At 41.9% G+C, this 144179-nt stretch overlaps 2 protein-coding genes across 10 annotated transcripts; one reads left to right on the top strand and one right to left on the bottom strand.

Annotated features, from left to right (window-relative positions):
* The first annotated feature begins 6120 nt into the window (after positions 1–6120).
* Positions 6121–95985, top strand: Mxi1 (MAX interactor 1, dimerization protein). Of its 7 annotated transcripts, none has more exons than XM_003475190.5 (6): positions 6121–6611; positions 23736–23865; positions 48282–48311; positions 91498–91612; positions 92157–92328; positions 94344–95985. In XM_003475190.5, the coding sequence occupies exons 1-6, from the start codon at positions 6356–6358 to the stop codon at positions 94505–94507; spliced, it is 867 nt and encodes a 288-aa protein (XP_003475238.1). In that variant the 5' UTR covers positions 6121–6355; the 3' UTR covers positions 94508–95985. The 7 variants fall into 7 exon arrangements, with proteins under 7 accessions (XP_003475238.1, XP_013013869.1, XP_013013868.1 ...); XM_013158415.3 differs by lacking the exon at positions 6121–6611 and adding an exon at positions 7976–7994; XM_013158414.3 differs by lacking the exon at positions 6121–6611 and adding an exon at positions 8540–8670.
* Positions 95986–101459: 5474 nt separating this feature from the next.
* Smndc1 (survival motor neuron domain containing 1) lies at positions 101460–113380 on the bottom strand. Of its 3 annotated transcripts, XM_063244689.1 has the most exons (7): positions 113174–113374; positions 111849–111968; positions 109101–109290; positions 107013–107155; positions 106081–106242; positions 103406–103559; positions 101460–102621 (listed from the first exon to the last, which is right to left on the bottom strand). In XM_063244689.1, the coding sequence occupies exons 3-7, from the start codon at positions 109101–109103 to the stop codon at positions 102484–102486; spliced, it is 600 nt and encodes a 199-aa protein (XP_063100759.1). In that variant the 5' UTR covers positions 109104–109290; positions 111849–111968; positions 113174–113374; the 3' UTR covers positions 101460–102483. The 3 variants fall into 3 exon arrangements, with proteins under 3 accessions (XP_063100759.1, XP_003475234.1, XP_013013864.1); XM_003475186.5 differs by lacking the exon at positions 109101–109290 and having other exon boundaries at positions 113174–113380; XM_013158410.3 differs by lacking the exons at positions 109101–109290; positions 113174–113374 and adding an exon at positions 113084–113104.
* Positions 113381–144179: the final 30799 nt, after the last annotated feature.

The raw sequence follows: 144179 nt of genomic DNA on the forward strand, positions 1-144179 counted from the left end.
TGGGGGCAGAGGGTGTGGCTGTGTAGCATGTATGAGGCCCTGGGTTCAATCTCTAGCACTTTGGAGACAGAGAGAGAGAAAAAGACAGAGAGACTGAGACACACAGACAGAGACAGACAGGGAGACACAGAGACAGAGGTAACTCCATTCTGATTGGTAATGTAGCATGTCTTCCCACCATGGAGACATGCAAGTCTAACACCCAGCGTCTTGCTACTCCAGAAACACACAAAGAGAAAGTGATATGCAAACAACAATTAATTTTCAATATAAGCCAGGATAGGGAGCTGAGAAATACGAAGGCAAACCCTTCCTCATTCTCCTCCATCACTGTTCACCCGATGCCCAGCTGGATGCAGCAGCCCTCCAACGTCAGTCCTTTCTCTCTGTCCCTAACCAGGACTTTTCATTTCATTGTCTGAAAGACACAGAAGTCAGGGGGACGATCCTCGTGCGGGTGTGCCTGGAGGTGCCGGGAGTGAGCAGTGAGGTCTGTGCCTGAGGAAGCCTTGGGCTGTTGGCCCAGGGAAGCCTCTGTCTTTGGGGACCCGATGAGTGCCCGCCCGTGAGCTCGCACATCTCTTCTCCCAGGTGGACGCACTCACTGCCGAGCTCAGCAGCTTTGTCACTTACGAGAAAATGCTTTTGGTTCAGGAAAAGGAAAGGGGCAACTTGTAGGCTTCAGGCAAAAGAGGCAGAGAAAAAGAGAAGAGAAAAGCAGGCTTGAGTGAGGAGGAGAGGGCAGGGTCAGGTGACTCAGCCAAGCAGGGCTTGGGAGCTGCAGGTCTGCGTGTCCTCCGGGGTGACACTTTCCAGGTGAGCCAGTCCGGGGTTCATAATCCCACACTCAGGGCTTCCTGATGGTGGACACAGGTGTGCGACTGCGTCAACATTTTTTTCATTCCGTTTTTCAGTAAACAGCCAACAAAAAGTGGCCTCCTCCAGAGTTAAGGAAGTCTGGGTGACCTAAATGCCACTCTAGAATTTTACCAGTGACCTATGGCCACCTCGGTCCCCACATGCTGATCTGAAGTTCAAAGGGCGGTGACATTCGGCCTGGGATGGAGGAGCCTGAGGAAGCTCCATGGAATGGGGAGCTGTGTCCCTCTGAACTCACGGAGCCCCCTTCGCAGGTGAGGACCTGGGAGCCCAGCTGGCAGTGTCCTCCAAAATTACCCATAGAGTGGGGGGAAGAGCTGGCCCCAAACTCTGATCGTCTAACTCTCGCCCCTCCTTTGCGGCTTGTTTTGGTTCTTCCTGAGATTCTGGGCCCCTGCCAGTGCGGTTCCATCCAGATATGTGTGCCACACTTTGTCCTTTCGAACTTTCTTTCTGTGCGTCCCTCCTCCAGGCAGGCTCTGTCACTACTGCTCCCCCATGAGGACACTGGAGCCCTGAGGAGCTGAGGGTCTTCCCCTGGTGACCAGGCGAAAGGCATTCTGTCAGCCAGGAACTCCCTTTCCCTGGCGTGCCCTGCAGGCCCCCTTTACCACTGGAGCTTTATTCCTTTAGCTTAAAGCAGGCATTGGCCACCTTTTAATTTTTAAATACCTTGGGAAAGAATCATGTATAAACCAGTGCTAGTCAGGGTACAAAAAATGCTTTTGCTGAATTTTTAAAAACTATTGATTCCAAGGCCTTCACACTGACCTACATGCCCAGTCCTTTTATTTTTTTATTTTGAGACAAAGTGTTGCTAAATCACCAAACTGCCTACGCTGGCTAGAACTTGGGATCCTCCTGCCTCAGCCTTCTAGTGTTGCAATACAGTAGAGGCTGTTGAATTCATCTTTTAAAGAAGAGGGTGTTAAAGAAACTGGGGACCTAAAAGACTGAGAAGGAGATGTAAATACAGCTCCGTATGATTCCTAATAGGGTCTCAAGCCTCTGTCTTGGTGTTTTTGGAAAACTGTCCACCAGAGGCATCTTATTACAGAGGAACCCTGTCTTGTCCCGGGCTCTTTTACCAGCAGCGTGGACAGGGAGAAGGACAGCTGGACCTCTGAACTTACTTCTTGCTAGAGGAACCTCAACCACTGGCTCAGTGGATTTCTGGCTTCTCCAAGAAGAAATCACTTATGTAGTTAAACTTTAATGTGACCGATGCAAGAGTGCTTCTGCAGATGCCAAATGCCTCTTCTCGCCACATGGAAGCAAGGAAGGCAGGTCGGGCCAGCGGTAGGAAAGGGAATCTACGGCTTCCTCCCTTGTGATCTGCACCCCTGTTTTGGGCCTCAGGCACCCCAACCCCAGGCACAGGAGTTGCTCCCTGCTTTACTCCCCTGCTTTCCTATAAGCACTGAGCATTGCATAGATAACTGAGCCAGGAAGGAGCTTGCCAGACAGGTGCTGGCAAAGGGAGGGCAGAAGCCCGGCAAGGAGAGGGGAAGCCCCAGAGCCCAGAGTCTGGCAGGCACGGTCTATCCACTGCTGTCCACATTGGCTGGCATGGGGGTTTGGAAAATCGTCGAAAGAAGCTAGTCTGCATTTTATTTTTCTAAATACGATGTCTTTCTATATTTCTAAGGCTGGTCTCGAACTTGTGAATTTAAATGATCCTCCTGCCTCTGCCTTCAGAATAACTTGGACTATAGGTATTTGCCACCATGCTCAGCTTTCTACACAGCACATTTAAGCTAATGGGAGGGGTGTTTTCTCAGGTTCCCTTTGTTTCTGTTCATCTGTGGCTTAAGTTCCTAACGCTCCATTCCCAGGCATTGCATGGAGCCTTGCTTCCTAATAGGTGATGGCAAGATTAAGGCCCTCAAAGGAAAGGAGCTGGTAGCCAGCTCTTCACCTTATTGTCAGAGAATCCCTTTTCAAAAGGAAAGGTGCCCAGGAAAAGCGTGGCTAGGGTGTTCTGGGGATCAGAACACAAATGACAACATAGGGTATAGAAGATCTCTTGCTAGTGTTTATCACATCTGAGTACAAATTGCACAGGGCAAAGAAGAGGGAAGAACCAGACTGGGACTTTTTGGCAAGATCCAAGGAGAAGCTAGAAGCTGCAGAATTTAAACAGAAAGGGCCAGGGAGGATGAGGGAGGAACAACACAGCTGAGGAGCCCAGGATACCTGAGGAGGTTGGTCCAAGCCCAGCGGTCCCTGAGGGAGGGAGGAGCATGCATCTCAGTGGTCGATGGGAGGTCTTCACTTCAACTCTTCTAGCACCTTCTTAGTAATTAACCAGGCTCTGTGTACATAAAGACAATAATTACAGGCAAAACAACTCCTTTGATGTAAGAGTGTAGATTGTCTGGGTGGAAAGAAGGGTAAATAAAAAAGAGAACAATTTTGCTTTAATATGTAAACAAGGCTGATGGAAAAATATGACCAGACAAGCAACTAAGATAAACAAAGTTTGGGAAAACAAGGCTCTGGCTAAGCACCACACACCTCAGATATCCCGGGCCAATCAGGAGCCCTATAGGTGCTGTGGGATGGACCTCCTTGGGCATTTTTGGTTTTTCTTTCAAAGAGCTCACACACCTTGGTATCAGGTGGCTGCATTCTAGCCCCTACCTATTTTCTGCAGATATTCTCAGCATGTTTCCAGAGCTGCCTGTTTACTTCTGGAAACAGGGGTGCGAGTTTACAAGGGTTTTGAATGGCTCCTCCCGGGAAGCAAAGCTAATCGAGAATGGAGCCGAGCTTGTAGTCCAGCATCCTGGATGCTTGTCCTGTGGTGTAACCCCTGCACACCATTCTTCCCTTTGCGGCCAAAGTTTATTAGAGAAACCTGTTAATTGGGGATGGAAGGCGAGGAGAAAGAGAGCTATGCAATGCTAATATGGTTTAACACTTGATGGGCTCTGAAACTCAAATGACCACGGGGCTTCAGACCTTAGTGTGGTACATTCATGGCTTCACATATGTGATGCCAAGATGAACACACACCACCAAAGCATAGGCAAGGCCCTGAGGGCCACAATAGCAAAGAGTTTGTGAAACAAAAAGGCATTTCTCCTGCCCCCTGTCTCTTGTGGTGCCATTGTCTGATGCTAAGAACTCACATAATAACAAAAAACAATACCCCTCTACCATGGGGGAAAGCTTGATTTGGCCTAAGCAGTAGGGTTTTCCATGGGAATGGTGGTGGGGGCTGGGCTGACTGTGGGAATAGTGCAAATAATCACTTTTTTGTAGATTTTCTTCAAGCCACTGTTTGTTTTGGCGATAGTCAGATCCATGGCCCAGCTTGAAGATTCCCACTGGGTTTTCTAAAGCTCCTAGACTTATGAGAGATGGAACAGAGAATAAATAATCACTAAACTCACTTCCCCTGCCCTAGCACTCGTGTAGGGGGTATGCCTGCCTTAGTGAATGTGTGCACACACATATGTGCTGTAGTCGTGGACGTGCGATCTACCCCACCACTGAGGAATTAAAGTGAAACCAAGATTTCCTCTGGGCCAGCTGGTTTGTTGCCTCATGCTTGTCTTTTATTTTGGGGAAATTAGATTTCATCCAAGCATCCGTTTTTGCAAAATGGCGTTGGGTAGTGTGTGTTTGCAATTGTGCATGTACCATGACTTCCTCAGGCCCTCAGAGGTGCTTGTGGGCCTTTCAACATGAATAGATCAGGTTGAGGTTCCGGCGTAAACCAAAAAGTCAGTAATGGTGCTGATAATCACCCAAACCGAATTTGTCACGGAATGAAAACTGAACAAAGAGTGTCTGTGGAATGATATATGTTATGCTCCAAAATGTGAACATATTTGCTTCAAAATGCCAGCTACTGACTGCTCCTGGAGTACCAGTAGCAGGTTATTATATTTTTTAAAAAGTGCAAAAAACCTTTCTTGAAGGCCCCATGAGAGGCCATGTGCGTATAATATTCTCTGAGTCTCACAAAGCATTTTACAATGTACCTTCCTCTGGTCCAAAGGTTTCCATTTGCAGTAGGATTCTTTGTGATAAGTGCTCCTGAACATGGTGACAGAGTGGCACAACTCCAGGGGGCAGTGTTTCCTCTGTGCAAGGAAAACTCCAGATGGCCTTGCAGGGTGGCAGTGGTTGGACAGGCTTGCTGGAAAGGTGCTTTTCTGGTGAAACACAGAAGAGCTTGTTTACACAGCCCCTTCTTAGAGTCAAGTTACATCAGAGCCAGGAACCCAGGTCCTGGCAGAAAAATATCTTGCTATGGACCAGAGCAGGCTAAGAGCAGATATGAATAAATATCTTCGAAGTTTCAAGGATAGGAAACTTAGACCAACAGAGGTTAAGGGCTTTGCCCTAGCTCGTCCAGGGCCCATGCAGCAAGCCTGGGTTTGGAACCTTTCTCTGTGACCCTGTAAAGTCTTCCACCTGCTCGCCTCCATGCAGAAGCTGTGAAACCACGGCCTGAAACTACAGCAGAATCCAAAAGGAGAAATTCACCTGATAGGCGAGGAGGTGGTTCCCGAGCTCTAGTTCTGCCTTTGTACCCTCTGTCAAAGAAAGGGAGCAGGTGGGGAAGCCCCCTGCGGTGAGCTTTACACAGCTGGACTGGCCAAGAGGGGAGTGTGGACAGACCTCACATCTCCGCCCCCTTCCTGGAAGGAAACTTTGCATTTGAAGGGCTGCAAAGGAACAAGTAAATCGGTAACCCGGGCTTGGCAAGGTTTTATTTGGCTGTGTGAAGGCACACACAGGTCCCTCTGTGTGTGTGTGTGTGTGTGTGTGTGTGTGTGTGTGTGTGTAGACAGAGACACAGAGAAAGAGGGAGAGAGGTGGGGATGGGGGTTGAATTGAAGGAAGGTTTCAGTCACGTGTGATGATTCAACTCTCCCCATTTGAACTGGCTTTTTATTAAAAAAAAAAAAAAAAGTACCAGCCACCATTTATCCGGGACCCCGTGTGCCAGGCATTGTGTTGGTCGCTTTTCGAAGTATTATGTTTCTGTAAATAACAATTTGTTTTTAAGCAGGTGCAGAGACAACTTTTTTTTTTTTTTTTTCCTTTCTGGTTACAAGAATGCGGTACCCGGTGCTCAGATTTGGAGAGTCTGGGAAGGGTGTAGGGACGCGGCCCGGGGGCGGTCCCAGCCGTGCGAGTCTCCACCTTTTATTTTGACCGGTCGATGGTGACAGGCTCGCACTAGGACCCAGGCGCCAGAGCGCCTCCGTCTGTCCTGTAGGTTCATTCAATCTCCCATACACACAGACCCACAGCGAGACACACACACGCGCACACGCACACACACACACTCACTCTCACACACACAACAGCACGCAGAGAGGAGGCTCGGGAAGTCAGGCCGGCTCCTCGCCCCGGCGCCTCCTCCGCTCCAGCAGGCCGGGGCTCCCCAGGGGCCCGGAGCTCGGCCGGGCCGCGTAGCCCGATCCAGGGCGAGCTCAGCGGACCCCGCGCCTCCATGGGCAAACGCGGGCGGCCGCGCAAGGAGGCGCGCGGCGAGGGCGCGGGGCCGGTCCCCTCCGCACCCCCGGCCGCGCCCCAGCCCCCAGCCCAGCCGGAGGAGTTAGCGGGGGCCAAGCCCAGGTGCCCCTTCTCGGACATTTTCAACACCAGCGAGAACTCGATGGAGAAGCACATCAACACTTTTCTGCAGAACGTGCAGATTCTGCTCGAGGCAGCCAGCTACCTGGAGCAGATCGAGAAAGAAAACAAAAGTAAGTTTGGGGGCCCGGTTTCTCTCTGGCGCCCTGCTTTCTTTCTAGCCCACTTGAGCGACCCCTGTCCCCCCCACCCCCCCAACACACACATTCACCCTCGGCGGTAAAGCCGATGACACCGGAGAAAGGACACGCACGCATGCACAAAGCTGCTAAAGATGTAACAAAGACGGGCGCTGGGAGAGGGGGCCTGTCGGCGCGTCAGTCTGTCTGTCTCGGCCGGCGGGGGAGCGCCCGCCGGGGAGCCGGGAGTGGTGGTGTTTTGCTGACAACTGAGCCCAGCCAGAGCTCCTCGTTTCGAGGTAGCCTTTCTTCCTTTTTTAATTTTTTAAATTCCCAGAGCCTTCTCCGATAGACAAGTGTTTTTCTGTCGCTCGTTCTGGGGTGGGGTAGAGATTAGAAGCCGAAAGTTGGGACCGTCCGCAGAGCTCAGGGGTTCCAGAAAGAAAACACACACTACAACAATAACAATCGCCGCCACCAAGCCGCTCTGGGCAGCGTGGGCTCGTGCTCCTTCTCGCCTTCTCGTCTGCCTCGCTTTCTCCCTTCTGGGAGCAGCAAGATTGGGCTGCTATCATCGTGTGCGCCGGCACGATCCCCTGCGCCCCCATTCCCCTGGGGTGACACCGCCCTCGGCCCCCAAACCAACAGGCCGGTGGGGCAGGCAGCGGCGGCAGCTCGCCCGGGACCCGCAGCCCCGCGCTGGGGAAACTTGGCAAGAGGGACGCGGCTGGGAGGAAACTTTGGGACCTCGCAGAAACAATAGTTGGGGAAGAAGGTGTGGGTTGTTGTGTGCGGGTTATTTTCCGGTAGTGGGTTCCCTAGTGAGGGCGCGGGGCAGCACGGAAAACGCTTCCTGGGTCGACCCCCCCCCTTCAGGTGGAGAGCGGCGCATGAAGTGCGCAGGGAGGGGGGCACTTGGGAACCCCACCGTGGCCTGGCTTCCTTTTTGTATTTGTTTCATTTCTGTCCCTGCCAGCCGGGTCCCCAGCCCTCCCTGGGCAGTAGACTCCGCGCCCGGGGGAGGGAGGGGACATGCGCGTGCTGCGTCTCCAGCACAGCTCAGAATAATAACTGAGAAGGAAGCAGGGGCCGAAGCAGACAGACCGACCGAGAGGGTCAAACTGGATGTTTAATAGTCTGAACAAGTAGGAAGACAAATTCGAGGAAGTGAGGAGGAGAGGAAAGACTCGGAGAGGTCCGATTGCAACGTGTCAGATCTCGCAAACCCCCCCCCCCATACACCAAGAACCCTCAAACACAAAAAACATCTCTGCTAACCGACACCCCTGGCCTGCAGGGTTCAAGTAACCGTGTTCTGGCAGCGCGATTGTGGGGACCTTGTGAGACCAAACCAAGGGTTTGTGTTCGGAGTCCGTGGTGCGTTCTTTTCTTTCTCTTCTTCCCTATTCTCCCCACCCCCGTGTCTGTGTTGCCAGAGAGGCGCACCGCAGTCTCTGTAGCCTGGGCGATTATTGGTGGGAGGGGGTGTAGTGGCGGTGTGTGAATTTGTCTGGAGGATAGTTTCTGAAAAGCCAGGGCTGGGGGAGAGCGGGGTGAAGACGCGGTTTTGTTGGGTGCGTTTGCTTTTGTTGCAGGGGGAGGGGCGCGATTTCCTTAGCTGCCCCCTCTTAGGTCCCCGTCCTCTGGAATCCGTCCCGTGGCACCGGCTCTGACTGGGGGTGCTCCCAAAGAGGGCACCTTGTCAGAGTGTGGCAAGCCCGGTTTGCGCCCCCAGACCTCCCCCACCCCCGCTTTTGCACCCGCAGACAATCGGCGACCTCACCCTCCCACACCCCGCCCTGGCCGCCGCCACCTCCTTGTTTACCCCGTGCCGGGGCTCCGGCGTGGCCACCAGTCACGTAAGCAGAGAGCCGGACGCGCCGGGCCGGGTGCCCCGCGCGGGGCGGGCCCGGCTGGTGGAGGCCGAGCGGCTTGCCCGCGGCCAGGGGAGCCGAGGGTCTTCCTTCCAGCCCCGCTCCCGAGCCACCTGCGCTGCAAACCCGCAAACCCCGAGAGGGGCATGGGAGCCCCAGCGCCCCAAAGTCAACTTCATGTGGGTAATCAGCCCCTCTGCCCCTCATCCCCCCTCCTCCGACCGGCTCCCCGCAGGAATATTTTTAGCTCTCTCGCTTCTTCGCTGCCGCCGTATGGCTCTAAATGACGTGATGCCAGCAGCCCCCAGATTTCCCCGAGAGCGTGGGGCGCTGCGTCCTCCCTGGGTTGGCTGCAGGCACCCAACTCTATACATTTGCCCCCTCCCCAAGAGCGTACGCAGGAGTGGGTGACCTCCTGCAAACTCTATGCGACCACCCGCCGGACCCTCTATTATCCTCTCTGCAAACCCGAGCGGCCCATGTGGGGGACACTGTATTCTCCTCACTCTCCTCCTTCCCGCCCGGCCTGGGTCTCCCCAAAAGGAAAACGGCTGGCCCTACATCTGTCTTGTTTTACTGGGGGCGCTTCTTCGCGCTGGCTTCGCTCGCCGTTGTTTTCTGCTAGCTGCACACAATGCCCGCGCGTCACGGCGGTCCGCGTGTGCACAGCAATAACGCGAGTCGGGGGGCGGGTCGTGCGTGCGCCGGGCTCGGGCATTGCGGGTCGCTCCGCGTGCGCGGGGCTTGTTTTGCTTGAGCTCGGCTTTCCAAAACGCTTACATCATTCAGTTGTTGGGGGAGGGAGACGAATCTGGGCGTTCCGATAGGATTCCAGCATTTCCCAGGCCCCTGTTTTTTGGAAGAAAACAAGGACCGTAGCTTTTAAATTATGAAGTCGGGGTGGGGGATGGGGGCGCTTAGGTTTTGTTTGTTGTGCAAGTCTTTTTTTTTTTTTTTTTTTTCTTTTTTAGGTCACTACTGCAAAGGGCATTGCTAGCCGGCTCAGGTGCACAACCTCCTCGCCTTCATTTCAGCTAGTTCCCCTGTCTGTAATCACTTGATCTCAGTTTCTCCGCCTCCTCCTCCTATTCCCCCCTCCCAGCTCGAGACACATGGTTTCCACATGGAGACAAACTTCTTTCCTCTGACTGGACTTGACCTAGCTGTACCATTCAACCAATCGGCAGCTTCGATATCTTGTGACGTCACACGTTGCTGAGGCCGGCGGCTGGGGGGCGGGGCCAGGACGCGAGCCAGGAAATCTCTGGGAGCTGTAGTGCAGCCAGCTGGTCCAGTCTCTTCTTAAAGCGACGCTCTTATTTCCCAAGCAGAGAGTCGGTTCTCGAGGCTCCATTTCGGATTCTGAGGGACCTTTCTGAGATTCGCCGATAACCACTGGTCACGAGTTCCACGTTCCATTTTTACTGTTTGCGAAGTACTTGGCAGGAGCTTGCTTCATTTTCCATTGTAGCCAGAGCTGCTTTTTATTGCTTGGTTGAGGTTTCTGTTGTAGCAGTGTTTGGCAAGTTGTGGCCTCAGTGCCGGATTATTTCCATTAGGTAGCGTGAGTTTTCTTGGGGAAAAAGGTTCAAATTAAATCACCCAGTGTTGACCTAGTGTACAAGTCAAGGAATAAGAAACACAGGTACATTGATCTGAATCCCTACAAATCTCAAATTGAAGGTTTCCAGAAACAATCATGAAGGCTGTGACCCTGTTAGCACAAATTGGGAAATTATATGTAAACAATCAGGCAGTGTTACCTCTATCATGTGGAAGCCAGTGGCAATGAACTAATAATTAGAAGAAAAAAAAAACAAACCTAGTCCTTCCCCTCTTTGGAAAAGGTTAAAACTAAAAGGAAAGAAGAGATTCACAAAGGGATGCTGTATGGGTAAAAGCTGGCTGGCAGGAAGGGTCTAGAGGAGAGAAACTGCTTCCCAGTGTCTGAGAATTAGGAATATGGGGCCAGTATTTCAGAGAGGGGAGAATGATCAGAGTAGAAAGCCATAGGCTGCTCTCTGAAATGGAATACCTGGATTTGAGGTGGAGTGTTTTCCTAGGAACCCAGGGCAAGCAGCAGCAGCCCTTCCTGCTCAAGGAGGAAGCTGCAGTGTGTTGTCATTTGGCCCCACCCAGCCTTCCTGACTTAATTTCCTGACCATGAAACCTCTGCACCCGTCCAGCAGGTCTACCAGTAAGCCCGGCTTCACAGTCATGCTTCTGTGTTTGACTCAGATTTTTCTAGAATGCCCTCATTCTCTTAGAGGTCCCTTCAAGGCCTAGGTCAGTTCCTACCTCCTCCATGAAGCTGCCCCTGCTATGCCATCCCACCTGGCTCTGTTTCTTGACTCAGAGTAGCTGTCACATGGAGTAGGGACCCAAAGTTCTACTCTGCTGCTTATTGGCTATGTGACCTTGCACTTACCTTACTTGGTCTCTCTTGAGGTTCTGTTTTGTAAAATGGGAGTAATGATAGCACCATCCTCTCATAATTTCTGAACAACTAAATTAAGCATTGCTTTTATTTATTTTTATTTATTTATTTATTTATTTATTTTTGTAGTACTGGGGATCTAACTCACGACCTCGCGCTTGCCAGGCAGGCTCTTATGCCACTGAGCTAAATCCCTGGCCCAAACCTGCTTTTAAACATTTAAAGGGCCTGAAATCTTAGAGGTGCTCAATGAACAGTAACTTTTCTGAGCTTTTGACAATCACTACCATGAGAGTCTCTACTTGTTGCCTGTTCATTAGCTTTATTCTTGCAGGGAGGGTATTAACATCTTAGCAGAAAAGATGATTTAGAGGATTTCATTACTTGTCACCTGTTATATATTACATACCATTGGCCTATAGAAGACACGATATAAATTTCTTGATTGGTTAATCATTTCCTGGTGATCAGATTTGGAGGTCTGAAGACTTGGAGAAAGACTGGAAATACTGATCTCAGAAAGTCTTTGGGTGGTAAGACTGGGTCTACGAGGAAATGATAGGTCAGGTCTGGAGATCTCAAACTGCATTCTGTCAGCAGCTGTGGCCCTGAGAATGAACAAGTTCTGGCTTTGACAGGAGGGGACAAGAGTGACTTACACTAAAATGGGAGGGTTTGATGGCAACCACAGCTCTTGTGGTTCATGTTTCAGCAGAGGAACCACCCGACTGTGAATTTGCTCATTCCACAGATACGTACTGTGCATCTAGCAGGTACAGGTCTTTCTTTCCACAGGCTAGGGGTTGATTTACGGTAGGGAGGGGTTGTGTTTAGGAGAGTGATATGAAGAGCACTGTTAAATCAGTTCTGTCTTCTGTGTTTTAAGTCATCTTCCCCAGATTCAACCTTTTGCCCCAGGTTTAAATATGATCTCTGCCCCCTGCTTAAATGCTAGTGGTAGACTTCTGAGAGTATCATGTGACTTTTGGGGTCCCAGAGCCCCCGGGGATTAGGTGCATTGCTGAGGGCTTCTAGGGAACTGGCACAGGGCTTTAGGAAGTTAGAGAATCTGTATTGACTTGTTCCTACTTTAGAAGGAAAAAGAGGTGCCATCAGCTACCAAGGCAAAGCAGCACCTTCCCTTTATCTTTTGTCTCTAATGCAAACACTCTCCCACAAGCACCCCGGGAAACAGGATTTTCATTTGGTGAAATAGAGGGAAATGAAGAGAGTACCAGCAACAGCAGCGACTAGTGGCATGCATAATATTAGTACACACTACCATTTACTAAGCACTGACTGTGTACTAAGTATGAAGGTAAACATGTTGTCGCTTCCAATCTTCACAACAACTGTATGACACATGCAATTTTATTACCCTCATCTTACAGAGAAGGGAACCAAGGAGCAGGGATGCTGGGTAGCTTTCCCAGAGATCACATGGTGAATTAGTGGCCGAGCTGAGTCTGCAGGTCTAAGCCTTTAATTCCAGAGCCTGTGGTCTGAGCCATCTACACGTGTACTCGTTTTACAGCCAAGGAATGAAGTCCAGACAGGTGAAATGACTTATTCGAGGTCACCCGGCAACGTACAGCAGCACTGGGGTTTGGAATGCCCTGTTGATTGTCAGAGGCCTTCCTGCACACACCTTGTTTAGAAGGGCTTTAGCAGTGAGACTAGAGACAGGATAGCCAACCAGAAGGGTTTTTTTGTTTTGTTTTTCAGAGTTGTTCAACCCTCCTGGCCCTAACTCAAAAGTTTAGGGCTCCTAGGAAACACCACCCCCTCCTACTGCCTTTCCAAAGTCTGTCCTCTGGGCATGTTAGAGGACTTGGGGCTGTTGCTATGGCAGTGAGGCCAACAGCAGGTTCATCAAAAGCTAGGTCTTGCTTTTTTTTTTTTTTAAGCCATCCCTGCAGAAGTGAATTGGCCACAAAGATTTGCATTCGTCATTGTGGCTTGTTCTGTTTTAGATACCCCCTGCCTCCCTACCCACCCCCTCCTCCCTACCACCATTTCTTTCTATAAATACAGTTGAATAAATATTGATTTAAACTGGGTTTCTGGAGGAGAAGCACATGCTTGTCCTGGTTTGGTGTTCACTTAGATACCACTAGTATGTCAGGCTTGACACACCTAAGCCCCAGCAGCTCTGACTTCCAAATAACTGAGTTTGGGGAGATGAGTTGTGGTTTTGTGGCTCTGGAGAGAAAGAAAAAGAAATAAAAAAGAAACAACCCAGCAAGAAATGGGAATCAGAGTGAAGTAAAGAGTTTTCAGCAGGCCAGAATTCGGGGAGTGTTTTGGTAGTCTGGATTTCTGTACCATTCTCTTCTACGTTTCTTTCTTACTCTCCATTTTGGGTGTTGTATCCAACCATGCAGGAGTAGAAGGAGCCCCAGGGCATGGAGCATCCATCATCCTCACCCTACAGGCATGGAGGCAAAGGCCTGAGACGGACAGTGATTTGTCCAAGGTGACACAGCAGGGGCAAAACTGGGTCTTTCTTCTCTGTTCCTTCTGCTTGATAGGAGAATGGTCACAGATAGAGACCTAAATGGCTTTTGTTTTACAGGTCAGGTACTCATAAAGTCAGCAGTTCTCAAGCCTGGTGTACTGATCCCAGGGTGTGTCCGGTTATTGCAAAGGTCATTGCAACATTCTCAATGGCTTTTTCAAAATGAAACTAATTTGCATTTCTCATACTTAAAGAAATGTATATTTTCTTTTACATATGGGTAATGGGCTAAGAGCCAGAAGGTGGTAACCGTGGTGAGACGGCTTCCCCAAGCTTTGCGGAGGAGAGCATGGCTGAGGATGTGTGTGGAAGGAAGTGTGCCAGCCTCACACAGGTGGGAATAGGGGTGGGGATGACTTCAGTACCCCTGCTCTCTGGCTTTCTGCTGAACTTAAGGGAAGCACCTGTCTGTGATATCATTGTTCTGGGGTGGCCTGGACAGAGGTGTCAAATCTGTCAACACCTGACTGTGATGTCTCCAGCCAAAAACAGTACTGGGCATTTACCACCATTATCCAGAGCTAAGCTTTCCTTCATTTCCACATCTCTCACAGTGCTATGCTGGGCCCTTTACTTGGGAATCATTTTGAAAGTTCAGATGACCCTTTCTTTGAGCAGTAAGTCTCTGGAAAATACATGTGAAGAGAACCTCTATTTTTTCTTTCTTTATTTCTTTGAGACAGGGTTTCACTGTGTATCCCAGGCTGGCCTTGAACTCACAGCAGTCTTTTTGCCTCAGCCTCCTGAGTGTTGGGATTATAGCATGTGTCACCACACCCAGATTTTGCTTTTCTTTTTTTTTTAAAAATAAGATTCCTTTTTAAAAAAAATATATGGGCCAGTAATTTTTCCAAAACAAGGTCCTGGCAATATAGTCCCTGTCTCCTGATGTATGTACTCTTCTAATGCCCTAATGCCAGGTTCGGAGAATTCAGTCGTCTTAAAATAAACCCCAAGAGTGTGGGATGGTGTTTGAGTTGGGTTTGTGTCTTTGGTACAAGCCATCTTTGCAGACTCAATACATGCTTAGGGTGGGCTTCCAAAGGAATAGTTCCTTGTGAGGCTGTCCACTGCCCCCAAGTCCAGTGTTTAAATTGCTTTGTGTTCTTGTGTTTGTTCTTGTAATTTCTACGAGTCTGATTCTAAAAACTGTGTAAGCTTAGGAAACCAGAAGCCATGTAAGCAGTCTTGTAAATAAACATGTCTGCTCTTGGTTCTTTATAGATCGGGGCCTTCTGCCCTCGGAGGACTGTCTACACCAGGGTCACTCTCAAGCCAGCTCTCCCATGCAGCATACCTTTAACACCCAGCTCCTGTGTCTGTAAGGAAATTTAAACACAGCAAAATTAGAAAGATAAACACACTATCCTGAGGCAGAGGGAGATTGGGAAATTCAATCTTAAGCCAGAAAAGGGAAGTTGGATTACTTACTTTTTGAAATATGTTATCTTTCTTGCTGTTAGTAAGGACACACAAATGAAGGTGATCTGTGTAGGAGACAACTCCAGTGACAAGGTAGAATACAGTGTAACATGGGCAAGGCCTGGATTGTGTACTGTTTGTAGCTGTGGGTAGCAAGTGGTGTCTTTGCTTCTGTTTCTGCAGGGACCCAGAGCTCCTGATGGCCTCTTCCCTCTTGTCTCTATACCAGCCTGACCATCCCTACCCTATGTTTTTTGCCCACTAAGACTTGGAATCTCTCGCATATAACTTTCATTTCTTCTACCAGCTGTATAATTTAGTTCAATGCCGCAGATATCTCCTAAAATTTGCCAGGACCCAAGAGCTGTGGTTTGTGATTCCAAAACACAGTGTATGATCTCTAGTTCTAGTTCAAATATTAGCCAAATAGAAACCAATAAACAATTCTAGTCTGTCTCCTGGGAATCTGATAACCTGTTCCCAAGTGGGCTGCTGACAAGTACAATCTCTCATCTGTTTTCCAAAGGAATAGTGATAATAGTCTCCTTTTACTGGGCATTTACTATATGCCATAACAATGCTAAGTGCTTTATATTAAATTCTCACAAACATCTAATAGGCGGGTGCTGTAATTATTCTCACTTTATAGGTGAGGAAAGCCTTAGCTTTGGCAAGGCTGGCTAACCTTCCCAAGGCCAGGTGCTAACAGTAGTGGAGCTGAGAGTCAAACCTAGGTTTCCTGTACTTCTGTGGGGCTCTGGAAGGAGCCCCAAGGAGTGTGAAGGTAGCAAGAAGTGAGAAATGAAATCTGGGGTGTTAGAAGGTGAGGCTGAGGGTTCCTTGGGAATGTCATCCTGGACTGAATTCTGTTTTCCTCCAGTTCATCCTAGGGCAGAGAGAAGGCACCCCAAACCTTTTATAGCTCTTTCGGCACTGATGCTGAAGCCAGAGAGAGCCTTTTTCTGGAGAGTGATGGTCTGCAGTGTTACAGCTTCCATGTTTGGTGCCATCTTGTCTGGCACCGGCTGGGGAACTCACCCAACCAGTAGGGCTCCTGTAGCTCAGCACATCAGGTTGTCAGGGTTGTGAATTCATGGCCTGCCAGGCTGCACAGGGCTTTGTGAAGGTGACCCAGCTTGTAGGCTGACCTGTGCTTTGGGCCAAGGGCTCTTGCTGAGAAGCCTGAGGACAGAGGCAAGTGTGAGCTGCAAAGATGAGCTCGAGGCTTTGGCTGCCTCTGTGACAGTGGCCAACGGGTTCCTGTCAGCTATAGGCCCAACCTCTTCATCTCCAGGATGCAGATCTAGGAGATGAGCATGGTCTTTAATATAACTGGGTTCATGTCACTCACTTGTTTAAAGCCCTTCAAAAATTTCTGTAGTGTCTCACTTGGAATAAAACCCAAACTTCTTGCCATGGACTCCAGCCTTGTTGTTTGAGGGTGAGTGTGGCTCAAGGATGGGCATCTTGGCATACTCCAGAAGTCTGTTGGAAATGAGACTCCCTGGCCCTACCCCAGACCTGCTGACTCAGACTGCAGTTACCATGATTCTCAGGCAATTTACATGCTGAAAGTTTCCGAAGATGTCTTCAACAGCCATGGGGTCCTCCCTGATCTCCTTCCCCTAGTAAAGCCACGACTCTTTTTATCATTTAACCTCCTCAGCCTACGTATCACAGTTTACAATTGGTTATCCTCAGTATGTGTGAGTAGAGTATAAGCACCTTGAGGACAGCAACGGAAGTATTTTTGTATTTTGTATTTATTCTATGTGCAGCCTTTAAGTTGGTGCCCAGAATATAATAGATGCTTAAGGAATATTTATGGAATGGTGAGTTTTTTGCCTTTAAAATTCTGACCTTGTATTTTTCAATAAAAGAGCCATTGGTAGAAGAGTTCTTGTGTAGATTACTGTGGAATATTGCAGGATTTAATATCCTTGGCATCAGGAAATGCTGCTGGAACCCCTTGGTCACTGTGACACTCCTACACATCTGCAAAGCCTCCTGAAAGCATAGGTTTTGTCTGGCCATATCTGATTGGCCAGAACATGATGTATGCTGTGGAGTCCCAAGAGTCAGAAGATCAGGTCTGAAGGTGCTCAGTGCCTGTGTGACAGTGAGCATTTCAGTGCCCTCTCTGGACTTCATCTACAAAGTAGGAAGGAGTCTTGGTGGCATGCTGGGGGTTGATTGTGCTGGATGCAGGAGCAGCGTCACACGCAAAATGTGGCCTTGGCATGGCAACTGGTGGGTGCATGGTTGCAATTTTGTCTCAGGTTTCTCTAGAGAATTCCAGCATTCAAGAACCAGAACATGAGAGCTGGGAGAGAGGGTGAGATCACCATGTCATGGGACAGGCAAGAGCCTGTTTGTAGATACCGCACCTGAGGCTGAGCACTGAGACACGGGCAGCTGGGGCGAGCAGCAGGGGCAGACGTGTGACTTAGCATCCAGGGCCTGCCTGGGCCCAGGAGAAACCTCCACTGTCTGTGCCGCCTGGAAGGCGGTGGTGATGCCAAGGGGTGGGGGCAGGGCCACTCCAGGCCTGCTCCCAGCAGGGGAGGGAGGTTACCCAGAGCCGTGGCAAGAATGTGGGGCATCCTCTTAGCAGCAGGAGAAGGCCTCTGGCACGCTTTATTTTTCGTTTTTTTTTAAAGACTTCAGAATCAAGTTGCATTTAACTTCCAAAGACTAAGATCCTTGTGTTACCAAAACCTGATAAATGTAACAGGGAAATCGTAGTTTATTCTTGCTTTTGACTGTAGAGACAAAAATTCTAAACAAAATATTAGCTTGTAAAATGAAGCAGTACTTCAAAAGAATAACACACCCGGGCTGACCAGGTTATGTGCCAGATATGGCTGAAGAGCTACCAGTGTAAGTGAATAGAAATACAAGGTAGAGGAGAACACTGTGTCATTTCAGAAACAAACAGTAAGCCGTTTGAATAAAGTATTCGGGAGTCATTCCTAATGAAGACAACTATTTCACCCAGAAAAGATTGCTTCCCTGCGGTGTGCTCTTTTGATGAAAGTGGCACAGTGAGGCTAAGCGCAGTGGTCATCACCGGTAGAGGAGAAGGAGGTGGTTCGGAGTTCATCCTCTCCTTAGGGGAGAAGGCTCCTTCTTGAAAACCAAGCAGCTCTCGATTCTTTGGGAATATATTTTTAAAACCTCATGGGTTGAAACGATCAGAAAAGTTCTTCAGCTTTAGGTTTTTAATTTTTTCTTTAAACATGAATCAACCAGGAAAATCATTATAAGACATCAGACATGGAGCTTACGGCTCAGGTTTTAACCCTGGCTCCATCAGTCTAGAGTCAGTGGACTCCAGCAGGTCAGTGTACCTCTGGGGGACTCGGTGTCCACAGCTGAAAGATGGAGACTGGACTGAGAAATCTGCTTAATGATGGAAAATGCTTGACGAAACCACGGAAGGTTGTTTGGGGGCACATTCACTTGGCATAGCCCTAGCAAAATCCTTCCTAACAGCACCTTACGGTTGCACCCTCGAGTGTTCCCAATGGGATGCTCCAGAGTAAGAAACCACTGACTGAGTCCTGCAATGCAGATTTGTTTTTGGATCCAAGTTCGTGCAAAAAACAAGAAAAAGGACATTCGAGAGATTAATGCATCCATTATAATGACTGAAATGGACTGCTGTCATAAGGGCCATTTAATAAAATGTAAGAAGCCTTTCTCTGAGGGAAGACATGGGTCAGGAGGGAAGTCAAGTGCAGCTGTTTGAGCTTTTGCCAGTCGTCTGATCTCAGCAGAAAAACTGGAGTTAAAAAACAACAAACTTCCAGATTCCCCCGCATCAGAGGAGCGCTGCCTCCTCTGCCTGCTGCCGCCCACTCCCCACGTCCTTGCTTTCCCTTTCTCCCCAGCTGGGTCACCTGGGTCGCTAGCTCAGTGCGTTTCTGTCATTGGGATGCCAGCAGCAGCCTTGGAGACGCGAGCCCGGGGAGGCGGGGGCTACCTATGGGATTGAGCATTACGTCATCCCTTCTAGACCCAAATTTATCTCAGCAGCAGGCAGCCCCGCAGCTCCCAGCCGCCGCCGACTTGAGAGCTTGCGTGGAGTTAGACAGGGCTGACTCACTGGGCAAAGCAAAGGTTCGCTGCTGCTCTTCATGTTTCAGGGCCTGGGGGAAGTTGAGGGGAGGAGGCTGTGCTCCGTGTTTTGGGGTGCGAGGTATAGATAACGGTCATGATTCTCATTTTACATCTCAATCTCCCCCACCCCTTACCTTGAATATTTGAAAACCTGCATCTTCAAAGAGAACTGCAGAAAAGACTGCCAAGACGGTGGTCATCACTTTGCAGGGTAAGGGAAGTTCTCCTAAGCCCCTGCTCTCTTTCCCCTCTGCAGAAAGCATGAAATCTGCCAGCCTCATTGCTGTGAATGTTAGGAACGATTCACCTGAAATTAGCATGTACGAAACAGTGCAGGAAGGCTGAGGATGGACTCAGCGGACAGCGCTTGTCTATCACGTGAGAGACCCTGGGTCCCAGCCCAGCACCACACCGGAGTACACTGTGTCGGGAAGAGTCCTAGAAATGGAGAGCTTTGCCTGCCCTGGAAAAGGCAGACTGTCCCCAACAGGATGTGACTGCGACAGGGCTGGGGGACTTTTTCCATTTTCCAGGGCAGGTAGGAGGGGGAGACACTGCCTGGTGAGGCAAGGGAGAGCACAGACAATAGACTATGAACAAGGCTCCAGGTCCTTTTTTCAGTGGGCTTCGGAATCCTGGCTTTTCCCTGCCATCTACATTTGTGGCGGAAACAATTCATCTGAGCCTCTGGGTTCCCTCAGGCTGAGGGTTGTGGTAGGGGACGGCCTGTGGGTGACACCACTCTCCTGAGGATAAAGCCCTATGCGTTGTACTGTGGGAGGCCCTGGGGGCTTGTGACCAAGCAAGGACTTCAGGAGGGAGCCAGAGCGACCAGAAGGAACGCTTCTAGAAAAGATGGAGCTTTTTGTACATAAAGTGGCCCTTAACATTACCGTCTACCCGGTACCTGTACCAGCCGTCACCTCTACCTCTCTTCTTCTCATGTGTAGGTAACCTCTGGTTGACTCTTATACTACTTTTTACCTCCACATCTGCCTATTGGCCTTGGCTCTAAAAGGGCCAGCTTGGTCACCTACAAGTCAATGGTGAGAGGCCAGATACAGGCCTCACACATCTGTCTGGCACCTTACTAACCTGCTTTGGTTCTCTATCTATGGAATTCTTTTTTTTCCTTTCTTCCGGTACCAGGGATTGAACTTACGACCACCTGCTTGCAAGGCAGGTGCTTATGGCACTGAGCTAAATCCCCAGCTCTCTATCTATGGAATTAAATCCATCTTGAATTCATGTGTATTTTCAGTTGTACTACTTTTCTTGATTGCATATCACTTAGGTTTACTTACTGTGGGGTAAAAGAGACTTTTATTTTCACAAAAACCATCTCTTAAATTCCTGGGGTAGTCCCTGGCAATTAAGAATCTAAAATTTAAAAGGGTTCTGTAAGTGGTAGAAACTTTCAACCTAATGATTTCTACTTGCAGTAGCAGATGTTCTGAGTGAGTGGTATTTTCTTTTAAATAATTTCTTCCCCTCCTTACCCAACATGTTCCGTACTGAAGATGGAAGGTGGTTGGTACCGACGCCCAATGGGAAAGCCCAGAACTGAAATGACCTAGCCAACAGCTGAAAAAGCAGTTCCTTTTTCAAAGCATTAAAAAAAAAAAAAAAAAAAGTCTCCTGTGGCTTGTGAATACCTTTCATTTCGGGTCTCCCTGAATTTGATGGAACATCTATTTCTTAAATGTTGTGCCAAGTGTAATATTTGAAAGAGCTGGCAGAATTTTCCAACTTGTGACCTCACTGGAGATCTTGTTCACTTTGGACAAAAAGAAAAGTACAAGGGAGAGGGTGTTAAAAGGCAACATGAAACTCATAAGCTTCTTGAGAGGGTAAAATATCCATGCCAAGATGGTATTTCATGCAGTAGTCAATAGCATGACTGCAGAGAAGGGGAAATTCTCCCCTCACCAAGAGCTTCCTGTTATTTTGGATGCCTACCAGCAGGTTAAAATATTTGGAAAGAAGTTACGGGTCTGTTTACAGTTTCTAGCTTGTTCCTAGACCACTCAGCAATTCCAGCCCTCTTGCGCTTCCTCTCCTTAGATCTCAACTGGGGGTGATTTTAGGTCTCAGGAGACATGTGGCAATGTCTGGAAGCATTTTTGTTTGTCATGCCTGAGGGGTAGTGGTGTGCTACTGGCATCTAGTGGGTAGAAGCCAGGGATGCTGCTAAATATTCTTGTAATACACAGAACCCAGTTCCCAGAAGGAATGGTCTGGCTTGCCATGACAATAAAGCCAAGGCTCAGAAATCTGCCATAGTCTGGACCCCGAGGACCCGCTACACGGAGGACTTAGGGAGTAGTGTTGTGAGCAGACAGTGGCTGTTTTTTTTTCTTTTTAAATGTGGCTCCTACTTGTTTAAGCTACTGCCCTGAGTTACCTGCCAGAGTATGGAGGAAACAACTGTCATCATTATGTGCAAATTGTTGGAAATATTTCATTTAATATTCAGTCAGCCCTGTTGAATATGTGCTTGAGAGCAAGGTTCGTGACTACTTCTGTTACTACTGTGAGCGGTAAGTCTGACTCAGTGCCAGAGACATGGCAGGCTGTCAATATTAAGGATAAGTGGAGGAATTATGTCCATTTGACTTTTATTTGGGGGTCTAGAGGTACAACCCAGGGCCTTGTGCGTGCCAGGCAAGCACTCTGCCACTGAGCCATGTTGCCAGCCCAGTATCCATTTTACATATGAGGAAGATTAGACCTGAAGTCTACACAACTGCCCTAGGTACTAGCCTCTGGATTTGAACTGAACTTGACCTAAGCCCAGTACTAAAATCACTTCCCACTGAGTCATGTCCTCTGTAGCACCAAAGTGGAGTTTTCTGGTGCCTACATACACTACCACTTTCTAAGTCTTCTATCTAACAAGTCCTTAAAATCCAGACCAAGGTTCTTAATCTTGGCACTACAGCAGGAAGGAGGGAAAACAGTTAAAAAAAGAGTAAGAAATTGTCAGTGTGGAAGCCCTTTCTGGTTCTGATAATACGATCTATCCCTTATTCTTTACACAGCGATGTTGGTTTCCCAGATGTTTCTGTGTGTGCTGTCCCAGCAGAAGGGTTGTTTTCCTCCTTTTGTAGAGGAGGAAAGCAAGGCACGGAAGTGACACGAGAAGGTACAGTGGCACTAGATAGGTTGAAAATGGCACGTCGGGTAAGAAATGCTCCACACCCTAGACACTCGCGAGGAGTCGCAGAGAACAGAGCTGCCCTCGGAAGCAGACTCACAGGTTTTTCAAATCCTTCCATCGCAGAAGCAAAACCCCGGTAACGTCTTACACTTCTTTCCGGAGGAAGCAAAGCAAACCCAAAGAAACTACACCTCCCGCGGCCACTGCGGAATCCCGCAGAGCGCACGCGCACTGAGGCGATTCGCGCACTACGACTCCCGGCGCGCTCCGGGCGGGGGCGGGACCGCACGTCCCAGGGGAGAGGAAGGGGCGGGGCGGCAGGGGGCGGGCCGCGGTGCTGCGCCCGCCCCTCCCCCGTGCTCGCACCGAGAGGTAAACAAACCGCGCGCGGGCTGCCAGCAGCGCGGCGAGAGAGGTGAGGGCGGCGAGGGTGACAGGGGCGGCCGAGAGCGCGCGGAGCCGCGGCCGGGCTGGCCCGCCCGCCGGCCGCACAGGTCAGGGAACGGCGCGGGGCTCCGGCCGCCTGCGGCGCCTCCTGTCGGCCGGGGACGGGAGTGCAGAGAGGCCCGGTCGCCACCCGCGGTCCCCATGGAGCGGGTGCGGATGATCAACGTGCAGCGCCTGCTGGAGGCAGCCGAGTTTTTGGAGCGCCGGGAGCGAGGTAACGGCTGGGCGCCGCCGCCTCGGCCGCTGCTGGAGCCCGCGTGCGCCTGGTCCGCGCGCAGAGTGCGGAGCGGCTGGTGAGGGGGGGCGCGCCTGCTCCGGTGCAGGTGGGGTGGAAGTGGGGGTGCGCGAGAGGACAAGACGCACACGTGCGAGTCAGACACCTGTGTGCGCGCGTGAGCCGTGGTGCTGCGAGGGGGCGTGTGCGGGGCGCGTGTTTGTGTGCGAAGGTTGAGGGATGCGGGAGCGCGGGGAGGAGCTTGGGGCTTCGGGGCTATGGAACGGAGAGTCGGTCCCGGTCGGGGTTGGGGCGGAGTAGACGGGCAGTGGGCAAGAGCTGGGTAAGAGCGGGCGAAGCTAGGCTGCAGGGAGATGCGCTGGGGTTCGCTGTCGGGGCTTCGAGGTCTGGAGAGGCGAGGTCGCTTTGGAGACGAAGTCGGGAGATTCGGAGAACCTGAGGCAGGATGGGCAGGATCTCTGGGAGCTGTGGCGCCTGAGAGAAAATGATGGTTGAAATCTTGGGAATGCACAAAAAATGTGAGCCTCGGAGAGACAGTGTAGCGTGAAGAGCGTCCCAGAAAAAGAGAGTTGCAGGCAAGTGAAATAATCGAGGTGAATCATTGGTCTCAGAAATTAGAAGGCAAAAAGAATTAGTGGAGAAAAGGATTTTGGAGAAGAGAAATTATGTGGTGTAGAGGATGTATCAGTTCACCTTCCAGGCGTTGGCTTGGGTCTGTGGGTGTCCCAGGAATCATGGCCAAGGAAGCACTGGGCTTTAAGAGCAAGAAGAGGACAGACATTTTTTAAACCCGGATTATTGCTGTGAAAAACCTGTCGTTCCAAGCTCCAAGGACCTTGGATTGGGGCTCTGTGGATTTAGGATTTATCTTTCCTTTTGTGTCTTTTTCCTTTCTCCCTTTAGAGTGTGAACACGGCTATGCCTCGTCGTTTCCCTCCATGCCCAGCCCCCGGTTACAGCACTCAAAGCCCCCACGGAGGCTGAGCCGCGCACAGAAGCCCAGCAGTGGGAACAGCACCAGCACTGCCAACAGGTAGCGCCCTGGGGAGTTCGGGGAGGGGAATTGCGGGAGGGGCACCGATACCAGCTCTGGAGTGATACGACTTGGGTTTCTTCACTACCGTGCTTTGGACCTTTTAACATAAGAAAGTCTTGGAATCATAACCTGGCTGTGTGTGGAAAGGAAGGAATAGAATATGCGAAGACAATTGAAAAAGGTCTTTGTGGGATTAAGATAGGGAAGTCTCTGGCGGCGGACAGAGCATCCAGAGACTTGGCAGCAGTGTGTAGGCGTGTTGTCATGCGCTGAAAGTAATCTCAGACCAGTTTTTGTTTTGCTTTCCAAGTTTAAAGTGGTCCAAGAGGTAGTTTTTCAAAATTAGCAATAGCCCTGGCAGGATACGATTAAGGGCTTGGTTAAAAGAGTAAAAATGTTTAGAATAAGAAGTTGGTGGGTGTGGTCTTTTGGGGAAGACCATGGTGTGGAAGCTTTCTGTCTTGGTTAGTGGTAAAATTAGACTCCTATGGGAATTCTAAAGCAAAAACAAAAAGAAAGCTGCTAACTCTTCGAACAGACATTTCTTGTAGAATAAGTAGTCTACATGTGTGCAGATGGTTGACTTTCACGAAAACTTTTGGTAGTCTCTGGCTGTGTCTTCAGTGTTTTTGTTCTGGGCAGCCAGGAAAATCCCAAGGATTCATCTTACACAAAGTTTTCAGGGAAGATCAACAAATGCTGCCTTTTTCATTAATAAGAGGATGTGAAATGAGACCTTTATTTCTGGTTCCCTAAATCTTCTCCAGAAAGTGTAGAGCATGATTCATTGTGGGCTGGGTGGGAGGAACAGAGCAGACCCTGGGGAATAAAAGTTGCCCTGAGGATTTTGGGGAGCTTCAACCAAGTAGTTGAGGAGGGAGCAACAATAGGAGCTCTTGATGCAGAAAACTTGAGGCTCCCATAGAGAAAGAGCTCACGCGGTTAGATGTTCCCCTCTGCATTTCAGACATGACCAAGGTAAAACTAGGATTCACCCTTACCAGTTTGACCTGCCTTTAGAGCTGTGTGCTTTCCTTTTGGCTTTTTTTTTTTTTTTTGTCTTTTTCATTTTTATCGGTACCAGGGATCGAACTCATGACCGCCTGCTTGCAAGGCAGGTGCTTATGCCACTGAGCTAAATCCCCAGCCCCCTTGGCTTTTTTTCTTAAGACTAGTCTGTGCTTTTTAAATTTAATCTATTAAGTTATAAGAAGTCTTTTTTTGGGGCTGGGGATTTAGCTTAGTGGCATAAGCGCCTTTCTTGCTAGTGTGCAGTTGTGAGTTCAATCCGTGGTACCGATAAAAACGAAAAAGACAAAAAAAAGGTTTTTTTTTTTGTCTTTTTGAGACAGCATCTCATTATGCAGTTCAGGCTGGCTTTGAACTCACTTTGTAGCCCAGGTTTGCCTCGAACTTGCAGCGATCGTCCTATCTCAGCCTCCCAAGTGCTTGGGATACCTGACTAAAAACAGTCTTAAATTTAATACACTATATTAATGAGTCTGTGAGTCTAAAGGGTTTGTTGTGCTATGGTATGTTTGAGATGAAAATATGTAGTTTGATAGACAACAGTTAAAAATATATCAATTTAGTGGGGCATGATAGTGCATGCCTTGTAATTCTTGCCTGAGAAGGCTGAGACGGGATTGCTGAGAGTTGAAAGCCATGCTGAACTGCATAGCAAAACCTCGTCTCAAAAAGATAAAAACACAACACATAAATTTGCTTACCCTTACAGTTTCTCTGGTTAACCTGTCAGGAATTAAGGTGTACTCAGGACTTTTTAAATCCATAAATTAAAACAAGAAAAAAGTTTTTTAAACTGAGAGACTGGTAAGACTACTATATTGGAAACCAGACCTGGGTTTTTCATGCTACATATATTTCTTTCCTACTTTGTGGAAATCAGGTTTCATTACATTTCTTCTCCATCCCTTACTGTTTTCATCTATAAGGTGAGAGGATATATCAGAGGATTCCTTCTTCTGAAGTTCTTGACTCTGACTTACTGACGGTTTTAGAGTTCAGTTACTGTATTATTTAGTATATCTCCCTGTCATTGCAGATGTGATATTTTTACTCAAAACTCAAGGATTACAGGGCCTAAATTAGATGTGTATTTCTAGATTTGACTAATTATGTTATACATCATGAATAGGAGTCTTTGTCATGTTTTCTTACGTTTACACTTGCTCAGCTTGGGGTTTTGACTAAGTGATGTTTTCCTTGCCTGCTAGTCCTCTTGTTAGGATTTTACTGTATTGTGTGGAACTGTAGTATTTAATTATTGTGCTCTAACAGAGCATGTTAGAGCATTTGTAAGGCTATAAACATGTTTCGGTAATACTCAAAGGAAAATACAGACACATTGTTCCACCTAAGACTAAGGAAGATAACTTTTCACAGGAATTTCAAAAGCAAGCAAGAAAAAAAGAAATAGATTTTAGGATATATTATTTTAAGGTAGATGCATCCATGTATGCATTTTAGGTTGGAGCCTATAAAAGAGAACTAGTATGTTAAATTGAAGCACTAGAAATTACTACTTCTTTTTTATTTTTTTTTTGTTTTTATCTGTACCAGGGATTGAACTCACGACTGCCTGCTTGCAAGGCAGGCGCTTATGCCGCTGAGCTAAATCCCCAGCCCCGAAATTATTACTCCTTAGCCATTTATTTAAATTTTTTGATTAATAGACATAGGGGAGCTGAATGTAAGTTCTAATACTGGGAAATAGTCTATAAGTGGACACTGGGGCTACCTTAGCTTATTGTTGGAGCTAATAGAAGTTTTATTCTACTGAACTTGCAGAAATTCCCATTTGTTAATCATTTGAATCAAGGAAAAGAATGGAGATTATGAAAATCTGTGTCATTTTTTTCAGGTCAGAAAACCGCTTTTGCAGAAGTTACTCTTCTCACTGTATGTTATAAATTTGGCACCTTATAGGTCATCAAATGACCTTTGTTCTTCTGAGATTGTAGCATTTTAAAGATACAATGGTGGCTGACTTTTTTGGCCCAATATTCTTAGTTTACTTGGATATTTGGGATGCAAAATGTTTTGTAAAGTTATGCTGAGAATTAATTGATTCATAAATTCCTATTTCTCCTTTTCCCTAAATTGTGAAATCTTACTTTCACAGAAGTACATAGGAAAGAAAAATAATGTACTGTGGTATTACTAGGATGTACCTTGTAAATCCTAGTAATTTTATCTGACAATTGGGAGATGAGACCTATACTGCATAATTATGTTTTAAATACATACTTGATTTTACTGTAATCTTGTCACAGCTTTCCTGGTGCATTTCCTAACTCAGCCTCTCAGAGCTTCACTGCAGTAGCTGTCTGGCTAATTGAGCATCAGAGCTCAGGTTGTCTGCTTTTTGTTTTGCCCTATACCTGAAAAAGTCAAGATCTGTCATTTAAAAAATTTGCTTAATGATCTGTGGCTTTAGTGTAACATTCATTCCTCCCTAAAGTTCTCTTGAGCTCTGTCATCTGTTAACATTCTTACCTCCTAACCTCAGCCGTCGTCTCTTACCTGGACAAGTGCTGTAACCTCCTCTCTGGTAGCCTTGCCATTCTCGTAAATTACATTGGCTACCTTTCTTTTCACTGCCCTTAAATATCATGTTTCCTGCTACCTCAGGGTGTCTGCATATACTTTTCTCTGTCGGCAGTGATCATCCTCCCTTTTTGCCAGATGAGCTCTGTTTATTCATCTTTTCCTTCAGCACAGTTGGAACTTCCTTAGGAAGCCATTCCTCACCTGCAGTCGTGGAGCAGGTCTTTACCTACACTTTGCCTTCATAGTGCTTGTCAAATTTATAAAAAGATAGTTATCTGATATGTAAATCTGTTGTCCATTCATTGGACTAACTCCATGGGGCAAGGATTGGCTCTTATGTGACAGTGCTCTGTCCTCCATAGGTGTTTCTCAAATAATGGAAGGTCTTTCAACTCCAGGTAGACTGTCCTTGAATGGAACCTTGAGGGGTTTTGCTGATGCGGTGTTAGACTGGGAGGGGCAGTGGTGAAAAATGGGGGGCAAGCTGGCAGCCTCCCCAGTTACTTCGAATTCTAAGGGATGTTAATGACTATCCATTGGAAGGGGAAATAATATGTGGTATTGGGACAGAGGGCTCCAAATTGTTTGTTCCTTTAAACAAGTACAGTAGACTACAGAATCCCTCTCTCGCTTCCTCCCCCCCTTTTTCCTGGTTTGTCTGTCTGTATGTGTGTGTGTCTCTCTCTCTCTGCCCCCACAAACCTCCCCCCTTTTCTTTCTGTACTGAGGATTGAACCTAAGGGCACTCTACTACTGAGCTAAATGCCTAGCACTTTTAATTTTTTTTATTTTGAGACAAGATCTAAGTTGCCCAGGCTGGTCTCAGATTTGTGATCCTCCTACCTCCTGCCCCCGAAATGGCTGGGGTTACAGGTGTGTACCATTGTACCTGGCAACTACACTTAACGGTCATCACCATCATCTTCTGCTGAAAATTAAATGATAGCGAAAGAACCAGAAGTTTGTCAGTATTGACAGTATGAGGTGTGACTGAAGTGGATGGTGACTGTTTACATTTTTAAAAGTTCGGTCACAGTGAAGGATGCATTGCCATTTAGCTCCCTCAGAATACCCCCCCCCTTGGGCACACTGACTCCATCATTCTCACACTTCCTCAAACAGTTCCAGAAGTCTCTTTCCTGAGTGTGTGTGATATAGGAACAAAGGTACCATGAACACTGCTCCCCGGTGCCATCCAGCACAAAGGCAGAGTTGTAAAGACATTATGGGTGACCTTAGCCACCTCACTCAGCGGACCTGGTGCCAGGTGACTCCTGGTTCTTCCGCAAAGTCAAAATGACTGTGAGAGGTGAACTTTCTCAGTTGGTTCTGGACATCAAGGCAGCCAGCACAGCACACTAAAGACATGAAGGAGCACTTCTAGAATGGAATTAGGAGGAGCCCAGAACGATAGGGTATGTTCAGGGTGAGGGGTATTAATGGCAATCAATTACAGTGAAATAAACTTAAAATTTGTAATCATTTTTCATACTTTGTACAAACCTGTGACGTACAGAGTAACTACACTGTCTTAAGGTGACCTGGAAAGGAGCAACTAATTTATGCTTGAATTTCAGGTTGATATATATTCTTTTTAGTGCCCTGTGGATACTGAAGAATCTGTGTTTCACTACCACCTTCTAAGAAGGAAGGCATTAGAGCTAAAAAATGTACTGTTGCTTGTAGGGCTTTGGCATAGCTCTTCTTAAACTACAAAATAAATGTCTTTGTGTTATTTTAGAAGGAATGATTGATTGTATGATTACATTTATGAAGTTTAGGTTTTTGGGAAGGAGAGGTATGTAATTTTTTTTAATAGATTACAGGGACCTTTTTTCAGTAGAAATAATGTGAGATGATCTCTGTTTTATTCCTAAATGTATGTCTAATTGTTCTTAGACGAACTGAATGATGACCTACTTATTTTTTAATTTTAAAGAGAATAAAACCAAGAAAAATAGAATAAACTAATCAAAATAAATCAGTGTAAGTGATACAGGACTTCAAAACAATATGAAATGAACAATAGTTATTGTAATGCCTCTTGTCTAAATAACTGTAGATACCTTCAGACAGTGAAAATCAAACAGAACAGAATAGAACCAATAAAAACAAAACAATGAATGCAATAAAAGACTTCAAAACAAGACAAATCCAAAATGACTGCCATAATATATCTTGCTATCTTTGAAATAACTGCTTGTGGCATCGGATATAACAAAACAGAACAAAACCCAACCCAACAAAACAATGAAAATTATACAGGACTTCAAAACAAGATAATAGGGGATTAACAATGACCACCACCCACAGAAGGAGATGCCCCTAGATGCCACACTGTGTCCTGCTGTCCTCTGAATTTGTGATCAGATCACTGGCCCTAGACCTGCCAAAGCACCACAGGCATCCTATTGCATTTCACTTCCATAGCTATCATCACAGCCTGTGTTCCTCCAGATCAGCTGGTGGCTTATGCCATAGGGTGTGGGGTTGGGTTGGCTCTTGTTTGCCAGCCCGGGCTCCAGAAGGGGCTGGGGTCTGGCTGTGCTCCCTCTGCTGCCACAGGCCCTCACAAGGCACTGGTTCACAGGGAGGGCTTCTTGGTGAGGCCTTGTTTTTCTACCCGGCCAGTTTGCAAATGGTGCTGACTCACAGGGAAAGACTTGGGTCTCTAAAGACTTATTTTTTATAAGATTTCTTTTTTGCTTTTCAAATTTCCTATGTTAAAAAATAGTTTCTGGGTCTTTCATAGGAAAATACAGTTTCATTACAAAGATGGAGGTTACTAGCAGTTACTCTTTAGTATTATTCTTCAATATTTTCTCCATATTGAGTGCTGTCCACATTCTTTGATATGTGTTGTGTGTTTTGTCTTCTACCAAAACTAAGTTAAGGGAAAAATTCTCAAAAATATGTCTCCCGTTAAACTAATGCAGGTTTCCACTGAGTGCTACATTGAAGCCTAAGTTTGCGGGTTTCATATAGCTGTATTCCTCCACAAAGTATTGTTTGAAGGTAATTTGCATGATCATATCTTGTAAGTCAGTGGGACAGTTGCTCTTCCTATTTGATGAGAGACCTTTTTGTGAAGATGAATAATGTGCAAGATCACAAATCATAGGAAGGTAATTCAGACTTTCATTTGCTACCATTCGCTGTTTGAAGGTAAGATTATCACTCATTTTATGACTAAGGGGTGACAAAGAGATGGTTTAAGTGCTTTGCTTTAGGTCTTACAGCACAGGTGGTAGATGACTTTAATAACAAGCTAGGTTTTAAGCAGTAGATGCATAATTCTAACCAGGTGGAGAGAAAAGCGTTTTCTTCATGATTTCTCTTCAGAAATAATACAGCATTGTCTCCTTTTGAGATGGCATATCTCGCCATTCTTTTCAGGATGTTTTCTGGATATTAATCTAATCAAAGAGTGTTGGGGTCTGTGCCTAGACCCCCAGTTCCCCAAATGAGTGCACAGTGAAGGCGCAAAGGAATGAGACACGTGTCATGGTCTTCAGGGCTGCAGGAGGAGTGAAATCTTCAACAGAGCTCCTAACTCTGCTAGCTGGCCGGCTGACTGATGCTGGGCAGCCGTATTTAATCAGAACAAGCAAGGAGCTGAGCGGACAATGGAGGAAACCTGAGCAGGATCTTGGGAGGGGCTCAGGGACCCCCTCAGAGCAATAGAGGATGCTAATTACAGAAAACTACCCAGGATGCCTCCATGTGGCCTCAACTGTGACCTATCCTGTCCCCTGAGGTATCTTCTCCTTCTCAGTTCAGCCATGTCCGGTCCATGCCACAACCCATGCACGTGTATTCAGCTTTCAGCACTCTCCAAGAAGAGGTTCAAGGTTACAGTTTTAAAAAATACATTTCCAGATCCAATTTTGGTCTGGTACTACAGTTCTGATGTAATTTACACATGCACTTTAAAAAAATTTTCTAATTTTTTTTTTTGGTATTTTGGAGGTAAGATTGTTTTTAGATTTTAATTTTTATTTCCTATGTTTAAAAACAATGACAAGCTGAGCATGCTGGTGTAATCCCAGCTACTTGAGAGGCTGAGAGCAGGAGGATTGCAAATTTGAGCCCAATCTGGATACTTTAATGAGCCCTTGTCTCAGAATGAGATAAAGAAGGCTGGGGGGATAGCTCAGTGTTTAAGCACTGTGTGACATGCATGAGGCCCTGGGTTCCACCCCGAGCATTGCCAAAACAACCAACCAAACAACCATCTGTGGACTCTTTGTTTTCTCCCACATGTGTGTGTATATTTGTGTTTACATAGATGTACTATATATCCACATGAAGCTTAACATCTAGTGAAGGAAACATTATCAAATACATAGGCAAGAATTATTTCAAACTGTATAGTATTTTGCTTTGTGTATATATCATATTTATTACGCTCAGCATGTATTGATGACACTTGTTATTTTCAGAATTTTTTACCATTCCAAATCGGGTTGCTTTTAACACAGTTTTTTTTTTTTTTTTTTCTTTTTTGTACCAGGGGTCAAACTCATGACCTTGCCAGGCAGGTACTTATGTCGCTGAGCTAAACCCCCAGCCCTAACACTGGATCTGTAGAATAAATATAAAGTATTAGTTTTGTTTTGGTTTTTTGGTACCAAGGATTGACTTCGTGACCTTGCACTTGCCAGGCAAGCGCTTATGCCTCTGAGCTAAGTTCTCAGCCAAAGTATTAGTTTTTGAGTCAAAAAGTAGACTTCATTTTCAATAAAAATAATAATAGTAGCACATATGCTAGTGTATGAAGTCCCTGAATATACATTACCACTTCATTTGGATTTCAGGACAATTCTGGAAAGTACAACTTTGTCCTTTTTTTCCCTTTTCCTTTTGCTTCTTTTCCAGCTCTGACCCCTGTGTGCCACCTCCTGGTCTCATACTTGAAATAAAATCCAGGGGCTTTGCGCTGAAGTACATGCCCTTGTTTTCTTTTTTTTAAATTTTGAGACAGATCTTACTAAGTTGCCCAAACTGGGATCAAACTTGGGTTCCTCTTGCCTCGGCCTTCTGGAATACTGGGAGTACCATACCTCACTTTATCCCACCCTTCTTCCCCATTTTGAAGAAACAATTTTTAAATTTTTTTTGAGACAAGGCCTTGCTATGCAGCTCAGGCTGGCCTTGAATTTGCAGCGATCCTCCTGCCTCAGCCTCTTTGAGTGCTGGGATTACAGGTGTGCGCCACCATGCCTGGCCTGAAACAGGACTTATGTGCCAGGCAACTTCCACAGGTAGAACTAGAAGGTGAGGAAAAGACATGGGATTTTTTTTCTGAGATCAGCAATTTTTAGCAATAATTTGCTTAAAAATTAAGACCTCAGTTACTATAACATAAAGTTTTGTTAGTGCCCTGCTTTTCTGTTCTGCCAAAGATCTAAAATATGTGTTCTGTACCTTCTGCTTTTAATGCTTTTCTACCTGTGCTTTTTTGGAACTCTTGGAAAATTTTTAAACTAGCTAATAAAACTACTATATTTGAAGGTAATTAGCAATCAAGTTTACTGAACTTACATGAAAGTGTTGCTGGAGCCGGGGGTTTGGCTCAGCGGTGTAAGTGTCTGCTTGGCAAACTCTAGGTCGTGAGTTTGATCCCTGGCATCAAAAAAGAAAAAAAAAGTGTATTGCTATATATGCTTCCCTTCCATAGAAGAGCTGATTGTGTATTAGAAAGGTACCATATAAACATAAATAAGATGGTAGATAACATAAGGCAGTGAGTGTTATAGCCATTTTTATTTGTGTTAGATGCAAAGTACAGAGTTGTTTAAATTTATAGGAAAAAGATTATAAGGGCTGGGGATTTAGCTCAGTGGCATAAGTGCCTGTCTGGCAAGTGTGAAGTCATGAGTTTGATCCCTGGTACTACAAAAGAAAAAAGATTATAGTAAGTTGTTATGGGCATGCTAGATTAATGATATATATATAATTGCCCATTAATTAACTTTAGTTCATTTAGGGGCATCTGGGGATTGTAAGACTTGATATCAGAGCAAAATTCCTAGTATTTTATCTAAGAAATTAATTTTTTGCAAGAATATATTTAGATAAGTGTATAACTTTGTTCTGATACTGTGTATATATTCGAGGAATATGTTAAGGATTTTCTTTTTACTTAGGTTATGATATTAGATAACCATAGTGCTTATTCCCTTACCTTTTTTTCCCCAGTATTGGGGATCAGACTCATGACCTCATGCTTGCCAGGCAGGTGCTTATGCCACTGAGCTAAATCCCCAGCCCTTGATAGTCTTTTTTTTTTTTTTTTTTAATTTTATTTAAGGAGAAAAGAAAAAAAAAGCAGGGAAAGGGTACAAGTTATACAGATTTACAGAAAAAAAATGAACAGTAGGAAATCACTAGTTAATGGATTACATATTGTCATCTTAGAAATAATTGTTCAAGTCACAAAATTAGAGCTTGTAAAGTGGACATTCCATCAATGATACTGCAAACAGTTCTGTTCATTGATCCAATAAAACTCTGTGATATCATTTTCTATCTTATACACTTAAATATACATGCAGTTATATAGTTTGGAGCACTTTCTTTTCTTCTCTTTTGTACCATGACTATTACACATTTTGGGTTTCATTGCTCCCACGGTTCTTATTACTTTTTTGGAAGAGAGTAAAACCAAATGTGACATAACAGAACAGAATCGGTCAAGTCAAAAGGGTGGACATAATAGATAATGTAAAAACATAATACAAGGTGATCAACAATGGTTACCATAATGCCTCCCGCTATCTCTAATAGAATTGCCTATATCATTAGTTATAATACAATTGAACAAAACAGTAAAGAACAAAACCGACAAAACCAAAACATTGGAGACATTGTAGGTCTTCAAAAGTAGACAAAAGTCAACAAGAATGGGCGTCATAATGAATCTCATTATCTTCACAGCTGATGCCTAAACTTTCGAACCTGATACTATCCAGCAAAACAGAATAGGGGAACATCAGTTAAAAACCAGATGGTGAGAGTAATACAGGGCTTTAAATCAAGGTAATGAAAAGTCAAAGTGGGTTACTATAATATATCCTGCTATTTTTTTCCCTTTAATTAAAAGGATAAAGATAAAAAAGTAAATAATGGAGTGGAGATTGAGATAAAAGAGGGCATAACAACGAAACAGCGCAGATCAAAACATAACCATTTAAGCAGAATAGTGTTTCACCACCAGATAATCCTAACCTAAAAGTAGTTACCATATTGTTTCTTTCTTTGAAATCCTTGAGTACAACTTCGTATACTGTAGCATTAAGTATATCAAAACAATGTAAAACCATTCAAGAGAATGACAGCATTACAGAGTATTTAGAATCGACTAACAAAATGAACAATGGTTTCTGTATAATCTCCTTGTCTTTAAAAGGTTTTTGCTTATACTATCGTACATAATAAAATCCAACAAGATACAGCCTATTTAGACCATTGGAGACAGAAGGACAAAAGCTAGATGAGACTTCAAAACAAGATGATACTAAATCTGTATTACCTATTAAGATGTCATTTTCTCCAAAATAGCTGTTCCTGTCATCCAGTCTTCTCTGCCTCATTTCTGTTAAGCTCTTTTTCTGTCCGTAGCTGTCAGTTTGTCTTCTTCATTTTGTTCTCTGCTCCATTCGTTGTGGCCTCTCTGCCATTATTTCTGGATTCTTTGTATTTTTCTTTTTTTAGAATATCCTGCAATACTCTCTGTAGAGTTGAATGGTGGTTGCAAATTCCCCCAGTTCCTCTTTATCCTGGAAGCACCTTGTTTTTCCATCAATTTCCAGGGACAGTTGTGCAGGATATCTCAATCTTGGCTGGAGATTATTATCTTTCAATGCTTGAATTATTTCCCCCCACGCTCTTCGTGATTTGATGGTTTGTGCAGAGAAATCTGCTGTAATTCTGATGGGTGTTCCCTTGTAGGTGGTCTGTTTCTTGTCTCTTACAGCTTTTAATATTCTGTTCTTGTATTGAATTTCTGGAATTTTTATTATTATATGCCTGGGTGTTGCTCTGTTTGGGTTGTAGGTAGCTGGGGTCCTGTATGCCTCATACATCCGAGTATCTTTACCTTTTGCTAAATTAGGAAAATTCTCCTGGATTATTTCTGTGAGTAGCTTTTGTAGTTCACTTGTTTGTGTCCCTACTTCTTCTTTTATGTTCTTAATCCTTAAGTTATGGATCCTCTTATCATCTTCTTGTCTTTGTATTATTGCTGTTTGTTTCTTTGTTATTTTTAAGAAGTTTTTCATTTCATTCTCCCATATTACAAGTCTGCCCTCCAGTTCAGATAGTCTGTCCTTAGTTTCTTTCAAGCTGTTATGCCAGTCTTCTATAGACTTCTTAGTATCTTGGTAGTCCCTTTGAACCTGCTTCACGTATTCTATGCTTTCTCTGTTTTCTCCATCAAACAATTCTCCCCTTTTTTTCTGTTCTTCCATTCCACCACCTGTTTTTTCTTGGGTGGTACTTAGCATTTCTCTAACTATTCTGCATACTTCTAGCTTCAGGTCATTGATAACTTCATTCCTGAATTGGTCTATGAGGCTCTCTATATGGTGCCTTATGTGTATTGGTGTGGTGTCTGCTATTGCCTGTTTCTCAGAATTGGGGGCCGAGGAGCCTTTCTTGTTGCTGCCTCTTCCCATGCTGCCTCTTCTTCTCTGTTCCTTATATATGCAAGCTTATATAAGAGGCCCAGCTTCTCTCCCCGTCAGCCACAGCCTGATCGAATTGCGCCGGTTAGGTGTTCCCGCTCACCGCTGCGCACCAGGGAGTTACAGACCAGGCAGCCTACGCGTCTCCCCTCCCGGCCACCGTCAGGCTCTGCGATCTGGGTTGGGACAGTCTACCAGGTCCGCCGGCAGCGTCACGCAGGCCAGGCACTTTTCACCAATCCCACCCGAGAGGGGGATGTGTGACTGGAGTCGCCACCGCACCCTGCTCCCGCAGGACTGCTCGGGCCCAGAAAGTCCTCTGCTGGAGTCAAACTGTGGTAGTGTGTCAGTTTCTCTCACTCACCTCACCACAAGTCAGTGCACGCCTCCCTGCCGTTCGCAGATTGCCGTTCTCAGAGCTTCCGCGCGTCTCTCTCCTTGCCGCGCCCTGTAGAGGCAGCCAGCCGCCGCGCGGCGGGAAACCCAAATCGCGGCTTACAATGGCGCGGTTCCAGCCTCCACACCAAGTCTTTTCTGTTCCTGTTTTAGCACCAGGACTGCATTCCAAGTTGGCTTCTCTCAGCCCAGTTCGTTCCTGAGTCAGCAGAGCATATCTCCACCGACTTATGTCTCCTTAGTCCCCACCATTCCTGGCTTCTGAGCCGAGTCTTTCAGAGAGCCTCCGGTAGTTGCTGTTATCTGTCCGCCATGTTCTCCCGGAAGTCGATAGTCTTTTGAAAACAGTCTTTTTCGTTGGCGTGCTGAGGACTGAACCCAGGGCCTGCTACATGTTCTCTACCAATGAGCTAACCACCAGACCTGAGTATACTATTTCTGGAGTCTAAATGCTAAATGATTACAGCTTTTAGAAATAATCATTTTTCTTTTCTTTTCTTTTTTGTCTTTTTGAGACAGAGTCTCATTATACAGTTCAGGCTGTCCTTAGGCTCACTTTGTAGCCCAGGCTGGTCTACGAACTTACAGTGATCCTCCTGCCTCAGCCTTAGTGCTGGGATTATAGCTGTGCGTCACTATGCCTGGCTCTTTTTTTTTTTTTTTTTATCTTTTGAAATAATCATTTCTAAATTTTAGAACTTAGGGCATTTTAGAAATGCTCTAAATTGCACAAGAACATAACTTCAGTGTTCAATGAGTCATATTTTTTGATAAAGCAACTTATTTTCCTTTATTCTGATTTTGATTAAGAAGCAGACAATTTAGGATTTTTTGAGGAACTAAATAACTTTTAACTTTCTCCTTCTGTAACATAAGAGACCAGAGAATCAAGTGTAGTACATTTGCCTTGGTATTAAGAAGAAACGTGAATTTTCATGAGTTTGATTTTGAGCCCACCATAATCCTGTGTGGTAAAGATGTATCTTTTTGTGAATAATCAGGATAAGTGACCTTCAGTCTCATCAAAAACTACAGTATTGTCATTAGTGCTGAATGTGTTAAGATTAGTTTCCATTATCTCTGTAACAGTGCACTGAAGTTACTAATTTAATACTTAGGATTCTAGGTTTGGTTTAACTAAAACTGTGTCATGTGCTTAATAGTCTCTCTCTCACATCTGTACAATATTATATAATCAGTTGTCCTTTGTAAAGTTTAAAGTATTCTACAATAGAATGTGTTGGAAACTAACAAAGTCTAGATAATTAATAGTCTATTTTAAATGTCCTATTTTAACTTTGGAAAATATTTTTCAGAGCGGTCATTTTCTCTTAAAAATTCTCTGGTTTCCAGTATTTTCTCCCATCTAAGAAATGATTAGTTCACAGATATGTGACTTTAATATATATATGTTTCTTTATTTCTAGTCGTATGAGGAAGAGAAAGTAAATCAGTTACTCTAAATTCATTCTTAGTATTTAAAAAAATGTACATATATATATGGTTTAAAAAGTGAGCTAAACTAGTCTATAAAATATAACTGTCTTCTCTCTCCATCCATTTTCTGCTTACTAGAGGTCACTACTTAAAATAATTTAGCAGTTTCTTCTTTTGTTTGCATTCATATTTCTGAATGTGAAACTTACCTTTCGTGTTACTATTGAATTGCTGCTGTGGACGATTTGACTGCCTGTGTGTGTGTCTCTGTGTGTGTTTGAGACAGGGTCTCCCTATGCAGTTCAGGCTGGCTGTGAGCTCACTTTGTAGCCCAGGCTGGTCTCAAATTTGCAATGGTCCTCCTACCTCAACCTCCTTAGTGGTAGGATTACAGGCATGTGACACCACACCTGGCTGTTGCCTTATATTCTTAAGTAGTGACGGGTTAATCATATTCTAGAAATGAGATTTTTAACATGTAAAGAGAACAAAAGATTCCCCAAAGGAATTAATCTGTCTTTCAAGAGATTTGCCAATGCTAGGGGTGGCGGTGAGTGCCTGTAATCCCAGATACTTGAGTAATAGCAGAAAGGTCTCAAGTTTGGGGCCAGCCTGAGGACCTTGGCGAGATCCTTTTTCAACAAATAAGGGTTAGAAATGTAGCTCCATGGCAGAGTACTTGCCTAGGTTTGGGTTCATTCCCTAGTACCACCAAAAGAAGAAAGAAAGCAATTTGTTCATAAAGTTGAATATGGTGGTACACACCTGTAGGCCCAGCACTTGGGAAGCCAAGGCAACAGGGTCACTGTAAATTCAGTGCCAGCCTAGACTACGTAGTGAGATCCTGTCTCAAACAAACAAGACAAAATAAATTTGTCCACAGTCAAGTTGCTGATTAGATGATACAGGCAAACATGATTGGCATGAAGTTATTCATAATACTGTCTTATCTTTTGATTTTTGGTTTGAGAATGACCTCCAACTCAAGGTGTTTGTGCCTCAGCTTGCAGAGTAGCTGGGACTACAGGCGTGTACCATTCCCCATCCTATTCTCTAAGTTTTGTTTGTTTCTTGTTGGTCCTAAGGATCAGCTTTCAGCATGCTGAGCGTGTCCTCTTTCAGTGAGCTGTGCTCCTAGACCTCTGAGATCCGTTTAGTGTGTGTAAATTCTGTAGTGATGCACCTGTTTTGTTTTTTTTTAAATTGTAATCTTTGTGTTTTGTCTTCATTGGTCTTGAAGTAGTTTTTCAGTTTTACTGATTTTTTTAAGTCAACTTGCAGGCTTTAAACTTCATATTTACTGTTGTTTCCCGTTTTTTGCTTACTCCATCTCTGTCCTTGGCTTTATTGCTGTCTCTGCTTCAGAATTTCTCACCTTCTCAACTCTGTTGATGATGTAGGGTCGGATAATCTGCTGTGTGCATTCACAGGATGGTTAGCAGCTTCCATGGCTGCCTTACAGCAATAGTGGCTTCCTCTTACCTGCAGGCTTGTCCAGGTCTCCAGCATTCCTGGATGTGTCCTGGGGGCATGGCTGTTGCTGGGCTGAGAACTCTTGCTCTGCGCCTTTCAGTTCAGTTTGCTCTGACTTGTAGTTTCTTAAGGTAGAATCCCAGATCATTAATTTTGGACCTTTGACCATACCTGCTACAGTGATGTAAAGATATACTTTTTCTTTAAGTGTTGCTTTAGCTGTGTCTAGCCAATTTTGTATGTTGTGTTTTTCTCATTCAGTTGGAGGTATCTTCTAATTTCTTTTTTGTTTTGGTACCTGTACTTGTCAGGCAGGTGCTTCCACTGCTGAGCTAACCCCCAGCCGTGTCTTCTAATTTCTTTGTGATTTGTTCTTTTCCCTGTGACAGTTTTCCTTCCTCTCTTTAGGTTTAATTTGCTCTTGCACTTTTTTTTCCTGGCTTCTTAAGGTGAAAGTAGTAACTTATGATTTTGGAAATTTGTTTTCTTTTTGCCAGGCTCACATTTCTTTTTTTCTATATGATTTAAGCATTTTTATTAAATGTTTCATTCTAAGGACTGCATTAACTGTATGCAACAAACTTGGTATTTTATGTTCTCATGATCATTTCAGAATATTTTAAGATTTCTCTTATTTCTAATTTATATTCTAAGTATTGGAATTTTTGTAGCTACCCTATTGTTATTAACTTTTAATTTAATTTGTTGTAGTTAAGAGAACTTTATGATTTCAGTACTTTTAAATTTATTGAAGGTTATCCTTTACAAAATATATAATTTAGAGATGTTATATAGAGTGAAAATTTGCCAGATTTAGCTTAAGGTGTTTGCTGTCTTTGAAATAAGAACTGATTTTTATAGAACTGTTGTATTCATTCTTTTTTTCACTTTTTACTGTTGATAGAAAATATGCATACAGAAAAGTGTACAAGTCTTGTATCCAGCTCACTGGATTTTCAGAGAAGTGAGGAGATAGAATGTTAAATAATTTCTAGCAGCCCCTCTCCTGACTCTGTTCCCGTTACTGACACCCTCTCCTAAGGTTACCGCAGGTCACTGCTGCCTCCTTCTCCCGCTTCTCTTTTTCTTCCTCCTCTTCCTCCTTCTCCCCACCCCTGCTTTTTCTTCCTGGGCCTTGAATCCAGGGCCTTCACATTGAGCTACATCACATCCCAGGACTTGTTTAGAATTTTTAAGACAGGGTCTCACTAAGTTGCAGAGTTACCTGGGTTAGCTGACTTCATAATCCTCCTGCTTCAGGCTCCCGGAGACCTGAGATTACAGGTGTGTGCCACTACGCCTGGCTGCCTCTAACATTTCAAACCACATTTAAGTTTTTCTAGTTTTGAACCTTATATGATGTTGTATGTGCATTTTCAGTCTCTTTTTTTCGTTCGGCACTATGTTGACATTGTGGAGTTTAATCCACATTAATGCATAACAATTGTTTTGTTCATTCTTTTGCTGTATAGTATTACTTTGTATAAATATTTCACAGTTCATCTACACTGTTCTATTATTCTTTTTGTCCCATCCAATTTATTGATACTGTTCTGTTACTGATGGATATTTGGGTTTCTGGCTTCAGCCTGGTGCTGTGGGCGTTCTTTTCATGTCCTTTGGTGAGTGTATGAATGTGTACTAGTTGGCTTTGCCTGTGAATAGAACTGCTGAGTCATGAGGAACATACATTCAGCTTTGATGCATAAACTTTATGGAAAAAGTCACTGATTGTAGTTATTGTTCATCCTTTTGAGACACTTTTTTGTGAGCTGGTTATTGTGATAGTTGTATTTTTGTCATTAAGGATGAAACAGTACATGTTCATGAAGCATTTTTTCTAAATATTTGCAATGCAGTATTCTAGTTGAACTGTGGGTTTTTAAATGTGATACAGCTTTTGAGGGAAACTAATGAGCAGAAGTATCACTACTAACCAGCAGGTTTTCTGGTCAGTTCTCTTGGTAGATACGTCAGATACGCTTGACCTACTGCAGCTGGAACTTTCTACTTCCCTATCTTTTGAGTATAGTGTATTTATATAAATTATAAACTTCAAGTTACGTGGTAGAAGACACTCATTTAGCTTTGTAAAATGTGTTTGTTTCGTTGTGTGGAGGGCAACATCTGCTAAGTCTCGAATGTAACTGAAACAAATATCTTAGCACATTGGGGGATGATTCCTTAATTTACCAAGGATGGAGATCATTTCTTTTGCTAGAGGAATTACTTCCGAAAGGGGACTTTTCTTTTCCTTCCATGAAGCACTATTGAGCCAAACCATACCATTCTGTGGAGCTTCTTTTATTTCATTGACTACTACCAACCTATATCCAGAGTTTAGGTATTAAGCCATGTTGCCATCAAGGAAAATGTGAAGATCTGGCAGAGATAATGACCCCATTCAGACAGGGAGTGCATTGATGGCTGTCTTAAGGGATGTTATTTGTAAAACAGATTACCTGTGATTCAGTGCTAAAATGATGAAATATGTCCCTTTGAAAATTGTTAACCATTCGGAATGAGGGTGTCTCAAAGGAATATAGTCCATTAGTGTTTGCCTTCAGAGGTGCGTGGTATTTGGAGAAAAAGATGGGCTAACTAAGTGGGTTATTCAGAACATCTGATCCTTACAGGGAATTTGTCACACATATATCAGTGCCCCGTTCCTGGAAGGAGTAGTGAGATAAAAGGCTCCAAGAAACAGAGGTTGTATGCCTCATGTGTTCAGTCTCTAGGCTAAGTCCAGGTGCATATTAAAAACCTGTCATACTATTGTGTCATATTGTATGTAGTGTTTTGAGTACTATAGTATAGTTTTAGTCTCATTAAGAATATTAGTAACTAACATTTATGGGATACTTAATATTTACTAGATATATTACAGATTTTCCCCAGTTCTCACAGTAATCCAGCTAAGGAACATGATAATATTTCAGTTTTACAAATGAGGTTAAATAATTTGTCCCAAAGTTACGTGGCTACTGGATGGTAGAGTTAATGTTTAAACTCAGATGGGTCTTTATGACTTCTGTAAATTGTTTCTTGTTCAAACAGCCCTGCTTGTTTGCTTATCTTATCCCTTCTACTTGGAGTGGCATCTCCCTTACAGGTTCCAGACTTTACCAATAGCAGATGAAGCCATCAATTAAGCCTCAGATCAAATGCCACCTTTTTCTAAAATTTCTCTCATCACCACATTTGGAAGTAAACTGCTTCCTTTGAACTTCCACAGCGCTTTGTACATTTCTTCATATATTTATTTTGCCATTGTTGTAATTATTCCTGTATATGTTTTAAATTACCAGCTGGTAATTGTCTTTGATTCCTCTGGAGCCCAAGACAGCTTTGAACATTGAAGGTACTCAGTATTGGTTGACTTGCTATTTCAAAAGCAAAAAATGCAAAATAGGAATTAATACTACTGATACATTTTTTAAATTGAGAGAACATGGCAATATTGTAATGGTATATTTTGATTATTTTTCTTGCTTGTTATTGGAAATCTTATTAAATTTACTGTTATTATAACTCAATGTGCCATGCACTTCTTGGATTTGCAAAAAGGCTTATATTCTTAGGTATCCCAAATAATAAAAGTGTTTGAGAGAGGTAGAAAGAACCTGCTGTTTTAATTTTGTTCACAGTGGTGGGTCAGATTATGTTTTACTGGTGCTAGTTTTTATAATAGGCTCAATACAATACTGGCATTCAATAATTGTCATCATTGATCCTATTATCTTGCACATATGGCTACAGTAGGATTGCCAGATTGTGTAGAGTAAGTTTATGCATGGTCAGCTGGAATCTACTCTGCAGTATACCGTTTCCATTCATTACTTACTATTTTACTGTGGATTGGATCTTGTTTCTGTTTTACTTTACTTAGTTTTCTTCTCAGGCAAGGGCAGACCAAATAGATCTTGCTTGCCAGAGGGTGCAGGAAATCTCGTCATTGATTAGCCATTCATATTTTGAAGAGTATTTTTTTTTCTTTAAATCTTTTTCTCTTTTGGCAGTTGTCATGGTTTATGTCTGTGTCCCCAGGCCTCATGAGTTTGCATTGTGTATTTGTGATTGGTTCATTGTCTAGTGCTTGGATTGATGATGTCAGTGCTTCACTCACAGAAGAGTGGAGCCAGGATGTGACGGTAATGGCAGGAAGAGGTGTGTCTTGCTCTTTGCTGGTTCCAGCTTGCTGTTTTGCAGCCGCCATGAACTGCGGCCCAGCCATGCCCGCCTGTCTTGGAGCCAACTGAGTGTGGACTGAAACCTCCAAAAACTGTAAGAAATTCCTTTCCCCAGTTTGGGCTTCAGGTATTTTGTCTCAGTGACGAAGTAAAAAGTAACTAAGACAGCAGTGCTGGAGATTGCACATAGGGCCCTGTGGATGCTGGACAAGTGTTCTACCAATGAGCTGCATTCCCAGTCCGTGGGTTTGTTTTGTTTTGTTTCATGATTTGCTTTTTATTTTTTTTGGGGGGGGGGATTTCTCTGTGTAGTTTGGGCTGGCCTTGGACCTACTATGTCCCGCAGGCTGGTCCTGAATGCCTGGCGGTTCTCCTGTGTCAGCCACCTGAGTGCTGGGATTACAGGCGTGCACCATCTTGCCCAGCTTGCAGTCCTTGCTTTAAATGACTTTAAAACATACCATCCCACTATTCTAATTACTACATAAGCATTTCATTCAAGCAGCAAAAACCCCAAGTTAATAATCAAAACTTTTAATAAATACTTATATGATAATTGAGGTGTCACTGTAATTTAGTGAGCCCTGAGTCTCTTAAACTAGAACTTCTTGTTAAAGGCAGAGGAGGGGAATGGGTGTTTGGGTTAGGAGTGAGAGACCTGGTTGTAAACCATGCAGATGTGTCTCTTGACCTCTCTGAGCCTCAGTATTTCAGTTGTCACACAAGAGTTGTCTTAGGGAGAAAATAAAATAACGTTGTGTTAACTACTTAGCACACTGTTCAGCAGACACTATGGTTGTGCAATAGGTGGTATCATGATGACAGATGCTGAGAAACAAAACAGGTCACTGAAGGAAAACAGCCACTGCTAGCATTTTGAGTTGTATCTTTCCAGTTTTAAAAAAATGTTTCTTGAGTTATTAATATATATCTTCTTTTCTTTATATTAATGTTTTCTTCCGTGTATAGTTCTTTCCATTTATGTTTTACAGAAAAGGCAGGGAAAGGCTTGACTCTGCCTGCTTAGCAGGAAGGTGAACCTGTTACAGTTTATGTGCTAGGTAATATTATTTCATATGGAGATAATAAAAATGGAATTGTGTTTTATTTAAAATATGAATGTTATAGGCTGAGGATTTAACTCAGTGGCATAAGCACCTGCCTGGCAAGTGTGAGGTCATGAGTTTGATCTCCAGTACCAAAATAAATAAATAAATATGAATGTTTACAAATCAGCAAGTATGATCAGAGAGCATGTAGTAGTATTAATTTTATTAGAATATCTCCATTTTCAGAATATTGAAACTTTTATTAGAATAGCTCCAATTTCAGAATAAACTGAAAAACTGCATCTAAATGAAATCTTAACATCAACTGTTTCCTTTGATGAGTATGATTGTAGAAGTTTCACTGCACATCACTTTGTTAAATTTACTGATTTGGACTTCCGGGAGAACATGGCGGACAGATAGCAGCAGCTACGGAGGCTCTCTGAAAGACCCAGCTTAAAATCCAGGAAATGGTGGGAGTGAGGAATCCTAAGCAAGAGAGGAGAGATATGCCCTGCTGACCCAAGAACAAACTGGGCTGAGAAAAACCAACTGGGAATGCAATCCTGGTGCTATAACAGGAACAGATAAAGCCTCAGCGTGGAAGCTGGAGCCCGCGCCATTGGAAACCGAGATTTGGGTTTCCTGCTGCCGCGGCTACCTCTGAATCAGCTCAGCAGGGAGACAAACGCTCGAAAGCTCTGAGAAGGGAATCAGTGAACGGAGTTGAGAGCAGGACGGGCAGGGAACCGTGCATCGACCTGCGGTGAGTCAGAGAAACTGGGACTCTTCCACGATCTAGGAGGCTCCAACAGAGGACATTCTGGGACCGGGCAGACTTGCTGGAACAGGGCGCTGTAGTGACTTCAGTCACATATCGCCCTCTCAAGCGGGACTGGTGAGCAGTGCATAGCCTATGTGACGCTGCTGGCTGAGACCCGATAGGCTAGCACAGCCCAGGTCCCAGCGCCTGAAGGAGACCTGGAGGGGCAGGCCCCGCATAGGCTGCCTGGTCCGTAACTCCCTGGTGCACCGTGGTGGGCAGGAACACCTAGCTGGCGCAATTCAATCAGACTGTGGCCAACAGGGAAGGAAGCTGGGCCTCCTATATATGCTTGCATATATAAGGAACAAAGAATATGGGAAGAGGGAGCGACAAGAAAGGCCCCTCAGCCCCCAATCCTGAGAAACAGGCAATAGTGGACACTGCACCAATAGACTCCAGAGCCTCATAGACGAGTTCAGGAATGAAGTTATTAATGACCTGAAGCTAGAAATAAGCAGAATAGTTAGAGAAATGCTAAGTACCACCCAAGAAAAAACAGATGGTGGAACGGAAGAACAGAAAAAGAGGGGAGAATTGTTTGATGGAGAAAATAGAGAAAGCATAGAATACGTGAAGCAGGTTCAAAGAGATTACCAGGAAACTAAAAACTCTATCGAAAACTGGCATAACAGCTTGAAAGAAACTAAGGATAGATTATCTGAACTGGAGGCCAGATTTTTAATATGGGAGCATGAAATGAAAAACTGCTTAAAAATAACAAAGAAACAAACAGCAATAATACAAAGACTAGAAGATGATAAGAGGATCTATAACTCAAGAATTAAGAACATAAAAGAAGAAGTAGGGACACAAACAAATGAACTACAAAAGCTACTTGCAGAAATAATCCAGGAGAATTTTCCTAATTTAGCAAAAGGTAAAGATACTCAGATGTATGAAGCATTCAGGACCCCAGCCACCTACAATCCAAACAGAGCTACACCCAGGCATATAATAATCAAAATACCAGAAATTCAATATAAGAACAGAATATTAAAAGCCATCAGAGACAAGAAACAGATCACTTACAAGGGAACACCCACCAGAATTACAGCAGACTTCTCGGCACAAACTATCAAATCATGAAGAGGGGGGGAACAATTCAAGCTTTGAAAGATAATAACCTCCAGCCAAGGCTGAAATATCCTGCGCAACTATCCCTGGAAATTGATGGAAAAACAAGGTGCTTCCAGGATAAAGAGGAACTAGGGGAATATGCAACCACCAATTCAACTCTACAGAGAATACTGCAAGATATTCTAAAAAAGAAAAATACGAAGAATCCAGAAATAGGGGCAGAGAGGCCACAATGAATGGAGCAGAAAACAAAGTGAAGACAAACTGACAACTAATGACAGAAAAAGAGCTCAACAGAAATGAGGCAGAGAAGACTGGATGATAGGAACAGCTATTTTGGAGAAAATGTCGTCATAATAGGTAATGCTGATTTAGTATCATCTTGTTTTGAAGTCTCGTCAAGCTTTTGCTCTTCTGTCTCCATTGGTCTTAGCATGTTGTATCTTATTGGATTTTATTCTAGGTGGTAGTATAAACAAAAACTTTTATAGACAAGGAGATTATACAGAAACCATTGTTCATTTTCTGATAGTTGATTCTAAATACCCTGTCATTCTCTTGAATGGTTTTACATTGTTTTGATATATTTGATGCTACAATATACAAAGTTATACTCAAAGATTTCAAGGAAAGAGACAATATGGTAACTACTTTTATGTCGGGATTATCTTGTGCTAAAACACTATTTTGCTTAAATGGTTATGTTTTTTTCTGCGCTGTTTTGTTGTTATGCCCTCTTTTATCTCAATCTCCATTTTATTATTTACTTTTTTATTTTTGTCCTTTTAATTAAGGGAAAAATAAATTAAAAAAATAGCAGGATATATTATAGTAACCCACTTTGATTTACCATTAACTTGATTTGAAGCCCTGTATTGCTCTCACCATCTTGTTTTGACTGATGTTCCTCTATTCTGTTTTGCTTGATAGTACCAGGTTCGAAAGTATAGGCAACAGCTGTAAAGATAGTGGGATTCATTATGACGCCCATTCTGGTTGACTGTTAATCTACTTTTGAAGACCTGTAATGTCTCCAATTTTTTGGTTTTGTTGGTTTCATTCTTTACTGTTTTGTTCAATTTTATTATAACTGATGATATAGGCAATTTTATTAGAGATAGCGGGAGGCATTATGGTAACCATTGTTGATCACCTTGTATTATGTTTTTACATTATCTATTATGTCCACCCTTTTGATTTGACCGACTCTGTTCTGTTATGTCACATTTGGTTTTACTCTCTTCCAAAAAAAAGTAGTAAGAACTGTGGGAGCAATAAAACCCAAAATGTGTAATAGTCATTGTACAAAAGAGAGGAAAAGAAAGTGCTCTAAACGATATAACTGCATGTATATTTAAGTGTATAAGATAGACAGTGATATTACTGAGTTTTGTTGGATCATTGAACAGAACTGTTTGGTCTCACTGTTTGAATGTCCACTATATAAGCTTTAATTTTGTAACTTGAACAAATATTTCTAAGATGACAATATGTAATCCATTAACTAGTGATTTCCTACTGTTTATTATTTTTCCGAAATTCTGTATAACTTGTACCCTTTCTCTGCTTTTTTTTCTTTTTCTCCTTAAATAAAATTTTAAAAAAAAATTTACTGATTTGGTACATTAGTAACTAAATCCTCCTCTCTTTAGCTTTATTAACAAGTTGACTAATGCTCTTTTTTTTGTTTTTTTTTTTTTTTTAGATCTACACACAATGAGCTGGAAAAGAATCGGTGAGTCAGTGATGAAGTGCATCTTTTTATTTTTAACATATGTTTAAAAAGCAAACTCGCATTTGACCTGTAATGTTACAGTACATAGATGGTTGTAATTTTATTTTTCAATATGTAGCCCATGATTCTGATATTTATGTATTTTTTGCAATAAGTAAACTTATATGACCTAAACTAGAAGTAAACATTTTTAAGCTCTTCTGAATTTTGATTTTCATGGAGTAGCTATCTGTATTTGTGTGTTTCAGAACAGGTTAATCATGATATTTAGGCTCATGGCTTAAATGTGATCTTGCTAAAAGATTAGGTTTCTGGAACAGTTCATAAACATGATAAATTGGAGCACAGTGAATCTTCCTTGCGGTTTGTTCGTTCATTCATTTATTCAGGCATTCCACAGATACTTATCACCTATGAACCAGAGTTATTGCTTGACAGGCAGAATGCGTTCCTAGAAGGTATTAGAACACTTAAGATAGTTTCTGTCCTTAAGGAACTCAAGGCTTCATGGGGAAGAGAGACCGGTAATCAGCATGCTGTTTCATCTCCTAAGCTTGGTTTTGGAGAAACAGGGTACTGCAGGGTCCTGAAGGTCATTTTAGAAGGTCATTTGACTCACCTTTGCAGAGCCTTGGAAAGCTCTGCTGAGAATGGTGAGTGTGCACTGTAGACTGAGTAAAACATTCGAGGTTCCATGTGGGGGTAAAAGATGATAGTAGAAGTGAGCCAGGTATTAGCTATGCTGAAGAGTTGGCTTTTCCTGACAGTGGTAGATCGCAGGTACTGGTTTTAAGATGGGTTGTTACATGATCAGATTTATGTTTTGGAAAGATCACTTTGGTTGTAGAGTGAAGTTGGTTGGGAGAGGGATATCAGAGGCGTGAAGCCCTAAAAGCTGTCGCAGTAATACAGATGATGGGGGGGTGGTTAAAGAGATGAGGCGAAACACAAAACTGTAGGGTATTTTCCTTTTGATGTAGAGGTTAATAACTGACTGATCCACAGTGGCCATTTTTGACAAAATACGACTTTATGTCAAGCTACTGCTTACTTTTGGTAGTACTGGAATTGAAGTCAGGGCCTCATGTGTGCTACATCTTTTCCTCTCTTTTTTTTTTAGTATGAGATCTTACAGATTGACCAATACGCCCCATTGCTGATAAAATTTTAAGTCCTCTTGAAAAAGCACAGTGTATATTTCAGGTATATTTCATGGCTTTTTAGCATTTTACTCATTTTTTTTTCTTGTTTTTGTTTTGTTTTGCTTTGCTTTGTTTTGGTCTTTTTTGAGACAGGGCCTCACTATGCAGTCCAGGCTGACCTTGAACTCAGTTTATAGCCTAGGCTGACCCCAAACTCTCAGTGATCCTCCTGCCCCAGACCCCCAAGTTCTGGGATTACAAGTGTGCACACCATGCCCAGCTGCTCAAAATTTTGTTCATACTTCCTATCGTGAAACTGATTAGGAGCATTTGAAATTATTTGTTTATGTTTGTCACTTCTACTAAGTGAGTATGACTGCCTGAAAGGCAAAGATTCTGTTTTATTCGGTTTGTATCTTCAGTGTCTCAAGTTGATCTATATACAGTAAATGATGGCTTTAATAATAAAAATAAAACTGAAACTCAAATGTTTTAGGGGACTGAACAAAACGAATAGAACTTTGGTTTTGCCTGTCATCTTCCTTTTAGCAAGAGCTCCTATGTAGAAAGTAACTTACTTGAGAGAAATAGCTTTTCATTCTGAAAAGATACTTTGTTAATGGCAGTTAAAGACATTTTGTTAGTGGCCAATCAGTTTGGTAAGAGAGCTTCCATTTTTTTCCCCCTCCCTGGGACCAGGGATTGAATTTAGCACCCTGCGCTTGCCAGACAGGCACTGTGCTGCTGAGCTATACCCAGCTCTGAGGTCCTTCATTTTAAAGAACTTCTTTTTGCCTTATATTTCTAGTGTACTGAAAAGATGAATGGTTTAAAGAAAGTATCTAGCAAGTAAAATGTGGCCAAAGGGGGCGGGGGAGATAGCTCTAAGGATTCTAAAGATGAAATCTAATGTTGAACTTTAAATTAGAGTGTGGAATATATTTTGGGCCACATGAGTTAAATAATAATAACCATGTGGCTTTTCTAATTACCTCACCCATTGGGATGTGACTCTTGATGAACCCCAATCAGAAACCTGGCAAAGACTTTTGTTTAGCACTTGAATAAAGAGACTCTTGTAATTATCTGAAAGGAGCAGTTAAAATATGTGAGTAAATTTTAATGAATTCCAGATACCATTTCTAACTTACTGTTGACTTTATTAAAAGACCTCAAGGATGATAGTATATCACTTACAACATTACTTTGTTATGCCCTGTAACTTGTCTAATCTTGTGCCTGTGGCACAGGTATAACCAGCATGGGTTTTATTGTTTGCTTTTTGGTACCGGGGATTGAACCCAAGTAAGTGCTCTACCAATTAGCTACTTCCCTGGCTGTATTTATTTGTTTTTTGAGATAGGGTCTTGCTTAGTTCCTGAGGCTGGCCTTGAACTTGCATTCTTCCTGCTTCAGCCTCCTGAGTATCTGGAATTACAGTTGTGTAACACCATGCCTGATTTCACATGCAAAGTTTTTGTTAGCTGGGCTGCATGTTATCTCTAGTGAGTGTGTTTTTGTTCCTGTTATTTAGGTCTGAGACTTTTTCCCCCTGTGCAACCTCACTAGACGCATTGTTCTCTTATCCTAATAACCCAACAAGGGCTAATAGAAGGCCTAGTAGACATTCATGTCTTTATTTCTCAAGTTATTTCTTTCCTGTTTCCTTCTTTTTTCTTCTTCTTTTTCCCTCTCTTCCCTGAGGTGTGACTAAAAGATGATACAGGATTCATCTTTCCAAGATGTTTGTTTTTCAAAGGGGTTTTTATCACTATAAATAAAACTGTGTAATTCAATAGTATGTGTTAAGAGTATCAAAAGGAAAATCAGATTCAATAACCCCATACCCTCCTTTTGAAAAGATACCAGCTGTGAACTAGCAAGATACAGGAAGCCTGAAACTGTAGTGAGGTGGTCAGCAGGGGTGCAGCACGGGAGTATTTCAACAGTTTCACCCTATGTTGTTAGAGTTTTTGGCCCCTACCCAGTTCTGTTAAATCGTTCTTTTTACCAAGGCACCATTTTTATTTAATATGTTAAAGAAAATAGCTAACTGAGCTTTGGCATCCTTCAAAACGAATAGAACTTTGGTTTTGCCTGTCATCTTTTAGCAAGAGCTCGTATGTAGAAAGTAACTTACTTGAGAGAGATAGCTTTTCATTCTGAAAAGATATTCCTGAAGTAATTCATATTCTTGAAGTTTTGCCACCTTGTAATATGTTCAGTGTCAGAATTTTTTTTGTTTTTCTCTTTAGCTTGATTCTAAGTCTTGCACTTACAAAACGCTGAGTCTGAGTTTGTGTTTGTTTTTACTGAGGCAGATGCAATGAGATTTGGAGAAGGTGATTTTAAATTATGGGCAGAGTAATTGCTGATGGTTCACTTGATGTAATGTCCCAAGATTGTCAAAGGCCTGAGTTTCAGCCTAGAGGAGAAGGTAGGTAACAGGCTTGGAAGTGCGTACTCCTGAATCTCAGAACAGCTAATGATGGATATTTTGGGTCTGAGGTGCCAAGAGTAACTCACAATTATCTCTATAGTTCTTTAAGGAGTTTTAGGCAATTTCTCAATTAATATAGAAATTTACATTCTTTCTTGCATAGGTCCTGGGAGCTGCTTTCTACCTAAAACCGTATCGATCATGCTTAATCTAGTGGGAATATTCAGAGCATTTGTTACCTGTGTTCTAGGTGTGTTTCCCTAGACGTGTAACAGGTCGTAGTAAGGCCAAGATATAGAAGTGGAAAGGAAGCAGAATACTTTTCTTTCTACATTCTTCAGGAATCTTCATGAAAATTCTCATGGTAAATGTATTGAGTCTTTGAAAAGGAAGAATTAAGAAATTACTTTGTTTGTTGGCTTATCTTATGTGTCAGGTCTTTTGCTGGAGAAGAAACTGTTCAACAGAGTTTAGACTGCTTAATTGCTTTCCCATTATCTTAATTCAAATTACTGATGATGTTTTGGACAGAGCAGCAACTTTAACAGGACTTTAATGGTCAAGAACCTCAGTGCCGACTGCAGGGAAGGCTGTTCAACCTCAGTAACTGCTGTTCTATTGGGATAAAAGGCTTTTATGCTTGTTACAACTTTAGCAAAGCTAGACGGGCCGAGTGAGAACTCTGGACAAGTAATGCCTCCTAGGCAGAGCCGAATGACTGTGGTAGAAGAGAGATTAATGAGTGTCCAACAGATGGTATTAGGTCTCCATTTATAGGAACTTTCACAGACCTTTGAAGGAATGATGAAAATTAGCATTTATGGAATACTTCCATGTTTCCTCATTATACAATGGTGTTGGATAACTCTATAAGGAAAAAGGTCTGTGTGAACAGTGATGGAGGTAGGAAGGCTGGCATCCTAAGTTGGGTTCCAGAACAAGTGAGTAGACTACTTCAAATAGAATAGCAGAATCTTATCAGTTAGTCAGAGGTGAGGGTGCAAAGGTAGTTTGGGATTAGATTGTAGAATGTTACAGTGTGTCAGGAAATTTGGATTTTATTTTGTGGGCAGTATTTGAAGCTTTTGTTCAAAGAAATAGGTACAATCAAAGCAGTAGGAGAGACTGTCGATCTGTAGCAGGGACCAGTTTGGAGCTGTTGAGACCCAAGAATTGACACTCAGATGACAGAATTGGGACCAGAGAAAGAGGACGTGGCAGCAGTGAAGGAGAATACCCTGTTTTCTGTGAGTTGCTGTTGTTCATACCTCCTCTCCATTTCACTCTTCACATAGCAAGAAGGGCGACTTTTCTCAGAGAATATATCAGATCGCATCATTGTCTCTGTTGACAATCCTTTTGCTAACGCCCCTTACTGTTAGATAAAATCTGTGGACTACGTAGTTTACTGCTTTACGCCTGTTCTCTGTGTCCAGTTGATGCTGCTTGCTTTGTTCTTTAGTTTTATATTTTTTTGGACAGAGTCTCGCTTGTAGTTGGGGTGACCTTGAACTCACAGAGATGCTGCTGCCTCAGCCTGCCGAGTGCTAAGATTACAGGCCTGCACCACCACATCCGGCAGCACTGCTTCCTTTCTCTTTCCCCAAGCACACGATGTTCATTTCTGCTTGGGGGCTTTTTCAAGTGGTGTTTCTTCTGCTTGAAAGACTCAGCTCTAGTTCTTCATCACTGTTTAGTTCTCAGTTCCCCTAACCGTTCTCTGTTCCATTGCCTCTCCTGTCACCTAGAACCGCTTATTCATATTGACTTCTTCCAGTCAAGTCCAACTTCAGAAGGCAGAGACTTTATTTACTCTTAGTACACAGTTGACTATTCAGCAAGTACTCACTGAGTGGAAGAAGGCGAGGTGCTACGGGATAAAACCCAGTCCGGGCAGGGCTGTGGTTCAGGCAGAGCACTGGTCCAGCATGCAAAGCCCTGAATTTTACCTCAGCATTACAAAGAGGGAACTGTCAACAAAATATATTAACTACTGTAATTAAGTGAAAAGTGACAAGGATATAGAAATGCTTGAGAGCTTAGCAAGAAAAATAATTTCATAGGTGGAAAATGGGAAATTTAATGAATTCTTAATATGTAAATAAATTACATGAGAAGACTTGATTGGGAACATCTTTTAAAGGATTTTTGTCATGAGAGACTTGATTCTGATGATGATAAGAGAGTCATATACTTAATGATTAGAGGCTTATTGACTCTTAGCTCACTGGGCATCGTGCAGTACCCTAAGATGAAGACAGGTGATTTTATAAAGGGTAACAGCTAACTTAATGTAGTTTATGTTTCTATGAAGTTACTATTCCTTTTTCATCCCATGGTTTGAAAATAGTATTTTTACAAGAAAACATTTGTATGTATATTTCAAGTCTAGTACTGATTTTATTTTTTGTGGTAGAATTTTGTTTTTACTAGATTTGGGGTGGTGGGTAACCAGGAATCAACCTCATTGACCTCGAGCTTGCCAGGCAGGCGCTTATGCCTACTGAACTAAACCCCTGGCCTGATGTGTTAAGAGTTTTTAATGCTTTTTTTAAAAAAATCCTGATTGTTTGTACATGAAAAGTAATGTACTGTTTTTCCCCTAGACTGCTGAAAATGACCACATTTGACATGGGTATTTTGACAGTGATTGTTTTGGTGTACTTTAAGATTCCTTGTCAGAAGAAGCATATCTTAATTTACTTTAGCTGTATATTTTATGTGCTATATGTATGATGACATTTGTTTGAAAAGAACACATTTTTATGTGCAAATTGGAAAAAATGTACACTTGTTAAGAGGGAGGAAAACAAGATTGGTTTGGCAGACTGTTCATTAAAACTAATAGTGCTTAAATAGTGTTTGCTAACGATATGTTTATGGGCTAGGGAAACCAAACCTTTATTGTAGGTTTGAAATTAAACTAGCCTACCTAGCTTAATGGGGCCCACTTTTTTGTTGAGTGCTGTAATTCTGGAAAGTTTAGTTTGAAGGTTTTTTAGCCCTGGTTTATCACTAAGATACAAAAGGCTATTAGTGTGTTTGAATATGAAAATGCCTTATAAAATGCTCATCAATCTGATAAAAAGCACTTATTAAAAATCCACGGCTTAAAAAAAACCCATAGCTAAGATCATATGCATTGGTAAAACCTAAATGCTTTCCCAAGATTAGGAATACAAGACATTTGCTTTCATGATTTATATTCAACATTGTACTAGAGATTCTACTTAGGGCAGTTAGGTAAGACAAACAAATAAATGAAAGACATCTTGATTAAAAAGAAGAACACATTTCTGTTTGCAGATATCATCGTATATATAGAAAATTCCAAAAAAAATGAAAAACTACTGGAGCTCATAAGCATTTAGCAGTTTCAGAGTACAAGATTGATATGCAAAAATCTCTTATGCATCTGTATACCAGCAGTGAACAACTGAAAAATGAATTTAAGAAGGGTTTCATTTCCAGTAGCATCCAAAGGAATAAAATTCCTAGGAATAAATTTAATCAACATGAAAATTGGCTGAAAGAATTTAAAGAAATCTAGAAATGGAAAGACATTCACCGTTCATGGGTTGGAAGACAACGCTGTTAAAAAGGCAGTGTTCTTCAGATTGACCTACAGAGTCAGCACAAGCCCTGTCAGAGTTCCAGCTTTCTTCTCCCCCACCCCAGAAATTAAAAAACTGATCCAAAGGTTAAATGGAAACATATGTAGGCAAGGTGTCCAACATAGTCTGTAGTTAATCTTGAACAAAATTAGAAGATACATAGTTCTTGTTTTCAAAACTTACTATATAGCCACTATAATCAAGGCTGTGAAGTCCAAGCCTAAGAGTAGACTTAGACGACTGGAATAGAATTGAGAGTGTAGAGATAATTTCTTACATATTATGATCAGAGTTCCGAAGTAATCTGTCACATTTCTGGTCAGCTAATTTTTCACAAAGATCCCAAGACAAGATTTCTTTTCATAGGTAAATGTTGGTTTAACAAATAGTGTTGATGCATACAAAATAATGAAGGTAGATTCCGCACCTCACATGATACACAGCAACTAATCCAAAATAGATCAGAGGGCTGGATTTGAGAGCTAATGTTGTAAAATTCTTAAAAGAAAATGTAAGAATAAATTTTTGTGACCTTGAGGTAGACAGTAGTTTCTTCATGGTACAATAGCAAAAGTGCAGCATACAAATGAAAAAATAGATACAGTAGACTATCGAAATTAAAAACGTTTGTGCTTCAGAGGCACCATCAAGAAAGTAAAAATGCACAGAGCCTGGTGGTACCACCTATAATTCCAGAACTCTGGGAGACTTGAAGCAAGAGTATGGCAAGTTCCAGCACAGCCCAGGCAGCTGAACACCTTGGCGCAACCCTGACTCATGAATGATCGATAGATAAATGAAAAGGGATGTCGCTCAATGTGGACGCTCTAGGTTCAGTGCCTAGTATTAAAAAAGAAGGTGAAAAAACAAAAGAATGGAGAAAATATTTGTAAACTAATCTGATGAGTGTCGTATCTACCATGTATGAAGAACTCATCATACCTGTAATCAGTGAGAAAGTCCTGAAAGCCCAGTGACCTTGTGGTTGGCATGTAAAAACTGTGATGTCCTCATTGGCTAATGGCACTGCACAAATGTCAACACTTTATAATTAAGACATGTAATTAACCACAGGTAAGTTTGCAGTATCCATGTAGTGCAATAAGGTATGGGTATTTGTGGGGGAAAGTTTGGGCTGTGTTAAATGTGAGTATAGGTATTTGTGTATACATATATGTAAATTTCACTTAACAGGTGAAAAAATATAATTTTATTATTAACGCCTCAATAACAAAATTAAGATGTACAGTTGTAGAGGAAAGAGAACCCCCATTTTCTGTTGCTTTCAGTTTCCTGAGTATGCAAATCTGATGGATACTTCTCTTTTAGTCTGATTCACCTATTTTGAATTCATACAAAAGTTCCAAACGAAAGAGGGGAGGGGAAAAGAAGGGAAAAGAAAAGAAAATTTTAACAAAACAAGAAAAGAAGGAAAACATGGAAACAAAGCTTTGTAAATGGGGAGGGAGGGAAGGGATTGGAAGGAGGATAGGGGAGTGGGGAAAAAGCAAGTTATATCTTGTACAGGTACAGCCTCTCTATGATGAATGTGATTGTTTTGTATATCTAAAATGCACCAATAAAATCTAATGTAAAATGACAAACAGAAAAAAGTATTGCGGTTATATAAAAAATTCCAAAGAAGATAATTTATAGTTTTTCTACTTTTTTAGACAGGAGAAGTCTAATTGTGGTGCACAGATTGAATAGAGGGTAACTATGGAACAGTAAAAAAAGTCACATTCCTTGATGGATGTGGGAGTGCACGCCTGTAATCCCAGCACTTGGGAAGCTGAGGTAGGATTGCTGTGAATTCAGGAGTAGCATAGGCTACATAGAGTTCAAGGTAAGCCTAAACATATAGTGAGACCCTGTCTTAACAAACAAAAGCCTCAAAATACTACAATTCTTGGGAAGTAGGGAACTTATTTACTGCGATTTTTGCAGGTTGGATGCTGGAGATTGAAATCAGGGCCTTGTACATGCTAGACAAGTGCTCTGTCACTGGGTTATATCCCAGTGACAGAAATTTCTTTTTTTATATTTCTTCTCCTTTCCTTCTTTTATTCCTTCTTAATCCCTCCCCTGCCCTTTTTATTACTAGAAAAGTGAGTTCTGAGTTATGTCCTACTTTTCCCTTTTCGATTTTGAGGCAAGTTTTGATGAGTTGCCCAGGCTGGCCTCAGAGTCCTTCCTTAGTCTTTCTAATGTCTGGGATTACAGGCACACACCACCATTTGCAGAAATTTCTTACAAATCTGTAGAATTAAGTACATAAATTGACATTATCAAACAGTATGGAGAACAGCATTTGTTACAGAAACATACAATTGATTTATTTTGTATGCAGTATTTTTATAAAGATAAGAATGCTGTAAACTGTAAACTGAAAATAGCTGTCAGTACAGGGATATACACCTGTTAGAGTTGAATGTTATGAGAGACCGATGAAATAATGGGTGAGTTTTGGAGATAAAATTTATGGGTAATAGAGAGGTGGTACCTGGATAAAATTGCATGTCTACACGGCATTCTACACAGTAAGGTCATCACAGTTGTGTCTAGGTAGAGCCACAGTTTCTATGTTGCCGTTTGTCAGAAACAGCTCATTAAGACTAAACTTTCTACTTCCTAGCCTGTCTCTATACCCTGAAAGGTGATGGGCCGACCAAGACCAGGACTGCTTTCTAGAAACCATGTGTTCTTGGGTCTTCACCTACCCAGTTCCTAAAGTTTAAATGAATTTTGTGACTCATGAGTTCCTAAAGTTTAAATGAATTTTGTGACTCATGAGATCTTTTTAAAAAAAATTAATCCAGAAATATTGTAACTTGAAACTCTGGTTTTGAAGTTATTTCTGGAAATGAACAAGTAAGTCAGATGTTGAATAACTGATGGGATAATATTATAGCAAAGGTGCAGACTTCTATTAGATGATTGCAGAGATCTTAGTGAAGCTGTAATAACTTTTTAAAAAATTTTCTGTGAATATGTAATTTTAAAAAGCATAATATGTTTTCCTATGATACCATATAAAATAGTTTATATGCAGCTTTAGGGATATGTTTGATGTGTAAAACTGCCTATAACTGTTAGTAATGATGCTCATAATGATTATACAGCAAAATTTGACTGATGCAATATGCCATTTTGCTAAATTCTTTTACTACATATGATAAAGGAATTAATGCAGTATACTTTGAATAATATTGCAAGTTTAATAACCAAGATTCAAATACTGCTAGTATTTTCATGTAAAGAAATTGCTATTCTGATAAAAATGTTAGTAGTGTTACCAAGAGATAACTCAGTAAGAAATCTTTTCATATTAAAGACTGCGTCAGCGTTTTTCATTTGCCTTTCAAAAACAGAGATTCAAGCTGGGTTTAGGCCTGTAATCCTAGCTACTTGGGAGACTAAAGCAGGAGAATCATTAGTTTGAGCCCAACCAAGGCAACAAAGTAAGATCTCATCTTAAAGACACAATAACAGAAAGAAGCGATTCAGATTGTTTGGTGTGTCTTAGCTGTGGTAGGAAGGAGAATAATATTTTGTACTGGGACACTGCCACACTTTATTGTTTTTGTTTTGCTGTTCTTTTAGTTGCTGAGGGTTGTTGGAAACCAGAACTGTGCAGATCAGGTCCACTAGAGAGTGATGCTGTCTTTAATCATAACCTGCATTTGGATTGGCCATTTTTACTCATTTTCTATCACACTTACCATAGTAACTGTTGAGATTTTCCTTTCTCAACTTTTCCAAGTGAATATAGGACAGAAAGTACAAAGCCTGGGCGTCAAAATCACATTCTAGTTTACAGATAGGGCTTTAGTTTCTCTAAAATTAGGTGCTAAAATTGATTACTCTTTAAGATTTCTTCTATAGATAGAGCATTTGCCTAGTATGACAGAAGTCTTGGGTTTGACCCCCAGCACTATGCCAAGAAAAAAAATTCTAGTCCTAAGAAAATGGTGGGATTTCAGGAACACTGTTATGGCCAGTATTTAGATGCCTCCCCCAGTGGCACCTATGCTCAGAGTGGAGCTTTTCAGAGCTGGCTGAATCCAGCGTGTGTGCTGCTGGGATTAAAGATGTGACGCTGGGATTGATGTGTGGTGCAGTGCTAGGATTAAGGCCGCCTCACCTTGGAGTGAGTGCTGCAGCTCAGATAAGAAGAAAGGGGCAAGGCTGGGGATTTAGCTCAGCAGTGTAAGAGCCTGCCTGGCAAGGGCATGGTCCTGAGTTTGATCCCCAGTACCCCCTAAAAAAGATAAAAGGGCAGAAAGAGGGTCTCTGTTGCTTGCTGCTTTCTGTCTTGCTGTTTCTGCTCCACCATGAACTGTTTCCCCTCTGCTATGCCCCTCTGCCTTGCCAACCTGCTCGGAGCCAGCCCATTAAGAAGTGAAATCTCTGTAAACTGTGAGCCAAAGAAACCTTTGTGCCTTTAATTTCGGGTGTCGGGCATGTGTCTCAGCAGTGAGAAAGGTAACTGAGACGTACCCAAAATCCTACCTGTTACTCTTCAGTATAGTTTTTCAATCCAGCATTAGGTTCCATACATCCCATCTGTAAGTCTGAAAGTATTTATAGTATACTATTTTGACTATTTTTTCTTATTTTGAAAATATGGATACTTGGTTTGAGCTGCTTCTCTTTTTTTTTTTTCTGTATTTTCTACCTCCATATTTTTAGCTCAGTTCATTGTTTTACTCCTGCCACCTTTTGACTTTCTACTTAGCACAGAAAAGCATAAGCAAGATGACTAAAGTGTTTGTATTAACCATCAACTAGAAGTAATACAAATTTTTATCAGTAGGGGAATGATCAAATAAATGATACAGCCATACTTTGCATCAGGTAAAAAGAATGATGTAGACCCATGTTGTATGTATATGTGGAGAGATTTCCAAGGCAGACTATGCAAAAAAAAAGTTACAGTATTAATAATGTTATAATCTTATTTATATTTAAACATAAAGCAAAATCATAGATTTCTTTTTTTTAATCATAGATTTCTGTGTATACCTTATGTATATGCAGATGTATGGGGAAAAAGGTGTGTGTCAAAAAAGATACATGTTGTCAATTGGGTGGCATCTGCCTGTAATCTCAGAAGCTAGGACAGGAGTATCTGGACCAGCCTGGGCTACATTGTGAGACCCTGTTTTCTTTTACTGCCTCCCTCAAAAAATAAAGAGCTGGATGTGGTGGCACACTCCTGTAATCCCAGTACTGGGAGACTGAGGCAGGAGAATTGCTGCAAGTTTGAGGGCTACAGATCTAGCCTGCACTACTTAGCAAGATCCTGTCTTTAAAAAAAAAAAAGTGAAACTAACACAAAAAGATAGATGTTAAACTGATCTACTTGTTGTAGCTGGGGAAGGCAGAAAGATTCAGGACAAAATGATCATGTTGAATTTATTGTTAGTCGTATTTGGGAAACAAAAGATTTTAAAAAGTCAACATGTAAATCTGCCCATTCTTTTCTGTAGATCATACAGCTTGAAAGGGATTTTAGGAAATCATGTAGTATAGTTCTCAAAATCTGAAGACTGTGTTATATGCTCTACCAAACTATTAGTAATAGGATGATGGCATAAGTTTCTGATTCCTAAATTAGGGCTCTTTTACAATACCTTCAAGACATAGCTAAAATACACATTTTCTATAAAACCTTTCCTTATGCAAAATGTTCTCACCTCTCAGTTCATGAGATTCACTGTTTGTGTCACTTGTATGAATTTTTTTTTTTTTTAAACCGGTACCAGGAATCAAACTCATGACCACATGCTTGCAAGGCAGGCACTTATGCCGCTGAGCTAAATCCCCAGCCCCACTTGTATGAATTTTAACTCGTACAACTTAACAGTGTAGTTTTCCCCTTGGCAGATATATCTGTATTCCTTCAGAATGTATACCATCTATGAAGACATAGACCATCACGTGCTTGTTAGTTTATCTTACACACAGCAACTTGCACTTTGCACTCACGGGAAGTACCGTAATTAACAAGGAGTGAATTAATAATAAATGTTTTGGTAACAGGCTGTGCATCTTTTGTGATATGAGCAGAGAAAAAGTTAATGTCAAGCCACATAACTGGCCTTTTTCTGATGTGGTGTGGTGTGATCTGTGAAATCTGCCATTTTAAGATAGAAAATATTTTAGAAAGGTCCATAGTGAGATATTTGCTTCCCTACAAACATCTTCCTTTTCCAAGGAAAATAGTTTTGTTCTCCACTCTCGCTCCAGAGAGAACAGCTTGTCCCCATAGCATATTTAGGTAATATGACCCATGCAGGAAATCTTTGGTGATTGTGCTTCTTAGTGGGACCTCTGCTAAAGTTGTACCATGGGAAAATACCTCCTGAAAGTGAAGATTTTACAGCTAAGGGTCTCTTTTTCTGCATGTGAATTGGTATGGCAAACCAAAAAAATTCATTTGTGATTTAAATTTTTACTATAAATAGCATAGAAAGAGTGACAACTCTCTTGTTAAAGTTGCACTTGCTTTTGAGTTATAGACTCTTTTTCTCAATTTTTGTGTGGAGTTGTTCTGTTTTGCTTTTGCTTTTTGGTAACTATTCTCATAGATATTTACTCTGACATCATTTAAAGTCTGTAGAGTTACATAAATAGAATCTTTCATGGAAATTTCCATGATGAGCTGGAACAGTATTCTTTGGCAGGGTCCTGGGAAGACTTACTCTTTTTTGGAAAGCTAACGTTTCTCTTAGTTTAGAATTAATACTGTTAGGAAAACATCATAGGATGCTGTGAATTTCCATAAACGATGCTGGCTGTAAAACTACTATTGAAATGGCCATTTGGTGCTATGAATGTTTCATCTGGAGCCATTAGGTTAATGCAGCGAAGAAAGGTGTGCACAGGTGTGTGTAATGCCTGCATACGAGTACTCATCTTTGTAGCTTTACAGAAATACATCTCCTTGTTTAAAAAAACAGTTAAGAGTTTGGTTCATTTGAAAGTTCTGAAATAATTAAAGAGAATAAGGGTTTATTAAATAGGAACAACCTGTAACTATTTTAGTGAGTCTCTTTAGAAATTTAAAAAACACGTTTAGCAAATTCTGATCTGCTATGATAGGAAGGAAAGATATTTTAGTGGTTAGTAAATAGTAATGCCAGTATTCTTAAAATCATTTTAAATTTTCATTTATATATTTCTTATGTAGATTTCAATGTTAAAAAAATTTTAATTCAGAAATTGTATTCAACAATGCTTTGGTTAGTAATGCTTGAATGGAATAGAAAAATGGTTTTTTAAACATTAGCCTTGAGTGTAGTGCTGGGTTAGTGCTTTAATTTTAAAATAATTTTTCAAATGATAAGCTTCTAATGGAGAAGCTTTTTAGGAAATGGCACAAAGAACTATATACTGCTTCTATCTAGGATTTTTTTTCAGATTGAAAATGGAAAGAGAAAAAGAATTAAGATGTGTTATGCACATACACCAACTCCCCACAGTTAATGTAATCATGTTGTATTGCAGACATATACGAATAAAATATTTAAAAAAGAAAATGGAAAAGCTAGATTACAAACATGTTTTGAGTTTGGTACCTTCACGTTGCAAAATGAACCCATCTTTCTTGTTGAGTGAAGGTTGATCAGAGTTTCTCAACACCTTTGGTAGAGCTGTGAGGACTTCAGTATAGAACAGTTGGTAGCAATGGTTAGGAGAAAACAATAGTTAAGATTATTCATCTTTTAGCAGGAGTTTTACTGTTCTCAATAAAACACAATTTGACCTCTTCCCTCTTCCTCACCCTTAGCATTTTTAGAAGCTAAAAAAAAAAAAACCCTGAAAAATTTAAATTTCTTTGATCACTTGAAAATTTAGGGTTTTGAACTTTAAAGATGTAATGTAGGGTGGCTAATGGCTAATTGTGTGCAGTTGTCAGATGTTCATCGTAATGCCTCATTGTCCGGAGCCGCTTCCGTCCCGCGGAATGGAGCACACGAACACTCAGCCTCTGCAAGCACCTTTATTGACTGGGCAGCAACCTCAATACATGTCCGTCCTCGACGGCTTCTTCTGTGTTGTGCGTCGGGCACTTCCTATACTTGGGCTTATATAGCTAATGTTATCCAATCATGGGATTACACGTGGGGACAGGCGATTGGGCGGCAACAAGGAAGCAATCAATCATTACCATATATGGCGGGGACAGTAAGCCGAGCAAGAACCAGGAAGCAGGATGTGTGCGCCATCTTGGGCACACGATGGGCGGGGGAGCAGCGGAGGCGGCAGGCGGGTGCCATCTTATGAATATGCTCTCATGAATAACATGGCAGGCTCCCAACATCTCCCCCTTTCTTATTTACAAGCAAATGACAGCGAGGTCTTCCAAGTGACTACAGTGGTCTGTACCCCACTGTGCATGGCTCTGAGGTCATCCCCCGGCACAGGTTGGCCACCCCCGCGTCGGAAGGGACCTCCAAGCCTCATCCTTTTGCGCAGGGCTAGGGTAATTCGGATGAAACCTAGATGCATACAGACATATAGCCTGACATCTCTCTTCAAAAACCCCAAGAGTAGAATGTCATGCAGTACCATCTGGTCTCGCACCTTGGTGCCTCTTGCTGTCATTGTGTGGAATGGGGCCTGTCTTAGGTTGAGCAAGGTGGGGTACCTCAGTCTTACCCGTCTTTGGCTCACCCATCCAGCACATTACAACTGATGTTCTGCAACGTGGAGGAGATAAGCGGCGGCTTGGCGACCCGATGGGCCTCCCTCCGCCAGCTGCATTGCCGCCATGGCTGTAACCTTAACCTGCTGTTGAGTTTGCATCAAGCGGTCTAACAAACACTTGACAACCACCAGCCCCACCAATATAGCGACAACAACGAGTATCCAGGTTGTCAGATTGGGCCAAGAAAACCAGGAGGTGACACGATCCCACAAACCCGAGAGGACATCCCCTAGGGTGGACAGGTCAAATCTGACCGGGTGCAATTGAATTTTGTCCATCTCATCCAGTCCTTGGTTAACAATTAGGGACAGGTTGTGAAAGGTTGGCAAGTAAGTGTCCTGTAGCCACTTGGTCATGGTCTTTGTGGTTTCAGTCAAGTTTGTACGGACAGGGGTGACGCAGACCCGGAAGGACAGCCATCTCTGGTCACAGAGTTGAGTGGCCACCTGCCATAAGGCGTCGATCTCTTCTCCAATGAGCTGAATCTCCTCCTGCAGCCGTAATATGGCTTGACTATGCAGCTCGATCTGCTGTTTCTGGGCTCTGATGGCTTCCTTCGTGGCGTTGTCCAGTCGGTTGACGGCGTCCATGGTCAGGGCGAGTTGCTCAGTGGTCCACGTCTGCAAAACAGCCTGCCCCACTGCAGGGATAAACAGAGAAGAGACCACCCCCGCCGCCTGCCATAACCAATCCTTTATCCCTTTCTTAGCTCTGGTTGGCAAGGAGGAGAGTGAGACCTGCTGGGAAACTGGTCCAACCCAGTCTTGAGTCTGGACAGGGACCCAAAGGTAACTGGGGCGGTATGCCAAGATTGCAAAAATGGGGTAACCGTTCCAACAATTAGCCAGCAAGCAAGAGGAGCCATTGCCCTGCGAGGAATTGCAATAGAAGGTGTGCTGATGAGAGAGCACAAAGACGAACGGAGGGTCCACGCAGACCTCCCTATTAAGCAAATAGGTTCCGTTCGCTGAACCCGTGACATTGGCAGTGGAGGTATTGGATAACGTTTGGTTAAGTGTCATGAAGGGGCGGAGGTTGCCCTCCTTTCTGGGGAGGGTGGTCCAGAGCCACCATCCCTCACGGGTTATGGGGTATGGATGGATGGTTGGGACACAGCGGCGCCAGAAGGGTTCTGCCAGTCTAGTTATTCGAGGGACATAGGTGTCACAGGATTCAAAAAGTGGATGCCTCGGGGCCTGAAAATCTCTGCTGCAGTCAGGCACGATAGGCCACCGTGCCTGATTGAGCGTCAAGCATGTTTTAGGGGAACTAACATTGCCTAGTCCCTCACACTCCATGCGTGTCCAATTAACGAATTCCAGCAATGGCAAGGTCAAATTGGACCTCTGCATTGTGACTGAGATGTTGGCATAAGACAGAATGATAGTATCGGGGGTAAGTGGGAAAGAGATATTGAACTCACTGACAGTGCGTGAAACGCGTTTACCGCTCGGCAGGGGGTTTATCCATTGACCCTTCCGGCACTTTCACCTGTGATACGCCGCTGACTCTGACCAGGCGCTCCGGGATCCACACCGGTTCTTTTCCAGGCTCCTGTGGGAAGACACAGACCGCACCTCGGGTCCAGCTAAGTACTGGATCCGGGCCGTTCCACTGCCCTGTGAGGACGTCCTTCCACTTTACCATGCCTTTATGCTCAGGTGAGGGACTAACATGCTCCTCTGCGGGGGCACGATCATGTGCGTTTAGGTTCAAAAAATTGTGTGTGAACAGGGCCAATGAGAGTCTTCCTTTCGGGGGGTATCTGCCTCATGCAATGGGATGGAGAAGAAGCAATCTTTTAAGTCTATCACATACAAGTGCCACCCTCGTGGCAGGGCTGTAAGAGCCGGTAGGCCTCGCTGTACTGCTCCTAGCGGCTGGACCTGTGCGTTGACGGCCCGCAGGTCGTGGAGCAATCTCCACTTCCCCGTTTTCTTTCTGATGACAAAAATGGGGGTATTCCAGGGAGAAGTTGACGGCTGGATATGTCCCAGCCGCAACTGCTCCTGAATTAACTGGAATGCTGCCTCTCTTTTCTCTGCAGGTAAGGGCCACTGCTTCACCCACACTGGGGTGTCAGATTTCCATGTCAATTTTATGGGAGTGGGTGTGAGAGGCATCGCAGTGGCCCCTAAGAAAAACCCAGTCCCTTCTTATCCCTCTTAGCGGTGGTGGGTACCGGGGAGGTTCTTCCTTGTAGTTTGATTCCCAAGCCCCTGCCTGGGGTGTAACCCATGCGTCTCATGATACCTTGAGACACCTCTGAGCATCCCGTCTGGAGGGTAATATCCATCTGAACTAGGATATCTCTTCCCCATAGGGTCACTGGAAGATTGAGAACATAGGGCTGGAAAGACCCTTTGTGTCCCTCCTCATCTTGCCATGGCAGGGGCTGTGCACTAACACTAGGCGAGTGAACAAACCCCAGGCCTTGAAGGGTCTGCTCCACCACATTGAGGGGCCAGGAGGCCGGCCAATCCTTTTGAGCGATGATGGAACGATCGGCACCAGTGTCTAATAGCCCCCTGATTCTCCTGCCATTGACTAGGAGAAGCAACATAGGCCTCTCCTGCAGAGTCATCTGGAGGCCGATGAAATCCCTGCCCGTGGATCCAAACCCCTGGTCTCCTCGGGTTCGGTCCTTGGCCGGATATTGACCATGCAAGCTGGGTAAAATGAGCAGCTGAGCTATCCGGTCCCCATCATTTATGACTAGAGTCCCCTGTAGCGACTGGACCATGATCTTGACCTTACCTGTGTAATCAGAATCAATCACACCGGGCACGACTGTGAGGCCACGGAGGGCCGCCGAGGAGCGTCCCAGCAGTAACCCCACGGTATTCGGTGGTAACGGCCCCCTAAACGAGGTCTCTATCAGCTGGACTCCCATCTCGGGGGTCAATACGAGTCCAGAGGTGGCACTGAGGTCCACTCCTGCTGACCCTGGGGTAGCCCTGATTGGTTGATCATCCCTGGGAAGGGACTGCTGAGGGGAAGGGGGCCCGCCTTGTGGGTGGGCCCCCTCTGGCCGTTTTTTGGCTGCAGGTCTTTTCGTCCAGTTAGCGAATTTCCCTCTTTGTCAAACACAGAGCGACAGTCCTTTGCCGCGTGGTGACCCTTGCGGCACCGTTGGCATAGGCCCGCTCGCCCTTCGCCGGGCGCCTCACTCGGCTGGGTTTGGTCGGTTGCATTCTGTTTATTTGGGCAAAACCTTCGGACATGCCCTTGCTGACCGCACGCAAAGCACTTCCTGTTACCCTGTGCTCGCTGTTGCGCAGCCGGGGTGCGGGAACTGAGGGCAGCATTAATGGATGCGCTCACCAAGGTTGCCAGGCCTGAATTGGAGAGTGGCCCCCCCCACCTCCCTGCATAATTTTGTCCAAGCCTCCAAGCTTTTGTTCTTATGCGGTGTGATTACCGCACGGCAATCCTTGGTGCACTGTTCAAAAACCAGCTGTTTTATTAGGGGCTGGGCCACGCTAAGGTCAGGGAAGACTTTACCGGCCGCATCAAGCATCCTAGCTACAAAATCAGAGAAAGGCTCTGTGGTTCCTTGCACAATCTTGGTGAGGCACGCGGTGTGCTCACCTGGCTTAGCAAGCTGTTTCCAGGCAGCGATTGCACACTTTGTGATCTGGTCATAGACTGCCTGAGGGTGCCTGATTTGATCATGTGCATGGGCACCCTGGCCCAGTAGCATATCCTTATTCCATCTGACATTACGTTCTCTAGCATTCTTTTCAGCCTGTTCCCCACAGTATTCATCATTCCAGGCCTTCCAGTCCATAAACTGTCCAGGGGACAGACACGCCCTTGCGAGCTGTGCCCAGTCCGAAGGCGTCAGGGGGGTGGTCCCTATGTTTTCCAAAAGAGCCTGCGTAAAGGGGGCGTTGGGGCCGTAAGTGGAAACTGCCTCTTTTGATCCCTTAACCACTTTCATGTCCAGGGGCTGATAATAAGGCGCGCCGGCCTGGTCCTGGAGGACCGGGTAGAAGAAGCTGGGAGCGTCATACGAGGCAAGGCCCCTACGCAAGACGTCCCATAAACGGCCATGAAATGAGCGGCGCCCGGAGAACGGAAGTGTGGCAGGGAAGGGAGGAGGCGGCCCCCAACCACCAGGGGCATTCGCCCCAGGAGGCGACTCCCAAGGAGGGGCAGATGGGACCGACCCCGCCCCACCGGCATTGCGTGTTCCCTGCTGTTCGCTCTCCAATCTCTCGAGCTCCTCCCCCAGACTCTCCATCATGCCATCACACAGCAGTCCCGCAGGTTGGCGGGCCGCCTGTCCTGCACCGTGACGCGGGCCAGGTTTTGAGTTCCTTTTCTCTCCTAAGCTTGTATAAAGGTTGTCTTCCTCTGTCTCAGAATGGCTCGGCGAGCCGGCCTCCGAAGCTTCCCTAGAGCTCTCTGAGCGTGCCTGTTCGAAAGCACGGCGTGCTTCTTGGAGTCCATGGGCCGCACCTAACGCACTTTCGGTTTTTAGGCAGGCTCTAACCATTTCCCAAATGGGGCGAACCATAGGATCCACGCCCATACCTTGTTCTTCAGCGAACTGAATATCCCGCCCTAATTTCTCCCAGGGGGGTAAGGTAAGAGAGCCTGTAGGCAGAAACCACGGAGCCAGATCATTAATGCATTTAAAGAACTGTAAAACTGTCTGCTTTTCCATTCGAATCCCCCTCGCCTTAAGCAATATCTGTAGAGAGAGGGCGAGGGGGCCACAGTTCACGTTGCCCATTCTGGCAGACGTAAAAGCCTCAGGCGTCTTAGCCCGTAGAGGCCTGCCCTTCTTTTTCGGGCAAGGTCGGCCCTAGCAAGGGGTCGGCCGGCAAGTCCCTTAAGGTGCGTCCACCAAGGGCCGGGTTGAGCCACCACTCACCCGCAGGTACGTACCGTTCCTTGACGCAGTCACAGGAGTCGCAGAAGGCACGGGAGAGGTTTCGAGTCCCCGTACGGGCCACCAGCTGTCCGGAGCCGCTTCCATCCCGCGGAATGGAGCACACGAACACTCAGCCTCTGCAAGCACCTTTATTGACTGGGCAGCAACCTCAATACATGTCCGTCCTTGACGGCTTCTTCCGTGTTGTGCGTCGGGCACTTCCTATACTTGGGCTTATATAGCTAATGTTATCCAATCATGGGATTACACGTGGGGACAGGCGATTGGGCGGCAACAAGGAAGCAATCAATCATTACCATATATGGCGGGGACAGTAAGCCGAGCAAGAACCAGGAAGCAGGATGTGTGCGCCATCTTGGGCACACGATGGGCGGGGGAGCAGCGGAGGCGGCAGGCGGGTGCCATCTTATGAATATGCTCTCATGAATAACATGGCAGGCTCCCAACACCTCATGTCAGTCATGTGTGCCAATCACGTTCTGACTGGAAACCTTCGGTGGGCAGGAGCGTTCATCTGCAGTGTTCCTGGCACTGAGAGAGGAGGAACCCTCACGTAGTTCTCACCTGCTGATGAGCACTGAGCAGGCACTGACTGTGTGCTGGGTACTAGGGATGCGATACAATAACTCTGTGGTCTTGCTTTTGATTTGTAGCATAGGTTGAAGACAAGATATTATTACAAAACCTTTTTTTAAAGAAGTGTATAAATGAGCCCAAAGTTGTGTGTATCTCAGGTGAGAGTTGGGGCAAACTCATAGCAAGTGTTATTATCATGTCCTGAAGCTAAAATGGACAACACATTCACTCTGTGATATGCTTGCTTCTCTAGGAGTTTGCCACAGTGGGTCTTAACATGTTTTTAGTATGTCTGTTTAAGGGGGCTTTTGGGAGAAATGCTATATCTGAATTTGTTTTGCTCTGTCTTATAAAATATTATAGTTTGCCACTTATTTTGGGTGAAAGTGAACTTGTGGTTATCCTGAGTAGATGAGCTGGTATGGATCTGAGACTACACTTTAGATAATGTGATACAGCCTTCAAATTTATACTTGCCCATACTCCCGGAAGCACTACAGGTACCAAACCCAGAGAGGGATTCAACCAAAAAAGAAAACTACAGGCTGATCTCTCTAATGAACATAGATGCAGAAATCCTCAGTAAAATCTGGCAGACAATGCAGCAAATCATCAAGAAGATTATATACCATGACCACATAGGATTGAGGGATTCTGCATGGGCAGGGATCCCAGGGATGAGGAATAATTCAACCTCCACAAATCAGAAAGTGTAATATACCAGATTAACAGAGCCAAGGACAAAAAACATAGATGCAGAAAAAGGATTTGACAAAGCTGAACATTCTTTCATAATAAAAACCCTACCAAAAATTAGAATAGGTAGTCTTCATCTCAATCTGATAAAAGCCATCTGTGACAGTCCAATAGCCAACATCATAGTAAATGGACAGAAACAAAGCTTTCACTCTAGAATCAATAATAAGACCAAGATGTCCACTATCACCACTCCTATTCAATGTAATTCTGGAAACATTAGCCAGAGCAGTTAAACAGGAAAAAGAAAAGGAATAAGGATAAGAAAGGAAGAAGTTAAATTATCATTAGTTGCAGATGACACGATACTATACATGGAAGACCACAAAAACTCCACCAGAAGACTTCTTGATCTCATACCCAGATTCAGTAGTGTAGTTCAGTCAGTCAGCAGCCTTCCTGTACATGAGTAAAAAACTCAGTGAGAGAGAAATCAGGGAAACATCTTTCACAATGAGGAGCTAGTCTAACACAGGAAGTAAAAGTCCTCTACATTGAAAAGTACAGTACTCTGAAAAAAGAGATCAAGAAGAGATCAGAAAAATGAAAAGATATCCCTTGTTTTGGGGAGGAAAAACCAAAATAGTTTTGAAAATGGCCATATTTCCAAAATTGTTATACAGATTTAATGCAATCCTGATCAAAATTCCAACAGCATATCATAGAATTAGAGAAAACAATCCTAGAATTCGTTTGGAATGAGAAGAGATTTAGAATAATAAAAACAATTCTGGGCAACAAAAAAGCAAGGCAGGGGGCATCACAACCCCTGACATGAAGCTTACTATAAAGCTGTTGTGATTTAGAAACAAAACACACAGCATGGTGCTGGCAGGAAATAGACTGGAGGATCAGTAGAACAGACTGGAAGATATAGAAACAACTTCAGTCATACTCAACCACCTTATCTTTGACAAAGGGCTAAACACCTTCACTGGAAAAAAGACAGCCACTTTAATAAATGGTACTGGAAAAGCTGGCTTTCCGCATGCCAAATACTAAAACTAGATCTATGTCTTTCACCATGTACTAAATGATATCAAAGCGGATCAAAGATCTAAATAGTAAAACAGAAGCAGTAAATCTGCTGGACAATAGAATAGGTAGAACTCCTGAAGACATTGGTGTAAGGCAAAGACTTTAGGAACAAAGCCCTGATCACACAGGAACTATCACAGAGAATCAACAAATGGGATTTCATCTCACTTGCAGCAAGAAAAACTGCCAACAGAGTGAAGCGATAGCTCACATCGTGGAAGACAAGTTGTGCCAGCTGTTCCTCAAAGGACTGCTATGTAGAATACATAAAGAACTAAAAAAAAAAATCAAATCAGATCCCTCAGACTTAAAGACTCAGTCCAAAAGTGGAAATCTGAAATGAATAAACACTTTTCGGGTGAAGAAAAAGAAATGGCAAATAAACATATGAAAAAATGTTCCAAATTACTGGTCATTTTAGAGATACAAATTAAACAAATGCTGAGATTTCATCTCCAGAAAGAATGAGTGTTACCAAGACATCAGTAACAAAAGCTGGCATGGAGAAAAAGGAACCCTCCACTGTTGGCGGGAGTGTAGACTCATGCAACCACTGTGGAAATCGGTCTAAACATTCCTCAGAAAACTAAAACTAGAGGTTCCATTCAGCCCAATGACTCTTCTTGATGTCTTCTTGCAAAAATTAAAAGCATCACGCTGCAGTGATCTATGCACAGCTGCATTTTTATCAGCACAGTTTGTAATAACGAAATCTTGGAAACAGCCCAAATACCCATCAACTGATGAATGGATTAAGATGTAGTTTTTTAATTCAGAAGGATACAATTGAGCATTTCTAGGTAAATGGATGCACCTTGAGACTATACTCTTTAAGTGAAATATATTGGACATCCATGTAAATACTGTATTGTTTCTCTGGTGTGAGGAACCAGAAGTATAAATAAGGACCAAAAAGTGTAATAGATACTCTGAAAGAGGAAGAAAATGTTCAAATGGGAATGGGAACCAGGTGGGGGGAGGAGAAAGGAAGGAAGGAAAAAGAAAAAACTAGAAACAAAGCTTTTATAAGGCAGGGAAGAAGGGTCGAAAGGAGATTAGGGGAGTGGGCTTTAAAAAAAGAAAGTGTATCATGTACAGGTACAAATTCCCATGATGAATGTGATCATTATGTGTACCTAAAATTTACCGGTAAAATTAAAAGATAAATTTAGATATGCTCTTTCAGTGTATCTTTAGTGACAGCTGAAATAGTTTATTTTTAATTGGCTTTTTTCCATAGCAAGTAGTGTCTTACTACAGTTTTCCCTATTTATGGTGGCATTTTGCTGAGGCCCTAGTGTCTTGTGAAAATAGTGGAAAGCTTCAACCGAGACCTAAATGTGCCATAAACATCTCTGAGTAAATAGGATACTGAAAGCCCGTTTCCCTGTCCTAGACTCTCTTAGATGTCCTTCTGCTTGGATTGCTGTTGAAGATGTGAACTTTATTCCAGCAAGCACCTTACTTACCTGAGGCACCGAGTAACTGCTGATGTCGTGTACAGTTTGACCTCTGAAGAAACAGGAGTTAGGGGTACCAACTCTCAGGGCAGTCAAAAATCTATACGTTAACTTTTAACCTCCCACAGACTTAATGATTAGTAAACAGTATGCTTTGATCAGAAGCCTTGCCAGTAACATAAAGTCTATTAACACATGTCTCATGTATATTATAGTGAACTATACATAAGAACTATGAGAGAACACTTCTTTACAGCTTTTTTTGAAGAGAATAAATGAAATAAAACAATAGAGTCAGTCAAAACAAAACAACATGGTACATGACTTTAAAACAAAATACAAGGAAATCAATAATGGCTACCATAATGCCTCTTGTTATCTACAAAAGAATTTCCCATAGCATCAGGCATAATAAAATCAAAATAGTACAGAATAAAACAAATAAAAACCAAGCAATGGAAGCAGTACAGGACTTCAAAACAAGAGAATAGTAAAACCATAGTAGGTATCATAGTGCATCTTGTTATCTTTAAAATAGTTGCCTATACCATCAGACATGATATAATCAAACCAAATAGAATAAAATCAGTCAAAACAAAGCAATACACGGCTTCAAAACAAGCTAATAGGAAAACCGTAATGGCTACCATAATACGTTTTGTTATCTTTGAAATAGCTGTCCATGCCATCAAATATAACAAAATAAGATAAACCAAAACCGAATAAACCAAACTAAACAGAACAATGTAAAATACAAGTTTCAAATCATAGTAGATTAATACTGGCTACTGCCTTTCCTTTGTAAACACTCCCTCCCCTTTGACTTTCTCAGTATGTATTCTCAGTATGTATGCATTTTGGATCCCATTATTACTAGTTTTTCATACTAGGGAGACAACACAATATTCACTCATGTGACTCTGAACCATTTCATTCATGAGCGTGATCTTAAGCTGTATCCATTTACCTACAAGAGCTTTAAGGTTATCTTTCTTTATAGCTGAGTAGCTTTCCATTGTATAAAAGTGCCATGACTCTTACCCAGTCTGCAGCTGATGGGCAAGCTACTCCCACTTCTTTCTGGTTCCCTATCACATAGAGCGTTGTTCTCTCTCCTTTGACTTTCAGTCTGTGAACCCTGTTTCTGGTTAAATGTGTTTTTTGTATAAAGCATGTTGATGGATCCTGTCTCCTAATCCACTCTGGCTGTTTCTTTTTACTGGTGAATTGAGACCATCTATATTAGTGGCTATGGCCAACATGCTCTGCCTCTTCTCTGCCATGCTATTTTCCTGCTGTTGGTTGCCTACTTTTTCCTCTCCATTCCATTGTCTGCCCTGCTTGGTGATCCCCCCTCTGCTGCTGTTCCTGGAACTGTGGTCATTTTTCTCTTCTCTCTAGAATGTCCTTCAGTATTTTTTGTAGGGTTGTTTGGTGATCATGAATTCCTTCAGTTGTTCTGTATCACGGAAGTATCTTGTTTCTCCATTAATTATGAAAGATAGTTTTGAAAGGAACATCAATCTGGGTTGGAAGTTGTTTTCTTTCAGGATTTGAAATATTTCACTCCAAGTTCTTTTTGATTTGAATTTTGTGTTGAGAAGTCTGTCATGATTCTGATGGGTTTTCCTTAATAGGTGATCTATTTCTTTTCTCTAACAGTTTTTAATATTCTGTTCTTGTGTTGAATTTCTGGGATCTTGATTGTTCTATGTCTGGGTGTAAATCTATTTTGGTGGCTGGAGTTCTGTATGCCTCACTTAACTGAATGTCACTTCCTTTTCCTATGCTTGGGAAGTTTTCTGATATTTCTATAAACAGACATAATGCCATTTATGTTGACCCCTGCTTTTTCACTCACACCTATTCTTAAGTTATGTTTTTTTGGGTTGTCTTGCAGCTGTTGAGTTGTTACTTTCCTGGTTCCATGTTATTTTTAAGAGATCTTTCCTTTGACAATCATAAGCTGCAAACCTGTCTTCAAGGTTTGTTTGAAAGTCTATCTTCAGTTTCTTTCAAGCAATTTTGCCACTTTCAATGGAGTTTTTAATTTCCTGGATATCTCTTTGAATCTGTTTCATGTATTCTAAATCTTTTTTATAGCATTCATTCAAGGTTTCTCTCATTTTCCTATGCTCCTCTCTTCTTCCATCTATGTCTTCTTTAGAGGTGCTTAACAATTCTTTTATTGCTTTTCATTTCTTCTTTTACCTGAGATAGTATTTCTGTTCTATTTTGTTTCATAGCCTCATGAAGTTGTTTCTTTACTTCAGTTGCCATCACTTCAGAAATTTCAGGTGTGTGACTCCAGGTTTCTTCTGTGTTTGCATCTCCTGGATCAGCTCTGAGCGGGTTAGAGGCCAGAGACTGCCTTTTGCTTCTTCCTCTTGTCATGTTCCTGATTTCTTCCAGACAAGTGGGTAGTGGGGTCCCAGGCACCTCCCACACTGGCTACTATTTCTCTAAAGCAAGAATGTTTGATTTTTCTAGCAAGTGCTAACTATGGGTATCTGATGGTGACCACTGGGTGTGCTGGTACAGGGCTGTCTGCTGCTTTTCCCAGCCTGGATTGGCTCGCTGATGGCTGGTGGGGTGCACACAGGGTCAGGGCTGTCCACTGCCTCTAAGGTGGTTCTGCAGAGGTCTCCGATGATGGCTGCTGGAGTCCGCCGGGTGAGTGGGGCTGGTTGCCACCTCCAGGCCAAGCTGGTTACCAGTGGGGAAACCTCCAAGTGATCTTCACTGGTCTGCTCCCACCTAGGAGCTGCTGGAGGGAGCCGGCAGCCTTCCAGTTCCGAATTATCTGGTTCCTGACTCCAAAATGGCTCTGGCAATGGTCTGGCCCGCGGGAGGGCTGAGTCCCCGGTACTCCTGCCCGCCAGTGCAGTTATCCATGTCCACTGCCCCCTTCCATGCCCGCCCGTCTCTTTGCATAGGGCTCACCACCGAGCACCGTCACCTGTCACTATGTCCCCAGGTGCCAGCAGCTCCTCTCACACAGTGCGTCCAATCCTAGGCAAAGACGCTGCCAACTACCGTCTTTTTCTTTGTTTAAGTTTTTCTATTTTACTCTCCCTGTGGGCTTCATTTCTCACTTTAGCATTTTCCTAGGTCCAGGGAACACACTTCCTTCCTTCTTATCTTCCCCATCTGGACTGTTTTTCTCAGAGAGGCTCTTTCCTCTGCTGCTTATTGTTCTGCCATCTTCCCGGAATCCGAAGAAGACTTTTTGTGATAAACACAGCAGAGAGATGAACTCTCATGCAGAGATGCTTAGAAACACATAGCATCTTAGGTGGATATGGGCAACATTTGAGCCTACTGCAGTAGCAACTAGATGTGGTGATGAAATTATGCGGTATGTACTACAGTTAATTTTATGCAGTTATGATGTAATACTGCATCTTTATTTTTTTTCCCATTTCTTCTGGCTGTAAGTGGTACCATGCATGGTCTGTGAATACATGCATAAATTTTGATAAATTTTAAATTTTCATAGTAGATTTACATATTTTATGATAGTGATATTATCTACATATACTTTATGCATTCATGACATGCCTAACCTTTTTTTTTAAAGTATTTTTGTGATGCTAAGTACCAGATTAAGGACCTTGCACATGCTAAGCAATCATACCATCACTGAGCTAGTCCCTAGTCTTAAATTTATTTAACTGGTACATCAAAACATAAAAGTTGTACATATTAATGAGCTAATGCCTTCTCTTAACTTTGTTGATACTTCTGGTCTACATTATTCATCTGGAATTTCATCAGATTCTCACAAATCTACACATAAGTGGAACACACAGTTTGAACCCGTGTTAATCAAGGGTCAGCTGCGTTTCGTCTTGTATAGTACACTTAAGTACTTCTCAGTGTATCCTATTAATACCAATGTATGTCCACAAGGGACAGCTTGGTATTTTATACTTTCTGACTGCTGTAGTACATTAACCCTAAAAATTATTTTTTAAAAATGTCAACCCCAGGAGCTGGGGATTTAGCTCAGCGGCATAAGTGCCTGCCTTGCAGGCAAGCAGTCATGAGTTCGATCCCTGGTACCGACTAAAAAAAAAATTCAACCCCAAACCTCTTTCAAGCTGCCTGAAGACTTTGAGATTGTAATGCCATTAAAAAAATGTATTTTTCATGAAGTGCTTTACTACTCAGTACTGTATCCTTAAGTATTTAGAGCAAAGCTGACCTATTAAAATAATCTAAAATTAAATGAAGATATGGCTGTCTAATCTAGAAATGCAGTACCTAAATTAGAATAAGGGAGAAAGCAGGAAATTAAAAAAGTATTTTTCTTCACTAAAATCGCAATGACTAAAATTAGGGAGTATACCCACTTTCAGACTTGAATGAGACATTTTCAGATTAAAAGGCCATACTTACATGTGTGGCGACTCTGTAGGGACTTAGTACCCAAAATAAAAGTAAAAATCAAACCAAATTTAGATCACTTCTTTGATAATGCTGTTAATTTTAGGAAGATGTTGTGTGTTAACATGTAATGCTGTTGTTGTAGAGGACAACGATTATAGTTTTCCCCTGAGCCATCCTTTGGTGTCACTAACACTTCACTGTTTGGCATTTGGATCATTGGTGGCATTTTTCTCTAACATCGTAATGTCCATATGGTTTCTGTTGTCTTTAGTCACTTTATCCCAGCCTGATTCAAAATTAGTCGTTTATAGAACAGCTTGTATTTGGCAAAGTTGGAAAAAAAAAAAAAAACTAGTCTCTTCTAAATAAAGTTCTTTTTCAGTTAGAAATTACATCTTTGCAGTTACAACATTTGTAAACATAATTTAGATAGAGCTAAATGGCTTTACAAGACTGCTGTTTTTGTAAGGGAGAAGACTTCCTAAAGAGCAGTTTAGGGATACTAGGCTTATATAGCTCTCTTGAAAGTGGTTGGAATTTACTGCTGCATGTATTGAGTCACATCAACAGGGAGCATGGTTTTGCTGACTTGGAGGGTTCAAGAAATATTGGTGACATTAGTGGGGAAAAAACACTGAATAAATGTTGGGTTTTATTTTTCTTCGTTTCAGAGAATTTTTTATCTATCTTATGTTCTGTGGCATGACATATGCTGGTGATTCTAAAAGATGTTTCGGGATTTTCACCCTGAAGGAAAAGAAAGGAAAGGAAGCCAGACCTGGCAAAGTCCCCACTTCACTGGCATCCACAGTTGGGAGTAGCGGTTTTCTGTTCTTGTTGTATACTCAGGCAGCAGAGCCACACGAGCTGCTGTGATTGACAGCTAGGATTTTGACTGGCAGCAGGACCAGGATAGAGTGTGTCCTTCAGCCTGGTTCTTCCTTTTTCCCTAGTCCGTGGTGCTATGTAAATTTTTTTGGATTGGTCTCCTGAGCTATTGATAGAATCAAAGTGTCAAATTATTATTTGTCAATTAGAAGTATATTACAAAGAAAAAAAGTACAGTGTTCCTTCCAAAGCAGTTCTTAAACAGAAATCTATAATGTTATTGAACTGAGAATGGAATCATAAAAATAAATACTAGAACTTGGATTCCTCTCTGATTTAATCCTTTTCTAGACTTTTCCACAGTGAAGTCAAACTAAGTTTGGATGAATAAAAGTAAGTCACAAAGCGTATCCGCTCAGTGCTTGGTACCAGTATTGATAAAAAGCATACCTTTTAGAACCTTACGTGGTGGGCATACACCTGTAATCCCAGGACTCTTGGGAGGCTAAAGCAGGAGGACCCGAAGTGTGGGCAGTATAGCAATTTAGGGTTACTCTGTCTCAAAATAAAAGATAATTAAGGCCAGGTGTGTATCTCGATGCAACGATCCTGAGGTCACATTCCTTGGTACTACAAAAAAAAAAAAGTTTATTTTTTAGGAGAATGTTATAATTTGTAATTGTTGGTCACTTTCCCTTTTCACAAGGGTTTAAAAAGTAGTTCTTAAGTCATGTTCACAGTTTACCTGCTTGAAAGTGTTCATTTGCTAGTGCCTAATAGTGTACAACACTAAAAAAAAAAGTGTCTGCCTTACCAAAGGAGAGCATACTCAAGATTGGTGCCAAGTGTTGGGATATGATAGGCTGCCTCCAAAAGTAACTTAAAAACTACTTTTTAGTTGGGCTGTTTGTGGTCAGAAAGAAAAACTGTTTTAAAGTGATGCAGTATATTGAACAGTAAAAAAGAACTCAGTACAGTTGAGTAATTTGGAAATAAAAAGATACACCAAAACAATTATGAGGACTATGGCATTTTAAAATCTGTGAATTTTATTTTTCCAGAGGTTCCAATGGCTGGTGAATCGTTAAGGTTTAGTAAACAGGTAAAACGCATTGGCTAACAATTGCACTTTGTTATGCTTTCCCTGCCCCAAATTTTAGCCCTTCCCCACCAAAAAAACAAACTCCATTTTGATTTTGGGAAAATTGGGCTGAACTGGGACTTTATAAATAATCCCTTGTTGGCTTGACTGGACTGGCAGGTATCCAGCAGTGTCAAGCCCTTTGCCATCTGCCAGTGAGCATAGTTACCACTTTTAATCATTAGGCTGTTCATTCAGGGTGCTGGTATTAAGTGTACCCTGAATATGCACTTTGTGGGGAGGCCTTAATTCTTAGGCTGGACTATCCTCTTCCATTTTGTAAGATGTGTCTTTTCCTCCTAGTGATACATCCCCTTAAAATCAGCCATCGTACTAATCATATCTGATGGGTGGGGCCATTTTTACAGACCCTTCGCTACTTCCATTTCATTTCTAAATGAACAATTACATTACAAATTGTTCTTCCTATGAGCCGTTTGTGTTGAGAAGGCTCATCACTCCGTTAGACTTCAGTAATAATATTTCCTCCTTTCTGCCATCTCAGAGAACAATTTGGTATGATAAAAATTGTACTGGGCTGTGGGTAGCAGTGCTGCTGTGACAGACAAAACCTTGTGCAGAAGAATACTCTTAATTCTTGTATGTATTTGAATCTATGAAACTGGGCTTTGCCTTACAGTGCATATCATAGTATCTCACATCTGACTTGCCAGCACGTGGGAAGTTTGTTTTGGTTTCAAAACGTACTTCACCCCATGGTGGCTGGCAGGGTACAGTACTATTGACATCACTGTGTTTCAAACAGAAAATTAACAAGTAGCTACTGTTGTGATTGCAGATTGCCTTCCCAGTCAGTCCCTGTGAGAGAATGCTTTTTCTTTTGGACGGCAATACTCTCGGCCCCTTGGTACCATTAAATCAGCCAGTAGGGCTGCTTGAGCAGGAATGAACACCAACAAAGGGCCAAATCATAGAAAGCCGTAATAAGCCAGAAATCTTTAAATGTTCCAAACTGATGTGGAAGAAAAATAGGAAGTTTTGACAGTAGCTCAGGTTCAGAGCCGGGTCTCATCCTAGAGTAGTATCCTTTCCTGCCACCCAAATACCCAGAGAGTTGCCAAAGGAAAATAAGCTATTTTGTATTGAGAACAAATTGCCACTGTTTCCTCCAGTGATGCAGCCCTATTTCCCAGACTTTGAAACTTGGAACACAGAAAGTTCCTGTGTGACCAAATAAGAAATATGTTGAATGGACATTCAAATTTGTTTTTGTTTTTCAAAACTTTAATCTTTTCAAATAGATAAGGCAGGGATACATGTGTAGACACTAAATTTAGGAGAGAATTGATATCAAGTGGGAAATTTTTGTTACGTCCCTTTACAGAATTTCCATATAGAAATTCCAGTAAAGAACATAGGCTTCTAGAACAAGATTTTAATTTTTTTTTCAAGTGAAGCTGTCAAAAATGAAGTCTTTCTTAGAGAAGAATGCAGAGCAATAAAAAAATAGTAATTGTTTATGCATTCTCTGCATTGTGGCCTTCAGCTGATCTGCAGTCAGGGTTCCAGCAGGCCTATGCATATACTGGTCTCATCTGATCACATTGTTTAGAGGCTTCAGCACTGAATATTATCTCAACTTTGGCTAGAGAGTTTTAGAAATATTGACTGGAAATTACATCTCTTCTCCACTGGGTGCTAGTCATTCTGTTTGGTATTTGGAAACATGGAAATAATAAAAAAAGTATGTATTTAGTCTCAAAGTACAGTGTGATTTGTATAATCAGGGCTGTCTGAAGGCATATGATAAAGAAGATCTTATGGAAGAAATTAGTTTGGGTGTAGGCTGAAAAATGTGTTAGAGACCCATCAGGTAGACACTGGAGCGAAGGGCATTACAGGTAATTGGCAAGCATGAAAAAGTATTTGGTTGTAGGAGAGGTTTGCATGGGTGTGAGTAGAGGGAAATGAGGCCAAAAGGTAAGGAACAGAGAGCAGAATTATAGTCTCCAAACAGGTAAAGATTACTACCAGGCCCTTAAAAGTTTCCCCAGCACCTAGCACAGTGGCCCAAACAGCAGGGGCTCATTTTTCTTTCTTTCTTTTTTTTTTTTTCTGATGATCATTGTGAGTCCTGAGTGGCACTTCATGTTTCTCATCTCTCTGAATTGTGAAATTTAGTAACACTTCAGCCTACACGAAATCTTTGTAATAAGAGGAAAAATACACTACACTCATAATTAGAGTACTCAAACCTCTCTCCCATTTCTCCTTGTGCCCATGCTCTTTTCCTGCTCCCTGTGCCGCCGCCTCTCCTCTAAATTTTTGCGGACTTAATCTAAGCCATAAGTCAGAAACGGTGCTCTGAAGTCCAGAGGTCTAGTAGTGATCTGTGCTAATTTGCTTTGGGAGTCTCAACATAGATTTCTAAAGGTCTGGAGATGCGTATGAAATCGTGTAAAGTTTATTTGAAGCCTTAATCTTGAAAGTGCATTTTTGCATCACCTGTGCTTGTTTTCATATGAAATACTGTTTTTCTTGAAAATATTTGGGGAAATAATAACCCCTGGAGGATACCGTATTTAACCCGAGGGCCTCCTGTACTGTCTGGCTCAGTGATGAATACTCTAGGGGTATACTAGTGATGATGGTATGCTCAGTGATTACCCTAGAGCCTACCCACCCTGGGAACTGCTTAGATCTTAGTGGGAGAGAGTGGTTTTAAAGTCTCCCCCAGAGTGAATAACATGAGTCTCGACTTACTTTTAACTCTGTAGATGAGCCTTTTCATGCTGAGCTTGATGATATGACAGTAGAATAAATTCTTAGAACATTATACAAACTGCATGTGGTGGCCCACATCTGTAATCCCAGCACACAGTAGGCTGAGGCAGGAGGATCACTTGAGTTTGAAGCCAGCCTGGGCTACAAAGTGAGTAGAAGCAAGCCTGAATTGCATAGGGAAACCCTGTCTTCAAAAGATAGAAAATAGGCTTTCGGGAGAACATGGCAGATAGATAACAGCAGCTACAGAGGCTTTCTGCAATAGCCAGTTTAGATTCCAGGAATGGTACGGTGTGGGGAGTCCGAAGCAGGGGGAGATATACCCTGCTGACTCAGGAACGAACTAAGTGGAGAGAAACCAACTGGAAATGCAATCCCAGTGCTACGACTGGAACAGCTAAAGTCTCAGTGCCAAAGCTGGAACTGCTTGAATTTCCTGCCGCCTCTGCTGCATCTGAATCGGCACGGCAGGGATAGAGACGCGAAAACTCTGAGAGCGGGAATCGGCAAACCGAATTGAGGGCAGAGCTGGCAGGGAGCCCTGCATCGACCTGCAGTGAGTGAGAGGAATGGGGACCCTTCCATAGACTAGGAGGCTCCAACAGAGGACATTCTGGGACCAGGCAGACTAGCCAGAACAGGACGCTGCAGTAACTTCAGTCACATATTCCCCTGTCAAGCGGGATTGGTGGGGAGCACTTGACCTGGGTGATGCCATGGACTAAGACTCAGTAGGCTAGCCCAAATCAGGTCCCTGCACCTGGCAGTGTACCCTAATGCGGTGAAGCCTTCAGCAGGTTGACTGACCGGGGGGGGGGGGGGGGGCTCAGCATAGGCTGCCCAGGTCTGTGTCTCCCTAGTACACTGCAGTGGGCAGGAACACCTAGCTGGCACAATTCAAAGAAACTGTAATTGACAAGGAAACTGAGCCTGCTATATATGCTTGTATGGAAGGAACAAAAACTATGGGAAGAGGGAGCAACAAGATAGGGTCCTCAGTCCCTAATCCTGAGAACACTGATCCAGGAAAGGTAAATGCAAAGGAGAATAAGGACAGGAAACATACAGTATCAGGCACGGCACCAGTAGACATAAAGCGATATCTCTGAGACCTCATAGATGAGTTCAAAAGTGAAGTATTTAACCAAGTAAAGCAAGATATAAGTAGAATAGTTAAAGAAATACTATAACACCTCCCAAGAAAAAACAGATGGTAGAATGGAAGAACAGGAAAAAAAGGGGAGAATTGTTTGATGGAGCAAATAGAGAAAATGTAGAATACATGAAGCAGGTTCAAAGAGATTACCAAGAAACTAAAAACTCTATTGAAAGCTGGCATAACAGCTTGAAAGAAACTAAGGATAGATTATCTGAACTGGAGGACAGATTTATAATGTGGGAGCATGAAAGGAAAAACTTCTTAAAAATAACAAAGAAACAAACAGTAACAATACAAAGGCTAGAAGATAAGAGGATCTATAACTTAAGAATTAAGAATGTAAAGGAAGAAGCAGGGATACAAACAAATGAACTGTAAAGGCTATTCACAGAAATAATCAAGGAGAACTTCCCTAATATGGGAAAAGGTAAAGATGCTCAGATCTATGAGGCATACAGGACCCCAGCCACCTACAACCCAAACAGAAGTACACCCAGGTATATAATAATCAAAATTCCAGAAATCCAATATAAGAACAGAATATTGAAAGCTGTCAGAGACAAGAAACAGATCACTTACAAGGGAACACCCATCAGAATTACAGCAGACTTCTCGGCACAAACCATCAAATCAGGAAGAGCGTGGGGCGAAATAATTCAAGCTTTGAAAGATAATAACCTCCAGCCAAGATTGATGTATCCTGCACAACTGTCCCTAGAAATTAATGGAGAAACAAGGTGTTCCAGGATAAAGAGCAACTAGGGGAATTTGCAACCACCAATTCAACTCTACAGAGAATATTGCAGGACATTTTAAAAGAGAAAAATACCAAGATTCCAGAAACAGAGGCAGAGAGGCCACAATGAATGGAGCAGAAAGTGAAATGAAGAAGACAAACAGACTACTAATGACAGAAAAAGAGCTCAACAGAAATGAGGCAGAGAAGGTTGGATGGTATGAACAGCTATTTTGGAGAAAACAAGACATAATAGCTAGTACTAATTTAATATCATCTTGTATTGAAGTCCCATCAAGCTTTTGTTCTTCTGTCTCCATCGGTCTTAACATGTTGTATCTTACTGGATTTTATTATATGTGATAATATAAACAAAAACTTTTATAGACAAGGAGATAATACAGAAACCATTGTTCATTTTCTGTTAGTTGGTTCTAAATACCCTGTAATACTATCATTCTCTTGAATGGTTTTACATTGTCTTGATATGTTTGATGCTACAGTATATGAAGTTATACTCAAAGATTTCAAGGAAAGAGACACTATGGTAACTACTTTTATGTCGGGATATCTTGTGGTAAAACATTATTTTGCTTAAATGGTTATGTTCTGACCTGTGCTGTTTTGTTGTTATGTCCTCTTTTATCTCAATCTTCTTTTTTTATTATTTACTCTTTTATTTTTATCTTTTTAATTAAGGGAAAAAATAAACAAAAACCAGGATATAGTATAGTAACCCACTTTGATTTCCGTTAACTTGATTTGAAATCCTGTATTGCTCTCACCATCTTATTTTGACTGATTTTCCTCTAATCTGTTTTGCTTGATAGTACCAAGTTTGAAAGTATAGGCAACAACTGTGAAGACAATAAGATTCATTATGATGCCCATTCTGGTTGACCATTATCTTCTTTTGAAGTCCTGTAATATCTCCAAAGTTTTGGTTTTATTGGTTTTGTTCTTTACTGTTTTGTTCAACTTTATTATAACTGATGATATAGGCAATTCTTTTTAAGATAGCAAGAAGCATTATAGAAACCATTGTTGATCACCTTCTATTCTGTTTTTATATTATGTACTATGTCCATCCTTTTGATTTGACTGACTCTGTTTTGTTATGTCACATTTGGTTTTATTCTCTTCAAAAAAAAAAGTAATAAGAACTTGTGGGAGTAATAAAACCCAAAGTGTATAATTGTCATTGTAAAAAAGAAAGGAAAAGAAAGTGCTTGAAAGGATGTAACTGCATGTATATTTAAGCGTATAAGATAGATAACTATATTACTGAGTTTTTGTTGGATCACTCACTGAACATAACTGTTTGCAGTCTCACTGTTTGAATGTCCACTTTATATGCTTTAATTTTGTAACTTGAACAACTATTTCTAAGATGACAATATGTAATCTATTAACTAGTGATTTCCTACTTTTTTAAAAAATTTTGTATAACTTGTACCCTTTTTCTGTTTTTTTTTTTCTTTTTGTCCTTAAATAAAATTTTTTAAAAAGATAGAAAATAAAATTATACAGTCAGTCCCCGACTTATAAACAAGTTCCTTTGTGGGAGAACATAAGTTAGATTCATTTATAAGTCTGGCAAAGTGAATCTTACATATCTTTGGCACAAATATACCATGTAAAACATTTTTTAAGAAACCCATATACACAAATACTGTAAATTATTTTTACTGCTCTTATTCTTTAGAATTGTGCCAGTGGTTGAATGATTCATTATATGAATGAATACCAGCTGCTATCTTTTTGCCTCAATCCAGTCTCTCAATTATTTTCACCTGTTTCCACAGTTATTGCTTTGTATTCCTGGCCATTCTCTCCATATCACTCTGCTTTGGCGTGTACTTTGGCACCTTCTGGGCTCTGACTGAGCACTGTCCTACTACTGTACGCTGTCACACCTCCCGTAAACAGTCAGCAGCACAGCTGTGACAGTGTCCAGTGTGAGTTTACTTTCAGAATTTATTTGCATCTGTGAATGTCCATGTGAGAAGTCTGCCCATGTCTGAAAGTTTGCCACTTCAGTGTTCCTACTTAGGGGACTTCCTGCATACAGAATACTGTGTAATTTAAACTGTATTTACCACTAGTTGATATTCCTATTTGATTATTTTACCAAATACTAATTAAGAGGATTATTAAGTGAAGGTAGTTTATGTGAAAAGCGTGAAAAGAGTTCCAGTCATTTTCCTGCATTTTTTCTGTTGTTGTTGAGTCCCATGACTATTCAGTCAGGTCAAATGCTAGGTAAAGGCCACTTGTGTGCCTGGCTTACCACCTGGGTTAATAGTCTGCTTTCTGTGAGGCAAATAATTTGTAAATTGTAGGTAAAATAGAATTATCAAATAGCATTTTATAGGACTAGCTTGTACAGCTTGTTTCTTAAACAGTATATTGAACAGCAGAATCCGATCATGTACTTTAAATACATGACAGCAGTATGCTTGATTTATCTGGGTCCGTTACTGATGTCATCTTTTTTCAGAAAAGGAGGCAGATTTTGTGTATCTTTGGAGATCTCTCAGTTTTCGGGACGCCTTGGTATTTAGGAGAAACGGCTAGCTGCTGTCATGCAGGAGCCGCCTTAGCTTTGAAGAATCGTGGCCTGGGGTGGACTCAGCCTATTGGGTGACACTGAGCAGCAAGGAAAATACAAGCACTGTCCCTGCCACCTGACTTTCTTTCCATTCTGACTTAGTTAAGTCAGAGTTTTGGTATCCTGTAGTGGAGGAATGGAAGACAATAAAGTTTTGATGAAGACCTCGCCTCCCAGGGAGTCAGCCAGTGGACAATTTGCAGGCCTGTCAGGAGTTAGATTTCTTATTGTTAGGCAGAAAGGATTAGGTTTTCCAGAGGCAACTTGAAAAGCATCCTGTGATACTTGCCCCTCCCCCTTTTTGAAAGGGAATTCTTTCCTCCTTTCTAACTATGTGCTGCTTTCAGTTGATACACCTATGCTTTAAGGTATCCTGGCTGTCAGGAGGGCCATTTTCCAGCAGAAGCATTTCCCTTCATATTCTGTGTATGTCAGCTTGGCAGTAAAATTTACAGGGTTTGAATCAAAAGCAACATTGGTTCCTTCAGAGAAAAATGATCCCAGTCTGTCAAAATAAAAGCCAAACAGACTCTAATTGTTCTTTTTCCCATAAAGGGCTTGCCTTTTTGAAGGTGTGGGCAATTTTGATAGGTTACTTTTCTCTAACAGAGCTAGTGGATAGGAATTGCCTTTTTCCCCAGAGTGAAATCCATTTTCCAGTCTCATCTTAGAACAGACTTCAAAGTGTCTTGGAAAATAAATAGAACATTGGTTATCTCTCCATTCTCTAGTTCTGTTCCTCTCAGTTTACTTCTTGTGCGGTGTCTAATCTTAACTTTGCTTTTCCTATCACTTATGTTAACTTCAGAAAAAAATTTAACTTCAGTGTTTTTATTGACCCATCCATATGATTACAAGTGTATAAGTAAGTGCCAGCCAGGAGCTTAATTTGTTTTTAATCATTTCCGTGACATCTAGTTGTATAAAGTTTACGGTGTCAGGTAATACTTTAATCCTTATTCTCTGCATCAGTTCTTCCTATTCTGGGGGACTTGAAAGACATCACTGAATAATACTTGCATTTTTCCCCCTCCAATGACTAAGTCTTTTTCTTTTGTGTCTGTCTTTCCTTTCCCCAGTCTTACAGCCCCATGATTTGGCAACCCCAGTACAAGTAGCTCCAGTCACATGAGAACGAAGGCAAGAAAAGACCAGATGGCATCAAAAGATATGCCTTTCTGGGTCGTTAGTGGTTAGTTAAGTTTGCAATCTGATTACCAACAGGGTTACTACAGGGAAAGGATAGAGAACAGCACCATGACCAGGAAAGAATTTGCCTGCACTTCTTGTTCTAGAAGTTTGCTGGAGAGGAGGAACACATGAACAATGTGATTTAACTCCTTGCTCTTGGAAGGGTGGTGTACTTCTGTAAGTGGAACAGAAACACAAATGGAAACTATTTTTTAGGGAGGGGATTGTAAAACACGCGCTTCAGTTGCTGACTTTGAGTGCCACTATTGGCCCTTTGTTATTCTGTCTTCCAAATGCCTGTTTCACATGTCCAGAAACTGAGGGAATGACGCGCAGCTGCCATAGAACCACATCTTCCACAGGAGAGCAGACACCACCACTTACTCCTCTGCTTTGCACAAGCACCTGTTTGGGAGGACGTGTAGGGTGGCATCACTGGCCCCTGTGAAGCCAGGCTGCAGCTTAGAAATCGTTTACTTGACTGAAGAAACACTCAGTAGTGGGTAATGAAAGCTTCTGTTAAAAGAGGGAACTCTGTTTTCAGTTTGCATTTAGGCATTTTTAAAATCTGGACTTCCTTGGTGTGGGTAATTCCTGATTTATCAGTTAATAAATGTAAGTGATTTATTGAGGATTCTCTGCTGTACCTAGCAGAGATTTTGTTTTTTGGTTTTTGTGGTTTTTTTTTTTTGTCTTTTTGAGTCGGAGTCTCGGAGTCTCGCTATGCAATTCAGGCTGGCCTTGAGCTCACTTTGCAGCCCAGGCTGGTCTGGAACTCTCAAGGATCCTCCCACTTCAGCCTCCCAAGTGCTGGGATTACAGATTTGAGCCACCACGCCCGGCTCTAGCAGAGATTTTCTTTATTGAGTCCCAGGTCAAATTGCTCTCTCTTGAGTGAAAGAAATGAAGGTATTCTTAATGTTAGCCGTAAATTTAGTCCTGATAATAAATTTTGGTAAGTTTACTCTTAATTACCTGGAAAATCTTTGCTTTTTCCATAGCAGCATCTTTCAAGTCCAAAGTCAAGTTTTAATCTCTCTTATAAATCTGCCCCCTCTAATTGTAGTTTCTTCCTTTATTCAGTCTGATGCCCTTGATCCCTGTACAGCTCATTTCAGAGTGAACCAAACAAAACAAAAGAAGTTTAGGGTTCCCACTCAAGCAAGTGTCCAACAGTGCTGAGTACACAAAAGTCCAACTGAATAATTTTTTATTTTATTTTATTTTATTTTATTTTTGTCTTTTTCCTTTTTATCGGTACCGGGGATCGAACTCACGACTGCCTGCTTGCAAGGCAGGTGCTTATGTCGCTGAGCTAAAACCCCGGCCCTTAACTGAATAATTTTTTTAAAAACATTTTAATATTTCCATTTCAGTTTTACAAAACAGATTCACCCACTTTTCACTTTTTTTTTTTTTTTTTTTTTTTTTTTTTTGGTCTTTTTGAGACAGGATCTCATTATGCAGTTGAGACTGGCCTTGCGCTTACTTTGTAACTCAGGAACTCGCAATGGTCCGCCTGCCTCAGCCTCCTGAGTGCTGGGATTTCAGGTGTGTGCCGCCACACCCAGCTCCAACACTTTTCTTGATCTGAAACTATAGTAAGGAATTAGAAGTTTCGTAAACTGAAAATGTAAAAAGATAATTCCTGTATGTGTACTGAGTTTCTGGAGTTAAATACTTTCAATAAAAGCAACAAAGCTATTAAGGTAATTACTAGTTTTTATTGTTTTTGTCTTTTTGAGACAGGATTTCACTGTGCATTTCAGGCTACGTAGCCCAGGCAGGCCTTGAACTTAGGGCAATCCTTCCTTCTCAGCCTCCCATGAGTGCTGGGTTTACAGGCTTTGTGTCACCGTACTTTTGATAACTTTTTTAGAAGACTGAATTCAGAGTAACTTTTTTACTTATATGCCACAATAATCCTAATTTAAAAACACTTTCTATTACGTGGTTTTTGTTTTGTTGGTCTGCTTAAGACAATCTAATCATGTGGAATTCCTTTACCTAAGAGATTTTGATAGTATAGCAGAGGAGCAGAATGTTAAAAATCACCGGGTGTGGTACTGCATGCCTGTAATCTCAGCAGTCTGGGAGGCTGAGGCAGGAGGATTACAAATGTGAGCCCAATTTGAGCAATTTAGTGTGAGACCTTGACTCAGCATAAAAAATAAAATTCAAATGTAGGTCAGTGTGAAAGCCTTGGAGTCAATCCCCAGTGCATAAAAATAAAAAAATTTTAAAAACCCAAACAAAAAAATGCATTTATACCAGCTGCTAGTTTAGAAATGATAAAAAAAAATTCCTTATCACAAATATGTCAGGTTTCAGCCTGCCCTATTATTTAGACTTGAGATGAGCTTAGGTGCTCTGGAGAGGAAATTCAAATGTACTTTTTACTGTAGCTGGGGTAGTGGTTGCTAAAGAATTGTGACGACTCATTAGCCGAACCTCTAGCCTCACTACCTTTAGTCATTACTGCAGTGTAGTTGGCTGTTTGGCACCTTCCCCTAACCCTTTTGCAAAATGGTAGGACTTGAGCATTTCACTTGACATTATTTCTCATATATTAAGACAGAGAAAGCCATAGTTTGGTGAGTGAGCGAATGAAAGTGTTTTGGTCTTCTTTGAGCAGAAAATGGAGGGTGTCTTCCTTATGTCGATGGTTACCAGAAGTTCAACTGAACCTACGTTACAGCTTTTAAAGAGTTAGAGTACTCTAATTATGAATACATATGTGTTTTTCCTTTTTAGATCTACTGTAACTGCTAATTACTGTTACACCTTAGGAAGCACCACATCAAAGACAGAGACTGGTATTGTTTTAGGATGAAATTATGTACTCAGAAACTCACTATCATCACCATGATCAGTTCATTTTAGAGCACAGAAAAGGCAAATCCCTGAGACTTTTTGCTAGCATTTCCAAGAATAATTTTCCCTAACTCTTCCACAAGATGGGTGGGATAGACAGTGCAGTGACTTTCAGTAAAGAACTGTTATCCTTGTGAAGAAAACTCGAGGCAAGTAATGAGAGATGGTGTAAGAGAGAGGAAGAAATACAAAGTAAGTTAGAGTTGGTATACTTAGATAGGAAGCAGACTATTTTATCATTTCAGTAACTAGAATTAACCAGAGATTATGTATTTGTCTTAATCCTGGCTAGTCAAAGAATTTTGTTGTTTCTGTTGTGTCAGGTCACATGAATTTGCCATTTTTGTGGGAAATAGTTGAAGATCAGGAAGTTCACCTAATACATAATAAGAATAGGTAACACTGTAGAATGGTGGCATTTGCAGAAAGGTAGTGATGTGTATATGTGTGTGCATATGTAATTAAAAGGCTGCAGAAATGGAAACTTGTGAATATTTTATACTTCCTTAAGGTGCTGAAATTCCCTATTCTAGCCTGTGGTTTAACACATTCAGAATCGATTATAATTGCTCCATAGTGTTTTTGCACTTCCATAGTAATATAGTTGAGACAGTCTGTAGGGTGGACTGAAAAATAAACTACCTCTGTGGATTACCACCAGGAATAATAATTTGAAGTGACTAACTTGTAGGACACCACAGAGATACCCCTCCCCCTCACACACACAGTTGCAGATACTTCAGAGAATTGGGGCTGCAGCAGGGTTACAGACTGAGCAAATGCAAGTCACTGCCCTAAAGTAGGTTTTTGGTTTTAGAGTGAAAGATCCAGGCTGTGCTGACTTGCCTGTCTGTTCTCTCTTAGGCGAGCTCATCTGCGTCTGTGTTTAGAACGCTTGAAAGTTCTGATTCCTCTAGGACCAGACTGTACCAGGCACACAACGCTTGGTTTGCTCAACAAAGCCAAAGCACATATCAAGGTGAGCATTTTTACTTGCACATTTGTGTGTGAGTCTCTGGATCCCTGTTCATGTATATCAGCTAGCTCACTATACCCTTCTTCTAATTGATATCAAGAGAAATATTTCTAAAAACCAGCTAATCTGATGGAAGCAACATGAACTGATTAGACTAAATTATTTTGACAGTGTGGCCATTTGAAAACTCAAGAATGCTAGGAAAATAACAATTACCCTTGTAATAGCCAGGAAGGAGGCAGCTGTGCCCTCTGGTGGGGATGGCTTCACTTGGCTGTGTCCCTCAGTACTTTTCCATCAAATACCACACTGCAGAGGAAGTCTCTCCTTCATGGAGATTGTTTTACAGACTTCTTATTCAAGTAATGTAGCAGTCATACACACAAAAAAGTAAAAACAGGACTATTTTTGAGGTTTAAAAAAGTACTCCTGTATTTTTGTATATGAGACACATTTTCTGTGCCAGGGTATTTTAAGAATCAGATAGAAATGTTTTAATACTTTAAAATGTGACTATACAGATGTAAATATCATTCCATCATTTTAGAAACTTGAAGAAGCTGAAAGGAAGAGCCAGCACCAGCTTGAGAACTTGGAACGAGAACAGAGATTTTTAAAGCGACGACTAGAACAGCTGCAGGGTCCTCAAGAGATGGAACGAATACGAATGGACAGCATTGGATCAACTATTTCTTCAGATCGTTCTGACTCAGAGCGAGGTAGGCAGTGTGTCTCCAGGGAATGCTAAACATCTCTATCTGGGTTCAGGCAGGGCAGGTTGGCAGGCACACTGTTTGCTTTTAGTAGATCCTGTGACAGTCTTGTGTTTTATGCACTCACATTGTCTTCCAGTGCCTGTGTGAATTACTTATCTTCTTGAATATATTTTATATATGTTGACCTTTTAAAGCCAATATATTTGATTGATTTGAAATTTTAGCATAGTGGTACACACTTGAAATCCCAACTGCTGGGGGGAGGCTAAGGCAGGAGGATGACAAGTTCCAGGTTAGACTGGACAACTTAGCAAGATCCTGTCTCAAAATTTAAAAAATAAGGCTGGGGCTATAGTGGTAGGTAGAATGCTTCCCAGCATGCATGAAGCCATGGGTTCAATTTCCAGTGTAGGTGCCTGGTTATACTAGTTTACCCACTAATATCCTTTGTCCGGTCTAGGATCCCATGCAAAATCCCTCATTTGATCCTTTTTTTATGACCATAAAATTTATTGGCCTTTTTATATAGTGTTCCCCATTTGGATTAGTCTCATGTTTTAAAATGATTAGATTTGAAGATACATGTTTGGAGTAACAAATACCACAGAAATCAGGTTGTGCCCTACAATTCACTGTGTCAGGAAGATACACTGCTGACCATTAATGGAGATAATGTATGCCTTTAAGTACCACATCCTTAATTTCTCTTTATACCTGCTGCAGACATTCATCTTTGGCAAAATTAAAGACACCTCCCCCCAAAAAAAGGTCTGAATTCTACTGATCGCCTCTTCTAAAGGATCAGCCCACCTCAGGCCTTACACCACAATAAAAGATCCTAGAGTTGAACAGTGATGACTTCTTTAAGTCTTAAATTTGAGAAAGTAAAACTAACTAGATTTTGAGGACTTAAGTGCCACTAAGCCTTTTTTTTTCCCTGAAAGGCTGATTTGTTTTGCTTTGCTTTTTAAATGGAAATGTTCAAACATACTCAGAAATAGATTAACTCTCATATACCCATCATTCAGTTTTAATAAACTGCTAACAATCTTTCATCTAAGTCAGATCTGAAACTTCAGGTTTGAAGTTTGTCTGTTTTAAGATGATTTAAAAGTCCTAAGTTTTCATTATAGTTCTTAAGGGAAAAAAGCAATTTTAAACTGTTTTAAAAATATTATTCAATAGTATTGGTTTTAGTATTTAACAAGATGTGATAGCTGGGGTCACATACGTATTTAAGCATTTGTTTGGTTTTTAATGCTAAATCTCACCACCATAGTGCTTTTACACTAAGTCCTTATATATCTCACTATATAATCTAGAAACTAAACCTCAAGCTCTTATTTCAAGTATTAGGGACCTCGAGATACAGCTCAGTAACAGAGCACTTGTCTAGCATGTATGAGGTCCTGAGTTCTATTCTCAGCCTCATAAAAATGTCAGACTTAAAGCTGTATTTGATGCAAGGAAATTGAATTATAAGACAGACTTCTCAAAATCTACTTTGCAACGATTCCTTATTTTAGTTACTGAATAAAAATTTTTAGGATAAATTATAAAAATCTGTAAATCTATGGAGATACCATAGGTCTTGATGGACATGTTTTGTAGTTTGCCTGTTTTTAAGTTTATGCTTTCTTTTCCTCCTTTGAAGCAAGCCTGATTAGTAAACAACACTGAGAATTAGTTTCTAGCTTAATACAAAACAGATGTTACATGTTGAGATCTTTTAATATTAAGTACTAATTCCCAAATAGACCGAGTGCTTTTAGAGAGAGGTCCAGACAGACTGGCGTCAAAGGATTTTAGTAAACTTGCTGCCTAAATTAAGAGCATGGTATAGCAGACATTCTTCAGTGGAGAAAATATTTCTCTCTTCACTTTGTTTGTCTGTTCTCCAGAGATCACTGGTAATATGCTTGTTGTATAAAATTTCACACTTTTATTCTCATGTCTTTTTATTTTTGAAGGGGCATGTATAGATTATTAATGATTTTTCTCGCCTTTTCTTTTGACAGAGGAGATTGAAGTGGATGTTGAAAGCACAGAGTTCTCCCATGGAGAAGTGGACAATATAAGTACCACCAGCATCAGTGATATTGATGACCACAGCAGCCTGCAGAGTATTGGGAGTGATGAGGGTTATTCCAGTGCCAGTGTCAAACTTTCATTCACTTCCTAGAACCCAGCATGACATAACATTGCAGGGCAAAATATTTACTGGGCCAATACAATACAATCTCTTAAATTGGGTTCATGTTGCAGTCTCCTCTTTAACTTGAACAAGGTTGAAAGACTTGTATTTAAGCTAATACTTAGCAAAAAGTGGGGTAGAGCCTCCCCAGCAGAACAAACATTCAGAATATTCATACTCGAAAAAATCTAATTTCTCAAGGCAGCAGCAAAGGAAATTACCTTGATTTGATTTAGTTGGTTTAAAAGAGGACATTGGAGAGTACGGACTCTTTGTAGTTTGTTCATACTACATTGAGTAGACACATTCAAAGATGGGGTTATGAACCCTTCCCGAGCTTTATGGCCCTAGAAACAAAATCAAATCTATAGTGAGGAAGACTAGATAATCAGGCAGTAAACTTGCGTAGCTAAAGAGCTATTAAAACACAGCCTGGGACAACTTATCATGAAGCCTGTGGATGATCAGTTCTTTTTTAGAAAACTCATTTCATGCTCTACAAAAGGAGAGACTCCCAAGAAGCCTTTAAAGGGATCATCATGCAGCTCAGCTTTCTGTTGGATTCCATGCTAAGCAAGTTGACCTTATCCTGCATTGTTAGCACTAGGGCACCCAACCGCAGCCACACCTAGTGACCTCTCACACAGGCCAAGTGTGGATGAGGGGCAAGAAGGAAAAAGCTCTACGTGCCTCAATCTGCGTGTCAGAAGAGTTGTGCATGCAGATTAGCAGGCCAAGGTCTGAGCCATGGCAGCATTTTTATTTGAGATTTTGATAACTTTATATGTGTTGAAAACCAAAATGACATCTTTTTAAAGCTTGTCCATAAGTAAACATAGATGTCTTTTATAGTGGAAAAACATTGGGAAAAATCTATTTTGATGCAGCATTTGATAATAACACCTCACTCTTTATAGTGCACAAAATGAATGAGGTCTGGGCTAGGTAGAAAAATGGTCAATGCTGTTTTTGTTTTTAGAATCATTACCCTTACCAGCTTATAACCATCTGGTACCCACAGTAGATACATTATCATAGTTAACATAGTTCAGTTCAGCACTTACTCATTTCATTGTAAAGATTTGCTTCCATTTTCTACAGTCTCGTCTCACAGTCCCACTGTGCAGGTGCTATTGTTGCTCTTCTATTTTCAGAAATGTCATTTTCTTCTAAGTGAACTTCCTAGCCTGCACTTTGATGTCATCTGCTCCACTGTCTCAAACACCAAGGTCCCCCTGGTCCTCTCCCTTATTCCAGAAGGCCTTCCTAGGGACCTAACCTCCCCACATCCTGTTTGGACTTTGTATACTTTAAATAATTTAACTGCCCTTAATTACTTAAAAAAAAGCTTTATGATTTTCATAACTTATTGCTGATTTTAATGGGTTGTTAATTTCAGTCCTGTAGTTTTATTTTGTGTTTAGATAGGGCTGGGCAAGAAATAAAGAACCATATTTAGCAGTGCAGCCGAGTTGTGTGTTAATGTTAGATTCTCCTTTGTGAGCAGCATTTTCACAGCCTTCAGTGCTTCTATATATGAAGTAGCCAGTTTTGGTCACACATAAGGCCTCAGCATATGTATGCACTTGTTCTTGTGCTCCTCCTCCAGAAGTATTTTTTTCGTTTATGCTATTTGGACAAATTCTTTAAAGCAGATGTGTGTGAAACACTGCATTTCTTTAGAAACAACTGGTGGAACTTCCTACACTTTAGGTGCTGGGACTTAATGGAAAACATGACAAAACAAATTCATTCCTGTGGCCCTGGGAAATTATTTCTTTTAATTTATAATTATCCCTTGCTAGGTCAAGATGTTGTACTATGTATTTTATTTGCTTACTTTTGACTTTGCCAAGTGAGAGTTTAAAGAGCATGTGCCCTACCATGGAAAGTAAATTGAAGTCAGTGACTAAGATTCTATGTTGTGGTTCCCACAGCATTCACTGGCATTTTACATACAGCAGGAACACACCACATGAGACACGCCTGAGGTGCTGCGTGTTGTCTTGTCTGTGTAGGATGGTGGGCTGGGAAGCCTTCCTCCCATACTTCCAGTACAGATGCTAGCTGCTCTCTACTCTCCCCTTTCCCTGGGTTTGTTTTCCTCGTGGGAAGGCAAGGGTAAACTGGATGGAAAAGGTATTTTTTTTAAAAAAACAAACTGAAGACATAACTGCAAGAAATAAAAATTGTGAATAAAGAACACCTGAGTTAATTTTTGTACCACCCTTCTCCATGAAGGTAAAAATATGGATGAGTCCACACCTTCAGGCAACTACCTCCTAAGTGTCTATAGATACATCAGAAGGCCAGAATTAATGGCAATTTGAAGTATAATTACTATTCTAAAATTTAAACAGGTGCCTAATATCTAACTGATTATGGTTTAATGTATTGTACTGATAACTGCTTGGAATTAACAAGCATGTCACACTACCTGATCTCATTAGGGGGTCCATTTGGTTGCACTGTTAGTACAAAGTGAAAACAACAGTTCTCATTGAGCCCCCACTAACCTTATTTTAGGGTACTCCTTTAGTAAAATGTCTGATGTTAGATATATTAAGAGGTAGAGGTAAGTTATACTACTGTACTAGCAGAGGATTCTGATGAAGTCACTCTGGTTAGCACATGTGTGAGAACTCATTTTTTAAAAATGTCTTTGTAGGCCCCATGACAATACCTGTTTTTAGAATTATGAAAGAATGTTAAAGCAATGTTGAGACAAAGCTCCTACTCTTGTGGTCATACTGCCTCTTAATTCATATTTCCCAGAGCAACTCTTTAGCCTTCTAGGAATTTTGTTTCCACCAGCAGAAGCCATTGCCCCAAACCAAAGTCAGATTCCAGTGCATCTACCAAAAATAATGTGGGAAAACCAAAGACTCAAATTCAATTTTCATTTGGTAGGTCCTGAGCAACTGGTTTCTTCATGAAACTTGTTTCCTCCTGATAAATGGTTACACATACTACCACCTCCATCTTGAAATGTAATGCACAGTACACATAAATTGCTCCCATCTCCCAAATCTTTGTGTACTAATAAAAGGGATTAAGAGATCTATACCTTATTTTTTCTCTAATAAGATACAACCTTCTAATTTCACCCTTAATCTCGAATTACAATCTTGCTTCTAAATTTTAAGAAAACATACATTTCTTAAATATTAGCTCATATTAGTAACATTTCATGGCAAGTACTACTTTATAATTTTTTCCTCCTTCCTCCCTTGAACTAGGATTGAATCCAGGCCCTTCTAACTGAGCTCACATCCCACTTTTTAAAAAGACAGAATCTCATTGAGTCAAGCTGCCTTGAACTTGCCATCTTTCTACCACCATGTCTGGACTCATGGGCTAAAATAGTCGTCCTGCTTCAGCCTCCCAAGAGCTAAGATTACAGGCATGACTCAAACTGACCACCTATAAAATTGTACAAGGCTATATAAGAACAATGTACTGGATGGAAAAGGAAACTTTGGTGTGGATCAGTATCTGATTCTGTCAGCCAGGGAAATTCAAAGATAGGCGCTGACTGACCATTCACTTTGCCTTTCTTCAGAGTCACAAATTATGAAAAATAGCCCAAATGAAATATTTTTACAATACTGTCAACCAACATAACTGTGATTTGGAGATTTTTTTTCCCCGCATTTTCTTGATTTTTAGCTCTTTGCCATGGGAAATACTTAAAAAACCTTTATTGTTACGGGCATTTTATTTTAGATGTTCACACCTGGACACAGAACAGTACTATAATAAAGAACAAAAGCCATTGCATTATTACTAAAATGAATACTAAACAATATGGTACAAGATGTCAGTTGTTTGTGATTAAATGCTTTATCACACTTACTATAAAAGCTAAGTCACCTACACCTGACAGCACTTGTGGAGGAAAAGACTCCAGGCCAAAGAACTGAAAGGATACTTACTCCTTCCCGCTACTTCTGAGCAATGAACAACTGGTAATTACCATCTATTAAAGACTAGCCTAGCTGCAGATCTCAGGAGTCAACTCAAGTTTTCCCAGGATATGGAGTCAAGTGTTTGCACCAAGCCTGAATTCTTTGTTTCTTGGGTCAGAAATTCACTGCATCTTGCTAAGGTAAGTACAGGCTTGAAAGGGAAAAAAACAAAAGTTCATCAGTTTTACGGGAAAGAGAAAATGAGCTATCAAAACAATAACCATGATTTTGGGCCCCACACTGACAAAGTATCTCTTCAAACAAAAAGCCATCTGAACCTTTCCTGCTAATAGGATAAGCATGGCTCTTGTACCTGTACTCTTAAAGAAGACTAACTGGAAAAACAAATTACAATTTAAATAATTCCAGGGACTTAAAGTCTAGCATAGGCTCATAAAATGAAACAATGAGGAATATGGTTAACTGCCTGTTTTTACTGCCTGGAAAGATGGTTATCTAAAATCTGGTCATTCTATCTAGTTCAGCTGCTATGTACTACAGATATGCTCTCTTTATCCCTCCCATTCAAGGCCACAAAAGAACCACCTTTATATAATTAGCTAAAAAGGCAGAAAATGCAACTACAAAATCTCATAAATATAACACTATATGTCTTCTTTATTGCTTTTGCCTATGACAAAACAAATTCTTAAGACTGTCCCATCTGTAACACTGGTTTTTAAACCTCGTAAAAATGTATCTACACAGAAAAGTAAGCTTTTTTTAAAAAAAAAAAATGGTAGAATAAAGGGATTCAATTACTTGGGGCTTTTTGTTTCTTGAAACTACAAAATTACCTGTTATATTGCCTGCTATGCTCTTCCTCTCCAGTGCAGTAAAAATTCAGTTAACTTGCAACTCAAAAATCCTAGATACAAAGAATGTTTACATTTACTGTTGAATTTGTAAATGATTTACACGGTCTGCTTCATAGTATAAGTAACACAATTCACATGTTTACTGAACCCTTTTAAGATTTTAATAAATATAAAACCTTACTAGTTTGAACAGATTTCCTTCTTTCCATATTTCAGTACTCAAATTAGGCACAAAGCCAAGTTAAGTAAGCTTTTATTTTTGGCTGAGTTTACAACTGGTATTTTTCGCCTTGTGAAAAGGTCTTGTTTTAGTTATAAAATTATAATCTACTGATACATTCAGGTCACAAAAAAATAAAACTTTTCTTTACCTGAAAGTTTCTTTTGCTCTTTTCAAAGCAGACACACCCAATACTAAAACCACAAACTGGAAATACAGACATACATATAATCATTCACTATGACAAAAACAAGCATTTTTTAAAAATGAATTAACAACTTTAACTGATGCACTTTGATTTAATGCCTAGTCTTCATAATTAGGCTAAAAAAACTGCCACTATAGATACTTTTCACTTCAAAAGTCAAAGGCCTTTCACATTTAACCTAAAACGTGGTGCTCAGCTCATGATGCACATCAGAACTGGTTTTAGAGTTTGTCAAAGCATACCCTGGCTTGGATAAGTCTGGAATAGGACCTAGGTCTAGGACCTCTGATTTTATAAGCATTAGGGATTTTTTTTTTATAATCTTCATTCTCTTCCCATTAAGAAATAATGCACTACTGTGAAAATTAAAAATGTGAACTATCGTTCACATTAAAAAAAGATCATGAATTCACCATTGCCACTTCTCAGTAAAAGGAAGGTGCTCCTATGTTGCCTACCATATGTCAAATATTGTAGCCCTTTACAAGTACTAACTTATCCCTTAAAATCTAGAGAAACAGCTATTCTTTTCATTCTATGGTAGATGAAAATGAGGTAGAAGACTCATATTAGCTAATAAAAAGCGGATCCAAGATTCAAACAGCATTCTGATTTTAGAATCCTTGTCTTCCAATATGCTTTCTGGTCTCTATGTTAACTAGAATAGCACTTGTCTGTGATACTATTAGATTTCTGTTCACTACTACTTATGGTTAGAACAACCAAAGAATGCCAAGCTTTGAGAAGATACACGAAAACCATGGTACTTAGGAGTCATGAATTACCTTTGCTGGTAAAACACTACAAGTATTACGTTTTTCACTAAGCATCTTCTCAACTTCAGTATTAAACCATAACAAATTCTACCTCCCTCAGATCCTAACATTCAGTTAACCCAGAGACTTCATCCTGACACTAGCACTCCAAAGGGTCACATCTACCAAAAGGTCTACATCTCTGACACAAAAGCTCCTGATCTCACATGCTTCCTAAATTTTTGTTTTGTACGGTACAAGTTTCTTTAATTTTTTTTGCTACTACAAAGGTCTCCAGTAAAATTAACATGCAGAAAAGAAGGCCCATGGAGTCAAAGGAGGGCTGTCTTAGTTACAGCAGTTTTGCCTATTCATACATCAGGTAACTACCCTGAAAAATATACTAACGCAACACAATAAAAGCCATTTTATGCACAATTACACTAAACTTGCTAATGTTTTCATTCAAAGGATTCTCTTGTAACCCTTCAAGACTGCTACGATTACAATAGTTACAAGATAAACAGCATACTTCAAAGTTTTTAATTCAAAAGTTTTCAGGTTTTAGGTAGTCCTTTTTCTATTATAATCTCTGATTTTTGTTCTATGTGTTTAGGAAGAAAAGTTGTGATCTCCTGGGCCAGGAGGAGGTGAAAGGAAAAGGGAAAGAAATAATTCCATTTATTACCACTGTCCTAAAGTTTCAATTTATACACAAAAAATTAAAATTCATAAAATTAAAAAATTTCTCTTTTCAGCAAAAGTTTACAAACACTGATACACAGCAGAGACTTTAAAAATAACTAGTTGGTCAGATATCTGATTTCTTATATTTAATGGAAGGAATACTTAAGGATTTATTGAAACCTTTATCATATAATACTCTTCCATTGCAATTTTGTGCAAGTTCAAGGTTCAATCACTATACCAAAACTGGCAGCTAAAGATTTCAGCCTTTTTGTAACACGCCCTGGAGATTTTAAAAACACTTTATTTAATAAAAGTTAAACATACAAAACTGAAATTAACACACATCCTAAAAATCATCTTCCATTGATAGGAAGACCCTTTTCTATATAAGTATTTGGCTTAAACTCAACTTCGGATAACTGTGATGTTCACACCAACAAATGCTGGCAACTTGATCTAGTTAATTAAAATTATAAACTCAGCTACATGAACATAATATACAGGGCAATTATGGTAAGATTAATGCACAAGAAATACAAGAAATTTTTAATGATGAAACATTCAGTACTCTTGTTCATTAATTTAGCCTTGGTTTTTTACAAAAATAGTATCTACACTGTATACAGGGCTATACATCAGCTTTTTGTTTTCTGATACAAACATTACATGTCCAAAAAAAACAGTACCACTACTGTAAATTAAAGGGAAAAGCAAACATACAAAAACAAATGAATTCACAAAACACCAAACGAAAACACCATCCTAAACATGTTTTTCTACATAAAATCAAATGAATAAAAACAAAAGCTAACTCAATTTTAGAGATGGCCTAATTGGCTTAGGAAACAAGTTACTAAAGGAAATATCTCAAAACAAACTGCCATTATAAAATAACCCATCTTTAGGTTTACCTTGACAGTAGCTAGGTTTTAAAGTTGAAAACAAAAAAAAGATCTCTAACAAGAGGTTGGTGTTTTGCCTTCATGTTCCAATGAATTGTGTGTCAAATTCCAAGTTACAACTGTAAGTGGGAACTTGGTTTTAGTATATCAATTCCTCTGAGTGCCAAATGAAGCAGCTTCTATCTAGAAAAGTTGTCTTATTTAATAAACTGAAGGAACTATGGTAGGAATAATGAAAAGTTAAATGAATAAGTTTATCAAATGCAATTTCTTCAAGTTTCATTCTATTGACAACAATGGTATCTTCCTTACTCACCTAGCAAATAATTTACCTTTAGAAAAATATAAGGATAAAAAGGTAAATGTAAAGCCCTGCAGAGATGAAATCCAACAGTTTTTCTGATTATTGAGGCATCAAATGCCTCACATTGTATTTAGAAGTATCTTGATACTGTGTCATAGGTTTATCAGCAATTCCACAAGTTCCTACTCCAACTTTGCCAGTTACACTTTCAGGTGAAGCAAAAATACTCCTCTTTACCTAGGGAAAAGAAAACAAGTCATTCTTAATTAGTTTTAGAAAAATTCTAGTGTCAGCTTTTGTTTGCTTATGGTCAAAAATGAGTAGTGAAACAGTTTGGAGCTGGAAGAAGCCATTTACTTACAAGTTAATATTCATAACACTCACTATTCAAAGACCTAAACATTTTAGTTTTGTAATTCAAATCACAGTTTATGCTGTGAGCTATCTATTTTGGCATGACAACTCTATTTGTATTCAAGTTTGTGGTGAGGCATGTTGTGACGTTTAAATCGTGTAGACCCTTGCCGTTTGTTAAATCATAAACTAAATATTGTTAGGAATGGGATGCACTAGTTTCCATGTCTACCAGTGAGGCATCATCTTGAAATAAAGGGAAATAAGATATGAGTGAAAGCCCTTTTTAACTTATATGAATGCTATAGTTATCCCAGAGAAGTTCATCAAGGAAATTTCAAAGTTCTTTTAAATAAAATCTACCAGTGATGCTTATAAAGGCATATAAATTAAACACCGTTCAATAAATTGCCTTGAAGTGATCTATAAGGTAACAAAATAATTTTTCACTTTTCTGTAATTCCTAATTTGTAATGTCTGCAGAGACAATAGTCATAAATGATCCAATAAGCCAAACTGAGGACTGATTTAAGAACTGGTTATTCACATAGTTTTGAAAATTTAAGAACTTCCTTTTTAATTATAGCTAAGTAATTTTAATTATAAAATTCTTTTAATGATAATTCTATTTTTAGGTACGAAAAGTGTGATGAAGAGATTTACCAACCTGGCCTTTTTTATTTTTAGAATAGGCTCTGTTGTTGAATTGCTGCCATTTAACCTTCTGGTCTTCTCTTTCTTGCTCAAGTTCTTTTATTCTTTGTGCTTTTTTCAAAGCTTTCTTCTTTTTATATTCACGCTGTTGGGCAATCATTTCTTTTCTATGTGAAAAACAAAGCTAAATGTCAACTCTTAAAATTTAAAAGATTAACTTCTTTGTGGACCTTAGCAATGCAGAAAAAAATCCAATAAACATACCCTCTTCTGTCCATGAATAGAAGCCCTCGTCATTAACATCACTACCAATACCTAGCACTATTAAGAAATGTACGTATTTGGGGGCTGGAGATTTAACTCAGTGGCATAAGCGCCTGCCTTGCAAGCAGGCAGTCGCGAGTTTGATCCGCGGTACCCATAAAAAGGAAAAGGCAAAAAAAAAAAAAAAAGGAAAGAAAAAGAAAAAGAAATGTACGTATTTTTAAAACAATATATAGTGTCACTGGACATTGTATGTTGCTTTCAAACAATCTATTACATAAATCAAAATTTTCAACTGTAACTTACTTGATTTTATAACTTTTACTAGCTGTGTTTTAAAAACTTTTACTAGCTAAATATTAACAGTAACCACTAAAGAGTTTACCCAGATGTCACTTCGGCAGTGTGTTTACATACCAACTATACTGAGTGCTGCTTGTGTAGGTGGCATTTCAGCCAAGTCAATTCTTGTATTGATAAACTGTTGCTTTTATATTTCCTGTTATATTAGCTTATAAAAATTAATGAAAAAATACAATTTTGGTCATACTGTACCTAAATAATTGGACTGATAAGTGGTTAATGGCTGGCTAACCCTTTACTACTTTTCAAATAGACATAATTAACTAGTGTAGGGGCTAGGGATTTAGCTCAGCGGCATAAGCACCTGCCTTGCAAGGTCGTGAGTTCGATCCCTGGTACCGTAAAAAAAAAAAAAAAAAAAAAAAACTAGTGTAAGTGCAGCATTTGAAGAGATTCAATGTACATAAAACTTTTTACCTCACCTGAAAGAAAAAAGCAACACACACACACAGAACCATAACTAACAATTCTTAAAACCACTAACTAATAAAAGGAAAAAAATCTGAGGGTTAAACGTGTGGCAGTACTTGTCTTTATAATCATAGGAGACTGAGGCAAAAGAATCTCAAGTTTGAAGCCAACATGAGCAACTCAGCAAGACCCTGTCTCAAAACATAATTTTAAAAAATGGGTTGCCTAGCATGCACAAGGCTCTGATTCAATTCCACCATTACAAAAACTATAATCGAAACAAAACCTGGAGTTTCCAAAAGTTCTAAAAAAACTAAAAACAGGATCAGAGCCTGAGACTACCAAATCTGCTGGGTTAATATCAAGGAATAAAAAATGAAGAGATCTTTATCTTTAAGACAGGGGAAGTCTAGGTGCCCCTGTACATCACCACCATGAATCTAAGCACAGCTTTTTACACAGAATCAAACGACTAGAACCAGAGATTAAACACTGTTTCACAATATCTCTACTGAAGATTTCATATGTTATTTGGAAGCTGTAAACTTCATTCCCACTCTCATTTCTTGGATTCAAGCTACCATTCATCTCATACGTGGGACTACAGCAATAGTTGCCTTTGACTGATTCTTCTTAAACTGTATTACATTATATTTACTTTACTTCAAAAAGTGCTTTATTACCTGGCTTCTACCTATCAAACCTCTTATCAAACTATCTACCTTCTAGCACCAAGTTTTTACCAAAGGAAATTATGTTACCTCTATGCCCCCACCCTTTATAAAGTACGAATTTAATGAGTCAGTACATGTAAAGAACTGTGCTACAAGCTTTATTAATGCTATCATTTAATTCCCAAGACCTAATAATTTAGGTTAACTGTTGCCTGTTTTACAGACAAGAGATGGTAAATAGTTTGTCCAAAGCAAACACGCACATTAATGAGAACTTCAGTTCCAGATATATACGCAGTCAATAACTTATAGTATTTTTACTTTGCTAACTTCTATTCTTCTGAAATCTCAGTTCAGATGTCATTTCCCCAAGGAAACTGCCCTAATAATTAGTTTCAGCATCTCTGTTGTTCCCTTTGAGTACCTGTTATATGAGAGGCAGCACTGAGGACTGAACCCAGACCTCTGCAGTGAGCTACATATCTTCAGCACTTTTTTATTTTGAGACAGTGTCTTAGTAAATTGCTAAGTTTCCCAACCTGGGCTCAAACTTGTTAAAATCTTGCCACAACTTCCTGAAGTGCTGGAATTACAGGCATGCGCCACCATGGCCAGCTATTACTAAAACATTTCTCTACTTATGTGTTTTTCTCTCTGGATATTTATTTCTGTAGGGAAAAGACTTATGTTCATCTTTATTGTGAAGATCCAGTAAGATCTGGCTTAAACAATATGGTAGGAAAATATTCTTAGTATACAGTATCTCATAGCTATTGAATACCTACCTGGGAACCAAAATGTCTCCATTTTACATAAGTGTACGTAGAGACCATGCTGCCCCTCTAGCACTAACCTTCACAACAATGATGAACAGAATTACAGCTTCCTCACCTCAGTCTAGCTTGCAAAGATTCTCTTGTAGACTACCTACTAGCAAATGGAGACCACCTAAAATATGAAAGTCAAAGCCACTTACTTTGACATGGGTTTGCTGCCACTGTCCTCCTTTGCCTTCCTTCCTTCTTCTACAGGCTTGAGGTTCAACAGTGGAGTCACTTCAGCATTGCCATAACCAGCAAAGGTGATTGCAGCGGTGCCGTTTTCCTCATCTATCTCCTCGATCTCCGCTTCGTAACACCTGTAAAGATATCATGGCTGTAAGCAGGTGAGTAAAGATTTAGTACTCAGCCTACAAGACTTACACTGCAGTGACTCAATTATTACATGTCTAAAATGAAACTTTTAAAATGGTTCTTTTGGCAAAAACAATATTAAAAAAGTGACTGAAGTTAGGTACCTGCTATTAAAAAAAGAAACCCTAATCAAAATACTGCCGAGAAAATCTTGTACTGTCCATCTAGTCAATGTGCTTTAATCTTTTTGAGAAGTGGCATTTTTACAGAAATGATTTTAGTGTGTGCACTTTACAGAAATCTCAAAATCAACAATTTACTTAATTTTTAACAAAAAAATTTAGAAAATACAGTGGTACCTCAGTCTACAAACTTCTATTTATGAACAATTTGGTTCACAAACAAAAGCATTTGGTAAAATTTTGCTTTTGTTTGTAAACTCTACATTGAGTGACAAATAAAACTGTGGCCATCTTTCCCACATAAACACAAACATGACCATTTTTTCCAGAGTTGTGGGACAAATTAAGTTTGTAAACGAAGGCACCACTATGTACATGCATTTCCCCCTCCTCTGAGGTCCAAGTCATTTTTCTCTACCAGTCTTCATCTAAAGCTAAAACTAAACTATATTACTAGTAATCACTCAAGAATTAAACTGGCTGTATCAACTACATACCTATAAAGAAAAACACTGTAGTTCAAACTGAATGAAAACATCTTACCATTGTATTTTATTATTTCATGTTATAGTTAGGGTTTTTTCTACACTTACTGTCCATCTTCACTCCAGATTGCCATACACTTGTCTCCTACTTTCCATGAATGAGTGGGCTGAGTAGAAGCAAAACTGTCGGAACTTGTAAGAGTTTCTGAAGGTTGAGTTGACAGAAGGTCTTTGGTTAATTCTATAACTTCCTAAAAGAGAATAACAAAAACCGTAACATTTTTTTAAATGCACACTGTCAACTTTAGACTGATGACAGGTCTTAAAACCACTTATTAAGTACTATTTCATGTATAGCTCATAACACTACTAGGAGAATATATCATTATCTCCATGTAGAAAAAGAGATACAATCTATTATACTAGTAAGCAGTGGAGCTGTCATTTAAGCCTATACAGATATCCTCAACCATGAAATACTAATGGAAATAAAGTAGACTGACGTTTATGCCATGCATTACTACTAAGTTCCTATTTTCTTCAAAGATGAGAAAATATGGAGGGACTGAATAGTTCAAGATCTCATTTATAATGTCACTATATTTCATGCAGCTATAGTACTGTTTTAGAGGGCATTATTTAGCAACAGTATTAACTGTCCAGCCAACATCCTCTCCACAAATCTTCAAACACCTGAAGTATCCTTATTAGTAAGCAAAATGTTCCTACTTCTACATCTCAAATAGTACCGGCATGTATAAAAGAAATTAGTAGTCTTCTTACTCATTCACTATGAACCTTACCTGAACTATAAAGCAAACTATCATTAGACTTAAAATATTCTATACTTTAATATTTAGTAAGCACATTAGCACAGCTTCATTTGAAAGGAAAAAATAATAAAAAGTAACAGGCAGGCAATGCCTCTCTGTGACAAATATTTCTCCTAAAGCAGGATTATATTAATCTGTTGGATTTGAATGTTAGAAATGGTTTAAAAACTTGTGAAACAGTACAAATTGGTAATATTTTGCTACTTATTTATTTTTACTCTATCGAAAATCTATACTATTTATATCTTATTTGATTCAAGAACTTGCATAGCTGCTCCCTCACACTGTTGAATTTAAAACATATTGTGTATATGGGAGGAAAAACTGGCAATATTAAACTTAGGTTCTTTTGGCTCAAACTGAGGTTTCATAATAGTAGCTCTGGTTCGGTAGCCAAGAAAGTTAAATATTACCTCTCTCCTGAAGATTCTAAATCTTCTGGCTACTTATGAAAAACTAGTATTTGGGCCTTAAAAAAAAAAAACAATATTAATCTACTGGAGAAAAGTCAGCTTTATGGGTTAATAAACTAGAAGACTTTTTTTTTTGTACTGAGGAACAAACACACAACCTTGCACTTGCCAGGCGGGCACTTATGCCACTGAACTAAATCCTTGGCCGCTAGAAGACTCATATTTGAATTCAAAAATTCAGGAGAGTAGTATTTCTAAATTTTGCCAAATAGCCATTTCTTTTTTTTTTTGTTGCCCTAAAGGGAGAATACAACTTTGTTTCTGAAGTGCTGGAGCTGTAAACAGACCTTTGCAAGCTTGGCAAGCACTCGACTAGGGTCACAGCCCAGCCCTCAAACACTTATCAATCAGTACTTTGCAAAAAAAAAAAGCAGGAAGTACAGACAATGTAGTATACAGAGGAAATGATCTAGTTTTCTTATTAGCCACTTTTAGAGCTGGGAATATAAGCCAGTAAGCCTGACTCAAGCGCCCACAAAATTCCATCATCAAATACTTCCACATCCTACTAAGGATTATTTAAATAAAGCACACGCACAAATTTCGGACTTGTAATCTTAGATTTAGAATTCCTTATAAGATAGGACATTTTTCTACTACCTTCATAAGAGAATATATTTCATTTTCACCAAAGAAAAGGGTCCTGAAAAGCTGTGCATATTACAAAGAATTTTCAGAGCTCTATGCTGAAATGACCTTTTTTTTAAAAATTAAAAAAAAAAAAAAGATTCAGAGCATCATTCCTACTGTTCTGTAATTCTGCCAAGGTTTTTACATACCCTCCCAGCAAAACTATGAAGAACCCTGTAATTTTTTTCTTCACATGTGCACATGGACCAAAGTATTAGAAAAACTATTTTACGTATGAGGGGGTTCTTAAAGGTACATACCATTAATTACTTTTCCTCCCCCAAGTCTGAGTTCTGAAACTGCTCCTTCATTGACAGATGGGCAGCAGTTACAGTAATCGGCAATTCCAGGAAGCATCAGGTGTTGTGATCTACATATCAGCAGGTCAAAGGGGGTGCATTCAAGCACTCTGCTTACTGAAGGAAGGCGTTTCGGGGATGCAGAGAGCCACTGTAATATATGAGACAAGTGACTTGACCCCTGCCTCCTTTAGAACCAGTTTATTTAGCAAAACAGCCTAATAAATTGACTTTTTTTTATCATCATAGACTGCCGGGGAGCTGATCGGTTAGCTAGCCTGGATTTTACTTTCCCTATTATTTCTTTAAAAAGGGGGTCGGGGGGAAGGTAGTTAGGACTTCTTCAATATGCTGCCTCCTGAGTAACTTTATTCTATATGAAACATAATACATAAAAGCAATAAACATAGGAACCTTACTGGAAAAACAGAAGCCAATGAAAAAAACTCAGGACATAGTATAATCAAAAAGCAAATATATTAATAACCAGGATAAGGACAGATTCCATAAGAAACCATATGATGATCCAAAAATATGGAACAAGAAAGCCACAAAATAAGTAATAAGTAACGTGAGCAGACTTTTCACCCAAACTAACAGGCAGAACTAAATGCCAATGGCACAAGATATATGCCAAAAAGAAGAAAAAACAGGGGGGCAGGGACACGAAGCAAAATACAATCTCTAACTGCAGTTTCAATAGAAACAACAATTACTAGGTGCACTCAAGATACCCAAATGTTTTTCAGAATTCCATCTACTATTGAAAAAATGCTTTTCACATTTGAGAAGTTTTCAGTTCAAAAACAGACCTCTATTTAGTAACTAGAGTCAAATTTTCCCCCTCATGATAGAGTAAGAGATAAACTAACCAAGAATTCTGCATTATCACTATCTGAGGTATTAGCACTGAAGCTTTCTGAGTTGGTAGCCTAATATGTAGCCATATTTAGCTGTCTAATTGAGTAAAATTAAAATTTCAATTTCTCACTTACTCTGGCTATACTTCAAATAGCCACAAATAAGGTTAGTGGCTGTGGCATTCAACAGCAGAAAAGAACATTTCCATCATTATAGAAAATTTCATTGGACAGTGTTGTTCTAAGTGATTAAAGCAAAGAGAATATTTATATATAAATGATTCTCAGGTCATTAACTGAACGCTAGCACCTTTTAGGTACTACTATACTGTCTTATTACAATAGTTTCTCCCTGTAACATTTTCCACTACAATCAGATTAAGACACTGTGCCTGGAATTTATTTTAGAAATACTAAAAGTACCAGATAATAATGCTATTTCAAACTCCACCCTCAACTCCACCTTACCAGTTGCATGTATATATCTCCCTCCCACTGCTAAGAAAGCATTATACACTATAAAACACTGGCATACGAAGTTTTTGTCAAAGGAAAAAAAAGGGCTGCTTTTAAGTTGACAAAGGGAGATAGGCCATCTCTCTGAGGTGAGAAGAAAGCTGGTTCCCAAGTAAGTCAGTTTGCCTTTGTCACTTCCCTTTTAGTACATGTTCACAGATGAAATGGAGCAAAAGTCAACTCCTGGGCATTTTTTATAAAAGGATTCAGACAGGAAGAATTTGTTCACAAAACACCCTTCTTTCTCTCACTGACAGGCACACTGAAATCCTCAGGCCTAGTTACTACATATTTTATGTTGGATCCTGTTCGAAATCTCAAGAGCTTTTAAAAATAACATACTATTGCAAATTTATCTTAAATCTAGAATTTGGAAATACTCAACTTGTCTTCAGCTATGCTCAGATAAGCCCATTCAGAATCCCAACTATAAACCTCACTTAAGTTTTGTTTGCAGTTGTAATATTCCTAAAACCTAAATGTTTTAATGGGCAACAGGATGATAAAGGGAAACATTATTTGGATAACATAAAGAAATTAGTAGAGAGACATCATCAAAACACCCTGGAAACTTAAAAATCTAGTTCAGAATTTTAAGTTCTCAAGATGAAAAATCATATATATAGGTAACATTCACAAGCTGTATGTGGTGTTATTCTTAACTCAGTGTCCTGAAAACAAGAGATACTTACAATCATGGCTCTGTCTTGAAACCCCGGCACAGTTTAGAAGTTTTATACTTACTCAAATCTCCATGACAAATAAGATATCCGTTTTACCACATCAACCCAACTTCAGCAAGGGCCAACATTTGCACTATAAAAACTCAGTCTTAACTTCAAATGACTATATAACATTAATACAGAAAAACATGTTTCTCTCTAGATGTTTTTGTTTTGTATTTTTCATACAAGGTATAGCCCACTAGCTTTGAACAGAAAGGCCACACTTTCACTTTCAATGAATCTTAATTAGGTTATATTTTTCTCCTTTAACTTTGAACTTACTTTCCCTTGCCAACTCTTGAAAAATAAAAATATGTTCACATAATAGTTTCTTCTTTTGAAATTTTGAGACTTTCAAAAATCAACTTTTTTTAAAATCCCAAGAGCACACCGTTTTGATAACTACAATGTTTCATTTGTTTTGCTACATACAAATTGGAAAAGCAACTGGTTTTCTACAAGCCTCACCCTTTATATACAGTTTTGGGCAGCCCACCTTCCTACAAGGGTACTTTAAGTACCTATGGATTCTAAACAATAAATCACTTGAAAAACATAACAATACTCTTTTTAAGCAATGTTAACTTCAACTGTCCATCTATACTTACTTGTAAATCTTTCTTCAATTTTAGCAAATCTTCATTTTCTCCATTTCCAGATAATGCAGCTTCTACTTGCTGCAGTTGAGCTTTGTAACTTGCCAGTTGCTTTGCTAGATCCTCTGACATCTGGGGGATATATAAAGGATAAGACTATGAAAATAGAGCTGAATATCAAATCATAAAAACTAATCTGCCTGAATTTACAAGTTTTGCTCCTACCTTATTAACACTGTAGCTTAATTCACCACTAGTTTTACTTTTACTTCAGACCTGAGCTAAACCACAAACTTCAAGACAACAGATTCTGCAGATCATAAATGTTTGATAAATTCAATATTAAAAGAAAATGCTTGAGATGTAAGGAAAAATTTTAGGGTTTTTTTTTTGGGGGGGGGTGTCTTTTTGAGGCAGGCTCTTCCTATGTAGTTCAGGCTGGCACTGAACTGACTTTGTAGCCCTGGCTCGTCTCAAACTCAACAATCCTCCTGCCTCAGCCTGCCGAATGCTGCGATTTTAATTAGTTACAGGTTAGGCAATGATCACAGTTTACTACACGTCGTTTAAGTAGTACCAGTCTGACAGCAGTCTCAAAACTTCAGAAAAACCACTTATTTTTAAGCATGACAGGATACATCCAAAGCGAAATAAAAATGGCTTTTAGTTAACTACACAAACATCATTCTTCACTTGAATTATTCAATTATGAGTATTCATAGCTCTCTAAAACAGAATCTTCCACCCAGTCACTTAAATACGTAGTTACAGATGTATTTTAAGCAACCACAAAATACTCTCCCATATAGGCATCCTAAGAAAAGTGCCTTTCACCAGTGTCACCGATAATCTGAAAATAAGCTACGCATTAATCCTTTTCTTGATAATTTCTAAGCAAACATACGGGACTTTCTAGATTCCGGAGAGCGCCTGGAATACAGACAGACTCTAAGGGTTAAAGCCAGCCAAGCTGCTCCCCTCTCAGGCACTCAGCACCTCAAAGCCCGCCACAACTCTGCCGATTGTTTCAGACCTAGAAGCTCAAACTCCCCGTCCAGGGGCACCGCCGGGGCCCTACCCCAACACACGATCTCGGCGGGACCCAACCCCCGCCCCGCACCGACCCCCGATGGCTGCTCCAGAACTGCCGTGTTCGCCGCCGCGGCCCACGGCCCATGGCCCCACTCTGGTGGGAGAGAGGGACGGGGGCCGCCGAACCACAGCGCCCGCGCCCAGACCTGTCTTACAAGGCAGGCTCGGTGGCCTGGGGCCTCCGCTTCAACCGGGGAACGACCAAGGCCCGGCGAGGCCTGCCTCTCCTACACCGAGTTTGTTACCTTGTGTGGGACTAGGGGTGGGGCGGCGGGAAGGGGTTGGGGCAAATGGGCCCAGTGGCGGCAGTGGTAGCAGAGCCAGCAACAGTAGGGGAAAAAAAATCTTCTCGAGGAGGCGATTCAGTCCGAAAAGGAAGAACTCTCTTAGCAGTGAGGGGGAGGGGAGGAATGCCGGGCGACGGAAAGAGGAAAAGACAAGGCAAATGAGGTATCGCGAGATACAAAAAATCGCGAGCCGCTTCCTAGGTCACGTGATTCGTGGCGCCTTTTGCGTGGCGTCGGGAGGGCGAAGTGGGCGGGGCCAAGCAGAAAGGAAATGGCGTAGATAGGGCGCGCCGGCCTAGTAACGCGGGTTCGTCGAAACTCCATTCCGACTTGGAGCCGGGAGCGTGTGGGTAGCTGTTGGTGAGGCGCGCGTATGCGGTCGTGGATGGAACAAGATTCGATGCAGCCATTATGCTAGTGAATTTCAAAGTATAGTCCTCGAATCTGCCTCATTTACGTCACCTGAGAATTTAGTGGCTATGTATTATTAAGTCAGGTCCCAGATTTCAAAGATCCAGAAACTCTAGGAGTAGGCTTTACAGTCTTTTTTTTCTACCAGCTTTTTATTTAGCGTAACTGGTGTCCAGTTACGCTAGAGAACCTCTGCTCGACACAGTAAACGTCTTGGTAGCAAAAGAAAACAGTCGTAGCCGAAATTATTAGAGACTGATCTTGTTACTACAGTACTTGGTTTTAACTAAGTTGATTAGGTAAATCTCAACCTAACGGGGAACAGTTTCCAACTTAATAGTCTTGAATAATAAGCAGAGTATTTGAATACTTGCATTTACATTAGAAAATGCTCATGAAATATGTAATAGTACAATATGTACAGGTTTTATATGGATGTACAGAGCTGTCGAGAGGTTTGAATGCAGGCCAAACCCCTCCGTCGCCCACCTCTTTCCCCTACAAGCATCTCTCAAATATCACATGTTGCTGCTTGTACTGTGATTTTGGTAATACAATTTTGAGAGGTTGGAGATGTAGTTCAGTAGCAGAGTTCTCATCTGCTAGGTTCGTGGACCTGGGTTTAATCTCCAGCACTGAAAAAAAAAAAAAACAGCTTAAAAACTCCCCTCAAAACAAAAGTGGAATTTAAAAAACAAAGTGTAAAACCAAAACCTCATGTTAAATTTGAATCAGAATCTTTTTAGGAAGTCAGTCCTGGGGAATAAACCTAAGATCCTCCAACTGAGCTCTTTATGCAGTCTTTTTGCTTTTGGGCACAAGATCTAGCTAAGTTTAACAGGCTAGTCTGAAACTTGTAATCTTCATAACTTAGCCTTCCAGTGTACTTGGATTGAACCAGGGATTTAGCTCAGCAGCATAAGCGTCTGCGTGGCAAGCATGAATTTGATCCCTGGTACAAAAAAAAAAAAAAATTACCTCAGAGTACTTGGATTATAGGAGGCATGTGCTACCGCACTCAGAATTATGTAAGTATATATTTCTTAGAAATAATGTTATCCCATTAGAGGTTGCCCATATTTTAGTAGTTAGCTACCATCCCCCACTAAAAAGGAAATGATATGTCTTAGAAAAATGTGTGATTGTAGATCACAGGCCCAGAAAGTACAAAAGTGCAAGTTTGAGGCTAAAACACCTTTCAGAAAACAAGGAAATATCCCAAAACGAATAGGAAGTTAAAGTTAGGGAACCCTACTGGAAATACACGAATTTATTTGGCCACTTTTCTTCAATTAAAAGAAGTAATAACTATAATAGATTATCAAGCCACTGAATGCACTTTTTAAAATTCAGGGTGATAGTCAAAATGAATCATGGGGAAGAGACTTTTTCTTTGTAGAAAAATAAATGTAGCCAAGAAAGGTAAATAGAATGATAGAATTGCAAAGTTCACCATTTGCAATTCCAAATGATTCAAGCAAGGATCATTGTATTAGGATACTAGAGAAACATGTAACACAAGATACACAAATTATAAGAAATTACAAGATTGGTTTACCATGGTCAGCCACAAAGTTGGATGAGGAAGCATGCAGAGGGTGTCTGCAAGCTGAAGGCCAAAGGATTCAATCCAAGGTCTGAGGTTCACTGCAGTGTCCTGTGCAAGGCCACACCAGCAGGCTGCTGAATCTGCGACAGAAGGCTGAAGAATCTATGCCAGAAGTCTAAAGGATCCAAAAAGAAGCCAAAGAGTCTATGCTGGAAGCCAGGAGATGACGTCCAAACAGAAGGCGAAGATTAGAGCTCTTCCAAAGAATGGAATCTCATCTGTCCTCTCTCCTTCACTTTTTATACCATCCAGGAGATGAGCCACCCTAGGGTATAGAATTGTTAAACGGATTTAGTGAAGCTTCTGAATGTTACCAACCACTACAATCATCATTAAAAGCTGATGAAAGTAGGTAGGGAAAGGGACAGTGAGTACATAGATTTATGGGGTCACACAGAAAGTGTCAGGTACCACAGATTGCCTAATTACTACAAACAGCAAATATATTCAAATATGAAGAAACTCAGCAGTCACTGACAACCCAGTGATCAAATCTAGTGCCACTACTTTGGGATGACCTGACTTCATTTGCCCCTTGATTTGGTACAGCATGACATAACTGTGTCACATATAATGGAAACTGGTCCAGAATGCTTAATTTATTTATTTATTTTTGCTTACCCCTAATATAACTAAACCTTTTGCACATCTTCCAGGTCACAGGAAATACAGGCACTGAGGAACAAGTAGAATACCATATGACAATAGGGGCATCCAGTGTATGGGACATTCAATAAGGGAAGGAACTTAAATTCTTTAAAAAAAAAAGATATCATTAAACATTGGGGGACTGTCTAAATCAGGATACAAAAAGGTACAACCATCAAATGCAATGAGTATATCTTAAGTGTATCCTGGTTTGGAAAAATAAGGCTTGGAAAAACAGAAGATTTGGGGCAGACATCTGAATATGAACTAATTTATTAGATGATAATTATTCCTAATTTTATCAGGTGTGAAATTATTAAAATAACTTTAATAACTAATTTTGATAATAGTTACTTAGGAAACTGCCTTATGCTTAAATTAAGTATTAAGTATTTAGGGATAAAATATCCTAATGTTTGAACTTACTTTCAAGTGGTTTTGCAAAAATATGTGAAATTTTACCTGGCTACATATCTATGAATATGTGAACACAGAGGAAAGAGCAAATGTTAACAGTTGTTGTGTCTAGGTGGTAGATATATAATTGTTCATTGTACTAGTCTTTCAAGTGTATATATGTATGTGTGTGTGTGTGTGTATATATATATAATTTGTTTTTTTGTACCAGGGATTGAACTCATGACCTCACACTTGCCACGTAGGCGCTTGTGCCACTCAGCTAAACCCCCAGTCCCTAACTTTTCTATATATTTGACATTTTTCAAAGAGGCAAAAGATGGATAAGAGTATTCACAAACTGGCTGGAACACCTTTTAGAACAGTTTTGGGGTGTGTGTGTATGGGAATGTTGGGGAAAAGCAGCCAAGAGTTGAAGGAACTCTAGGAGTCAGGAATAGCTTTACAAGCTCAGTCTCCCAGAGTACTGGAATTACAAGTGTTCACTGTGCCCAGCTTCACCAGTCTTTAACATCCAGAATTAATTGGATTTTTCTGCCTCAAAGCCCTTAAAATACCCTTTTTATCTGAGTATTTCCCACACTCACACTCATGATGCCCCTCGTGACTTACCTTAGAAAAAAATATGAAAACAAGCAAGATAGTGTCTTGCTAAATCACTAAATGGCCCAGACTGAGATCAAATTTGCAGTCCTCCTGCCTCAGCCTCCCAGAGTCCTGGGATTATGGGTGTGTGCCATGGAGTGAGCCCTAGAGTTTTCCCCTTTCAAGATGAGTGACCCATCCTTTGACATGGCTACACATAGCTGTTGTATTGATGTGTCAGCTGCTGAGAGAAAAACAAAACAAAAACAAAACAACTACTTTAATGGAGGCCTGACTACTTGAAGATTCCACTAGGTGGCAGTCAGCATTCAGGCATCTTTTGATTTTCTGCACAAACCACCACCTCCACCACCCGGGTGATGAAGCTTCAGGGAAAACATTGCCAAGCAGTTGAGGGGAGAAGGGGTAAGAAAAACAAACATGAAAACAATGTTTGGATATATGACTTACTAACCCAGAGACTAATAATACAAGGGAACTGCAAGTGGGTTTTTTGTTTTTATTTTTTCTTTGAGACAGGATCTCATTATGCAGTTCAGGCTGGGCTTGAACTCACTGTAGCCCAGGAGTTCTCAGACTTCCAGTGATTCTCCTGCCTCAGCCTCCCGAGTGCTGGGATTACAGATGTGCACCACCACACCCAGCTGCAGGTGGTTTTAATATACACATCTTTATCTGTCCTTGCTGTGATTCTTAAATAGTTCTTGCGAATTTCTTTCTGTTGAAAGCACTGTAGACTATGTGTATGCTGTCTACAACTCTGCTGTTAACTTTAGAACATAAAATAGGAATACGGCTCCTTTATTTGAGACCCAGTATGATTTGTTTGTTTGTTTTGGTCTTTTTGAGACAGGGCCTTGCTATGCAGTTCAGGCTGACCATGGGCTCACTTTGTAGCCCAGGCTGCTCTCAAACTTGCCACAATCTGCTTGCCTCATCTTCCAAAGTGCTGGGATTACAGGAGTGCGCCACCACGCCTGCCGACTCCAGTACATTTAATAGTACTTTTATAGTGACATCCTCATCTCTGTAATTACTGCTTATAAAAGGCTCTTTGTGATCCTGGTAGGGTTTTGTGGGTTGGACTTCCTGGGAGAAGGGCTCTGAGATTTCTGTGTGCAAGGTCTATGGGCGCAAGCCCTTGGGAGGGGTGAGGGGAAAGGGTTGGCTGCTGTACCGTTACTGTGGAGGCCTGAGTTCCATTTCTCTGGAACCTGGGTATCCTATCAGAGACACCCTGACCCTGAAGTCTAGGTTGGGGCTTTATTCTGCCCCTCACTAATGGATCCATCAGGTGATCAGGAGCAAAGAGTAAGTACTTCAGCCAGCGGAGAGCCACTGCTGTGGGAAGAGTGTTCCTCAAATGAGGTGACAGTCTGTACAGTATGCCAGCCACCCCAGCCACTTGTGGTGGGGAAGGAGGCTTTCTATTTTTGGTATCTCTGACACTGCTTGTCTTACAGAAGCTTCCCGTGTGAGAAATCTTGAATAGATGCTAATCTTCTTTTCACATTCTCCTCTTCTTTTTCTGGTATTAAATAAAACCAATGGGAAAATGCTTGGTTTTTCTTGCAGATGATGCCATGTTGTTTCAGGTTGATTTCTGATGTATTTATTTACACTGTAGGAGAACTTGCTTGTGCATGTGCATCTCAGGTATGAAGATTAAGCATTTGCTCTTTTGAGGACTACTATACAGTTGGTAAAAATTATTTACTCCAGTACGTGATAAACCACTGGAGTATCATAGAAAAAAAAAAAAGAGTGGATAAGTGATCTTTTCCAAAAAAAAAACCTTTTTACACATAGATGATTGATTATTCAAATATTTTTAAGTTTTTGCTTGACCTGGCTTCTTTAATATTAACACTGATGTTCATTCCATTTTTTTCTAGTTTCACCTAAAAGATTCACTTTCCTTCTTCCCATCTTTTGACTGATTCTAGTGACCCCTGAAGATCTTTTGGATATGTTTCCTCCCTCCTCAGGACTGCAAAGCAAGATGTTAGCATGTCTTCCTTAGTCTAATGCAGGAGCATAAGAATGGGATTCCTTGTCTTCTCCGCTCTTAGCTGCTAGATGGAGTTGACTAGCTGAAGCACCAGTGTAAGCATGGCGGCATGGCTGAACATAAGTGTTAAAATCTCAGCTTGCTAGCCCACATGCAAGGCTATCAGAGATAGGGACCCGGCTTTAGCACAGGGTACACACTCCACTGACAGACCTGCCCTTCTCTTTCACCCCTTACTGCGTTTGCTTCTAGTGCCTACTTTACCTTGCATGCCTTTCCCTACTTTAGTGCCTGAGAGAACGTCTATTCAGATTGGCATAGCCACAGCATCCCAGCGTTCACTGCTACAGCTTCATTTTGCACCCTTAGTATTTTACATCTATTAGGAGGTCCCTGGGTTTACAGCCAGGCTTCTCTAGGCATCATCCAAGCAGCAGTAATCGCATTCTATCCTTTCTATCTTCAACCCCTGGGAAGGTGTGCCTGGCGCTGATGGGTCCTCTATAATGTGACTACTAATTGCACTGAGAACTAGTTTTCTTGAAAGACAGGAAGCTTATTTTTACTCTCAGTGAACATTTTATTTGATGTTGGTGAGTATTCTGACGATTTGTTATAATTGTGTTATGATATTTCTCTAACACTGGCATACATCATTTCAATGTCTTCATAAATTTATTACTATAGTAAGATACAAGGTGGTTATGCTTTCAGCATCTTCATAGTGGAGAAAACTTTTGATCCTAATTACAGCTTGTCTCTCACAGGCAGTTGGAAATGATTTTTACACCCTTGTATGTGCTGGTAATATGTAGATAGGAAAAGTGAGGACTGTAAGAGTAGCTTGACTATGAATGATTTAATCAATATATTTCTGGTTTATTTTTTCAGTGTTCCTGATTAGCTCTCCAAGTTTAGTGCTTTTTTCACAGGCAAAATGAATTGGAGGCAATTGATCAGACACTCAGTACAAGGACAAAATTCATGTAACTAAGATAAGAAAGTGGTTCCATAGAGACTGACTTACTATTTTTGCTGTTTATACAGAGCCCTTATTAATTTACTCTCTTTTGCTGTAATTTGTAAAGTGACCTAGGTTAAATCCCTTTACTGCTTTGTGTGTCACCTGAGAGACAAGAGGATAACGTATTTCCACATATCCTCGCAAGTCAGACTAATTGGTATAAATATTATAGCTTCTTCCAACAGTTTGTAGGTTAAATGATCGTGACCTTTTAGAATTATCGATGGTCTGTTTCCCCTTATTCGTTTTTTCATTTTGCATCATCAGACCTCTGTTTTATGACCAAAGGAAGACATGTCAGCATTCTTGCCTAGCAGGTAAAGTAACACGATCTACTGGAGTCCATAGTTTTAGTAGGGATTCTGCCTCTCTCTGTGAGACCTTCAGCAGAGAAGTCTTCACGTCAGTGGGCTCCTTTTTATTTGTGTTTCCTTGCAGCCTGTGATTCTTAAGTTTATAGAAAATCAAGAAAGTTGACTCTTCCCTGATGAGGCCAGTCTGTAGACAGTTAATCCTACCCTCATGTCTGTTTCTTATGAGTTTCTACTGCAGCTCACGAGTTACACAGTCTAGGGGCCTGGGGATTTAGCTCAGCAGCATAAGCCTGCTTGCAAGCACGTGGTCGTGAGTTTGATCCCTGTTACCGATTAAAAAAAAACGAGTTACACAGTCTAATCTTTATCAGACCTCTTCTGGCAGGTTTCAGTAAAACAGAATTCCCTGTGTAAAACCCTGTCTCATTGTCCTGCCCCTCCTACCCTAGCCAAATCCCAGGTCTAGGTGTGTGCTATGGACTAGGTTCATGCTAGTTGACTGAAAAACGAAGGTTGAAAAAGAGTGGTGATATTGACTGTCTCCCCAAAAACTCATGCTGAAATTTAATCCCCATTGTGAGCTGTTAAGAAGTGGGGCCAGGTGACCTCTAAAAGATGATGAGACCATAAGGGTTCTGCCCTCCTGAATTAATGGGATAATGGTTAAATCAAGAGTAGGTCTGTTACGGAAGCCAGTTGGGCTCTCATGGATGTTCCCCACCATGTAGTATCCTGGACCGCACTGGGACTCTCCAGAAAGTTCCCACCAACAGGAAGCAGAGGCACCAGGTGTGGGCCCTCAGTCTTGGACCTCCCAGCCTTCAGAACCAGGAACTTACTAAGGTTTTATTCTTTACAGATAAGCCAGTACACTTCATTCAGTAAGGTAGCAACAGAAAATGGAATTAAGTAATGACTGCTCTGAAATTACATTGTATGTACAACCAAAGACACCATTAAAAAGTGGAAGATAAGCCACGACATGAGGAGATAAAGAATTAGTAACCATATAATAATGATTTTTAAAATTCTACATATAATTAAGAAAACATAAATAATGAAACGTGGAAGAAAAAGAATATTTTACAAAAGCAATAACTCCAAATTCTTGATAAATACACAAAAAATACTCAAACTTATGCATAACCAGGGACAGGTCACCAAAAACTGTAACCCTGCTAATGAGAGAAAAACCCAAAGTCTGAGAAAAACTCCAGATGATGTTAAGACTCACACATGCCTACTGGGAGTACAACTCACTTTGAAGAGCAAGTAGCATCATCTAGGGAAGTTGAAGGTGGGCACCCTTGAGAGCCAGCAATCCTGTTCACTCTTGTCTATCTACTAAGAAGGTATCCAAGACTTATTACAGCTTTGCTCTTAAAAACAAAAATTTTAAAGCAACAACCTGAATGACTATCAACAATAAAATGGAGGGGAAATGGCATATTTACTCAATGGGGTATTTAATAAATATTCATGAAACAAATGCAAATGAAGTAGAAATGTATGTATTAATAGATAAATCTCAAAAACAATGTGCAGCAAAAAAGAAGCCAACATAAAGCAATGTGTGCAACAAAAGACCATTTAGACAAAAATTAAGGTCATGCAAAAATACTTTGTTTATAGGACCACACGTGTAATAGAAGTAGAAGACTGCAGGAGAACGAGAAATCTCACGTGCTAAACAGTGGCTGTCTCTAGGAAGCTGGGTAGGCACTGGGGTCAGAGAATGAGTCTGCAGAAGGCTTATCACTGTGTCTGAAGTATTTTTTCTTTATTACATGTTTAATATGTTTAGAAAGAGGAAGAGAAGATGTAAATCCCATAACGGTCTCTTTGACATTTAAATTCTCTATAAGGCTGCTTTTGTAAGACTTAAGGACAGATTCTCCTCCAGCAGATGCTACACCAGAGAAGCCCGGCTTGGATACTGTATTCATAAAAGGTCCCTCTTTCTCCAAATAAAGTAGATGTGACCTCACAACAGGGCTTGACTTAGAGGGCAGAATGTCCTCTGCAGCCAGGAGGTGGACACAGGACACAATCAGGACAACCGCTGTAGCTGCCCTCACTCTAAATCAAAGAGATAGTGAGTTCATCCTCTCCTTGCCGGTGTCTGGGAGCCGAAGATTGAAGCCTTTCTCTTGCTCAAGGCAAACCTTCCAGTAGGCTGAGCTCCTTGTCTCTCCCATTTCTCTCTCGCATTATTTCATCACTCTTTTGTTCCCATCTTGCCTCTCTTCTGGCCCCTTCTCCCAGCCTTTGACCCTAGGTTTCTATTTGCTGTCCTTTCGCATCCCAGTGTGGTCTGGTTTCCGACTTCCATTGCATCACCGAGATGACTTGTCCACAAAGTCATCCATGACCTTCTGAACTCTCAGAGACAGGAAACCTGTCCAAGTGTCACCTCACTTGGCCCGTGTGACATTGTACATCCTCTCAGTGGGCACTCCTGGGATAGCTTGTGTGACATTACTCTCCTGGGTTCGCTTTCTTTGGCTTCTGAGGCTTTTGTCCATTTCATGGCTCTTATTCTGTCATGTAGCCTATGAATGGTAGTGTACCTCACCTCTGATTGCTTCTCACTCTCTTCAAGGAGCTTCAACATTCATTTAATAAATATTGGACATCTATGCCACACCAGACTCTTGTCTAAGTGCTAGGGACACTGCACTGAAAGGGCCCCATGGGATTTTCTATTACTGTAACTTCAGTCTTCTAGTGTTTTCCTTTTCTTCTTTCTTTTCTAGTATTTTCTTTTACTTCCTTCCCCTATTTACTTTGGTTCTTTTTCAACTGACTTTATGACAGTCACAGAGGTTTCAACCCAAGGGGTCATTGTGTACACAAAGGGAGTTTCGGTAACTGTTGTCTGATCAAGGTAGTCAACCAGAGTGGAATGTCATTGTGTGAAATGACCCTAGACTAGAGGATTAAACATGGTGCACAGAGGCTGTGCCAATTGTCAGGAATGACCTGGAAGTTCTTCCATTAACTCTCAGTGTGAACCTGGTCTAATGTTTCTACTCTTCTGACCCTCAGCTTCTTGTTCTGAAAAGAGAAGGCTCGGTGTAATTATGGAACAAGTCCTTTCTAAAACCATGAGGTTTTGTGACATTTACTTTTTGAGGTGAAATTATATAGTCGTCTGTATGCCTGAGAAGTTCTCCACTGTTCTTAATGTTTTAGAATTTAGATTTATCATTCAACATTTGGTTTACTTGAATAATATGAAACAAGCTATGACCAAAAAGAATTGTTTGTGATCACAAAATACAACTTCCTCCTAACTAAATCCTGCCTGGTTTAAAGAGGTAGTCCAAGTGTTACTTCATTACTACTTGTGGATGAATTATGATTTAAAAAGAGGGGGATCTAGCTCTTGAAAGGATTTGCTTTGTACATGGTGACAGGCAAATCTGAATAAAAGTGTAGAGGTTCTAAGAGGACAGACAGCATCCATTAATTGGGTGACCTTCAGCAAATTCTTTACCATCTCTGTATCTTACTTCATCTGAAAACTATAGATAATAACAGCTACCTAATAAAGTAGTATAAGATAATCAGTAAATAAATGCAAAGGGCTTAGGACTAGCCTTTCTATTGTAAGCTATTACAAGCTATTTCTAATTTTAAATTAAAATTCTCTACAGTGAAATACACATACATTTGAAATAAGACAAGACACTCTAATAAATGCCCAAGCATAATTTTAAAACAAAAATGAGGGGAGATAGTCACATTTTCAAAAGCAGATCTGTGACAGTTTCAGGATGAGTATTACGGAGAAAAATAAAGGAGACTAAGGAGAGTGTAAATACATTACAAGACAGTTATGAGAATTTGGACAGAAGCCCAGTTTTGATGAATTGATTTCAGAAATTTGAATATAGGCTTTTAGGCTATTAGCATTATCACACCAACTAGGAAACAGTGTGATAACTGATGTCTTAGGGAGGGAGGAACCATCAAAGAGACCCCCCAAATTCTGTATATAAATTTCCCCTGAATCTCTGGCTGATCTCTAAATTACACACAGGTGGGCTCACTGGAAGACCTGAATAGAAATGTTAACCTTTGACACTACAGAGGAGAAAGAGATTGAGTTTTAATCTTACAAAGTTATCTGTTTAGTAAAACCATGAATTCAAAGCTTACTAGAGGGACAGAACAGAAACTACGGTCTTACAATGTATTGTTCACAGTGTGCAGGCTGTAATCCAAAACTACTGGACCATCAAGGGAACAAAAATGTGACCTGTATAATATGCAAGAAACAAATGCAGTCAATGGAGAGTGACCCTAAGATGATGCAGAAGTAGGGGTTAGGATGTAGTTATCTTAAAATAACCATTATAACTCTGGCAAGTTATATGCCAGATATGAACACATCAGTCACAGTGGTACATGCCTGTAGTCACAACTAACTACTCAGGAAGCTGAGGCAGGGAAATCACTTGAGCCTGGGTGTTCTGTTCTAGCCTGGGCAACATAGCAAGACCCTGTCTCAAAAGAAAAATTTTAAAAGTTCATCATAAATGGGAAGAAAGCTTTAGCAAAGGAACAGAAACTTCAAAAAGAACCCAAAGGAAATTATAGAAGTACGAAACTGTTCTTGTGCTCTCTCAGCTCTAGGTGACAGACCACTCTCTCTGCTTTCTACACCACTTTCTGTGCACTGAGATTCCTCCTGTCATTCATATCCCAAGGGTACCTGCCTCTGACCCTTAAGAAGCTCATTTTCTAAAACAAGTCTTAGATTTCTCCAAAATATTTTCTCTGGCTTGCAATCACATTAAGCTGATTAGTGTAACCGGTTTCAGCTCCAGCCCGAAGAGATGGCTGTAGCTAACACCAGGAAAACAATTCTCTCTGAACCTAGGGACCTTCTCAGACCAGGAGCGATGGGGCCCTAAGAGCAGCGCAGAGCTTGCATGAGCTAGTGTGAGCCCAGGCTCTCCTGGAGTGGGGAAGCCTCTGTGGCTGTCGCCCCTAACGCCTGCTCTCCTGCACACTGCTCTGACTTCTGCTCCCACTCTGTCTTCCACAGGTGGGTGACACAGACCTGGAAACTAGCCCTAACCTTGCCCTCCCTGGCTTCTTCCAGGCTTCTCCTCCGTAGCCTGGCATTTTTCTATTTTCTATCTTCCTTCTTCTTCCATTCCCAGCCAGACAATAACCACTCCCTTGTAAAGATTACATTATGGCATCTACTGGAAAGGTATGCATATGCTTCCATTTCTGAAGTAAATGCCGTACTCCTGCTTTCTATAGTTTCTTCTCAAACAGACTTGAGTCCTTACCTGGATGGAACCCACTTTCTAGATGACATGGGCAGGGCTCTTGAGACCTGGGAGAGGTACTGTTTTTACAGAGTATAGTCCAAGCTATCCACTGAATGTCTGTTGCCAACTTCCTACCCTTGAGCATGAAGGAGACCCCTTTGGGGTTCACTAAAAAGCAATTTATAAGCAGCATGAATAGCACTAACAGAGGCAGACCAAAGAAGGAAAATAAGTTGTCAAGAACCATGAGTAATGGCAGAGTTCAAAAAATCAGTATCTGTCCACATATTTCTGTGCACTCGGTCCATCCATCAAACTGGTGAGTGACATTTGTCCCAGCCTGGATGAGCAAGCCAATGCTGGTGACTCGCCTTCTATGCTATGCCCCTGACCCCCCAGGCTGTGGCTGGTAGCACCACACTCCCTGAAGGAAGCTCTATTCTGAACTTGTCGCTAATTGAGTCTGTAAATGGAATCCAGTTGCCAGCCATTATACAACTTTCTCCATACTCTTAGGCTGTTTGCAGTCTTCCTCCGAATCACTTTTGCAGCCTAGCTAGATTTGATTGGGTTTTATCTTTGTTTCAAGGCAAAATTGAAAAGCCTCCTCTAAGAAGATTACTGTGTGTCTTTTGCACAGCTTGGGTAGAGACAGAGGTGATCTCATAGGGTTTTTCCACTTCATGTATCTGATTTTAAAATCATAAATATGTGAAAACCCCAGTGTTGCCTCTTAAAATCCCCTTTGTGCTCAAAGAGGAAGAAGATTGGAGAATGGTTTCGGTGAAATATCAGGAATATCAAATAGCACTGATTCACTGAGTTCAGGAAACAAACCTCAGTTTTTCTGGGTGTTGCTTCAAAATGAGAAAACTTGCTTTTCTGATGAACTAAGATGGCACCAAACCAGAGATCAGCCTGTCTTCTGACAAGGGTGATCACAGAACACACAAATGTGACAAATGTTCCGTCATTTCCCACCCCAGCTCATGCTGTGCCCTTCTGGCTGCTTGTCCCCCTGGTTGTCTGCTCAGCTTAGTCATTCCCGGCAGTTCCACTGTCTCCCAGGAGCTGTCCCCGACTTCTTGGCTGCTGGGAGCTTTTCCTCTGAGCTCCTCTGGCAGGTATGGCACAGCCCCAGGGCCCAGCTTAGCAAGTGCTTAACACCGAACTACAGCACCCACCCCTCTTTTATTTTTTTATTTTAATTTTTTCCACCGTTAAATTTTGCTAAATTGCTGACTGCCCTTGAACTTCCCATTCTCCTACCTCAGCCTCCTGAGAAACTGGATTACAGGCATGCACCTCAAAAATGTCTTGATATTTCTTGTAAATTTTCCATGGCGGGTACTGTACTGAATTTTAATTTCATGCCTATGTGACAGTCCTGTTATAGCTCAGGGTAGGCTAAACATCAGAACCACTGATATGTGTTGGGAGCCGCAGCCCCGAGCCCGGTCGCCTCACTTGGCGGACGTGAGGCCTGTAGTAAAGAGTAAAGCCTGAGGTAGATTACCCCTCCCATCGAGCACGTTAGTTTCCTGCTTACCGCGTAAGCAACCCGCTCAACAATATAGTCTGCCTGGCAACTGATGATGTTAGCCAATCAGCTTGCCTTGCTTACTTTAACATGATTGGACACTGTATCCGTATATATACTGGTGCCACCCCTGGGGGGGAAGAAGAAGCCCGGAAGTAGAAGCCCAGAAGGAGCCGCGGGGAGCGGACCAGAGGAGGCTTCGGCTGGGAGCGATCCCAGGGCAGGCTGTACGGAGAAGGAAAATAAAAGAAAAGGTTGTCCACTGCCAGACTTTGTCGTGTGTCCTTCCTGCCGGCCGGGAGCGGACATCGACATTTGGTGGCCCGCACGGGGACTGATCACCCCCGAGACGTGACAGCGGACAACGCTCCAGTACAGAGCTGCGAGACAGGTGAGTTGGGGATAAGCCTGGGCTCTGGGTGGCGCGCACCTACAGGGCTTTTAGACTCCCCTCAGGCTCACGCGTAAGTGGCGGATTCCTTGGGCCTCACGCGGTGAGTAACATATTAAAAGATGGGAAACATGCTAGGTAGCAACTCTAAGAGCGAGGGTGGTTGTGGAGAAAGCTCTCAAGAGCTTACAAAAGTACGCAGGGTATTTGAGCAGGCCCAGTCGGGGAGCTCCCGAGAGGGGCCCGTCAAGGGGAACAAAGATGCTAAGGAGAAGGACGGGGCTCTAGCCTCGGAGTCGTCTGACTCCGAGGACGAGGGAAAGTTGAATGGCAAGGAGGCCAAAGAGACCAGCTGTCAGGAGCCTAAGTCGCTCGATAAGGAGTCGCAGGGTTCTTTCCCAGTAATTCAGGGTACCACAGAGCCATTTGTTGACTTTGTGGCCCGAATGCAAGATGCTGCCGATAAGATATTTTCTGATCCGGGAGTGGCTCGACCGCTGGTAAGGCAGCTGATTTTTGAGCAATGTACAAAGGAGTGCAAGGCAGCGATAGCTCCTCATAAGAACAAGGACCTCAACGCCTGGATTAGGATATGTAGAGAGATAGGGGGGCCGCTCTCCAACTCGGGAGTGGCTGCTCTCCTGGCCGCGGCTGTACAGCAGAGGGGACCTCGCGGGTTAGAAGGGGAATGTAAGGCTAAAGGGTGTTTTGCCTGCGGGGAGCCAGGACACATTAAACGTCATTGCCCAAACAATGCAGATGCTAGGCCTCGCCCTAGGAATGAAGAACCATATGTTTGTGGGCGATGCAAGAGGGGATCACACAAAGCTGAGGAGTGTAGGTCGGTCTTTGATGCTCAGGGCAACCGTATTTGTGGACGAGATGTTAGAGGGCCAAAAAACGGCCAGAGGGGGCCCCCTTCACAGGCGGGCCCCCGCCCCAGAGACAGGACAGCTCAGGATGGCAGCCTTCAACAAGGGCCACCCCTGGGTCAGCAGGTGTGGACCTCAGTGTCGCCTCCAGACTTATATTAGTGTTCCTGTCTATCCAGACATTGCTTCAGAACAGACACCATAAGGTCTTCACCACCCACATAAGAGCACATACATCCCTGCCGGGGCCCATGGCACAGGGGAATGCGGCTGCTGATACTGCCACTCGCCCGTTATGGATTTTTACCTTACTAACACCAATCGAGCGAGCCCGTGCCTTCCATGATAAGTTTCATGTCAATGCCAGGACACTAGCAAACCATTTCCATGTTTCCAGAGCAGATGCACGAGATATCGTGCGACTATGTGACTCCTGTGCCACATACAAACCTGCCATACCGATGGGAGTAAACCCTCGAGGTTTGATCCCTGGTGATGTTTGGCAGATGGACATCACACATATACAGGAGTTTGGGACTCTTAAATATGTTCATGTTTCCACAGACACCTGTTCTCACGTCATATTCGCAACAGCAGAAACAGGTGAAAAAGTGTCTAATGTGATCAATCATTGCCTGGCGGCTTGGGCCGCATGGGGCAAACCAAAAATATTAAAAACTGATAATGGACCAGCCTATATAGGCAAAGCCTTCAATGAGTTCTGCAAAATGATGGAGGTTCAATTAAAACATGGTATCCCATACAATCCCCAAGGTCAAGGAATCATTGAGAGGGCTCATAGAAGCCTCAAAGAAATTTTACAAAAACAAAAAGGGAGAGTAGGCCAAGGCCTGGCCCCAAAGGCGCGATTATCCATGGCACTATTCACACACAATTTTTTAAATTTAAATAATGATAATTGCTCCCCAGCCGTGAAGCACTGCAACCCTTCCCCCAACCATAAAGGGTGGGTGAAGTGGAAAGATGTCCTGACAGGACAATGGATGGGCCCGGATCCAGTGGTCAGCTGGAACCGAGGCGCGGTTTGTGTTTTCCCACAGGAATCGGGACGAGAACCACTGTGGGTACCGGAGAGACTGACACGGGCGACAAAGCCCTCGACTGAAGATCAGACCTGCCCTACCGGAGATCCATCACAGACCGACCAACAAGATGAATAGAAATAGCGGTAGCCCGAAATGGACAAGAAGATCCTCAGGCATATGCATGGCTCACTCGCCTAGCCTACGACCGAGTCTAGGGGTGGTGAGCTTCCCACACTCCTCCTCTAAAAAATTATGACATAGCTGGGTAGGAGAGTCAATGACGGGTAAGAGCGTACTCCCCCGGTGCGACTCAACCTAAGCCAGGCCCTACCCCATCCTGCACGTAAGCCGCTGGACTGTTAGATGCTGCCCAGGTCTAAATTTCTCTCCGAGGGGATTTCTTTACGGAGAGGAAATGAGTGCAAGCTTGTGTGCATCCAGGTTCCGTCCAGTTTGTGCCTGGCCCTAAAAAAAGGACGAGGGCCTCAGGGTCTTGGCAGACCATGGGACGGCCGACCAGGGTCTAAGCCAAGGACCTACGGTGGGCCTACGCATAGGGCATAAGCCTCTGCACCCAGTCCAGGAAGGGCTACGATGCGCACATTTATAAAAAAAAATAAAAAAGGGGGAGATGTTGGGAGCCGCAGCCCCGAGCCCGGTCGCCTCACTTGGCGGACGTGAGGCCTGTAGTAAAGAGTAAAGCCTGAGGTAGATTATCCCTCCCATCGAGCACGTTAGTTTCCTGCTTACCGCGTAAGCAACCCGCTCAACAATATAGTCTGCCTGGCAACTGATGATGTTAGCCAATCAGCTTGCCTTGCTTACTTTAACATGATTGGACACTGTATCTGTATATATACTGGTGCCACCCCTGGGGGGGAAGAAGAAGCCCGGAAGTAGAAGCCCAGAAGGAGCCGCGGGGAGTGGACCAGAGGAGGCTTCGGCTGGGAGCGATCCCAGGGCAGGCTGTACGGAGAAGGAAAATAAAAGAAAAGGTTGTCCACTGCCAGACTTTGTCGTGTGTCCTTCCTGCCGGCCGGGAGCGGACATCGACAGATATGGATTTTAAAACCTGTAAAAGTCAGGACACCGCCTCAGGCCTTCTGGAGCGGAATCTCTCCACAGGTGAAATAAATTTCCCACTGGGCTGAGTGCCACTGATTTCCTGTCACACAGACCCTTTGCTTCCATAGACCTAACCCCACCCTCAGTGTCGAGTGTGAGACTAATCTGTGATTTGGGAAGGACTGTGTGACCTACTGCCAGCCTTTAAGACTCACTCAAGAGTTTGCTGCAGGCTGCTGGAAAGGGTCTTTTTCATTCTGTTGGAAGCTTCATATGCTCTCCTGCCCATACCCAACAGCAATGCTATGATCATTCTCACCCTCTCCTTTTTCTACAAAAGGAACAAGTCTTAGGATGATGCCGTGAAAAATATGGGCTAAGATTCAGCAAACCTGAGCTGATTTAAATTTGGGGTTCCACTTATGTGCACTTACAAAGGCCTAATGGTTTAAGGCAGTTCAGTTACTTATGCCTGAAATACTCTTATGGCTACATTTGTTTTCATCTCTCTTAAGTATCACCTGATCCAGTGCCCTCTTTAGTAAATATATCAATAAGCATTTGTTGAATGGATGAATGAATGAATGAATTCATAAACATTGTGTGCAGAAATAGGCAGGTTATTGTAGATAAGGTAGTAACTAAATAAAGTCTCTGTCCTTATGGATTTTTGTGTTCTGGTGGGAATAAGATTGTACTTATAGGTCAGATCTGCAGCTTCTCTAGAGACATAAACGATGTTCTTGTTTGTGCAAATAGATCAGTTTAACCAAGATAAGTGGTTAGAATGGAAACCCTAGGGCCAAAGGATTACCACTTGGGAATTCACCTGATTCACTGGAGTGATTTTATGTAGCAAAGCAGAAGGAAATGACAACTGGGATCGTCAGGGATACTTTGTCCCCAAGTTTCAGAGGAAAAACTATAGTGCTCTTGTTTCCATATCTCATCCCCAGAGCTGAAACAGGTAATTGCAGAGACCAAGTAGGAGGAAAAATCTGAAACAGTTAGGAGAACACAGTTTTAATAAATGAAGTTGGAAGGAGGGAAAACTGATAAGCTATTGAATGTTTAGTCTGTGCAAAGCAATCATGAGATGTAGGAGCCGCTCATCTGGTCTTTTGTGTGCTGGAAAGCAAGTAACAAGAGGATGCCTTCAATTTAAAGATTGTCTAGCTCTGGCTTAAACTAAAGAGTGATCTCCTTTCGAGAGGTTTTTACATGGAGCAATTTCTTTTAAGACCACCTTCAGTGTATTATTTGCACACATGATGGAATGATCTCCTGGCTTCTCTGGGAAGTGAACAGTAGCTAGGATGAACACATCCACCACTGGGATGAAGGACGGGTCACCTGGCAAGCGCCGTGCTCAAAGTGCAGGAAGGCTCTATGCTGGCTAGGGAGCACATTCCAAGGAAGGAGCAGCCCAGTAAAATCAGGAAGACAACAGTGATGCCCAGCAAAGGCAAATGCTCCGAATGCAGAGAGGCAACAGCTTCACAGAGTAAGGCTCAAAAGCATTCAAACCTGGACATGGGAGAAACAAGACTTTGACCTCAAGGTCCTGACTTCAGAGTATCAAGTCATCTAGTCATAAAACTCAGCAGGGCTGATGAAAAGGAGCCTGGTAAAGGGTGACCCCTTGAGGTTAGCAGGTGTCCTGTGGGCACAAGGCTAGCAGTGGACGAAGTCACTAGGCTGGGCGGTGAGATGGCAGCAATCAGACATTCTTCATCCTTAAGCTTTAAAAGTGTAGGTTCTTTGTACTGGCACAAATTTCAGTAACAGAATCTACTTTTCTGAAATGAAAAGATAACTGGGAAGGGACCAACCTCCCCACCCCACCCCCATGTGTATGTTTCCCCTGGTGATAGCATTGTAGCTTTCTCTAGGAGCCTCCCCCACTATGTCCCCAAATTTTAAAGATCAGGATTACACTCTGGAAGTGTAATCTGGGGCTCTGAGGGTAGTGGCTATGCTGAAAGAGAAGCTGCTGGGGATTGGATGTGGCTTGTCTCCCAAGGATTTATGTGCTGGGAGCTTGGTCTCAGTGTAGCTGTGTTAGGAGATAATGGTACCTTTAAGAGATGAGGCCTTGTGGGAACTTGCTAGGAACGTGGGGCTGCCTCCAGACTGGGTGACAGTGGGGCCTGATTAGCTCTCCAGAGGGCTTAGTTATAAAGCATTGAGCCTGCCCCTCCCCACTCTATGGCTTCCTGTCCTACCATGTAATCTCTGCCTTCCTCGGGCTCTCCATCAGTGTGATGACAGCTGCCATGAGATCCTCTGCGAGCCATGCTGGTGCCAGCTCCATGCCCTCAAGCTTCCAAAGCTGTAAAGAAACCTCCTTTCTCATACCTCTTGCATCCTTGAATATTGTGCATGAAAAACACACTAACAGAGATGTGTTCCTGATCTTCTCTGTTAATGTCTCTTAGAGCAGCCTGGTATAGGCTTCCATTGCTTGCAACGTGGTGTCCTGAAGTGGGAAAGAATAGAGGCTGTGTTACCACAAATGATGCTGTTTTTCTGTCTTCTCATGTCAGTGTGATTTGGGTTACACAGTGCTTCCTACTGCCAGACACTGTTCTAAGCACCAGGGGTACAGCCATGAACAGGGGTCCTTGGTGTCAAGGAATGTAACATTCCAGCAGGAGGAGACAGTCTTTACATTCCAGCAGGAGGAGACAGTCTTTCAACAGGCCAATAAATACGGAAGAAGCATTTAGGTCTAAATGCCAGTTTTCAAGAGGATCGAACAAGAGACAGCTCCTATCAGAGAACAGCTGATCTCTGGATGGAGGCAACAGTTTTGAGTTGGAGTCACAAAGACATCACAGGAAGAGGCAGCTGTTCAAAGACTGGGAACGTGTTCTGAGCAGAAGGAAGAACAAATGTAAGATGCTGAGACAGAACAAGACTGGCATGTTCAAGGAACAGAGAAGAGGGGCGTAAGGAGATGGGAGAGAGAAGACAAGAAGCTCTCTTGACCTTGTGAGGGTGTAGATGTAATCCTCAATGCAGTGGGCACTGCCGGAGTCATAGACCCTATTCATCTTGGAAAACACAATTCTGATTGGTGTGGGAAGATTAGACTGATGGAAGGCAACGTGGGAGTACAGCAGCCTCTTGGAAGATAATGGAATCATCCAGGCAGGAGATGACGGAGCTGTCTGGAGCTCAGTCAGAGCAATGCAGATGGAGCAGAAGAAAAGTGTATTCAGGACACATTTTGAAGGCAGAATCAATGGGATGTATTGTGGGTTAGAAGTGAGGTACGAGAAAGAAAGATGATTCAAACATGATGACTAAGTTTTAGACTAAGCAGTTTAAGTAAATGATATTGTTTACAAAAATGAGAAAGCCTCAATGGGTAGGGAGGAATCTATATTTCTCTCTCAGCTGTGGGAGATATCCAACTGGATATGCCAAATGGGCCACAGGTAGGGCACAGCTGAGTTTCTCAGGGGTGTTTGGTCCGGAGGTACTTATTGCAAGTCATAGACACAGAGAGGGACTAGATGAAGTCACCTAGCTGAAAGACAGAGGAGAAATGGTCACAAAGACAGCCCTGGGATCTGCAGTACTCAGAGGAGAGAAGCAAATGAGAATGAGGAAGGGCTAGTGAGGAAGGAGGAAGCCTGACCAATATGGCATCATAGGTCAAACAAGTCCACTAAAGGTCGGCAAAGATGAGGACAGAGAACTGACCACTGGCTTTGGCAAGATCATCTTGACAAGGGGCCTTTCAGTGGAGTGGTGAGGGTGAAATCTGAGTGCAAGCAGGGAGCCAGAGGACAGCATCCAGCTTGGCCCTGGAGGTGCCTCAGCTGGTGTGGAAGCCTTGTGGATGTGCAGGATACGTGGATGGGCCCTTGGTAGGCATACACTGGCTTTCCAAAGGGTTATTTTTAAGATTTATTTATTTTTAGTTTGAATGCACATACAATGAAATGCATACATCTTCAGTAATGAGACTTTTTTAACAGAGGTGAAACTCATATAACATAGAATTAACCATTGAAAAGTGCATTTAGTATATTCACAATGCTATATGACCACCACTGCTATCAGTTCGAGAAGATAATTTATTGTTGTAGCTTGGCATAACTGACACCATCTTGAGTCCTGCATTTAACTAGTACCCTGTATTTGATCCAGGAGAATGGAAAGTTACCTACAGTACAATCCCATGAGAAAAGCAGAATGAGCTGCACCCACAAGAGAAAAATTAACCTGCTCAACAAAGAAGCAAGATATAGATGTCAACCAAAAATTAATGTAAGATTCTAGCTAAATTGTTTCCAATGGGATGTCTTTTTAGAGTTCTCTGTTTTAAAAGCTCTGTTACTTTCCAGTTTGAGACCACTTGATGAGACTCTGAAACAGGGGAGTCTATATATGAGTGGTCCGGAGCTCAGCCAATTAAATTTCAAATTTATCAATTTGGCTGCTTGGATTCCTATATTATTCATGAGCCCACTTCATTTATCACCCTCAGAGAAAACTCTGAATTTCTTAATGAGCATAGAATTTCCTTTGGGGACATGTTTAGTTTGTCTGTTTTGCTTTATTCTGTGCTTTATATTTGCAATAATAAAGATTTCTTTTACTAAGTGCTATACCCTGAGAACCTCAGGTGTACACCAACTCATTAATCTTCACGATGGCTCTAAGTGGTAAATATGATTGTCCTCCTCTCATTGTGAGAGACTGACACTCAGAAAGACTATGTCACAGGGAATCACTTCCCTAGTGTACCGTCTAACATACCCCATGAGAAAGAAAGGTCATTTTTTAGGTCCAAATAGCTAAGCTTCACATAAAACAGCTCTTTATTCAAAGCGCATTAGCAAACCAAACTAATCTGTGGTGTTAGAAGCCAGGATTGTGGTTACCTTTGAGGAGAATCTTTATTAAAGTAGGGCAGGAGGGAGCGTTACAATAGCTGGTCGGGCGCTATAGATGGTCTTTTTCTTGACCTGTGAGGTAGTTATACTGATGTGAGCGCATAAGGATAACTGCTGAAGTTGTATGCTGAGGTGTTTTTCTGTATGTATATGCTAACTAAAATTTTTTTAATAACTAAAGAAACAAACAGGAGGCCTGGGCACTAGCACTGCAGGTGACAAGCTAGCTAGGTGATCCCAGGTGAATCACTCGACCTCTCCAGGCCTCAGTTTTCTTACCTGTGAATAGAAACATGAAGCCAGGTATTCTCCAAGGTCCTTTCACTCAGTGTGCCTCCACACATGCTTTCCCCACTTTTGCTGCTGAAGGCAGCTGGACACCCCTGTTCCTGAGCTTGGCTGAAGAGGACCTCGCTGCTGCTCCTCCTCTCAGAAACTAACCTTGGCAGCTGACGTCTGTGTGGTCCACTTGTCCTCATCGAGGTAGCTGGGAAGTTAGTGCAAGTGCAGATAAGAAACTGCTGGTAATTAGCAGCTGCATGTTCAAGACTTATTGTTATTTTTAAAATATCAATTAGCTAAATCTGAAAATACCACTGAGACAAACATTTACTGTTCTCCCTAGCCTGGCTCTCCCTGGATGGGGAATAATATAGTCAGTCCCAGAAGGGGAAAATAGGCTCCTGATATATTGGAACTTGATATATATTTTTTAAACTGCATGGGGAAAGATGTGAAATTTTAAGTTTCTGTAAGGCTAGGATAGGCTTGGGGTAATTACCTGTGGCTTGTGAATAAGTCTCTGACACTGGCAGTACCCACAGCCCATGTTTTCCTTTTAGACAGTGACCAAAAAACCAGTGCTTTAGGAAGTCCTGAGCCAGCAACTGAGTCTTGTCTCTGGGATAAGACCTGGCTAATCTGTAGAACAAAGCAAATGGAGCAACAGAAATGGTTTCCTATATTTGTTCATTGCTCAAGCAACTGGGGTGAACCAAGTAGATCTACTCTTATGGCTGTATTTATTTAGAGCTGTTTCCTGAAGCCTGCTTTCGGTCTGTGCAGTGCATTAACCCAGAACCCTGGGCAAATTACAGAAACTTCCTGAACTTTAGTTTTTCCTCTTCTGTGAAAGGAGACACTAAAATACCCCCACCACAGCAACAGGTGTGTGTGGGAATATGTGTGCGAATGCATGCGTGAGCATGTGAATTGGATAACACAACCCTTGGACATGCTTTGCCCCGTGTAACAGGCATTGAGTAAATATTCCCTATTTTTACTCTTGGTTAGGAAAGATAGTTCTTACACCTACAGGGAGAAATGGGACAAAGCTAGACAACAGAAAGTGGTTCAATCTGTTGGCCCCTCAGGTGGCCTGGGGAACTATGCATGGGGCAGGGGCTCCCATATAGGATCCCCAGCAGAGATTGATCAATCGACCGATTGATTGTTTCAGAGTCTCACTATGTAGCCCAGGCTGGTCTGAACTCATGGCAATCCTCCCACCTTAGCCTCCAAGTGCTGGGATTGTGACAACTACAGATACCTTTGGCAGGGGAGGCAGATGCTCTGAATCTGCTCTTGCTAATGGACGCTGACCACGCCCTCTGCTGCCACAGCTGGTGACACAGGGCTTTCGCATAATGGAAGGCATTTGGTGATCTATTTTTCTCTCACTGCGCAAAGCATGACTCACCTCACCCGCCTATGTTACAGCGAAGGAGAGGGGAGCACATGAGAACCTGCCAAGGGTGAGTCAAATCTCAGTAGAGGGCTCTGCCCAGAGGCAGGACTGCTTTTCTTGAGCATTCCTCAGATTCCAACGGTAAAGTGATCCCCAAACTGCTCCTTGCTTCTTAGTAGAGGGCTGCAAATGGAACTGCGTTTTGATTGTATTCTGCCTGGGTTAGAGAATGAGGGGAAGCAACACCTCAGAGCCAGGAAGGAGTCTGCATGGTGAACACAGGCTGACTCTGTTGCTGCCCCCCTTCGCTGGAAACCTTGGCTCACATCTTTGAACTACTGCCCTTCCCTTCCAGGGGCAGCCTCTCTGGCCACGGTGGTGTGGTGTCTGAACTGGCTCTAGAGTAAGGAGTATGGACAGCACCCCTTCCCCACCAGGGTCCTGTGGTGGCTCTCAGCAGGAACACAGTCTGACCCCCTGTGAATCTATTTTGGTGCTCAGGCAGGTGGTCCTTCCCACCAAGGCTGGAGGCCTCCACCCACACTCTGGCTCCCCTACCAGGCTCTCTTCTCAGGTCTGTGAGGTCTTCCCCTAACAGGTATCCAGAAAGCTAAGCACTAAGGAAGGAAGAGAGGGGATCGATTTTATGATCACTTGGACTTTATGCTAGAAGGTTTTCTTATAGCAGGTTATATTTGCATGTATTTCCTGGCATCTGCGGTTTGAAGTCATGGAAAGAAGGTAGGGGATGGGGTTAAGTTCAGTGTTTAGGGTAGGAACAGAGAACACACATCATTGAGTGAACCAGCTTTCTGTCTCATGTGATGCACACCCCCACAGACCATAGAACCCAACATTACAGGAAACACTGATTTTAACCAACTGGGCATGCTTGAGGCTACTGGCCCCCAAACTGGACTGAGCATGTGGTCTTGGGATCTCTGATGATGCACGCTCTGGGCTCTGTGCCAGGGGATTCTGAGTCCCTGAAATCTCCATTTTGAAAGTTCTGAGGACTAGTCAGGTTTGGGAATTCCTAATGTGGGCCAGGAGATGATCACATATTATTTACCATTAATAAGGCAGCTTAGATCTATTTGTAAACCCATTATTGCAAAACATAACACATGTAGCGAAAACATACAAATCAGAAACATGGTGCAGTGCTTTAGCTTAATGTAAACACCCAAGTGTTGCCCAAAATTGAGGACTAGAACATTGCCAATAGATCTATTTTTTGGTAGCCAAACAAAATCTGGAGAATTCTCCCATATGTAGACCACAGGAGCTAATCTGTTTCTGTCCCACATTACATGTTAGTTGTATCTCTGACACCTTTTGATTTAAGGAGCCAACTTTTTTTTTTTTTTTTTGCTTTTTTAGAATATATTTTTATTTTTAATTACACGTAGTAATTGTACCAGTTTATGGGGTACAGTGAGACATTTCAGTACACTTATATACATGTAATGATCAGATCAGGGTAACTGGTGTATCTATCACTTCATACATTTAGCATTTCTCTTTGCTGGGATTTTTCGAGCATTAAATTTGTTGGTTCATCAGTCATGCCTGGTGATACCACAGTGCTGTCTATTCAGGTCCTATATTCTCACTTTGCGGCTCTCCAGAATGTCTTCCTTGGAGTTACTCCCCGCCTCATGTTTAGGCCCTGTGCCAGAGGCCTGTGTCATTTCTACCCATGCTTGGACTTGCTCCCTTATCTCTTGCTTTCAAAGGGAACACAAACAAAATCCCTTCCTTGACCCTGAATCCCTTTCCTGCCATCACCCTGTTTTTCTGCTTACCTCCACTGCAGGGTTTTTGTGGTTACTATCTCAGTAGGGGCTACTATTGGGGCTTCACTCACAAGCCACTGAGGCTGTACCAGTCAGGATGACCCATGGTGTTTGCACTGCCTTGGCCCAGTGACAACTGTTGTATTCTGAGCAAAGGTGGCTTCCCAACAGCAATGGCTGGAGCTGACCATGCTGAAGTGGGGAGAAAGCTTGCCCAGTGAGGTCCAAGATGAAGACCAGCTCAGGGATTCAAGAAGCAGACAGAAAGGCTAGCACAGCTGGAGCACAGGGCTGGAAGGACACTTCTGCACTGAGCATGGCCCAGCAGATGCCCCAGTATAGCTGCTATCATTGTATTAGCACAGCTTTCCAGTATCAAGGAGATACTGGGAGATACTGGGTCTGGGAAGGAGCTGAGGGGAGAAAATTCCAGGGCTTGAGGAGCTTTCCATCTAGATGGTATCTAGACTGTAACCATCACCTACACAACTGGACAAGAGAACCTGCGACCCAGTTTCCTGATGTTGAGTTATTGTCACGGCCCTCTCCTGTCCTGTGCATTTTCTTGGCAAATTATGTCCCATTCAGTAGTTGTCTCTGGATAGTTTTGTTTTTCAGCTGGATAGGAGGCAAAAGTTGGCTGTGAGGAGATAACTAAGAAGATGCCAGCCATGAGACTGACCCTGGCATTCAGTGTGTTTCCAGCCTTGTCAAAATAGTCTCCTCCAATTAAATAATAGGTAGCCTTTGCCGTCTAGTTTGGTCCATGTACAAACCACACAACGGAAAGCAGTCTCCGGAAGCAGCACTTTGGATTCTGGCTGCAAGGGGCGGGACCTGAAGTGAATGTGTTGTAAACCCCCTTGTGTCTTTGCCCCACACCTTCCTACCATGGGCACACATGGACACAGGGACCCATCAGTCAGCAGACCCACACATATATTCAGTATATATACACCTATTCAATAACACACTCAGTATACCAACATTTAATACATACAGACACTCAGCACACACATGTTCACTACATATACCTTATAGATACAGCTCAATATACACAGGTTCAATAAAATACTCAACAGATGCACACACACTCTCGACACATGCACATCACACGCTCAACTTATACTACTCAACAGATTCACACATAGAGTACACACTCAGCACCAATGCATTTTACACTCACACAAGCGGCCATGCACAAGTGAACATGATGATGCCACAGGACTCTGGGTTGCCTGCCATTTCTTCATCTTCATTGCCCTGCAGACAGAAAGGCAGACACTACAGAAAACTGAGGTGAGTCAGGAAAGATTCACCATTTTTAATTATCTAATTTTATGCTATTTATCTGTCTGGTAAGAGTCTGATGGAAAGAAGGAGTGGGGCACATGCCTCTAATCCCAGCTGTCTGGGAATCATGAGGCAGGAAGATCACAAGTTCAAGCCCAGCATAGACAAGTTAGTAAGACACTGTCTAAATAAATAAGTAAATGAGAAGGAAGAAAAGACAGGGCTAAAAGTAGCTCAGCACAAAGGCTCTGGGTTAACCCTCAGGACTGCAGAAAAGGAAGAAGAAAAAAATAAGCTAGTAATGCCTATAAGTGAAAACATAGCTTACATGATGTACTTTTTTCCTATTGGTCTCTGCCTCTGTTTCCCTTTTCTCTCTGTTTCTGCCTCTGTCTAGCTCTATATTTGATTATGGAAAACTAGGCCAAAAATGAGCTCAACACAAGATTAATGTGTACTATGGCCTTTAAAGGAGAATTATTTGTAATAGGCTATTCTTAGATAATGCCCATAAAGCTTGAAAGTTTAAAGACCATTCCAGAAATGGTCTGGGCAAATTAGTTGACAGTGAGTGTTATAAAACCAAAACTTTAATGAAGACTACTGTGAACAAGTGACTAGACCATCTTGCTTATCTAAAATTAATTCACTTCCCAAACCCTGACGCTGCTAGCAGAGTTCTTCCTCAAAAGGATGACGCCCTGGAGCATTCTGGGTACCCACATGCATATGAGGAAGATCTCTGTGTTCATGCCTGGTGATTCTGAAGACCATTTCATATGGCAGGAAATGTGCCAGGGCAGAATGTATTCCATTGTTAACCGGGTTGTTTTCAGACTTTGCTGCCCGAGGACATTCTGTCATTATCCTAGCGTGCCAATGTTCTTCTTTTGCTTCTCTGCCAGCTCAGTTTTCTTTTCTTTCATGCTCCATTTTCAGCATTTCAGGCCTACATAACATTTTTATCTTTTTCCCTCTAGATTCTAAAGCATCTGCTGAATGTTTAAATGTGTCTAGCTCAATACAGGTGCTTTACTTGGAAAAAAAAAAAAAAAGCCTAAGTATAGCCAAAGTCACAGAAAAAGATTCAGCACGATTTCTGTGACAATTGTTAGTGCTTTTGGGGGAGTTGTTTTTAACTTATTTTGGAAAAATAAATTATTTTATTTTAGAACATAGTAGTCTGCTGTTAATGGAAATAAAAACAAATATTGATCAATAATGTACAACGAATTTGAGAGGCAGTGAAATAGAAACTATAGAATAGAATAGAATAGAATAGAATAGAAAGCATCACAAATTTTAAATTCTTTTCATGAAAAGACACATAAAGGGTAAAAAACCAAAACAAAACCAGGTCACAAATGAGGGGTGGTAATTCGTGACACATTCATTACCAAGGGAGTTATATGAACTGATTCAAACAAAAATGGGTAAAACTCATTTGAGTCACTTTCCTTGTTGCTAGGACAAAATATCTGACGCCTACAACTTAAAGGAGGAGAGGTTTATTTTTGATGCATGTTTTCATTCCACAGTTGGCTGGCTCCCAGGTAGAAACAGCATGGTACAAGGGCCTGGTGGAGGAGAGCTGCTCATGCCACAACAGCTGGGAAGGGAGCCAAGGGAGGAGCCAGGGGGGCAGACACACACTTTGAGATCACACCCCCAGCAAACCGCCTCCTCGAACCAGGGCCCAGCTGCTAAAGCAATTCAGCTGTAAGACCCTTGTCTTGGTTACTTTTCTCATTGCTGTGACAAAATAGCTGACACCCAAAGTTAAAGGAGAGAAGGTTTAACTGGGTCAGCTGGCTCCAAGGCAGGGTGGCGTGAAGAAAATTTGTGGCAGACAAAAGGTAGCAAAACCAGCAAGGCCCATCTTCAGCTCTTTCTATCCCTTTTGTTTTACCCAGGCTGCCTATGGTGGGTGACACTCACACCTTTAATCCCAGCGCCCTTGATTGTAGCATTGTACCATGAATCAACCCCGTGTCACACATTCTTCACCCAGCTACCTTTGAGAAAGCCCCACCCATGCCCACATGAGGCTTTGGGGGGGAACATCTAGACACAAGCCATAGCAGCCCCATGCTTCAGTGGCTTTCCAAAAGCTCCATGTCTGAGTGCCTGAGGCCTTTGGGGGGCATTTTTGATACAAACCATAACACTCATGAACAGTCACCTTACACCAGGAAGTCCCATTGCTGATGAGCACTAGTGAAATACTGGACTTCTCCATCACCAGAGAAGGGAATATTATAACCACTACAGGGCTGCAGCTATAACTCAGCAGTAGAATACTTGCCTAGCATGAGTAGGACCTTGGGTTTGATCCCTAGCACCACAAACAATAACAGCAAAAGCTGTAGGGTTATCAAGTCAACAAAAAAATGAGCAAATCTCACAATCCAAATGCTGCTGAGGATGCTGAAGGTTAGAAGCTCCGGCACACACTGCTGGACTTCGGAAACCTGCTGAAAGCACTTAACAATGTGATGCCAACATCCACTAAGCTGAATGTCGGGCGGCGGTCCTGCTCGTCCTGCTTTGAGGGGCAACAGCAGTGCATGCAAACCCAATGAAGAGATTGGCACTGTTCATAGCAGCTTGATTTGCGACGGTTGCAAAAGTGAAAAAAAGCAAAAAGCCAGTGTCCACCAACAGAGGGTTGGATACATAAACCAGGTTGTCTCTGGGAGACCAGTTTAACTCTGGGAGAGCAAGGAGCAGTAGAGACCACCAAGCTATAGCTTCAGTCTCATTGGTCCTGCCTGGCTACACCATGGAATCTGCAGGGAATGTCATGGACAGAGGAGCTCCAAAAATTCAGTAATGTCCCAGTGTGGGAGCTAGTCCTGTCTACAGAGCTCACAGCTCTTTGGTGGCCAGGCATCGTGGGGACAAGGGGAGGTCTGTGATGGGCCTTGGGTGGAGCCCCTGGGCCACCTTCCTTCCAGTCTTGCCCTCCCATGACTGCTGTGGTGCGGCTGAGGGTGGGGTCAGAATTATTTGGTCTGCTGGGCTCTCGTACCACAGCTCTTATTCACTGAGTCTCGGAGACCCTTGGCCCCTCCAAGGCTGGTACCTGCTCTTCTTAGAATGATTTCTCAGCTGCCTGGCTGTGGGCCCTTTGTTTCTCATGCCACCTCCTCGGGAGTTTGGGGATGGTGTGGGGCCCATGGGATTCTATTTCTTGGATTCTTATTTCCTTTGTTCCATATTTCCCAATTTTTAAAATTATTGTTTGATCACGTGAGTTTTTTTCAAGCCACATACTTTTGTGCAAAATCAGGTTTCCTTGAAGTCTGAGATGATGAGGCACTCATGGCTGTGACCCAGCAGACACCACCCACATTGGTGACTGGATAGAAGTTACAAACAATGCGGATGATGGTGAAAGAATGCGCAAGAATAACAGGGACCTTCCCCTCCCTCTGGACAGTAACCGGCAGCCTCACTGCAGGTGCCTGCAGCCTTACTGCTTAACCATATCTCTCTCCCTCTCACCCAGAGCATTTCATGTGCATTTTGCCTAATTGCTCCCAAACCTTCCCAATTTTGTTTTTTGTTTTTGTTTTTGTTTTTTTTTTTTTTTTTTTTTTTTTGGAACCCTCCCAATTGACACCTCATCTGCAGCTCTAACCATCCCCACACACCGCAAATCAGCATCTAGGTAGAAAAGGTTCCAGCTCCAACTTCTAGAAGGTCATGGATGAGCTTTGGAAAAGTCCAGAGACTCCTGAATAGCTTTGGGATGCCTTCACCCTGAAGTATCACTTGGTATTTGTTACTTGTGTTTCTTCTTTAAAAAAAAAAAAAAAACGTAATGGACTAATAAAATAGTCAACCTATGCACAATACATAAACCAAGAAGTTAAAAAGTATGATTGTGAAAAAAGTAGTCCTTTGATCTTCATCTCAGTTTCCAACCTCTTGATCACTCTTCCAGAAATGACATTGGCACCAATTTCTGCCAGACAGTTTCTGCACGTGCAAGATTCAGGGTTCCATTTATTAAAACCTCAGGTAG

The sequence above is a fragment of the Cavia porcellus genome, unplaced genomic scaffold (genome assembly GCF_034190915.1).
Source record: "Cavia porcellus strain 051 isolate PalLab524CR breed Dunkin Hartley unplaced genomic scaffold, mCavPor4.1 scaffold_2, whole genome shotgun sequence".
In the NCBI taxonomy this organism is placed as follows: domain Eukaryota; kingdom Metazoa; phylum Chordata; class Mammalia; order Rodentia; family Caviidae; genus Cavia; species Cavia porcellus.

What these genes read in the sequence shown, in the direction of transcription:
- Smndc1 (XM_003475186.5), bottom strand. Translation starts at nt 111,968, where the DNA reads ATGTCAGAGGATCTAGCAAAGCAACTGGCAAGTTACAAAGCTCAACTG. An exon ending in ATCTGGAGTGAAGATGGACA is followed by an intron (nt 106,243 to 107,012) that starts GTAAGTGTAGAA and finishes ATATCTTTACAG; the next exon opens with GTGTTACGAAGCGGAGATCG. An exon ending in CTAAAAATAAAAAAGGCCAG is followed by an intron (nt 102,622 to 103,405) that starts GTTGGTAAATCT and finishes TCTTTTCCCTAG; the next exon opens with GTAAAGAGGAGTATTTTTGC.
- Mxi1 (XM_003475190.5), top strand. Translation starts at nt 6,356, where the DNA reads ATGGGCAAACGCGGGCGGCCGCGCAAGGAGGCGCGCGGCGAGGGCGCG. An exon ending in GATCGAGAAAGAAAACAAAA is followed by an intron (nt 6,612 to 23,735) that starts GTAAGTTTGGGG and finishes TTCTCCCTTTAG; the next exon opens with AGTGTGAACACGGCTATGCC. An exon ending in AAGCCAAAGCACATATCAAG is followed by an intron (nt 91,613 to 92,156) that starts GTGAGCATTTTT and finishes CCATCATTTTAG; the next exon opens with AAACTTGAAGAAGCTGAAAG.